The sequence below is a fragment of the Strongylocentrotus purpuratus genome, unplaced genomic scaffold (assembly GCF_000002235.5).
Source record: "Strongylocentrotus purpuratus isolate Spur 01 unplaced genomic scaffold, Spur_5.0 spur5_scaffold_14, whole genome shotgun sequence".
Taxonomy (NCBI): Eukaryota; Metazoa; Echinodermata; class Echinoidea; order Camarodonta; family Strongylocentrotidae; genus Strongylocentrotus; species Strongylocentrotus purpuratus.
In genome coordinates this window covers 17,783,013-17,927,191 of record NW_022145599.1, presented here as the reverse complement: position 1 = coordinate 17,927,191, position 144,179 = coordinate 17,783,013, and the positions used below count along the sequence as shown (strand labels likewise).

General features: G+C 37.2%; 2 protein-coding genes across 5 annotated transcripts; one reads left to right on the top strand and one right to left on the bottom strand.

The window, feature by feature from the left end:
• Positions 1–40,669: 40,669 nt before the first annotated feature.
• LOC578560 (monocyte to macrophage differentiation factor 2) lies at positions 40,670–52,195 on the top strand. Of its 2 annotated transcripts, none has more exons than XM_778721.5 (7): positions 40,670–40,817; positions 42,835–42,916; positions 44,134–44,291; positions 45,227–45,301; positions 46,481–46,582; positions 47,297–47,366; positions 48,396–52,195. In XM_778721.5, exons 1-7 carry the CDS (start codon positions 40,798–40,800, stop codon positions 48,633–48,635), a joined length of 747 nt encoding a protein of 248 aa, XP_783814.3. In that variant the 5' UTR covers positions 40,670–40,797; the 3' UTR covers positions 48,636–52,195. The 2 variants fall into 2 exon arrangements, with proteins under 2 accessions (XP_783814.3, XP_011669594.2); XM_011671292.2 differs by having other exon boundaries at positions 42,832–42,916.
• A 16,404-nt stretch (positions 52,196–68,599) lies between these two features.
• LOC100891417 (ras-associating and dilute domain-containing protein) lies at positions 68,600–140,417 on the bottom strand. Of its 3 annotated transcripts, none has more exons than XM_030984350.1 (12): positions 114,995–115,233; positions 108,749–110,700; positions 105,837–105,874; positions 102,219–102,531; positions 96,823–97,054; positions 83,783–83,952; positions 80,757–80,910; positions 76,078–76,236; positions 73,553–74,812; positions 72,872–73,089; positions 71,842–71,981; positions 68,600–69,007 (listed from the first exon to the last, which is right to left on the bottom strand). In XM_030984350.1, the coding sequence occupies exons 2-12, from the start codon at positions 110,600–110,602 to the stop codon at positions 68,908–68,910; spliced, it is 4,638 nt and encodes a 1,545-aa protein (XP_030840210.1). In that variant the 5' UTR covers positions 110,603–110,700; positions 114,995–115,233; the 3' UTR covers positions 68,600–68,907. The 3 variants fall into 3 exon arrangements, with proteins under 3 accessions (XP_030840210.1, XP_030840209.1, XP_030840208.1); XM_030984349.1 differs by lacking the exon at positions 114,995–115,233 and adding an exon at positions 140,112–140,417 and having other exon boundaries at positions 68,601–69,007; XM_030984348.1 differs by lacking the exon at positions 114,995–115,233 and adding an exon at positions 133,422–133,997 and having other exon boundaries at positions 68,601–69,007.
• Positions 140,418–144,179: the final 3,762 nt, after the last annotated feature.

Sequence of the window (144,179 nt, the reverse complement as noted above, 5' to 3'; positions counted from 1 at the left end):
GCAGTCACACCTATGGAAATATTTGACTAAAAAGCAAGGCTTATTTTGAGTTGGACTCGTGCCGCACAGCACGTAATTTTGTGGCAAATCTGGATGATTTGTTTCACACCTACTCTGCAATTTGTATTTGATCAACTCAGCGTAAACTAAACAATGTGTGCAGACTGCTTCCATGAACTTTGTTCCTAATGAGATCTAATGAGTTTATTTGCACACAACATTGGTACAGACTAGTACAGATGATTCACAGACATCAACAGACAGATGTTACCTCCTTGCTTGTAGTTGTATTGTTGACAGATTCATGTAATGTACGCATGTAATGTACGCATGCATGTATAAATTGGTCATGACAGTGAAGGTACTTTCCTTTATACCATCATTGTATTGTCGATACTAAGATACTTTTGTACAGACATGGACAACATCATATCATAAGCCAATATGACTTTTAAATATGGCAAATCATTTAATAAATGACCAAACTTTGAGAGGTCTTGATACAAATATTAGTAAATACCTATAGTGACCCACCATGTGTCTATGGTATGTAGCCTGTTCTACTCATATTCATAAGCATGTATCATCACTACTATGGGGCCTGCGTGCCAGCTGCCTATTGCAAAAAAAAGCCACATTCAAAAACAGGTGAGGAGTTGGCAAACACGAATGTGTGGTTTTGCAAATGACAAATAAAAGAGCTTTGGAAAGACACAGTAAGCTCATTGTCTCGTTTGATTTCCCTGTGTTTCATACACTTGTAAACATGTGTACATTCCAATCTGTGAGCTTTCATCTCTGGTTCTGTTCAAGTATAGACTCTAGACATACTGGTCGAATCCACAAGGGGGTTCGGAGTGTCAACACTTATTGATTCACCCCACCAACAACTTGAGCCTCAAATCTTTTAGCAGAGGTGGTGTCATTCTCCTCATCTCTGGAACATAATAACACTCCTCGAGGGCCATGTTCACATTCAAGGTCATGAATTTTCACGAACATTGAATTTCCTGGAAGATTAAGATTGCAGATAATCTCTGCACCTATCAATTCTTGAAAATGAGAAACCGGAAATATCCCCACAATGTGATGACAACTCAGTAGTCATTGTTACATCTTGGTAGGCCCACATGTCAGTTTTTTAACTAATCTGCCAAGAGCCAGAAGGCATTAATTCATGTCCTTTAAAGTCTGTCTGCACTAGTTTGGCCAGGGGGGATTACACCTCCCTGCAAGGTCACTGACAGGTAGTTATCTCATCAAATCAGCTCTCAATTAACATAAGAAAAAGGGGTCATGGGGGACCAACAGGCACCGATTATGCATTGTTTGCTATATCGTCGCCGTTTTCACGAACCGGCACAGCCCAACGCGCAACGAAATAAGTACATTCTGAGAAAAACGCGTTTTACGTTTAGCCCGTTTTGAATTCGCCAGAAACATGCCTTATGTCAAATTTTATATCACAAAATACATATCAATGAAAGGAAAATATTCTGTATTTTCTATACATTCCATTTGTTAAGCATAATGACAATTACTATTAATATTACGAAGCTTTGGACTCTCGTGCCGGTTCGTGAAAATATTATTTTGCTGTTTACGTAGCAAAAATATTTTCACGAACCGGCACAAGCCACTGTGTCGTTTTTCCTATGTAACTTTACGCGCAAGACAAAAGCGCTCGCGCTGTCTTAGCGCGTATTTTATTTTCACGAACCGGCACAACCGCCTGTGTCGCGTCGTCTAGGTCTTGTAAGCGCAAAGATATTTTCACGAACCGGCACAGCCCATTGACTTGTAACGGCGCGTGCCGGTTCGTGAAAATATGAATCGTGCTTTTTGGCTCGTGTGTCGTTTTTGTCATTTGTGTAACCATGGATATCTCAAAAACTAAAGCGTTTTGGATGCTGAAATTTGGTGAGATGAAAGATTGTTGATAACTTATGCTAAAAATGCAAAAAAAATAAAAACTACATTTTGAAAGGATTTCGGTGGCTTGTGCCGGTTCGTGAAAACGGCGACGATATAGAGGGCGAAGTAGCTATAAGTAGTGCAGTGGGGCTTTAATAGGGTTATAGCTGGCTTGCAACAGATGATGTTTTAAAATTTGCAAACATCACATAGGGTATATCGATTCCCTGGCAGGATGATCCCTAAAAGTGTCAGTAACACAAGGAAGAACGTCCTTTTAAAAAATAAGAATAAAATCTCTCACATTGTCTGTTTAGATCCAGATATATAATGCCATACAGAGTTAATGCCCTTCTGGCTCTGAAAAGATGTAGGTAGATTCTTCTTATTTTGAAGGGGGATGGTTCTACTTGTAACCTTCTTGCAGCATTTACACATAGACCTGTATCCTACAGCTTGGTTTTCAAGAAGATAGCACGAATGCGGACGCGGCTGTTGAAGCCAGCCATGTTCCTGGTCATGTTTGGCTGGCATGCCAGGGGTACAATGCACAACAAATATTGATGATGTCAACAATGAGACTGGGAAGAGGAGATGGCATGACTTCCTCCAGCCTCTCATGAACAATGGCAGACAGGGTGAATAACATGGGTAAATTTACCGATAGAAATAGAAAGAAGAGAGGAGAGGAGAGGTAGAGTGTGAGACATGGAGAGAGACACACAAACAGATGAGGAAGAGCGAACAAGAGAAATTAAGAAGAGAGAGAGAGAGAGAGAGAGAGGGAGGGGGGGAGGATGAAATATATTTTTTGTTTTAGGGGCCAGTACTTCTGGCTCCAAACAAACGCTACATGTATGCTGAACATGAAATGAACAAGATATGAACGTGGAAATATGGGATCAAATGTTGATGTTCTTGAACAAGTATGAAAGCCATTTCCCCATTACAAACTGAGGTAAAACTTATATATACATGAAACTGAGGAAGATTAAACAATAGAGATTGGTGAAAATAAAAGATTAGAATCAAATAGACAAACAAAAAAATTCCCAAACATCAGACAGAAATGCAGACAGTATTTGCTGTCAAGTTCATAGGAACATACACGTTGGCCTACATGTCCACATACATGTACAAGTAATTGTGCAATGCTAGCTACATTGTGTATAGCATGGAATACGAAGCTCATATTTGCAGAGTACGATGCCCACACGCATTCATCATAATATCAATATGGTATGACGACAGAGGGTTAAAGAATAAAAGACCAATGGACCAGGGATATAAGCCCACACGTAGCATATTCTCAAGTATTTGGACAGGACCGGTGTATCCCAGTGGAGGGGGCATAGCGTGTAAACAGAAGCCGCGTTTGTTATCGTATTGTCCCCCGAATTTCTCATCAAACACACTCAACCCACAAATTCAATGATTCTTTCCCGTTTGATCTGCCCAAGTGTGTTGTATTCCTGATTGATCACGTCAGCTATGGCATTGAGCTCAGCTCATCAAAGCAATTGTGTACTAAATGGCTGAAAGGAGAACCATAAGAGGGAGAAAGACAAAGAGAGAGAGAGAGAATAAAAGTCTCCGGAAAACAGCCCATTATGTCCAAAAAGTCACTGAACTGTCAAAGCAGATATATGACGAATCATGTTTTGGACCCCAAATGGTTGATGCCAATTTGTTGTTCCATTTTCGGCCATTCAATAACTAGAGCTGCTTTTGACAAACAAGGTGAAACCGACACAATGGGGTCAGCACTTTAATCTTCCTCCTAATGAGATATTATCCATTCAATCGCCCATTTCATGATACCACAAATATGCATTACTTAACGTCTTGCTTTCACAATTCATTCAATACCACAAGTGATTTCTTTCATTGCGACTCAAGATCTTTTTTGAAAAACATCACGCAGTTGAAATGCTCTAATTCCACATCAAATGTAAACAACAACTCAACAATAATTGTAAATCAGAAATCAACAGAAATTTTAAAGTAGGGCATACTGGAAGGAGAATGCTAGTTTTATTTTTCATTTAAAAGTGGCTACTTTGCTCGTATATTCATAATTTCGACCCCCTATTTAGAAAAAGAAGGTAGGACTTTGGGAATGGTTCAAACTTTGGATCAAACTTTAAATGCTTCTTCATTTCATGTCTATGGAAACATATGGTTTCTGCACACCTGCTACATCCGCACGATTCAGAGTGTGTCAAAGAAAATCGTCTGTTGGAAAGGCCTGGAAGGTATTGATTAATAAGCCTTTACTTTAACACAACATAATAAATATCGTCCTTGTTTTCACGAAGTGACGGTAGTGAGGAAAATCGTAACGCAAAGTGAATGCAATTTTTTTTCACTACCGTCACTTCGTGAAAACAGCGACGATATGAAGAAGAACCTGAAAAGAAAGAGAAGTTCTGGTGAAGTGAACACCCTGGTCAATGGAAGCAATATATCACACTCTATGCCCCATCTCACATCCTCTGTATATACCCAGACAGGTGACCCCTTCTCTGGCTGACCCTCTTGACCAGGACGAATTCCTATCGGTCAACAGACCCCGTAAGAGAGCTGAACTTGACTTTGGCTAGCCATGCAAAGACTGGCTCTTATTGTCCAGTGTTTGGCTATCAATCAAGAGGTCAGCAAAGGCTAATCAGTGAGATGACCGGTCTGACAGCATCCAGTCTGGCCATTGCAACAGCATTCAATCTTACCACTGTCCGTTCAGCCATAGTCAGAAATTAATAGTCTATTCATACTAAAAGAAATTTATACGAAATTGTATAAAGAAATGCATTTGAAGAATCATCTATAGCAAAAGGGGCATACGCAATTTGAAAAAAATCATATAAAGAAATGTTAAATAAAGAACTATATTTTTGTTAAAGCAGATCTGTTGACAAGACAGCTCACCAATATTCAGTGCACACTTATGACAATCCCTGCCCAGTTACATGTTTTTCTCACGATATAACATTCAGAATAAAACAGGACCCTGATTCTTTTCTTTTAATTTTTCTTCAAAAAGATGCTCAAACATGCATTTCGCTAGACAATATTTTGTTTCACAACGATCAGTCCAGAAAACAGAAATTACTTCATGTATAGCTATGTATTTTCCTTACAGCCATTACAATGACCTTTAGTAGTCTGGGCGAGGGAGGGGTCAGTCTGACCAATGCTCATCCAGTCATAACAGAAGAGCTAGTTCATCCTCATTTGACAACATCTGCTGTAATCGTCGGTGATGCAGTGATGGGAATTCACTTTACAATACCCAGCTGGACTATGGATTGTACTGGTGAGAGAGAGAGCGAGAGAGAGAGAGAGAGACAGACAGAGAGACAGAGAGAGAGAAAAAGACAGACAGAGAGAGAGAGCGAGAGAAGAGATGGGCATGTGATTCATTCCTGATGGTTACAAACACCATGCTAACACACTCTGAAGAAATGCAAATTGAAAAGAGGTTTCTCATTAAATTTGAATTAGCGCCGTAATTGCAGGGATACCGGAATGATGCGTCTTACCGAGTCCTTTCAATTATGAGAACTGGTGCAGTTGACGTATTACTCCCACTAGATTATTACACAAGTTACATGTACATACACTGTACAATTGTTCAGAAAACTGGAAAATTAAAAGGTACAGGATAAATTACAGAATCAATTGTATTTTCACCTCCTATTTACTTCTCATTTAATGTGTAAGATTTAATCATGTCCATCAATGCACAGCTACAAAATAACATAATCTAATTTCAAAACCATCAATAGATCTAACTATTTTAATGACATATGAACACACTTTTATTGAACAACTCAAAGAGTATTGAGTTTCTGAAAGCTATACCACGGACTGAGCTGCAGACTACCACACTACAGGAATAATCTAACATCTCCATACGAGTACGATATGGCGACACTTCCTGAGCTTACCCAAAAATCAACATTTTGAGGGATGTGATCAATTTTTAGAGCTGTCCCGATTTAAATCCCCTCACTATCGCACCATCGAAGGTCAAATTTCGCCCGATATGCAATCAACGATGGGCAGATACGTGCGAGCACTTCCCAATCATTTTAATCCGTACCCACTCCTACGACCATACAAATATTGAAAAAGCCTGGATTTTGTTTGTAATTGGGGTTGGAGAGATAGAGTCATGTGGAGTTGCAGATAACCACAGCTTAAGCTGAAGGGGTGATCTCTAAAAACATTACCATGAAAAGAGTTCTGAAATATAAACTCATCTCTCTGATAATCCCCCTAAAAAATTAAAAAATCACACCATAATCTGTCATAGGACCGTCATAAGGAAGTTTGACTTTATTCCATCAAAATTCAGGACACGCACAAGGCCATTTACCGCTGATTATTTGATTAAACCTCTCTAAATCGGTAAATCCTAAAAGAAAAAAGATTGCCACAATGTACCAATGCCCCTAATAAGGTCATCTCTTCAATTGTTCGCAGGATTAATGGGAAGTCGTTTTCTTGACCGTTTTATCATTTTATTCATAGAAGGAATCTTTCCATCAGTGCTGCATGGCAAGTTTAGTCCTTGGCTCACAGGGAATGTCGTAATTACATTAAAGGGATTTTATCTGATAACTTCTATCATTGTGTAGTGAGCTCAGTGACAATTGTACTTCTGTCATACAATTGTCACATGTTGGTAGTTGGTACATATGGTGTACTCTCGTGACTATCATTTTCCTGAACAAAATTTGCCAAGCACTTAAAAAAATACAGCTGAGAGGCTTAGCATCACACATTAACTTATCACATATCACCAACTGCTCGCAAAAGCTTTTCATATTTCAATCATTTCACAAAGCTCGTATTTAGTTTGACGATCCTATCAAAATCTCAACAGGGATTAATACTGAACATGAACTCATGTGGACGAACCATCACAAGACTTTTGCTGAAGCTTTATTTTCTTCAAATATTCCTTCACATTGCTCTTTCTCTCTTTATCCCCTCAAAGAACATAAGTAGGACTTACGAAGGGCTTAGTGCGGAACATGAACTCACTCTTGTAATCTTGCATCTTACATTAATCCCACAGAGCAGTCACGTACAGCACACATGACCCCATCAGCTTGACGTGACGCTTTCACATGGCCACAACAACCCTCAACCTGCTCTTGATTTGCTCAATGTGAACATATCTCACGCTACCTGTACATTTTTATTTTATTGATATGATGGTTGCCCATCATAGCAGTACTCCAGTGTGAGGAGATAGATAACAATGGGGCGTGTGTATTTTTCCCAAAATACATCATTTTGGAACATCTCTTTGTTTTCCCAGGACATATATCCTGATAAATTAAAGAAACTTTACCGGTAATAAGTATCTTCACACATCTCCATCTATTAATTATAAGGGATATGGATGTAAAGGGTTGTCCACCACTACAGCAATACCATTCATGGCAGCAGACAGTTTGTAGACGAGTATGAATGCCTCCAAGTTTTCCCAGGACAGATCCTGACACATCGAAGACACTTAGACAGGTATCTTCAAGATGTGAAAGGTAGATAGGCCACCATATCAGCTTTTTCAGAGGAAACTAGCAGGAAAGTTGAGCAGTGAGAACAACCGCTCCATGTTTTCCCTCGACAGACCCTGACACATCGAAGACACTCAGATAGGCATCTTCGTAAACCTGAAAAGTACATGTACATGTAGTCCACCAAATCAGCTTTTTCTGAGGAAACTAGCAGGAAAACTGAGCAGTGAGAACGAACGCTCTTCGTTTTCGCTGGACAGATCCTGATACATCGAAGACACTTAGACATGGTCTTCAAGATGTGAAATGTAGATAGTCCACCATGTTAGCTTTTTCAGAGGAAACTATCAGGAAAACTGAGCATTGAGAACAAAAGCTCTGTGTTTTCCCTAGACAGATCAATCCTGACACATCAAAGACAATCAGATAGGCATCTTTGTAAACCTAAAAGGTACATGTAGTCCGCCACATCAACTTTTTCAGAGCCAGCTTGCAGAAAATTGAGCAAGCTGGTGGGGAAAATTGAGCAGTGGGGAGTGGGAACAACGCCTGTTTTCCCTGGAGTCCTGGACAGATCCTGACACATCGAAGACACTCCAACCGACCCGGCGTCTTCAAGATGTGAAATCATGGCGATTTAACTCCAGACACACAGGTGTGCTCCAGTCACTTGTCACCATCCTCGTTACAGTAGTCTCATCAAGACAGACTTGAAGGCTAAGTAAGTGGTAATTAAAGGCACCAAACATATTGCCATGGCCGTCAAAGTAGTTGAATCATTCATAGATTTGGCTTAGCTTGCAAGAAAAACACCTGTAAAAGTTTAAAGAACGTTTGAGAAAAAAATGATCAACATAAAACATCTGAAAATCCAGTGTTAAATATTTCGATCAGAATAGAAAAGAGGAATTCTATCAAAAAAATAGTCTAAAATAACTGTAAAAAATTATTGTTCATGCCATATTTTTAAAGAAAAGGAGTAATTTCAAGGAATTGAATATTTGTCAATATTGCTTCCTGTCTTTCAACATGTATTTCCAAAAATGTATCTTTAATATTAGACTGAATCTGATAATTGTTTAATTTGTCCCTTCTTCTTTGTGATCTGTAATATTGGTCCACCAACACTTTACCTACAATGTACTGTACATGTATACACTGGCATGATTGCAAAACGGTGAAGCTTTGATATGGCAGATAAAAATGGATTGTGAGGGGGATGACCTGCGTTAGCCGGCGTACTTGGTGGTGTGTAAGTGATAGGGTAGTCGCATCACCGGCCTTACACCTAACTATCTGCGTGACTGCGTCTTTGAACACACCCCGATGAACTTTGCACCACTTTATGAAGATACTGTACATGTAGCTGAAGGGTTCGTTCACATATAATGCGGTAAGCCGTGATAGTTCCCCATAGCGGTCCTTTTTTTTTTCTTTCTTTCTTTAAATAAATGGCCCAGTGGGGAAGAGAGAAAGTAGCAGCATGCAACAAAGTTCCAGGGAGTACTCACAGACATGTGCATTTACCTGTGTATTTTAAGATACAAGTACATTAAGTACACTGTCATGCTTATTGGACCTACATGAGCGGAGTACAGCAGCCATATGTGAACGAGGCTATAGTTCCTTGACAGCATACATGTAATCAATTACATTATTTCAACAGTAACATTTACAAACAATTAATGTGCTCCACATGATCAAAAGAATTTGAGGGGAAAAATTGTTCCGCTTCTTTTCACAATCACATTATTCCATTTTCCACAATGTATCATCCTTGAATTTTCTTCCTTAAACCAACCATAAACTGTTAGAGAATAATACCGGACACAATGCTTTATTATTCTACCCCACATCCTCAGTTGCCTTTAAATGCAAAATCAGAAGGAAAAAAAATCAAGTATTTATGTCATGAAAATAAAAATAGAATGTTTACTCAGTTAATAGTGCCAAATGAAGGTCTCTGCTCAATACCAACTTAAAATTCCAATTACAAACCTCAAACCACTAAACAAATATTATTAGGTGGCATTGCCAGAATTTTGCAGCATTACTATTATTACAAGAATTATACTTTAAACTGTGTTCTACCCACATAACTAACCTTTCGGTTTGCACAGGAAATGTATACAATGTAAATAATATGTAGAACTAGTACAAAGTATCAATTTCAAGTTTTCATAAGTCACATGATCATTACTTGTGGGATCGATTGATTCTTTATTTTCTAATACTTCCGGGAAAAGAAGAAGAGGTATCCACCCACTTCTAATCTTTGAGCCCAAGGCAGTCCATTTGATATTACTCCTAGTTAAAGAGGAGCTTGAGCTCTGGGAAAAGGTGATCAATATTTTGTAAGCCCTTTTATTCTCCTTACGTTGGTGTTGAAGAGTATCATAGAAATATATGTCCACTGATAAAGAGGGCTCTTCAAATGCCCTAATATTTGAAATATGACAGGTAACAGACACTATGAATATGACTGACAAAGAAAGCGGACAAAATATACAAGTTCCTCAGGTAGACAAAGGAACATCCCTTCACTGCTTTTATGTAAAAAACAGGTGAATATGCATGTGGCACCTGTTCTACACATTTTTACATAATAGCAGTGAAGGGATGTTCTTTTGTCTACCTGAGAAACTGTATATTTTGTCCGCTTTCTTTGTCAGTCATGTTCGTAGTGAGATAAGGTTGTGAACCACAACTGTCATGCCACAACTTTATGTAGTCCCATACACCAATTTCTGTGTACGGTGCATGTGACTCTTTATAAGACTGAGCCAAGTTCTTATCATTTTGACGATTCCAAAACTTCTAAGAATACACCGATACTTCTGTGCTACATGATCAACCTTTTCAAGCACTTCCGGACAGTTTCTTTCACAATGCGATTGCATGACCGGAACCCAACTTCAACTTTTAGAAATTAAAACCCACGTTTCCAAAGACATTGTCACCACATGCTAGAGCTTTCTTGTTACAATCCTCCCACTTTGTGCCATCATTATCCTACTGTACATCTGCCTCGGGTCCCTACTTTTGCATTGTCGCGCAGACGCATTGATTCTCAGACACAACAAAACGCAGATCCTTGGAACTAGGCTATGGTTCCACCCACTGAAAGCAGGTCAGGGGTAATGACCTTTTCCCCTTGAGGCATTCACAGATGACATCATCATGTCAATCGCCGACCTTGGTGACCTCTTGTATTCACCCCAATCTCTTCCATACACACTCCATATCACAACAACTCCCATCATTTGCCATCTATGGGAAACCGGCTGTTGGTTGATTTCGGGATAGATCAAATAATAATATTTCATCCTTGAAAAGTTTGCATGAATTCATCTTCTCCACCATTAAAATAAAGGAATAAAACTAAAAGCCTGCAAATTACAATCGGAACAAATTTATCATTTTTTTCATCAATGTCCAGTATTCTGTCGTTAAGAAAATGAGTGACTGGCCCCACAGAAAGCTTGATGAAGATAAGCATGGAAATCAACCATGTAGGCCTGTTCAATGATAGCATAGTGTTCACAAATTTTAGTATTGATAAGTCACTACTTTAACATTTACTCTCAAAGATGTATGTGTTATTATCAAATATACATCAATCATCTCTGTATTAAAAAGGATTTCATGTTTACCTTCATATTTGAAAGTTGGACATCCTACGTGATCTATTTATTATTCTTTACTCACGAAAGTCACATGAATCGTTAAGTCACTACTATAACATGTACTCTCTTGTGTTATTTTCAAATACACTTCAGTCATCTCTGTAAAAGGATTTCATTTTTGTCTTCATATTTTGAAGTTGGACATCCTACGTGATCTATTTATTATTCTTTACTCACAAAAGTCACATGTTGGGCCTACATTTTGACTTTCTGGATCAATCCAAAAGGGAGGTTTCTCCTCGGGTCTGGAAGTTACGACACTTTCACTTTTCATTCATCATCCCTCAAATTGACTGGAATGCCTGCCACAAGCAATCCAACCTGCTAATGCTTGAATCTAAACTTTTCAATCGAAAAACAAAATCTAACCGAATTTCGCCCCCAATAGAACAAAGTTATGACTCATCAGACCTGTCTAGCTCCCCTAAACATGCGGTGTGCAGAAAAAGGAGGAGGAAAAAACATGCACAAGTCTCCAAGAACAGACAACATGCACTACATGTATGTTGAGTAAGACAGCAGCCTATGGTAAGTGAACATGTTGTATGTTCCGAAAGTACCCAATGCTAAATAATATGAGTTCATACATAATAATAATAATAATAATATTTAATTTTTATATAGCGCTTAATACAAATGTCTTTAAGTGCTTTAGAAATATACCATTACCCTGGTCATTGGATTCAGTGCTAGCCCGCACACATTGTGTGCACAATCTCCACTCCCTGGGGAGCATTCCAGCCGGGCGTTACTTGACGCTCACAAGCTGTTAGACCAACAATGACGGCCGCATCCTACCGGGTACCCATTTGACACCTGGATGGAGAGTAGCGAGTGCAGGTTAATATCTTGCCAAAGGATATTAGTGCCGTGTCGGGATTGGAACCCTCGACCTTCACATCTCCAGTCAAGCGCCTTAAACCACTCGACCACGACACTCCCATATTATGCCCATCTGGCTCTCAACAGACAATGCACACATTACAACTCCTGCTCTTGACTCAAGGGTGGTGTACATGTACATGTATGCTGTTGCACCTGCAGACTAATTTGCAGGTGTAGTGTGTGGTTTGTATATGTTGAAGCATTGTACTTTCTTCACTAATTTGCAGGTGCAATATGTGGTTTGTACATGTAAGCATTGTACTTTCTTCATATCCACAAAGCCTCTGCCTCCATCCCCCCATCCCTCCAAAGAGAAAACACCCACAAGGGGGAGTGGCTGAAGATCAATAAAAATAAAAAATTGAGTCACTCAGTATTTAAGTTCTATGTGAAAATATGATTGAGATGTTTAGTGGACCCCATCTTGTAAAAGAGCCTTGGTCCGGGCCTAATTCAATCCTGGTACGTTAATTGGTACCGTTTTAAAGGATAATTTGCAGCCCGCCCTAAATCTAATTTCCACCTGAGCGATTGAAAACGTTCTGCCTCTCGATGATACACGAGAGTATACCCAACATGTGTACAACCACCATGCACCAATGAAGGCCCACCATGTACAATGCATGTCAAGTGCAACTGTCGTGTTCTGAGAAAGACAGCTTGCTCTGTCATAACACAGGCCTTCAAAATATCTAAAAGAAAAAGAAAATATCTCATAGTGCACATCTGCTGTATTTCAAGAATTGATTGAAACAGCCATGGGCTAGAAAACAATGAAAGCTGCCATGACATAAGCAGTATTACATGTAATTAATGAAAGTGTTGGATCTGTCACGCAACCCTGTTAATGATGTCAAACCTACACACATGTACGTCTTACTGTTATAGGAATCGCAAACTCATCTATTTATTTTCATCCCTTATTCTCTACAGTAGTCTACATGTACATTATTGTATTGTATTGTATTTTTTTTAAATTTAGTACTGAATAATTTGAATATATCTCTACCATACTTCCTATTTTTCACATTTTCATGTCTCTCTTTTTTTTTTACCTTTGTGCCCTTTTCCTCTTTATTTTGGCCTTTTACAAATCTTTTTTACCTGTTATGCTCTGTTGCCCTCTCTTCATTTATTGTGCATATTCAAAGCATAACATTTCTAACCTTATTTCTTCTGAAATCATTATATCCTATGCAGGCAAAAGAGATGCCTCTTCTTAATTAACAAGATTACTCATGTTCATCACCAGACATAATTGTTTGAAGTATCATTCAATAAATGTTTTAAAAAGGAAAGATTTTTACATGAACACCACCCTTTACAAATGTTACAGAACTTAAATTGATATACCTCTTTTATTTCAAATCTACATTACATTATTACACTTTTATCATTCCTTCACCCATATCAATAAAGCAGATTGAGAAAATCATATTCACTTAATATCCACCTCGGAATTAGGCCAAATTCCAAAAGAAAGACTTTTCCTCGCTGATAACTTTCACATTTCTCCAGATACTCCAGCACCGAATCCCATTTAATCCATTAAAGGCTCGTTAAGGAATCCTTGATTGACAACATAATGCAGAACCGGAGACCAAAATAGAGAGGTCCTATAATAGGCAACTAGGCAGCAATTTATGGACATTAAATTCCAGCATAACTTCCTAACATTTAAATGTATAGATCAGAGAGTAATGAATGGTGTTTTAGAACCTACTTGTAAATGATTTCAATAATAAATAGCTAGAAACTTTTGATTTAATGTGAACAAATAACCCTTGTTTATGGTCTAGACCATACAAAAAGGAGGGACTTGTTGTAGACCTAAAGCAATTTTCCTTCTGGTATTAAATTAACTTGTTTGTTATCAAACTTATAATTTTCCAAATTTGATACAATCCACAGTCCTGTCATTCATCAAATATATATCTGACAAAATAAAATATACTGTAAAGTAATATTCTTTTTCTCCCAGAAAATGTTTAAAGTGTTTAAAATTGTATTTGGTATTTGTTATTGCAAATAGTGTCGATTCAGATTTCTATTCAAATATAGTATCAAGATTCATAACTTCTGATTTGAATACAGTTTGTATCAATTTAAAATTGATAACATTTTTTATATAGACATTGACAAATTAATCGAAAGGAAATTCAGACACAAAGGTAAACAAAAGCAATTGTCTCCTTCTCTGTCTCAAGCTCGCCCTTTAATTTTAACGTATCTTTCGGCAGCCCCAAAAGGGTGTTACTTCCGGTCTTGGTGCTCCTAAAAGACCAATGTAAATAACACCTCAGGCTCAGCTTGGACATTTGCCATTAAATCTCAAAATTACTGCTGAACTAAAATAGATTCCTAATTGGGCCTCATCCAACACTGAACTTGAGCTTAAGAATCGGTGAAGTAACCTATAACATGAATTTCACACGAGGTTAATTGAAAATGCTTTTACGACCAAATTGCAAGTACGATACAGTAGCTACTTTTGGGATCATTCTTTTTTTATTAGGGATAGTGTCTGTGCCAAAAAGTTGTGTATTTAAAGATTATGTATTTATAAATGAAAAGCGTACATGTAAACGTTTGTTTACATTTATAGGTTAACTGGGGCATGTACATTGCATTTCTGAGAAGTTTCCATTCAAAGGATCCTATAAGGAGGAACTAATATGATAACAATTACATGTAACACTATTTCTGTCAGTTTAATCAAGCCAAAACTATATCACTGTGTATTAGTCTCTTTATCCCCTACAATGCCGAAGACAAAAAATATCCAGATTCAATTATTCAACATAGTTCGAGAAAGCAAGACTTTGATTTCTAAAATTCACTCTATGTCGTCTGCAGAGTAGCATACTCACAACAACGCTAGTCTGTAAGCACAGACTCCAAGTCGACACTTCACCATAATAATTAAAACCTTGAGCAGAGCCTAGTTATGTCAGTCTCTGGCTGTGTCAGGAGCGGCTACATCTACAGAGCCAATGTAGTCTCATCAAGGCCTGTTTTCATCAGACCGAAGTTGCCAAATAACCTGCTATTTTAACTAGCCCTATCTCAAATTAGCCAGATAATTTGTGTCTTCATCAGCCTGCAGTTGCAAGTAGCAGGATATTTGGTCGAGAAAATATCCCAAGAAATCTTGGGTCTTGTTTCCAAAATATCCTGCTATTTAGGAAATAGTGGGCTAATATACGCCCGTTTTTTTTTTGCAACTTCGGTCTGATGATGACAGGCCTAGAGTGCAGAAACTGTTACACGCACACAACAACGGACGGACATGGGTTTGTGCTGGCAAATACGAGGCCGCTGTCAAGGCAGTGAACTCTAAGGTTTCTTCTCGGTTTCTTATTAGTCTCAGGAGAAGGTTGTTTGTTGCTTCACCTTGGCTTTTTTTTATTGCCATCCAAGATCTCAGGGAAACCCAATCAGTAAGGACATAGACCAGACCATTAAATGCACTGGTGAGGACAGCTTACCAATGCTTACGTCTTATGTAGTTCAAGACATCTACCAATCTGATGCCTGCTATAGAGATTTTGGTACACTGTTTGCTGTGTGGTATGAGCTTATAAGAACATGAACTGCACACAACTTGAATTTTTATTGCATTTGGGATGTTTAGGTCAAAATTATTGCTCAATATACATGTAGATGAAGTGTAAACAACATTTAATTCTCTGCTAAATATTACTTACTGACCTGAAAAATGAAAAAAGAAAACTCAAAATCCTTCATACGGTGCAAATCCACAAAAGAGTGTAATTACCGAACCAGTTACATGTTATAGGTAGAAGGGACGATACTATGGTGTGGCCGAGAGAACAGAATAAAAGAAAAAAAATTCAAGAGCTGCAGCGCACCAATGGCGGGCTGCTAAAATGTATTATATTTAATATGTATATTTCCATTTCTTCAAGGCATCAATCTACTTCGCACATTAGCTGTTGCTTTATAATCAGACAAACATTATGCAAGCCTTTGTGTTGTCTAGAGAAGACATTGTTCACAAAGTATGTATGGAATCAGTTAACTGGTCCACCGGGTCCCAAATAATATTGTTTGTTACTTTGTTTGTTTGTTTGTTTTTTTTTATGTCTGCTTGGGGGGGGGCGGTTTTGGACATTGCAGTCACTATGAAGTATCTCATCTCATCATCAATCATCATGTTTCATTCCACACTCAACTTTTAATTCTACCCTGTTGAAAATTTCGCAAGAACGGTCGTAACAGGAATCTCAGTTATTTTAAGAAGTACATTGCACCCATGTTAGTGACACCTTTATTTGTATGAACAAGGACATACACGGGGATCACATGTCAGAGTCGTATAACGGCGCAGGGGTTCAAACATTCCCTCAATTCTGCACGTACACAAAATGTGGCCCGTACAATGTGTACACGAAGGACATTAGAGAGTTACAAATGATTTAAATCTCCTAGCTTATGAGAAGAATGCATACAAATTGCACATGTACAAGGTTCAAGACCAAGATATAGCATATCAAGTCCATAAATATTTGTTTAGACTCTTTTTTTCTACACCGTCTGCTTAGAGTCAAAAGAGCGTAACTCCTATTCTTACACACAGACGGAACGCCCTTATGGTTCTCAACTAAATGATGCATTAGTCTTGATTTCTTATATCATTCTACCATCTACACTACACATCATCTGTTTGAGGCAAGGGCATTATCTCATATGCAGTCAGACCTGCTTTTAATAGTGACCACCTGTATAGACAGACCACCCATCTACAAAGACCATTTTTTATTCCCTTGAAAATGGTTTCATATTAAAACATGTACAGGTACTAAAAGAACCTGTACATAAAGACCACTTTTCTTGACTCCCTAAGATGGTCTTTAAAGACAGGTTTCACTGTACTTCAACACAGAGTTAACAACCTTCTGGCTCTAAACAGACTTATACTTATACTTATAGTTCACCTGCTGAGAGGATAAAAGATACAAGCTCAATTCACACCTATTAACATGTACGTACTACGCATTAGCACCTTTCTGCTTCTCACCAAAATACATGTTTTCCAGGGGAACAATCTCCCTTATCATTCTGAACACACATATTAACAATGATAGAAGGAGATATGCTCAGGGATTTTTATAGCGTAGTGATAAGATCTGTTAGAGCTGTATTCAAACTTGTGAAGAAAACAGATCCAAAACAAAAACTTGACCCTGGCCCATTGAAAGGTAATCTACATGGGTCACTCAATATTTACTGTCTATTTAAAGCTAGGTACACTGTACAAGGCTAGGTAGATATTTTTTCCAAATTACCCTGCAAAGTGAAAAAACACTACCTTAAAGCCTATGTCCCATTTGCAGGCCAAAACTATGAAAAAGTAAAATTCCAACTGCATTTGAAAGATAATACTTATTTAGAAATTCCCTAAAAAAGGTGGGGCTTCAAAATGTCTTCAAGTGGGAAAATAATGACTATTAGTTGTCAAATCGACTTTAGGGCTATAGAGCCCAAAAGTAATAGTCTTGATTTTCAGACAATTGTACCGAATGATCATACGTTTCATGCTGCGCAAAGATTCAATCAGTTTAATCTTGGCCATCATAAGAAGTGGGTTATTGATGTAGACAAATACCTTTACAACTCTTTTCATGTATGTTATTACTAAAGAAGAAAAAAAGCCAGTCAGTCACTCAATAGTGTCTGACAGTGAAGTCTAGCAAGTAAACGGGTTTCCTTGCATAATTTGAATATGAGGACACTGCTAACGTTTAAATTTCACAGATAGGACATACATGACATATTCATAATTCCTGCAAAGTTCTACAGAATTTGAGGTTGGCTGCAAAAGGGACATAGTACCTTTAAATGTTTCAAGCTGATAGATTTTTCCTATTTTTTTTTTTTTTTTTTAGGGGGGGGGCTGGTTATTGTTTTTAACTGATTTTTTTGGGCTAACTCATTATTCATCATTAAATTCAAATCATAACATCATTTTTTTCTTTCTCAGTAATGTAACACATGATATCATTTATTTTGGGGTACAAAAGTGGTTCATGGACTTTGGATTTGTCGTCATGACACTATCCGTTTGCTAAACATTTGCACTCTGATAAGCCATTAATGTTGCAATCGATCTCAAATATTAGCATGAGTTTGCCTTGTGATTCTGAAAAACACAAGCAAACCATATCAGCATGCAATTTGTGAATAAATTTGTACCCATTCCAACTATCAACTTCTTTGACCCCCATTGAAAGACGACCCTAACTGAGTTGCGTCTGTGCATTGAATTCACCGAGATAGTGAAATACTTTAAATGAAAGGACTGGTATAATGGACAATGGTCAACAGGAAATTTGGGGGATCAATTGCAAAGATTGATATGCAAAAAAATGCAAAATCACAGCAAGTCACTTCCATTGTGAAGTACTTGATATCAGCTCTGAAAGGAAAGTTGTTTTGTCATAAAGATTTTTAATTGTATTATGATCAAAGATTTGGAATTTTTCAGTATACATGTACATGTATGTAGCTGTACTGGTCCATATATTACACAAGTCTTTCAAATCCAACAGTCTGTGACTACAATTGGGGGGGGGGCGGCTGTGATCTTTTTAACGAGATTTTGAGTTCTCACCACTTACGACTCTAAAAATAATCATCACAGTGCTATCAACGCCAGGAGAAACCCTTCCGACCATAAATCTCCAGCAGACAAAACGCGTAACTACAGCAGCCGAGGAGTTAATCAAATTTAGGAAGCACGGCACAGTGATCATGGAATATATAGTAAACAAATGATTGGGACAAATGCAGTTTCTATTACCTCAATAGAAACCGATAACAGGAATAATGAATAATGATCGTCTTCATGCAGTTCAAAAGATATAATTCATCTGTTGAGGTTTTGTGGTTTTCATTCCAATTTTTTCTCGACAACCTCTCCCTTTTAATACTTCTGGCTGTTTTTTGTTGTTGGTCCCACTCCTTCATCTGCAAGTTGGCAGCTTCTATGTGCAAGGTGGCATGATGGATGGGGTCAATTGCTGAGTGTATGCATGTGTCACACTGGCTTATTAGCATTACAATGCAGATGAACCATAGGCGCTTAGTGTACACGTCTGCACCACCACCAACACCACCACCACCATCATCACCACGTAGGCAAAGAGACAGAGGAATACTTAGAATTATCTCCATGACAGTGAAATTACGTCTGGAATGCAAATGATCTTTGCATCCATTGAGATCTTTGTTCCCGATTTTAATCTGTCCGCCAAGAAGAGATAATGTTTTCTTATCTTGGCAATGGAGATAAATTTTGCCATAGATCATGGCGTAAAATTGAATGCCATGTTTGTCATCGTGCCTGACGTAGGCTTTTGTTATTGGCTGATTAATGGAGCTGATGAAGCTGATAAACATCACGATGGTCTACAAACGTACCTGCATGGATTTTAGGCTATGTTGTGTTAATGATTGGGAATTCAATTCAGTTAAACAGTAATGAGGGGGCAAAGACTTGAGCACAATATTGATAGATGCAGTCATAATCCTTTTGATGGTCTCATGTAAATGATGTTGCCTATTTGGAGCCAAAAGGGTGTTAAATTCATATATATTTTAAAGGTAAAGACCAGTTATGGTCATGCGATTGCATTGTGAAAGAAACGTTGTGGAATCGATCAGAAAAGGTTGATCATCTAGCATCTAGCATCTGCAAGGTTCTGGAATCATCAAAATGATAAGAAATTTGGCCCATTCTTCGTAAAGTTACAAGCACTATACACAGAAAGATGTATATGGGACTACCCTATATCTCTCACAGACCATGAGAGAAACAAATTCACCAAATATATGAATTAGTAGGCGGTTTCCCGGCAAATTTTGTATCATCATGTATTAGTCAAAACATATTCTTTCACATGATTGGTAATGAGAGCTTCCATTTCATTTTTTGAAATTGGGGCGTTACCAATACTGGTCTTTACCTTTAACACAGAGTTAATGCCCTTTGGCTCTGAACAGACAACATTTTTTCAACTGTAACTAATGTGAGATGAGTGTCTGATCTTGTACTCCTTGGAATCACACTCTGTGCACAAGAAGGGATAGCTCTGTATTACATGTAGTTGTGCCTAGATTCTAGAAGGAACTGCAAATATTATCATGCTCAACCTTGAACATGTTGTTAGGGATGGCCATTATCCATGAGCTCTCAGGGGTAGGGGTGTACAAAGTAGCCAATGATGATAGGGATTAAGGGGATTAGGAATCCTTTATGTCAATAAGGCCCATTGCTAATCACATAATCCTTCAGACAATGCAACATGGGTTCTTCATTCAAAAAAGTTGGACAGTGGGTTTACACTTAGGTAGTTTACATGTAAGGCCTACAGTATGTGTAAAGTGCATAATCAGAGAGTTATTATGTAGCATTTACATGTACATTGTGCACAATGGCAGAAGTTGTAGATTACCTTGGCCTACATGGTCAACCTGCCTCATTGCCTTGTGCAAGTTTAGAGAACAAAACATTGTACCTCAAGACTTATGACTGGACAGATCGAGTACCCTGAAAATGTCAAACTTGTAAACAGGGAAGACTGCACAAACTCCACTCTGTAGCGGACATTTATCTTCAAACCACTGGGGAAATACTTATACACCCTAGAGAAGACAAAGGGGCATGGCATATATATGATAGAGATGGTAGCATACAGGGGTCTGGCAGCTTATAAGATTTAGGTCTATATTTAATTGTGGACTAGCTTCCATAGGCCTGTACGTTTAGCTTCTCCAGGCTTGTACGTTTTTTAGCTTCTCCAGCCATTTGATTTGGGAAGGTGGTTTAGGTCTGACCACAAACCCAATGTTGTTTGTTCAATCATTAGACAATGAATGTATTCTTTGCCAAGTCCATGGCAACAAGATTATTATTAGTATGATTTTTTTAAATGACAATATGGAGCTGATGCTTGCAGTGTTTTACAGAGGGTATATGGACTAGCATTCAGGTGCCCCTAAGGTCAGTCAGCTGTCTATGCACGGGCCAGACCCATAGGATAATACCTGACGTCACTGCCCTCCTCCCGCAAGATAAGACGGCTAAACTCATCTCCAATATTGATTAACCTCTGGATCAATCTCTCTCTCTTTCTGTCTCCCTCTCTTTCTCTCTCTCCCACTCTCTCTCTGTCTCTTGTATATCAGTGACTCTTCATTTCAGTCATGAGTCATCTAGCCTAAATCCCAACGGCCGCAGTCAGATACACCAAGTCGAAGTTGAAGGTATGGTGGACATATCAGGTGACCAAGGGACACTGGTTTACAATAGGTATGTCTTCATCAGCTCGAGATTGCCAAATAACCCGCTATTTCAACTATCCTGGTCGCAAATTATCCAGTTAATTTGAGTCTTCAATAGCCCGCAGTTGCAATTAGCGGGATATTTGGTCGAGATAATCATCCCAAGATTTCTTGGGCTAGATTGCAAAATATCTCGCTATTTGTCCGGTGCGTCTTCAGTCTCTTCACCAGCCCGAAGACTCGCAATATGCGAGCAAAATATCTTGAGCTAATTTCGATGTCAAGTCTCGAGCTGATGAAGACGGGATATGTAACTTTGGGATTATTTCCCAAATCAGAAATAGCTGGCTATTTGGCAATCTTGAGCTGATGAAGACATACCTACTGTCCACTGGTCTTAGGCCTTCTTGGTAGAGAGAAGAGCAGTGGACATTTGATAGCATGAGAGATAGAGATGATCACTCGAGTGGTCTGCTCAAGCCAGACAGCTGCACTTCCTCTTCACTGGACTTCCATGCCTGACATGTCAACAGCTCAAGCTTACCATGTTCTTGAATAACCATGCCTATACATGTATGTACAATGTACATGGAGGCCTGAAATCTTATGCACAATTCAGTGAAACAATACACAGAAACAAACAAATTAACTCTCCTAAAAAATATTACATTTAATGTTTTGCAAGGAAATGTCATTTTACGATAGAACATCTCAGAGCTCCTGTGAAAAAAAAACTCTACTCATACAAGTAAGGTGAGGCCTTAAAACGTTTGGACAAGAAAAATATTTTCTAATTGCATCGTTGAAAAGAAATCATACATTACATATTCTGGAATTATGGAAGATTGTTTGACTTGATCTACCTTGTAGGGGCCTACATGTACAGTGTACAATTGTACATGCACATGAATTTGTTTATACATTCCCTCAAAATTATCTCCAGACAGTTAGCAAACTGCTCCTTAGCAGAGCCTGGGGCCTGTGTCACTTTGAACACTCTGAGCACATTGAACCTGACGGTCTGGCTGAGAGAGCGACATTCATACACTTAAATATGAAATCCGACTGTCTATTTTTCTAAATTCTAAATATACTGAATGTAGGTTTGAAATAGAACTTACAAGTAGGTCAATTACTTTTTCTTGAAAAGTAAAATTCTGAAGGTAAATAGAGCTCAACAAATATTGGTCTACAGATGTACATCCATTTCAGCTGTATACAATAAATTTGTGAGATGCATCTTTCAGCTCGATACCTCTCTGCTTTTTGTTTGGAATGTGCCATCTGTATGCATGCCGACAGATCGCATTGTAACGGGATGAATAGGATGGCCCATCCATTTCGGATGTTTGCATATTTTTGTCAGAAATTCATGCGGGTGCTCTTTCATGATCTGTCTGTCTCTGTGCTGCGATGAGCGATCATGTCTGCTGCCTGACATTTCAGAACATCCCTGACAAATTGATTGAATTATTGATAATGGATTCTGTTTTTGAGGACATATGCTCGACCATATTTACTGTAGTCCCATGCATATACATGTACGTACATGTATGTAGTCATGATGAGACATACAATGTAGATTAGAGACTGATATTCAGATAATACAGTCAACTGTAAACCAACCAGATATCCTCAAAATTTAGGGCAAATGGAGGAATGTCATTATCTATTTGGTTTATTTTTGGACAGGTGTAAATTGGGGTATTCTACGCATTTATTCCTCTTTAAATCAAATTTGTAAAGGAAATCTCCAGTTCAGAAAATTATGATGAGATAAAACAGAAAAATTCTAAACATAAATCTGTTCTCTTTACTTTATAGCAATAATTCCTCTACAGGTGTACATACATGTACATTCTTGATTTCATCAGAGAGTTATTACCGGTAGGCAGAAACATAATAGCTCCTTGATTACATGTAATGACACTTCTAAAAAATTTGATCTTTATTTCATTTTTAGAGCCATTCCAAAATTCCAAAGCATTACTAAAACCATTATTATTATTGCACAACTATCATGCCAAGATTGCCAAGCCTTAGCAAGAAAAAAATCCAAGTACATGAACATTAAATTAAATCCCTACATGTACATGATTGCATGTATTGTCATAAGGATCTTGTACAAAACTACAGTGTTTATGAATTTCATAGAAAGATAAATTGTCATGTCATATTTGTGGGTCGTTGGGCTTTAGAAAATTTAAAGAATTTGAATGCATTGTCCTGGTGGTTCCTAGCCGCCCTGAATCAAATACATCAATAGTCAGGGACAAATAGAGAGCGGATATGACGATACAAACCAATACTATAGAAGATAGAAGAGGGACTGGTCTCGCTCTGATAATCATTAATAATTTGGTTAAACCATTATTTATTTATTTTTTTCTTCGCTCTTTTTTAAAAACCCACAGTGTTACTGTAATAATACTCTTCAATGAATTGTATTACTACACTAAAGGCACAAGAATGTAGATTTATCTGAAGTGCAATACCTGTACGTGTTGTTTTTGCATGTTTTTGGTTTGAATGGCATAGGCAGGAGAATGGCAAACAACAACAAATCACTGTCCTTTTTTATGATGGGACTTGAGAAGTATGTAACTATGACATAAAATGCCTTTCAATTAACACCCCAAAACTTGTAATACTCAAACAGATGGCTCAAGAGTTTTCACCTAAAATTGAAAATGTTTGAAATTTGGGCGATTCTTTTCATGAGATGTTTCTACTATACATACATGTAGTCTGAAAAATGGGAATCAAATTAAACTATTTCAAAAAAGAATCAAATAATTGTTCATCTTCACCAAAATTCAACCTCTTTTATAGCCTCCATGGCCATCTGGCATAGATTAAACATGTACATGTGCATGTAGAGTAAATCTGGAAAAATTTATCTGCATGGTTGGCAATGACATTTCAAAAATCATTGAGATGTACAAATCAACGGTTGGTCTCCATGTACAATGTAGTGCACACAATTATCACAGAATGCTAGTACTGTACATACAATGTAGTTTTCACGATTGCCAGATCAACTGTCGTGCATGTATGATGTTAAGTTATTCTCTAATTCTCTATAGTACCGCAAGAAACCTCCAATGATCCTTTTTAAGGCAACATCATTACCAAAATCACAACAAAGATAGGAATCCTAATTATTTAGATTTTTGAACAGGAATTGTACTGCTGGAGAAACATGAGGGACTACATTTTGATTAAAAAATAGTAGGCCCCATTTCCTGCAATTTCCTCATTTTGAGCCTCATTGTTCACTGCTCTTCTTACCACAGAAATGGGACAAAATAATTTGAATAAACAAATAAACATCCAGTTCCATTCACCCATGACATTATACATTATAAATGACTGTACATTGTAGGCCTACATTGTAACATGTAATTTAAAGAGTACACAGGCCCATGGATAGGGTTGTTACAGCAGTCCATTGCTGTCAAAATGCAGTTATACAATGTACAATTGTATATAACTGTAATCTCAGCACTTCAGTACCTCCCACTATTGTGGCCAGTCTCTCTCACATCCCCTCTCTCTCCTTCGAAAGAAAAAGAAAAACCTTTGCACACAGGACTAAACAATGGCCGGACCCTTTACAAAGGCCCTGGTTCTGTTTACAACACTTCCAGGCCTAGGCTATATAGCTGGCCGCAATGCATGGTAGAGTACATAACAACCAAGCTAGTAACATTCCAGGCAAGCTTAGGCCCTGATTAGCCCAGCCCCTGATTTGCATAAATACACACAGGACTATTCTCCCTCTTTCTCACACCACCTATTCACACAGACTTACCAGAATAATTGTGGGGAAGGGGTAATTGCTTCAGAGGTTTCGGCCAAATATAGACTCCTTATCACAGTTTTGTACAGACATTCGCCAGTGTAGGCCTACACTTTATATTCATGTACACATGCATGTACAGTACTGTAGCTTGCATTTTATTTTGACTTGAGATCATGTATCAAAATATGTACACCAAATCACACCTACAGGCTACAGGTACAGTACATGTACATAAATAACCTGCAATTCAGGATCTATGTGACAGTCTATAAATTTATCAACTAGAAATGTTGCTTTTTACAAATGAAAAGAATATAACAAGTTTTTCAAACTAACAATAAAGCTTTGCATAGAATTCATGCCCTCATCTCAAGGTAATGGATCTCAATTCATAATACTATTACTAGAGTCTTGTTCATGTACATGTACATTGCCTGATAATAATGTGCATGTACATGTAAAATGTGTATGTGTACAATAACATGAATGCAAACACTGTACTTCTTTAATATTTAAAGACTAATTCTTTTTAGGACTCTGACTTGATTCTGGTCATTAAAACTTAATCCCTCTAATCCTCATCAAGGCAAAATGGTTGTCTTGGAATGTGATCTGCAACGTACTGTACATGTAGTCTTGTTAAAAATCAAATCAGACCCAGAGATATATTGTAACAGTTTGACACTAAATGTATTGTTATGTGTGAGACACTAACATTATGCAACAACCTGCCCACATTTCTTTTACTATCCTAAATTTACAAACAAATGTAAATGTAGGCTTCCATACAGTAGATGTGTAAGCCCTACATTTAGAAAGTATACAATGTATGTTATTGACCTTTATTATGAAAGCACCTCTACATACTGTACGGTATATTTTCGATGTTCATGACTTAATCACTAACACAAACCCATCAAATGCAATGCACGTGTATAAACAAGCCTTGATAATAGAAACCGCAGAATAGAAGAAGAAGAAAATCAATACCAGTACCTTCCCTACAAATGTACTTTAACGGCCTCGAAAACAAAAACAAGCATGTAACAATATTATTTTACAAGTGGAATCAGAGGAGACAGTTGTGGAATATGCAATAAAAAATATAAAAATATGCTGGCAGTCATGACTGCAAGTAACAAACTAAACTATTTTTGGAATGACATTCAAATCTGGCAGCTGAAGAAGAATTTTTTTTTTTACTGTGTCTTCTTTCTTGTGCAAATTGCATATTGTTTGTGTTATTGGTATCAAATCAATCAATAATACTTTAACGCTTCTATAATGATCGGACGATACACTTCCAGTTGTGTGAACATACATGAATAGATCTACATGTAGGGCTGTATACATTAGCTTTGTATAGGCTCTTAGTCCCGCATGTATAAACAGGGGGATTGACTGTCACATTTTCTGTTTTTCTTAAACACTATTTCCAATGTTCAATGCAACTTCCTGAAATGAAAGTGAAAGCCTGAACTGACATGCCACAGTTTGAAGTCAAAGAACCTAAGGCAAATACCATTGTCTTAGGACTTAAACCAAATCCCAAAGTCAAATAAATGACAAATGACAGGCTGAGCTAAGTTTACTCGATACAGTTTTAACCTTGCGAGAAGTGGAGCATTCCTGTACAGCCATCGCTGACATCTTACTCCATTTTATTACACTTTACATGTACAATGTAAGTAGTACTGTTACACATAACTGTTCAAAATTTGTTTCAATGTGTTGAGTACAAGGTGCAAAATTGAAGTACTAGTACATAATGGTTCCCTTTAAAACTACATGTACATAAACATGGTCTACAAATTATATTGCAAACTAGATTAAAGAAAATATATGTGAATGCCCATGCTATACATGTACATGAAGTCAACTAATTTTAGTGCACTGTAAATATTTTGATAAAATGTATTGTTTTGGACTGCAGACATTGCCAAACTAAAAAATTACAGTACTAAGGATGACCAGAGATAGAGCAAACAGGTTCCCTGTCCGGTAGTTATCACGGCTCTTTCAGGAAGTTATAACATGGCAGGCATTTCCTCTGCCCACCTAACGGTGATTGTTTGAAGTATCCCAGGATAATAATCCAAAATAAATCCATAATCTCTCTTTATGAGGTGAATGCAATCATCGGCACCGTCAAACAAAAAAGAGACATTTAATAAAGAATAATCAGATTAATGAGATCATCTGTCCTAAAACTCATTACAAGGATAACATTTTGTATTAAAAATGCATGCACCGGTATATCAAGTACATAAGGCATGACAAAATTACTGACAAATAATTCACTAAAAATATAATTTAAAAAATTACCCTGAATCTCCAAACGGTCTACAAATATGCCCTAAAGGTAAGCTACACCTGTTCTACGATGAGTAACCACAAATTTTGTTTACTACTTCTCAAACATCTACGGAGGAAATTTTCATTTTCTCCTCCAATATCCCTAATGGACATGTAGCACACCTCGGCGCCTTATTAACTTTATTATCGATGACACAGATGCGCCCTGAAAATTGGCAACGCAGGAAAGTGTTTGAATTAGGCTAGGTGTGATAACTAGGATTTTACAGGAGCCATGTTTCCTCGAGGGGGAAGGTATTAACTTCCTCCAGTAATGAGGAGTCAGAGAAGAAATAGCAGAGAAGAAATAGCAGTAAACAAGAGAGTCTCCAATTTTCAGGTACAGTCAAACCTGTCTATAGCGACCGCCCAAGAGAAACATAAAAAGTGGTCTTTGTAGACAGGTTCCTTTTTTTAGTACATGTTTCAATGAGAAACTGTTTTCAAGGGAAACAACAAATTTCTTTGTAGACAGGTGGTCACTAAAGCAGGTTTGACTGTACATGTACATGTCGGACAAGGGGTCATGGACTATACTACCTACATTACGTGTACGTGTACATGCACAGCCAGTAGTATCAACATTTCCGATTTCCACCCTCAGACACATAATTTCTTTCTTTCTAGTTTCTACGTTTATGTTTCTTGCAGCATTATTACAACACAATCGCAACTCAAGGGCAATTTCAATACCCGACATACCATAGAAATCATGGTTGGGATAATGATTTGTCATTGTAATATTTGCCCATTTCAATAGGTGATATACAAAGCTATTGAAATTGGCTTACCGGTAGGTTGATTTTTTTTAAAGGAAACATAGTTGTGGTTGTGTTCTATACAGCTCTGGGACAAAAACGTATGCATGTTGGAATCTTATATCAAGTCTTTGATTTGATTGGCATTTATTGAATAGTAATGTACAAGTACATCTACGTGTACACTATGGCATAATACAAGTACAATGTAGGCCTACAGTGTATGCTCATGTAAAATCAAGGTGCTCATTATAATATGTGGATCAATACGTCCAGCATGGGGGCTGGGTCGTACTGCATTGCTCATCTTTCTGTACACATGATATTGATTGATCTCTTGAGTCTCGAGGCATCCATCATTAAGCCAGACTGCTCACATAATATGTGTTGAATTACCCAAACCATGAGTACTTCAATATTCCAAGGATGCATATAATGTTCATAAACATTGTAGTACAACTACCGTACATGTACAGTAGGGTATACCGTAGCATGCACTGGAGTACGTCTTGTACACATGACGTTTGGTTTACTGTATAATATAGGGTGTAGTCCTTCGCAAAACATTTGGGGTGTTCGTGTTCGGAATTAACCCAAACAGGAACAAAATGAGGTTAATTTTAGTTCATTAAGGCAATACTTTTTGTACACCTTGCTAGTAAAAATGTATAAATTCATACATACAAATTTGGTTTAAGTGCCCTAAATTTTGAGGCTCTTGCTAAGGCTCAATTCCAACCCATCTTACATGCATCTGAGCTGGTGAACTTTAGTTGACACTGGCAGTGGCAGTCCAGCAAAAATAAAAATGTCAGATATGGACAATACATTTTTGAAAGACAAAGAAAACAGAAGAAAGTCTGTGAAGTGACTGCTCAGTGACCTATCTTTCTCCCTGTCTGCCAGTAATAATGCATTAATGTGGTAAATGATTTAAGATGTGCTTGGAATCTGTGACTGGCTGACTGCTTCGGAATACTCTCTGTCAGTACTTTGGAATGCTGTCTGTCCACGAAGCAGCACATTACTTGGAATCAAGTCTGGGAAAAGAACTCAAATGAGCACCACAGACTCTGTGGACGGGCTACAAAAAACTTCCTAAACAGTTGCAAAAGAGAACGATTGATGTTGATGATGGGACCTCCACTCTCCAGAGTTTCAGAGAAGAAGAAACATTAAAGATGATCTATAAACCAGAGACAGCTCTAGAGAGAACATCCCTGATATGCAGGATGTGGCATACATGTATTCAAGCTGAACATTCTTTCTTCCCTACCGCAAGGTGACCATGTCAACCATATCACTCTCAGCTTTCTTCATAACTGACTGGAGTTCAGTGTTGAAGCTTTCTCTTGTTATAATATCATCTCCCCCACACATTCACACTTCGCAGGCTTGCATGGGTAATGTTGCATGTAACAACGTCACTGTCCTGAGAAAATTTTGCAAAGCCATACAATTTGTATTGTGGGGGTGTATGCATGAACTATAATACAGTGTACACACACACATAAATAGTTTAAATGCGTACATGTACATGTCATGCAGACATTACTAGTACATGTTAACTGAACTTGGCAAGTTGGCATTGACACATTTCCCTTTTTCAGAAATATACTTGGAGAGAAATGTAAACATTAAAAACCCAAAATACAAAAGACTCTATAAGTGGAGGAAATTAGGCTAAAACTGCCAAATCACTAACTCTACCATATGAGAATTCCAATTAGAGACTGGTTCTTTTGTGGACTGTTTACCAAAAAGCTTCAGTGCAATGCACTATGGGGTAGAAAAGTCAAACACTATAGAACTGTTTGTTTTTGGAGGGCTGCTTCCATAATGGTTGCACACACAGTGACACACTAAACTTAGGTAAATCAATGGGTAAAAGAAGAAGGCATGCTGTGAATAAAATGCATAGGACCAGCCCACAATTACAAAACTAGATTGAACAGTCATTATAGCCATTGAGGCCAGCCCACATGAACTACATTGTAAACTACATGTACAGTACATTGTATTGTACATTTAAATAGTTCCGTGAGTTCACTGATCCACACAAATATTCTGTTTACATGTAGCAAATGTACATGTACATTGTACAGTACATTATGTACATGTACCTACATGTAGGTCTTATAAAGCATGGAGAACAGTATGCAATACAATTCATTGTGACCCATAATTGTAGTAGGAAAATGAGTTTGCTAGACTGGTGGCTTTTAAAGACAGGTTCTACAACACATTTCTTTCTCACGACAGACAAGATACATGGCCACTATAGACAGGTGGCCTTTACAGAGAGGTAGCCACTAGGTCAGGTTGGACCGTAAATGACCTCATTGACAGTTGTACCAGAAGGTTGAATCGAGAAGGAGTTTCTTAGGGCAAGTTAATCAATACTAATGACAATGATCAAAAGATTGAAGAAAAAAAATTCTGTGGACTGGATAGCGGAAAACATTACAGTATCACTAGAAACACTTGTGTCAATTAATATTGTCAGAAACTTCAGAAAGTGTTGCACTGTTTATTTATTCTGTATTGTGCTTATAATATTTTTCTTTTTTAGGCCTTCAGATTCAGGCCATGGTTCTTAATACAACTTCCAGTGGAAATTCCCTCACAGAATGTTTAGGAAAACAATCCAGGATAACAACCATGCCAAATTCTTAGCTAAAACAAGCAACTAATACATGAAGTATTGTTGTATTTAGCTGGTGATTAAATTATAAATTGTGAGGAAGAATAGAGTTACATGAAAACAACAACACTGTCACTGGTAAGCTGACTGTAAAGTGTAAACCGAAACAAATTTAATTTGGTACAAATTTTGCCAATATTCTCCAATTAATCATGGATCGAACTGTAACATTTGTTGCAAGCCATTTGGCTGAGGGCCATACAGGTTGTATGAACCCTACACACAAGCGAGCATGACTAGAAACTCTCTCAGCTGTCATCTCCCTTCATGATATGTATTCCAAGGTTGCGTGGGGTATTTTAAAATGATAGCAAGGAGGGTGGAATGCTGTTTTTATGTTTGTTCTTTAAAAATAAAGTCATGTAAATTATTGGTTATGTACAAGGGATATTGGTCAGAGATAATTTAATTATTTCTCAATAATACCCTCATCATTATTTGCTTATTAATGTGTCAAATTGTCAATGGCAAAGCATTGTTTAAATCAAATATTGAAACAAACTAATTGTTTCCTTATTATTTGTTTGTATCTTAACTAAGTGATGTTAAAAGTCAAATTAAATAAAAACCCGTTGTTTTGTACTACATTGTACGTCAGTTTGGTGATATTTTTTCCTTCACCAGAAATAACATTTATTGAATCAAATTCTGAAAATGACTAGGTCTAACAGTACCATCATTCATACTCATAGTCCATACCTAACATTATGCAATAAGGATTCAACACTTTAACATGTTTAAAGATGCCTTTCGACTGTGTTTTGACTGGTGGTTTAACAATAACATTAAAATAAATTTACTAATTTAGCATTCATTTCTAGATCTAAAACTAGTAGCTCTAGAGAGGACATGTTATCAATCCAGTAGAATAGAAACTTGTAAAACTAAGGGCTGGATAATTTGTTCCTGTGAGTGTGAGTGAGTGATCTGAGCTGTGATTGTGAAAGAGAGTGACTAAACTTACATTGCTGCCATCATCATCGCCAAGATCGTGTGCCTCCCTGGTTCGAAAACAGTTCTGGCACTTGGTCTTGTTGAACATGTTAGGCTGAAAGTTTTTACATCGCGACGTTTGCCGCATCAGGTTTTCCTCTCCTCGATCTGGAAAACCCATGGCGACAATCTGAGTAGATCGTCGAGTGGCTGTAGTGGTCATAGGCAAAGCCTGCACCGCCAGTTTGGCTATTCGGTCAGTGTACACCTGAAAGAGCTCAAACGGCCGCCGCCCCGGTAGGGTGACTCGTACACAACGTGTGCTAATGTACTACCACCACGGCTCTGGTAGTAATGTGTGAAAGATATGGGATGATCAACGCGAAGAAGCAACAGCTGAGGTCCACATTATCTCCTGGTTTAAACAAAATCCACAGGTTGAAAAACGAGTCATCTTCCGTGGACGAATGTGTGTATGTTCCTAGCAAGTATCCATGTAAAGTTATTCCACAACATCGCTCCTTCGAAACAGTTTCATCACAATTTCGTTTTGGTAGATTCGAGCTTGTCGATGTAAACTGTTCCACAGCACTTCTTCGTGAGCCATTCACGAATCGAAAATGACGATTATTGCGCGCGCGCGTACGTGCGTCCAAAAAAAACAGCGTGCACATCGCACGCACACAAATACACGTACGTTGTATCAAGGTCAAATCGGTTCGGAAGCTCGACAAGATTTTTATAGCCTTGTCAATAAAACATTAATGATTTCCATTTACATAGTGAATAGAGACAGGCTGTTATAAATGTACAATAATAATGGCTCTGTGCAAGTATTTTAGAGTTATATGTTATTAAAACAACATTGACTCAGGGGCGGCGCCACAGGGGGCAGGGGGGCGGCCACCCCTAAAGGGAAGAGGAAGGGTAGAAGAAAAAGGAAAAGGAGAAGGAAAAGGAAAGGAAAAGAAGGAGAAGAAAAGGAAAAGAAGGAGAATAAAAGAAAAGGAAGGGGACGAAAAGGAGAAAGGCCAGGAGAAAGAGAACTATAATGTGTAAAATATGACGTAAGGGGGGGGCGGGGGAGAGGGGGAAAAAAGATAGAGAAAACAAAGAAAAAGAAAGAGAAAAAGCAAGCCAAATCAGGCGATCAGATTTAAACGCGTCATTATTACATTCACATTACCGGAAGTTCAAACATTGGTTTACGATGAAAAACCTTTCGCCAACTGACAGAAATCAAATTAATCCCTTGTATCTCCTAAACCTTATGGCTGATTGTTCAATGGAAACAACACATTCATCTATTACAGCCCTTCTGAAAAAATGGTGACACTCCCCCCCCCCCCCCCCCCCTGCGTTCTTGTTCCTGTTAGTTGAACTTAAGATTGTTTTCTTTTTAATTTGGCAACAATTATGCACCACATCGAGCCACTTATGCATCAATTTCAAAAAAATCTTCAACTTCTGAGGGGGCACATCCGAGGGGAGACACCCCCTGCGTGGCGCGCCCATTCGCCCCCTAACAATGGCGCCGCCCCTGCGTTGAATGTATAAGACAATCGTTAAGAAGTGCAGATAAGAGTAATTATAAGTAAAAGGTTAGTGAGAATTCTGTGAAGAGGAAACAAAATATTCATTTACACTTTTCAGATTGAAATAAAAGTGTGTCTACCAAAAATGACAAAACAACAAATACATAGAATATCAAAATAAATCAAGTCATGTACCAGAATGCTTAGTTATAGAACATGAAACAGCATCGACTGCATGGAGAGCATTAATCTAGATCGGAAAAGATTTCAATTTTCTTCATTGGCAATGTGAGACTATAATTTTTTTATGTTAACTGGCGTCACAGGAGATTGGCCATGGGGCTTGTCATTTAATTCGTGTGTGATATCATCCCAAACCCAAGTCATGTATCAGAACCCATTGACCTCGTCTCTGCATCGCATTGGATATTAATTTGATGCATTTTGACCTTGCACTTCGTGAATCACAGAGAGTAAAGCAAAGGCGAGAGGAAACAGGTTGGATCAGACGGTGATCATCTTCCCTCATCCTCCTCCTCCTCCTCGATCCTCTAACAGTTCTAATTAGACGTCGTCCAACGATTCATCATCAGGATAGATTATCTTGAGCCCTCATCCGCTTTCGTCATTTTGATCTATCGCATGAACATTTTAATCTAGCCATTAATCTGCATTACATGAAAATATCACTTTATCTTAATCCTTAAACATTTTGGACATTACCAACTATTTTTTAATTGGGAGGATATATAATTCCCCACTGTTGGCATAAAATTGCCCATTTAAGGAATTTTGTTATAGCTGTTTATAAATTTGCATACGGCAATCTTCTTCCTTCGTTCTTTTTAAGTGTTTATGTGTCAATTATGGTGACGATAGTAATCTCATTCCTTTACAGTTCAATTTTTAAAATAAACATTACCCTTTTTTACAAGTTTGCGAAAAGACGGTGCTTGGTATACACCATCGGTGAAGTGTCCAATACGAGATGAAACCAGGTCAAATACACCATTGTGAGAATGTGATTTATTCTTAATAGATAAAGTTTTATATCTTATCAGAACTATTAATCAATCTATATGACTCTTTCGATTGCTCGATAGCATTCTGGGAAGATATAAACTTTAACTGTCAAGAATAAATCACCGTTCTCACAATCGCTTCATGTTAAGAGAGGTATCGGAATTCTATTTCAATTTTATGATAAACAAACAGTGTATATTAGGGACTTTTAGATTTGCACAACGACAACGTGGATTGCTACGATCGACGTCCTTTTAATGCACTGCCTTGAATGGACGTCATACGTATCAGTCCACGCAAATCTAAAAGTCCCTACTCATCACCTGGATGCACTAATGTAACACAGTTTGAACTGTGAACCATTCAACCATGGATAACTTTACCTTTCCTAATGTATCATTTGCCAGAGACAACATCCATCAATCACAAATGCAAACAGATATTGTCATCCTGTAAATGTAATAAAATCAAACTGGGACACCTTCGGTCTGTTAAACTGAACATCTCTGGTACATTCTTTGACTTCTTCAATTAACGCCACAGTGGGGCTCCCACACCTACGGCTTGTGCCCCAACTGAATCGGCCTGTAATGAAATTACTAGTGACATAGTGATTCATCTTCCGGAATGTACAACTATACTGAACTTGATGAATGAATGAATGAATGGATAAAATGATTGAACGAGTGAGTGGGTCAGTGGGTGGGTGAGAGAAAGTAAGGTTGATTATTAAATATTTTCAACGAATATATTGACTGACTGAGTGAATGCGGAATAAACAAATGACTGCATGTGTGGATGGATGAATGAATGAATGAATGAATGAATGATTTTTTTTCTTCAAAGATGTAACCGCAACGTAACATTCGTGTATCGACTCAGCACGCAATGTGAGGGCGCTCTTCAAAATAATCTCATTGTGATCTTTTGGTGTATGAAAAAGCAATACGGGATACGGCTTTCAACAGAAGAAATCGCATAATGAATCAATTGAAAGGATGTATAAGGATGAAATAGAATTTATGCAGATGGCGTGTAACGGAAAATGACCAGTGTGATATATGTAAAGAAACAGAAACTACTGTTCATGTCTTGTTAAAATGTAACAAGGTTAGAGTTTTTTTGAAAATTATTGAAAACTTATATTATAATTAGATTAATTACTTTCATGAACAAATAAATATTAATGAAAAAGCATTAGTTATAGGTTATTTTATTGGAAAAAGGGGAATTTTTTTGGATAAAATTCTTGTTAATTTTAGGACTATACCTAATATACATAATGTATATTAAACTTCGGTGTGATGGAAAAGAGTAAAATAGTAAAAGTCTGTTCATTAATTTCAAATTAGAACTAATTTAACTTTAATTTAAAATTAATGAATAGCAAATAAACAAAGTTTTTTATTGACGAAACACAAATTAATTTTTCAAGAAATGTTAAGGTTATAACTATTTATTTAAACACTTTTGTCTTTTTTTTATTATGTTAAAATGTAACTTGATGTAAATACATATGAAATGTAAAATATGTGAAATAAAACACCTCGGTAAGAGGACAAGAAGAAACAAAATAAGGATGAAATAACGAAAAAATACATTTTATTTTCTAAACTACGATAGAAGGTAGTCATATCGTAAAATCAGCTTTTATTTATATTAAGTCTATAAATCAGAGAAGCGGATTTGTGAAAGCTTTAAAAATGGACAGATGAAATGGAACAGTTAATTTAGTCAATATCTGAGTCTATGATTAAAACGAGTCTGATGTTAACAAAACCTTTGTATCATTTATTGTGTTTTAATATAATGAAGGCAACCTTTTATATTAAATGACGTATTAAATTTGGACTCGTCTCGTAAATATTAAATCCCTTCTTTGGTGGCTGTGCACAAATATCAAGTAAAGTCATTCGCCCTTTATAATTACTATCTGCGGTAAAAGCAAATGCAAAGATGCTAAAAGTGCCTCGATTTCGAAATTCATAGTCTAAAAAACAAAAGATATAGTGATTGTTTTCCTCTTAGCTTTGCTTTGCTATGCCAACAAGCATTATTTTTGCTTCAGTACCTGTACAGTTGCTTTTCATTTACTTTGCTTAATATTAAACATTATGGATTTAATCTGGGTTTCCGAGGAGGTTTGGGTTATGGTTGAAAATACTGAAAGCCCCCCCCCCCCCCCCTGCATATGGCCTGCCGTTGTAATTTCTCAAATCATTATCATTTTCTTTTATCCAAGATAATATAATGTATGTTATAAAAAAATTAACATCATATTTCGAAACATAATTATTAAGGATGGCCACTAACAAATCACACAAATCGTACAAATCGTAGAGTTTTCAACCTCTTTTTTTCATTCACGGCACATTTCCCAGAAAGTTTCGCGTAATCCCAATCCCAAAGTCATCACAGAATATAGTACTTGTACATCACTCTGACACACGTCAAGTGCAATGTACACACCTACCATGCCTATGTTCATATGTGTTTCTATTTTTGCGAGTGAGCGAAGCGAGCGAAGTGAGGAACCCCCCAAATATAATCTTAATAATGTTTCAAAATTATTTTGTAATCGACATACTAGATAAGATACAAAATAATATATGTGGGCACCCGCCGCCAAATATACATGCATTTAAGGAGATTCACCCCGTTTCTAACTTGTTGCGAGAGAGTGAAGCGATCAAGCGGTTAAAAAATGTAATTTTTATATGGAAAATTTAAACTATATTCTTGAACCTCACTGTAAAATAGAATGATAAATTCGGGCACCTCTTGATAAAAATATGGAGGTTTTCAGGCACTCCGCTGCCTGAAATTATCCCGCTTTTCTAAATAATGTAAGCGAGCGAGGTCAGCGAGGAAGAGATTCACTTTTCATCTGTAAAATGAGGCTCCTCATGAAATTACCAACTCTAGTGGTTTTTAATATTTGGTGTTTCAAATCGATAACGCTTTGATATTAACTTAATTTCTCTCGCGGCACCTTTATAGATGTCTTGCGTCACCTTAGTTGAAAAACGATGATTAAATACTTGACTGGAGATACGAGAGATCGTGAGCTCGAGTCGATCAATCCCTTAGCAAGACATTAATCTATATTTGCCATTTCCACCCAGCTGCTAAATGGGAGTTTCTTGATGGATGGGATCATAATCAGCTAAAGCCTGGGTAATAATTATTCGAGCGCCTAATTGAGTATCATGCGTGGTAGATAACCTTAAGTGTGCTTTGAAAATATCCAATACTATTCTTATAATACAGGAACTGCATACAAAAATGAGACAACTATATCAATATGCGTCCTATCTGACCCGGTAAGGTTACACATTTCGATATGATAAAGAAAATGTTTATACTGTGCGTTCAGAATATGTAATTTGATTACGGGCCCATATCTCGGGGTTCTTCAGTAAACCACAGAGCTATCTAGACCGCAGCGATGCAGGAACTTCCGTCTGTCTGTACGACAAACAAACCGCGTTCTGCAGGGTCATACAGAGTGTGCAATATTGTTTTGACTTATAGGAAAAGAAAAATATCCAGGGAAACCTAAGGAAGATATTGAACTAGACGGAGGCATTCATGATTATTCCTTTCAATGTTATCAGCAAGACAGCCGATTTTGTTTTTATTTTGTACTTTCAGTCAAGAATTCGAATGAGAAACATTATATTTGTATTAAAGGGATTCGGAGATACACTGAGCCTGCATGATTGGTTTTATGTAAATAATTCGACATGGTAAAACTCTTATCCCTTCGATCTCCGCCCCCCCCCCCCCGTATGTCGAAAGTGATTTCAATGTATCTCCCTACCCAATGGCGCGAATGTGTTTATACCTCCCCCCCCCCCCCCCCCGCGAGACTGAGTTTTTCGTTTAAAGCCCCTCTAAAGTGTTGGGAGCCCTGAAATTCGCCCAAAAGTTTGATGGCAAAATTTCACTTAAATTTAATCATAATACGAAAGAGCATGTCATTTAAGACACCCTTCTGCAAATATTTCCCCCACAAATGTATTTGAAGACAAAAAATTATAAAAGAATACATAATCTGTTGAACGCAGAAAACCTAAATGTTGTATTCTTTCATCAACATTCGACTTCAAACACATTTCTCTTGAAAACCCTTGCAGAAATTTGTCTTAAATGACATCCTCTTTCACATTAAAATAAGTGAACAAATTTTGGTAGGGGTAGCAGAAAATGATAATTTCATAATTTTTTTTCTAAGCATGATCCAATAATAAAAGTGTCCATTTTGTTAGAACTTTTGGAAATCTCTGCCACTCAAAACACGTAGTCAGTAAGCCTATTGCAAAAGTACATTGAGTTCAAGGAAAATTTATCTTATAATAATAATAATAATGATAATAATAAATTGTTTCTTTTAAAGCGTTATATCCAATTTAGAACTGATCAAAGCGCTTTACACAATAAATCAATGAATTTAAACTCAACAAAAATATGAGAGAAAACTTGATGCAGTTAACTAGTCTACAGTGTGTTTTGAGATGCTTCTGAAATAATTCGACTGACATACTACGGCGTAATTCACAAGGTAACCTATACTTCAAACTCTAAGAAAAAGGGAATAAAAAATCGAGCCACGCCCACTTGGTTCTTGGTTCTTGGTTGGTTGGTTGGTCCTCCAAAATATTCGTCTGGAGGTGCGGGTATATAGGGTGTATTAATTTGTAGAATAATGGAATGGTAATATTTTTCTTTCTCAGATCTTAATCAATTATTTTACAACGTAAAAGGGTAAACTTATAGTTTGATCAGGGAGAGTGTATCTCCCTGATTTGATCAAACAGCAACATTATTTTCAAGGGTGTCGATTTGTATCCGTGGTTGGGGGGATGATAGGTGCCAAAATATGTTCGGCAATGGATCAAAGCAACCAAGAGGTAGAAACGTGTGGCAGGTTGCACCCCATTCCCAAGCGCGTAGCCATGATTTCATTTGGGGGGGGGGGGGGAGGGGGGTAGTGAGCACGCAAAGCGCTCCCTAGGGGGTTGGGTGCAGGGAGAGAGGAGTTTCCCCATTCCCCCGCGAAGCGCAGAAACTTTGACGCTTCATTAAATTATTAGAGAAAGAAGACGATTCGTTGGAACGTTCTTGACTCTTAATCCTTGTTTGAATCAAATTCCCCTTCCTCCGCGCGTAGCGCGGAAGCTCTGACGTTTCATTAGCTTATAAAGGAAGAAGCCGATTCGATGTACCATTCTCGACTCTTAATCCTTGTCTGAATTTAGTTTCCCCACCCCTCCTGCGCGAAGCGCGGAAGCTTTGACGTTTCATTAAATTATTAGGGAAAGAAGACGATCCGTTGTACAGTTCTCGACTCTGAATTCTTGTCTGAATTCAGTTCCCTCCCCCCCCCCACTCCCGCTCGAAGAGGGTTAAGCTTTGACGTTTCAAATAATTATTACTCTTAATCCTTGTATGAATTCATTTTCGCCCATCTCGCGCGAAGCGCCGAAGCTTTCACGTTTCATTAAATTATTAGAGAAAGAAGACGATTCGTTGTATCGTGTCCTTGTCTGAATTCAGTTTCCCCACGCGGAAGCTTTGCATTTCAATAAATCATTACTCTTAAAGGCTTGTCTGAATTCATTTTCGCCCATCTCGCGCGAAGCGCGGAAGCTTTCGCGTTTCATTAAATTTTTAGAGAAAGAAGACGATTCGTTGTATCGTGTCCTTGTCTGAGTGCACCCCGCCCTCCCGCGCAAAGCGCGGAAGCTTTGACGGTTCAATAAATTAATTCTCCTAATCCTTGTCTATATTCATTTTCGCCCATCTCGCGCGAAGCGCTGAAGCTTTACCGTTTTATTAAATTATTAGAGAAGGAAGACGATTCGTTGTATCGTGTCTTTGTCTGAATTCAGCCCCCCCCCCATATACGGTTGTCTCATTTATTTCGTATATCTGTATGTATTATGAATATGAGATAGCAAAATGTGTATATTGATAGTCATCTTGCGAATAATAATCATGAACTACTTTCATCGGGCTCTCATTATTATTATTATTATTATTTTATTTTTTTTGATGGTGAATTATTGGGGGGGGGGATGATTGTACAGGCCACCCCCCTCCCCATCCCCCCCCCCCCCCCCCGATCGACACCCATGACTATTTTCATTTTGAGAGAATTTGATGAATGATTAATGTTGCCACGCCCATTTAAATCCTCACGAGTCGATATTCAGCTGTAAGTGTAACGGATATCGATAATAATACACGGAAACGCCAAGGGTGTCGGTAAAAACCCGGAATCGAGGCTGCGCCTAGAGGGGGTATTCATGTCATTTTCTTCTTCAGTAGTCATCTAATATAATATCTGATCAACCATGTGTGGCGGAGATATCAAGTACGTATCTAAGACTCTTTGATTTTACAGTTTAACTCGATGGTTTCGACCGAGATGTTAATATTCAGTCCCATACATTACTTTTTGTGTAACGTCTCCCAGACCCGGCCGTATATTCCATTCGAGTTTTGTGTGGATGGACCTTGTTGCAGATGTTAAAACATAAATTTGCGATGTGTAGCTGCATGCTAGCTGCAATATAAATCTAGTGATTCAAAATGTGTCTAACTAAGCTCTAAGGGTCCCTAGGCTTGCTTAATTGCCCTTTTTGGATTATTTTGACGGCGCTAGATCTACTGCATATCCATTTTTTTTTAGCAGTTTCATAGATCTATCCATTCTTAGCAAAGGAATTTTAGCCCAATTTTTTACTAATTTTAATCATAATCATATATTGCATTTTCCACCTGAATTTGGATCACATCCAACATCAGGAAGCCTCCGTTTAGGGCTTCGATGTCGACGTTGTCGCTCAGTACCGTGTCCGCGCTACAGCTTTGCAACTCAAACTGAAGCTATCAGTCTAAAATTATGCAAGCTTCTCGTATAGTTTATGGTATCGTGCATGTGCGTAATACCATAAAGCATACGCAAAGTTTGTATAATTTTAGAATAGACTGATAGCTTCAGTTTGAGGTGCAGAGCTATAGTGCGGACACGGTACTGAGCGACGACGTCAACATCGAAGCCCTAAATGGAGGCTTCCCGATGTCGGATGTGATCCAAATTCAGGTGGAAAATACAATATATGATTATGATTAAAATTAGTTAAAAATTGGGCTAAAATTCCTTTGCTAAGAATCGATATTAAACTGCTAAAAAAAACTGCTAAAAAAATGGATACGGAACTGCAGTAGCGCCATTTTGACTTGGTCTGGTCCGAGAATATTAGGATTAGGATTGTACGCATAAACGAGGATATCTTTGTAAACGAGGACAAATCGCGTCCTAAAAAAAAAAGGATCATCACTTTTTCTTTGGAGCTCTGCTTCCCAGTGTTGGCGATGCAAAAAACGGATTCCTCGTCATAAAATACCCCCACAATGCACAAGGGCCCATGTTCACCGTAGGGTCTAGACTATACTTTTATGAGTTGTCAATCTTCCTGAGGATTTATCGTTGATAACGTGAAAGTCTCTGTGCTGCATAAGTGCAACATGCATCATGGAGTATCATTGCAGAATCCGTTTTACGCATCACCAACGCGCAGATCGATAATAAGGATTGTCCGCGAAAATGCGGACAATCCTTATTTTTTACGATGCGATTTGTCCACATTTACGAAGATATCCTTGTTTAAACGGAAGATCCTTATTCTCGGACCAGCAACCCTACTGCTCTTACTCTTATAAGTTAGATTATCTCTGTCTATGACTATGATGAGTATGATATTATTTACAATAGACTAAGTCTATGACTGAGTATGATTAGCCTTAAGGGCTAGTTGGTTATTAGACAGAAATAACCATCTGGTATGGGTCATTCTTTAGTGAAACCGACATTTGTCAACCTTTCAGTTTAGGTGATACTGTACAATATAATATTGATATCACCTAGCCTAAGTTGGCATCCATACCCTCTGCATGAAGATGTACGAGGCAGTGTGTACCCTATACTGCCTCGGTCAAACCTTTGCATATTTGGCTGGCGTATTACTGTGTATTTATGGCCAGCCGTTTTAACATTTATTCCTATTTCTCGATATCAAAAATTACCATTGCTAACAACAGAAAATCATTTCTTGATATCGAGAAAAATAAACAAATGTTAAAACGGCTTGCCATAAATACGCAGCAATACGCCAGCAAAATACGCAAAGGTGTGACTGAGGCATTAGTGTAAGTCAAAAGCACTGTAGCCTACAATTTTCATATCAAGTTATCAACTATTTCCCTCTATAGACAAAACAATATCCGAGTCGACCCCTCTCAACCCCCCCCCCCCCTCCCCCCCCCCAAAAAAAGATTCATCTGATGCCTAATGGATGTAAAGAAATCTCAATTTTTTTCTTGAGCAGGTGGAAGAACAACCCAGCCAAACCAGGTGTACCCTACGTCCCAACCAACCTGGAACACTTGGCTAACACCATTACACATGGGGTAAGTCAAGTACATTATTTAAGTGTTGTGGTTTAGTGGATAAGGCGTTGGACTGTGGGTCACAGGGTCCCCGGTTCAAGTCCCGCCATGGCACTAGTGTCCTTTGGCAAGAAAATTAATCTACATTTTCCACTCTCCAACCAGGTGTTAAATGGTTACCGGTAGGAAGGAATTCTTTGAATGCTGTGAGCGCCAAAATTGGCTGCCTAGCAGAGCCGGGGTAATAGTTGGAGCGCCTTGAACAGCATGCATGGTGGATATAAATATCCAATATTATTTTTATTATACCAATGACCCACCTTTCGTTTTGTATCTTAGTAGTTCCGTGTCATAATACTTTATTCAAAATATGAGCTTAAACTATCACTTCTGTAAAGACATTTTGTAAGTTTAAATACACACTCAATGAACACGCAGTGCACAAAACGCAGGATTAATTTTACCCAAAATAAAAACCCAGATGGGGAAACAAAGTTTTTTATTTGATGGTGCGGCTTTCTGGAATACTTTACCTAATTTTTTTAAAAATGCGCCATCAAATTCTTCATTTACTCTTTTGTTTTGGCGCTATAATAATTTAAATCATTGAACTGGTCCATTGTGTTGTGTTTGTTTCTTTTCTTTTGTTCGAAAATGTTGTAACTTAATTCATTTTGTTTCGATTTGGATTATTTGTTTTCAATATGTTTGTTAATTTTGTATTTATGTTGTAGGGCCTCCATGGAAAACAGTATTGAACTACTGATGGAGCCACCCTACTAAAAAAAGACTAATAAATAAATAAATAAATAAATGAACATTAAATTGACTTGTGAGTAGACTACGATGCAGTGCATCTTTCGGATGGTGACGTTAAAGGTCGGTCCCCAGACGTAAATAATCATATCTGATTGGTACACGTCTGTAAAAAAAAAAAACCAATTACACACAATTACATTAACCAGGCTTGAGTCTAAAAAATGTGAAAATGTTAAAGTCAAAATCCAGCTGTATAAACTATTCTTAATATATTGGATACAATTTTATTTTGATTCATCTCTGATGCTGTGAACTCTTTGTCTCTCACTCTCTCTCTCTCTCTCCCTCTCTCTCTTTCTCTTCCTTTCTCTCATTCTCTTCCTCTCTCTCTCTCTTCCTCTCTCTTTTCTCTTCCTCATGGTCCTCCCTGCCTTCTCTCTCTCTCCCTCACTCCCTCTCTCTCTGTTACTGATTTGTAGTTCTGCATCATACCGTCCCTCTATGCCAGCCGTGATCTAGTCAAAGAAGCTATTACTTCTTCCCAAAAGACCAGTGCAACGGTCTTTGGTCTGGCGCTCCTCCTTCTCTTCAGTGTCTCCACCCTCTTCCACCTTGTCTCCTGGTCGGGTCTTGCAAAGTAAGTATTCACAGAATAGATAAGATCAAGGGTCACTCAAGACAGTATTCAGAAATACCATATTATAATAGGGGGGTGTTTCACAAAGATCCTCAGTCGAACTTAACTCTAAGTTGGACTTAAACATTATGGAGAGCCATTTGTAGCCTTATAATAGAATATATTCAAAAGCAAAAATTGAAGTATTTTAGACTTTTTATAAATTCCACATCAAGAACATGAAATCTCCTTGATGATCGAAAATATGAATTATTTGAATCCACGTTTTATGCCTTTTAAAAGAACTTTTACAAATATTTTCAGAGATGCTAACGGTTTTCCATAATTGTTGAGTCCAACTTAGAGATAAGTTCAACTTAGGATCTTTGTGAGACACCCCCCTGGAACAGATAAGGCCAAGAGACTCAAGACAGTATTCAGAGGTACCATATCATAGCAGGAGGGTGTTTCACAAAGATACTAAGTCGAACTTAACTCTAAGTTGGACTTATGGAGTTATGGAGAGCCATTTGTAGTCTTAAAATAAAATATATTCAAAAGCGAAAATTCAAGTATTTTAGACTTGTTATAAATTCCACATCAAGAACATGAAATATCCTTGATAATAGAAATGTGAATGATTTGAATCAACATTTTATGCCTTTTAAAAGAACATCGACAAAAGATTTCATAGATGCTTACGGCTTTCCATAATTGCTAAGTCCAACTTAACAACATCGATCCTTTGAAGAAAAAATGCAGACCACCGCATTCGTCCTCATGTGACAAATTCATATCTCATATCTTTTTTATTACATCACATTGGGTTGATGAGCCCTTTCAACAGAAGTTGATTTTCAAAGGGGTTCACATGACAATTTCATGATGTCACTTTTTTCCAGGCTTAGATAAGTAGCGTATTGTAACCACTTTGTCTTTTTATTCTTATTTTATAGAACCTTGAGGTTTTATCTTCACATAAGTGACAGAGCAATCATCTACTTATATATAGCAGCTTCATATACACCTTGGTGAGTAAGAATCAACAGGGTTTTTATTTGTTTTTTTTTGCAGAATCTATTTTTGTACATGGGATATTTGGTTTGTTTTATGTTTTGATTTTTCTTTGACAATACTTATGGAGCAAAATCATATAGTAATCTGTGCTTTTTCCTATCAATGTCGAAAGAGGATGTTGATATTTTTCTGAGAGTAAAACTACCTCTCATGACAAACACTATGAAGGAAAAGTGGAAAAGAACCCATCTTGAGGCAATTATAAGTTGATGAATTGGCAATTTTTTTTTAGAGTGTATTCTTAAAGGTATATTAACATAGTGTTCCGATATGTGGGAAATAGTTTCCAGTGCTGAAATTTCACACAAGATACAAATGGTATGAAACTGACTAACCAGGGGAGTGTTTCACATAGACTAAGATCGACTTTAAGTTGAACTTAACTATGGCAGGCCTTTCATGCCACTAGTTCCTCTAACCATTCCTGGCATCGGTTTCTCAAGGGACTTACAAATCATGGTTACAAATCTACAGAATTTACCTTTTTTGATAGTTCATTACTGAAGGAAAAAATATGATCTAAAGATCATAATTGAGAGACCAATGGTGAGAGCAACCAATGGCATGAACAGCCTGCCGTATTTAAGTCCAACTTAAAGTTGATCTTAGTCTTTGTGAAACACCCTCCAGGAAAAGGAGAGGATGAGTGATAAAAAGAAGGTCGAGAAAAGTAAAGAAGAACAAGAGATGGATAATTGTGAGGTTGGAGGAAGGAAAAGCTGATGAAGGAGGTAAGGTAAGATAAACATACCGGTTGTCTACAATTATACCGGTTGTCTACAATTTATTTTAGCGGCACCATCTTTTATGATTGATATAGACTTATTTATGTTTTACCATTTATTTATTATCTTATTCTCCTTTCTTTTATCTCTCCTTGTCAATGGTTGATGCTAACTGATGTTGGTTTCTATGGCAGCCATCTTATTTATGATTGATATAGACTTATTCATGTTTTACCATTTATTCATTATCTTATTCTCCTTTCTTCTACTACTCCTGGCCAAAGGTTGATGTTAACTGATGTTGGTTACTATGGCAGCCATCTTTATTTATGATAGATATAGACTTATTCATGTTTTACCATTCATTTATTATCTTATTCTCCTTTCTTTTATCTCTCCTTGTCAAAGGTTGATGTTAACTGATGTTGGTTACTATGGCGGCCATTTACGATGGATCATGTGGTTTCTAGCCGTCTTGGGAATCTTTTATTCATATTGCTTCTATGAGAAGTGAGTCGTTATCCTCTTTTTTAAAGCCCCACTGCACTACTTATAGCTACTTGCGCCCTCTATATAGCAAACACAGCCTAATTGGTGACCATTGGTCCCCAATGGTACCCTTTTTCTTATGTTAATTGAGAGCTGATTTGATGAGATAACCACCTGTCAGTGACCATGCAGGGAGGTATAATCCCTCCTGGCCAAACTAGTGTAGTGGGGCTTTAAATCATTTTCAGCATCTGTTTTACAATCTTTACCCTTTGTCTATGTGTCATTACAATTTTCTGCATTGAGCTATATATGGTTCTCTATATTTAAGTAATTGAGCAAATGTAAGAGGGCAGGTCCAAGCTATTTGGATTGTGACGTACGGGACATTTAGAGACTTTAAACAAGAAATAGCAACAGATGAAATTATTTATATGGCTATCTTTTGGTATGAGTCTGTGGCTATTATGGGCTAGTTCATTTGTGGAAAGTTTTAGTTCTGACCAATTTTGTAATTAATGTTAAATGTAATTAATGTGCTGCGTGACGTACGCGACGCTGTGGTTCCGTACGTCACTTTCTCTCTTACTAATGGGGTGTTGCAAGAAAGTTGGGTTGCAATCAATTGCAAGACTTGCGCTTGATTTGGGGGATTTGCAATTGATTGCAACTTTCTTGCAACGCCCCATATGCCTCCTTTGTGATAAACTAACATCAGTTCTCTTATTTCTCTAGATACAAGAGACTGGAAACCGTTTTCTATGTTATCCTTGGTACAGTTCCTGCATTGGTTGTTTTAGAATCAGTGAGTCTACATTCCATTACCACTCTTAACTCCAATATTTTTCTTGGCATACATTTATTAACATCATTTCCATTAGCTATGGGGTTTTAATTTTTCGAAAATGGCAACCTGGTGTTACTTTGATCCAATCATGGATTTATGAATCTGAAGGTAGTTATATCCCATATTGTTGCTTCACATATGTTGTTGTGGACGAGTGGATAAGTCACCGGACTGTGGATCACAAGGTTCGTGGTTCAAGTCCCGCCGCAGCACTAATGTCCTTTGGCAAGACATTGATCTACATTTGCCACTCTCCACCCAGGTGTTAAATGGGTACCCGGTAGGATGCGAAAGCTAATGTGGTTAGATTAGCAAGTGTGCGCATGTAAAAATGACGCCTGGCTGGAATACTCCCCAGGGAGTTGAGAATGTGCATACATTGTGTGCTGGTAAGCCTGAATCCAATGACCGGGGTAATAATATACTTATCTGTAAAGCGCTTTGTGAGGGCCTCCGGTCCTGAAAAGCGCTATATAAGAACGAGCTATTATTATTATTAATTCTTACTTTTCTTCTAATGAAAACAAAAATGATTAAAATGGTTTTTATTAATATATCACTGCAACAAAATTGTAAAACGTGTAACCGTGTTCAAAGGACAAAGAATAAACAAGTGCAAGATCTTTCAAAGTGTAATCGTTCTTTGCTAACATACCTTTATTAACACATATGGAAATTGAGATTGATATCCTTGTTTCCACTTGCATTCCATTGTTTTGTTTTGTTTCATATTCTTGTAAAGAAAAAAATATAAATCTCTACAAAAAGAATTATTTATTTGCCATATGCCCTCACAATGGGCAAAATGGTAGGAATACTCCCCTGAGAGTGGAAACGGTGCATGCCGTTTGTGTGAATACATCTGATGACCAGGGTAATAGTGATATCTCTAATGCACTTGCGGACGTTATTCCATATTAAACACGGCTATATAAATCCAGGTTTATAATTATTTTTTTGATTTCGTTTTAAACTCTAAATTTACAGCCCCCTAAGAATGGTATGTACGAGCTCGCTTTGGGAGGCATCCTCTACATCTCGGGCGTGGTGTTCTTCAAGAGCGATGGCATCATCCCCTGCGCCCACGCCATCTGGCATCTCTTTGTTGTGATGGGGGCCTACACGCACCTCAGCGCCATCCAGAGGTACCTGATCGGCTGCAGGGTGCCCGGTGTGGACCCTGAGCCCAGCCACCTACCCGACTGCATCACTGGAGGATCATTATGATGTCAAGTGTCAGCAGTGGGATAGTGGCAGGAGTGGGATAGTGGCAGGAGTGGGATAGTGGCAGGAGTGGGATGGTGGCAGGAGTGGGATAGTGGCAAGAGTGGGATAGTGGCAGGAGTGGGATAGTGGCAGGAGTGGGATAGTGGCAGGAGTGGGATAGTGGCAGGAGTGGGATAGTGGCAGGAGTGGGATAGTGGCAGGAGTGGGATAGTGGCAGGAGTGGGATAGTGGCAGGAGTGGGATAGTGGCAAGAGTGGGATAGTGGCAAGAGTGGGATAGTGGCAAGAGTGGGATAGTGGCAGGAGTGGGATAGTGGCAAGAGTGGGATAGTGGCAGGAGTGGGATAGGATACAATTCAGCATAGTCTCTAGCTGTTCTACATCCTTTAAAGCACAAGTCCACTCCACTGAAAAGTTGAGCTGATTAGATAGATAACAATTTTAAAAGCCCACATATAACTTGGTTTTGGAAAATGGTGCTCTTATTTTTAATAATTTTGTTTAATGAGTAAAAAACAAGTAAATGATTGAGCCGGTTCTCCCCACAATGTATTTTTTGTGACATAGGGTCCTCACAGCACAGATTCATAATGTAACCAAATTTAATGCATACATCTTTGTGCAGTGCTTCGGTACAAACTATTTCATTCACCTGATAAGAATAAGAGTATTTCCACAGTCAGAATGCAAACTGCATATATTTAGTGTTGCTAGGTAGGGCAAGACATATTTTTGTCCTACCTGGCAACGACTAATGTTGCGTTTCGGTTCTATTGTCTATTGAAATACTATTATTGTTATGAGGTGAATGAAATAGTTTGTATCGAGGCACTTCACAAAGACGTATGCATTAAATTTGGTTACATTACAAAAATAGCCTATTGTCAGAATGTATACTGCTGGCACTTTCGTTGTGAGGAGCATACGTCACATCCGTGCAGCAATTTAAATGTTTTGCTTGAAATAACCAAAACAAAAATTGCTTTTAAAAATCACCTGATTGAAGTTCGCCCATGGTAGTTGGCAGTTGTAATCTTTGATTTATTTACAACATGCTATAATTTTTGAAAATTGGAGTGTACTTGGGCTTTAATATTTGAGATCCTCAGACCAGCCATGTACATGTACATAAATTCATCACTGGATCATAGTGATGCAGGGTATGCTCTGTCGTCTATTTCAGTAATGACTCAAGTTTATCTGTGTCTATATGTTGTCTGAATCTAAACCATATCAACATCTTAACCCCCCCCCCCCCAACCACAAATCGCTGTTTTGATAGAATTATTATTTGGCATGAAACTTCCATGGAGTTTGACCAGCTCCAAAATATGCCTAGTTTCTGTTAAAGTTTGCAGTAATGTATCTGTGGAAGCGCAATATACATTTGTAGATATCTCATAATGTTTAATGTATTGGTCATAGGATCTTAGAGATCACAGGGTCCTGTATATTTGTACAACATTTTTATATTGCAAATGATTGCATAATATTAGACTGTATACGTTCAAAGTTTAATGTATATAAATAAGGCTCATTTGTTATGTTGACACTTGACAGGCACAGACTGAGCACTTTATATTTTTAGACTTTGTATTATTTCACCATATCTTGCTAACATTGTCCGTACTTAATTTGAATCACTGCTGTCTTAGAATTACAGTCAACTCTGCATAACTCAAGTCTGTTGGGAACGCAAAAAATAGTTTGACATTTGCAAAATCCTCTTAGGAACTGAAAATAACGCATGTTTTGGTCAAAAAAATTGATTTGGCCTTCAGAAAATTTAACTTGTGCGACTTTGAATAATGCAGAGTTAATTGTATATGCAGGGATTGTAGAAAATAAAAAGTTTCGTTTATTTACTTGACAGTTTTATATAACATGATAATTAAGCTTGACTTGAACAATTTGACTATATGTACACTATGTAACTCATTCTTTTCTTGCCTATGTATTTGATAGATCTGTAATACTACTACTAATAATAATATGTCTTGTTTACCCAGGGTAGCCTCATCAGTATTCATACTGTTCTCTCTAAGGGCCCTGCAATCATATCATTACCCCGGCTTTAACCGAGCTACCATGAAAAGGTGCTCAGGCATTCAAGGAATTTCCTCCTGCCGAGTACCCATTTACCTCACCTGGGTGGGGTATGGCAAATGTAGATTAATGTCTTGCCAAAGGACATATGTAGTCATAAGCGCACGTGATATTCAGTTTTACTTAAATGTTACTAATTGAAAATTCCAAATGTTGGCAGCTATGTGTAGATAAGATCGATAAGTTTTTTTAGATATAAAACATTTATACGCCTAGCCTTGCAATATTTCATTGTGCAATTTAACAGCAAACGAAGGAAGGTATGTTTAAATAATACTTTGAAATATATATTTTACAATTTACTGAAAAATGCTGAAAATTGGTGCTTGATAAGGTAAAGTTTTTTCAGGTGCAAAGAGACACGTTTGCAAAGGTTGTAATAATAAAAATGAATACGTCAAATATATTTTCAAATTATGGAGTTGATACTCTTATGTGTAAAAAGTTCATATGGGAAGTAATTCAATGATCATTCTTCTCGTTGAGGAGGGTAGTAGATGCATTATATTTTAAGAAAAAGAATCTGCACCAAAGATTTCATTTGATGATTTATTCAAGTCACCTTTAATACACACTGCTAGGGCGACATTTGTACCCATTGTAGTATTTTGCTTCAACTTGAATATATTTGTGAACTGATTTGTTACAAATATGTAAACCTTGGTTTTTTATAAAAGATATATATAAAGATATTAAAAGTTAGAGTATGTGAATTCCAGTTTTCTTTACCTTGTGAATTAGAAGTTTGTGAACTTCATCATCATTTGAACATTTACACCTCTGAATTCAAAATCTGTATTGAAGTTGTGATATGTATGTATGTACACACTAGATTTAAAGATTAAAATCCTTTATATATTTGTGATATCCTGTGAAATCATATTCAAAATGTTATAAAGATAGTTATTTATTTTCATGATGCTGTTCATTATCATGTCCATTGAAGCAACAGATATTCTCCATAAATAACATTGTCACTAATTGTAATAACTGTGTTTTCCGAAGGCTGCTTGTATATACATTCTCTATGTATAGAAGATCAACGGTTGTAAAATAATTTTCTTTTTGTAATGTACACCTTACTTCATATTCTACCAATTCTAATTATTATTTTTTCTTTGTATCAAACAAAAATGTGCTCTCATAATTACAATTCTGAATCAGCAAATTTCCAAACGACTCCCTACCTCAAAGAGAAGGTCTGGGGCCTGTTTCACAGAACTTGTCATCAGTGACAAATGACAGTTTTCGTTATAAGCTAGTGAAATCCTTGCTTCTGATTGGTTATCAGCAGATTTGTGACTGATTTGTGTAATTTGTCATCGTAAAAAGGCTCTGTGAAACGGGTCCCTGATGTTATTAGTTGCTAACAAATGCTTATTTCATAAACCTAACGATCATAGTGTGTGTGATGTAGAATTTGAATAAAATTGTGAACACCGAATCTTGAAGGAATCAGTGTGTGGAATTTTGTATTGATGTTGCTTCAGGATGTTTTGTTCTTTCCATTTTTTCTTTCAAAAATCTCAGTAGGTCATGCAATGTGATGAAACATCAACTTTAATTTGAATAAACTACAACAAAAGTGTACCAATAACCAGAAAAAAATAATGGTCAATCATACAGTTGTTTGCAAACATATGACAGGAAATAAGACAAATAATGATGTCGCCCTTCTCGATCTCAACGGATGATATAAAGGAACAGCTACAGACTGCAACGTTTATAAATGAAATAAAAGTGAAAATGAAATAAAATAATTCCAATATAACTGTTGTAGGTCAATCATACAGCTGTTTGCAAACATATGACAGGAAATACACAAATTACGATGGATGTGGCTCTTTTTAAGGTTAATGGGCCTTTTTTGTTGGGAGGGGGTGGGGGGGGGGGGGACAGACCAAGTTCAACCTGGGGATGTTTTACAAAGACTAAGATTGACTTTAACTTGGACTTAATATTGGCAGGCTGTCCATACCACTGTTTGCTCTCACCATTTACTGTTATTGGTCTCTAAATTGACGTACAAATCATGGAAACAATTTATGCGCAAATCTAGTGAATTTATATTTTTTGATAATTCATTATTGAAGGAAAAAATATTATCTAAAGATCATAAGTGGGAGAGCAACTAGTGGCATGAGTAGCCTGCCATCGTTAAGTCCAACCTAAGTTGATCTTGGTCTTTGTGAAACACCCCCCTGGCCTAGCTCTTTTTTAAATGTGTACTTTTTTACATTCTGGTCTATAAATTCCAAATAATTTTCTCCAAATCACGAGAGAATGCTCATCATAATCATAATAATATGATATCTTTACAGACACACAGAAGTGTTTTTTGTGTGGATGGTATCAAATCAGTGTATTTGCAAGTTGTATAATGTGTTTAAGAAATCCGAAATAAACTTGATGGGATATTCTTCTCCTTTCTGTCTTATACTTCTTTAATTTCTTCAAATCCCTCACTCCCTCTCCCTTCCATCTCTTGCACATTGTGAATGTGACCTCGAACGAAGACGATTGTTTTTACTTCCAGAACACTCTGAGCAAATCAAAACTGAAACAGCCCGAGTGCAATTAATATCAAATGTCTCTATCTTTAATCTACAACATGACATTTCTTTTTCTTCTAAATGACTCTTTTCAATAACAACATATTTAGAAATATAAAATGGAAAGTACCCAGCCTCTCTCTAAGATTAAGTAATTAAGATTTAGGGTATTTGCACTGAGAGTAAGGCAGGAAATGAATTCTCCAATGCACAGATTTTTACAACTTTTACAACAAACAAGACAGCATTTGTGCAAGGAAAGACTGGCCACTGAGTTCGGTCCAAAATCCAGGAAAGATATATATCTGTTTTATTCTAGATGAAAACCATATGTAAGTTGAGATATGCAATTTTTTATGCTACTTATTTGCAGAAAGTATAACAAAATTGAAACTGCGACTCTATATGTTTTTTTTTACACAGAATATTTTGGCACATCATTCTAAACTATAAACAAAGGCACTGACTTGGAACTTATCTGTGTTTGTATTAATCATATATTAATCATAAAGAAAATAACTACGTCAAATCAGGCGAGTTAAGTGTATGTTTTGTTGCGGAAGCTACTACAGAGATATGTTTGATATTTTTCTTCCTTTCAACTTTCACTCTGGCCCTCCCCTCCTTCCTTTTGCTTTGCCAATTTCTGGCTGCCTCTCACTTTCTTTACTTCTTCATATATCCCCCCCCCCTCTCTCTCTCTCTCTCTCTCTGTCTATCTCTCTGTCTCTCTCAACCTCCCTCCCTCACTCCCTTCTTCCTTATATTTATTTCACACTCTCTATCCTTTTATCTCACCCCATTCCCTCTCCACCACCCTCCCCAGGCCCTTACATTTATTTTATTCTTCTCTATCATGTTATCTCTCCCCTCTCTCCCTCTGTCTGTGTCTCTTCTCTCTCTCTCTCTCTCTCTCTCTCTCTCTCTCTCTCTCTCTCTCTCTCTCTCTCTCTCTCTCTCAACCTCCCTCTCTCCCTTTAACCCTTATATTTATTTCTCAACCTCTATCCTTTTATCTCTCCCCTCTAATTCCTCCCTTCCCTGGCTCTTACCTTTTTCTCACTCTCTATTACCTTCCCCCCCCCCCTCTCTCTCTCAAACTCTGCATTTCACTTCCACTCTCTTTCATAATATACATGTATATATTATTTCCCTTTTTCTCTTTCTTTCACTTTCCCCTCCCCTCCATTATTTTGTCTCTCTGTCTCTGTCTGCCTCTCTCTCTCCCTCTCTCTCCCTGTGACATGTGACGTTGTGAAGGCTGATCTCTAACTAAATTGCGTGTCAGTTGTTGTAAAGTGTCTTGCTGCTTTTTCTTTCCCTTTCCATATCGCTCAGCACTTACGATACTCGATAGTTATATACAGTACAGCAATCTCTCTCCCAGTCTACATATCATGGTAAGTAACCTGTGTATATATTTTTATTAAGAAATTTTCAGTAAAACTAGCTTGGAATCGACACAATGGGTTATTAAAAGAGAAGCTGTATGCAATGCTACTGCATGATTTTGCACATATTCATACTCGATTAGTACAATGCTCATGTGCTGTCATATCTTGTGAATATGTCACTTTTGTCCCTCTTTCTCAAAATCATCATTCATGTGTTAACTTACAATTGGGATCAAGAGTTGGTGAGAGAATATTTTGGCACCAACCAGTAATTGGTCAATCAGCATATGCCAGTTGCAGTAAAGAATATACATGTCTTTGCCAAGAATTATAACTTATAGATTACTTGTCTGCTAAAAGATGTGTACTTTTGATATGATCATGTGTGATATCGTGCTTTTCATAAAAGATATTAAAAAAAACAGTCAAAATGTTTATATATATATATAATATATGTGCATATACTTATATATAAGGTATGTTATCCTGTGTCGGAGAAACAATTGTTGTTTGTTTTAATTTCATGTCTTTTCCTATTTCCATTAATAGTTTATTACAGAAGAGAATTAAATGTTTGAGCACGAGACACTTTCTTTCAACTGTCTTATACTCAAACATATGTTGAATAGTTGCTGAATATCATCAGACGCTCATTTTGTAATAGTCTCCACTACTCTGCCTTTACTTTAATTTAGGGATGAAAAGCTTGAGAGGGCGAGGTTTAGTGAAATGACAGCTGGACAAATTCGACAAATTAATGAATGAGTTGTATCTCACATTTAATAAACCATTTTCCAAATCAGTAAACAGTCCTTGTGTCATATGGCTATGTAAGAGGCAAATTAGTTTAGTATTCATTGACAATCTTATTCTCAATCTAAATACATTTGATTACATTAATGATGTTAAAAATGGATATCCATGAAATTAAAGTCAAAGGCAGGCATAGACAGCTACTAAATAGCAAACCTGACGCTCTGTGTAGGATTTTTCCCCGTCCAAAATGAAGTTTAACAAAGGAAATTACATTATTTTAGACCCAGGGTTGGGTTTAATCTACGTCCGGAAAAAAGGGGGTTTAGGGTCACCCGAATAATTTCTAAATTTATCTGATTACTGTAGATAAAGAATCACCCAATCCACTATTCTGAAAATTGGCAATGTTTTTTATTTTACTTTTAAAGTGGATTAATGAGCGAATAAGACGTGAAAATGATTCACAACATGTGTCTACCCAATTAGCTTTTGCTTCCTCTATTGTTAATCCTGTCAAATTGTATACTGTTTAATGTATTTTCAAGTATGAGACATGTTGCAGTTGTTCATATTGTCATTACTTTTGTCATTGATGTATATACTGTGGCCTTTAATAATTCCTCTGGCAAAGTATGAGGTTGCAACAAGTATAAACACTAGAAAAACTGTTATTCCAACAGTAGATTACGTGGCGCATGTAGCGTTTGCAGTGCAACACACGTCCTGAAGTTCAGGCTTTATGTTTCCTTGTGGTTAAAATGACTATGCATCAGAGACGAAGTTGTGCTCTATAAGCTTTGAAAATGACTAATTGACAGCATGCCTTAATCATCCTTTTCAACTTTGAATGACAGGTACCGGCTCTTCAGAAATGGATCTGCAGTCTGCCGAGGATTATCAATTTAGAATGAAGGAGTATTTCCATTTTATTGACTGAAACAGGCTCTTGTGCCTTTGTGAACCATGAAGGAGACCTTTGTGGAGAGTCAGCATGGCTCTTCCTAAAATATATTTGGATGTACCTCGACCAACAGAAAGTTCCACAATGATTGGGATAGTTGACCCTACTACAGTATCGAACTTCACTTCACATTTTGAACGGCAGCCAACTGCTTGGTGGGACATCATCTTAGTAACCCTCTGGATTATCATCGTGGTGATAGGTGTCGTCGGCAACAGCCTGGTTTTCCTGGCCATTGCAGTGTCCAGGAGTTTACAAACGAGGAGCAACATCCTTGTGGTCAATGTTCTTGTTGCGGACATTGTGGTGTGTTGCCTCTTGCCTCTTCAGTCAGCAACGCTCCTGCTTGCAGATGCCCCGGACGGTGAAGGTGCACTGCCCACCAAGGTTTGTGCAGGAGTTGCCACACTTGCCACTATGTGCCTCTGGAGCAGGATGGCAACTTTTGGAGTTCTGTCTCACCAGCAATGGAAGCAGCAAACAAAGTCTAGATCTTTGTGGGCCAGCATCCACAAACGAAAAAGACCACTAATAGTCGCTTCACTGACGTGGTTGTGTCCTCTTGTGGCAATTCTTGTTCCACGTTTTGCAACAGAATGCATCCATCTAGGATACTCGAACGAAACAAAGCTTTGTGTTTTTGACGGTTGCGATGACGGTTGCGATGAGAGCCAGTTAATCTTCAGGATTGTCACTCCTCTGCTCTGGCTACTGACAGTACTATTTACATTGAGGAATTACTCTAAAATCCACATTCATGAGATAAATCGTCGAAAGCATAAATACGTGCCCAGGAAAAAGAGGCGGCCTACCCCACGAAGGGACCCGGATGCATACTTGACCCCAAGCTCACCTTTTGAAGAGGTCCAGTTAGCCCGTCCAGTCACAAGTTTCAAAAAGGGCAAAGGAAAACAGAGAAAGCAGCCTGATCTAGTAACCCCAAAACAGGAAAAAGTTTCCAAATCACCCAAATTTGTTGTTTTTTCAAGAGGAAAAGGAAATAAGAGCAAACCAGTGAAAGAGAAAGTACCTACAAGAGATCGTTTGCCGAGCAATCCCGTGGAAGTAAGTACAATCACCAAAGAACTGAGGATGATGTTCTCTAAGAAGCAAGAGCCCATCAACTCAGAACCTGACACTTTCAGACCTTCCACTATACGGAAATTAAGTGAAAATGGAGAGAGTCAGGACGAGGGTGAAGTTGACCAGAAAAATGATAGAAATCAAAACAGAAATAGCATGAAATTGAGAATCAAATTAGACAGCTTTGTGCAGAGCATACACTGGAAGAAATCGAGCACGGAAACGATGGTTAGTGACGTCAGTCAGGAAGAAATCAGTGACGTTGATAACATGGATGATTGTGATGATGATGATGATGATGATGGAGTGATCAATGAAATAGCTTTGGGTGGAGCAGAGGAAACAGCCTCGATGAAAATGTATTCATCCCCAAACGTCAATATGAACAAGACGCATATGCACGGTGGGAAACACTCTGCACAGTCGTATGAGCTACAGCTGATAGGGTCTTCCAGGATATCCTCAAGAGGCACTTCTCGGAGACAATCCTCACCATCTGATTACCCACTATCAGTTTCTCAACTCTTATCCCTCCTCACCATCATCTACCTTGTGTTGGTCCCTCCCAAACTCGTCTGTATGCTTCTACCTTCCTGCCCATCCATCCTCTACAAACTTGCGGAGACGATTTATGTTTCATTAAGCGCCCTCATCCCATTTGTCCTTGCATCCAAGCATCAGACGTTTAGTGTGGTTATAACCGGCCTGGTGTACAGGAGATGGAAGTCCATTCCGCAACCATCCATGTGGATTGTAAGACTATGTAAGATTGAGAAAGATGTGGAGGATTATGGCGACGGTGATTGTCAGCTCTGACGGTTCTTGATTGGACAAGAATATAGTGTTCACACTGATGGGAATATACTTTGTTCGCAATTTCATACAGTCCTCAGAATTATTCTACTCTTCCAAAATTTACTCTGTTATGACACTGTGATGCACACACTATGTGATATTCTCTCATTTACCAGATGTTTATACAGTTTGAATACCTAGTGAAATAATGTGTTCACATAATTAGCAGCATTATGCAAAAATGTTCCACATATTTATGTAATGACACTGTGGTGTGAAAACTGTGATTCTCTCTTTAGCCACAGTGTGTCACAATGTACTTCAATGTGAAAATAGTGTGTTCACATTAAACAATTAATCATAATGCATGGTGATATGAATCGTGATAACATTGTAATGACACTGTAGTGTGAAAACTGTGATTCTCTCTTTAGCCACAGTGTGTCAAAATGTACTTCAATGTGAAAATGGTGTGTTCACATTAAACAATTAATCCAAATGCATAGTGATATGAATCGTGATAACATTGTAATGACACTGTAGTGTGAAAACTGTGATTCTCTCTTTAGCCACAGTGTGTCACAATGTACTTCATTGTGAAAATAGTGTGTTCACATTAAACAATTAATCCAAATGCATGGTGATATGAATCGTAATAACACTGTGGTACTACTTGTTGTGATTATCTCATTACCCTCAGTGTGTCACAACTGTGTCACACACTGTGTTCATCACTATATAGGGATACTGGATTACACAGCATGTGATTCTTTCATGGGCCACAGTGTGTAACACTATTACACTCAGTGTGAACACACTGTGAAACAAAGCGTGTTCACATCATAATCGGCTCTACGCAAAACATCATCCACATTAAATAGGTTAAAACAATGTGTGTGTGTGTGTGTGTGTGTGTGTGTGTTAACTGCTTTCAATGGCCTCAGTATGGCACACCATGGGGGTATTTCACAAAGACTAGGACTAAGATTGACTTTAAGTCGGACTTAACTATGGCGGGCCGTTCCTGTCATTTGCTCTCATCATTCCTGGCATTGGTCTCTCAAGGGACGTACAAATCGTGGTCACAAATCCACATTTTTTTCTTTAACAATGAACTATCAAGAAATGTAATTTCTGTAGATTTGTGACGTCCCTACAGAGACCAATGGTGATAGCAATCAGTGGCATGAATGGCCTGCCATAGTTAAGTCCAATTTAAATACGATCTAAGTCTTTGTAAAACACCCCCATGTCACACAATGTGTTCACATCGTTATTGGCACTACACCAAAATATTTCCATATTCACTATGTGGTGTGGTGACACTGATGTATACATGCACTCTTTGATTCTTCTACTGGCTAATGTGTTACAAAATGTTACACGGTGAGAATGGTGTGAAAACAGTTTAAAGCAGATTGTCATTATAAAAGGGTTCCAAAATCTCCATGGTAACACTGTGTGAGGCACTTATTATTTTGGCAGGGATGTCACGTATAAAAATATTATTATCCATGAATTGTACAGCTGTGGTAATGATTTTGCTGGACTTATAAGTCAATCTCTCACCACCAATAACAAGTTTGCTTATCTACATGATAATATGAATGTGTTGAAGTCTTCAACAAGATTCTTATATTGCAAATAGGCCTATTTATTAAAGTATAATATTCCAACACACAGGGAAGAGAGAGAAAAAGTTAAAGAAAATTTAACATTGCGCATTAAAATTGTTGATTATTTTGATCGATGATTTGGCATATGATTGTCAATGCTTAGTATGAATGATAGCAATGTTCATTTTCAATGGGATAATTGAAGTTTCATTAGATAAGTACCAAGGTATCAATAACCCTAAATTCACGAAAATATTCATATCTAGAGGAGTAATTAATTAACTGAAATCTAGACCAATGTTACCACTAATATTATATTGCCTCCGACATGGTTTGGACTCATTTTTTTGGAGGCACTTCATGATCATTTTGAAGCGCAATTTTGTTAGGGCTTCTATTCATTTCGTTTATTTCCATTTCCAACAAAATAAATAAAGTACATGGGATTGCATTGTACATAGTAAAACAATGAAACTTAACAATATATTTGTAATTGGTCCACAGTGTACAATAGGCATATAAAACAGGTTGGTCATGGAGGGGACTGCTGAAAATCTGGGCTTGTAGATTGCAGCCCCCTATAACTTATAGTTGCAAAAATAGTATATCAATAATAAAGGAACGCACAAATACATAAACCAATTAAACATAACATATAAGGAGTGAAAGGGACATAATTATTACACCATATCACAGAATAGTGTCTGAGACACTTATAAAACGTAGGGCCATGCATCTCAGATTTGTCAAACTGGAAAGATTGTTAAACAGTGCCTTTAATAGAAAAATGGTATCTTTAAGGAAGTGAACTTTTCCCCTTTAATCCAACTGTCATGAAATAACGGAAATAACGTGCTAATTGATGAGTCACTTTCTAAATACGTCTTGTTTATGTTCAGGTTAAATTCGTGCTTGTTATGTCACGTGTATGCCCGGTGACCACGTACTAGCTTGATGAAAAGAAACTAGATGACATTAATGTTTTGTATAATGGTGATGGATTGATGAAACTAACCCACGAATAAAAATAGCATGTTCACTATGGATTATGGTAACTTCAAACAGTGAAAAGATGGCTTAATTCCAGCAGTCACTCAAATTATTTTTATTTACTGAAGTACAATAACTTTTTGTTAGAAACTAGGAAACTGTCTCATTAATCATGAACTTAATTGCTATGCAAGACTAAATTTGAAGGCAGATGAGAGCAAATGGCTAGATTTACTTTTGAGAGTTACAGAATACTGTTTGGTAATGATTATGGTCTGCCTAATGAATTACATTAGAAAACGAAATTAATAATTCAGAAAAATTTCAAGCCGAGAAATATTGAATAAAAGTATGGACTGGCTTACTTAGTCAAATATCATGTTGAAAAGAGAGTGATTTATAAATTAATGATTTGAACACTTCCATATTGTTCAATACTAGAATCCTGACTTGATGTTATATAAGATGACACATCAATCATTAAGACACCTTTTAGTTGGCTTTTTAAGAAAAGATGTATAGTGAATGCAAGTTTGCACTCGTTTACTTTATGTGCAAGTAAAGCAGAATTACTGGCCTATATTTCGGGGTCAAATAATTTGATTTTTATAGTCAGCACTGACCTGCTTTATAAAGCATCAGTGACATGATTTATAATGAGTCATGATGGGTTATCTTGGGCTAAAAAGAAAAAGGATAGAAACGGGAAAATTGGAAATTAACCTTTACTACACCACCTGGTCAACATTTACTTTCGTAACTAAATGAGGAAGTTAAGAAGAAGAAGATTAGGACAGAAAATTACACTCCTGCCCATAAGGGGATTAAGGTTTTATTACCTCTTTTTCATGAAGTGATTGTGAGAATACGATTTCATCTTGATAGATTAAAGTTCATATATTCTCAGAATTTTGTTGACAAATCTAAAGATTAATAATAAAAGAGACCGATCAATTAAGTTTTGAGAAGCTACAAACTTTGTCGATCAAGCATAAACCACTTTGTCACAATCATATCGTGAAATGAAGGTAAGAAAAAATTATTCCAACTTCATGGGCAACAACATAAAATAAAAACAACCAGTAATATCATTGTGTGAAAGAAAATAATAGTTTGTGCTTGTTTTCCGTTTCCTTTAGATTTCATGTATTGTCCTTAGGAAGAGGGTCCGAGTACATTTTTATTTCCTATAACAATAACTGAATACTTTGCTCCAGTGCCAATTTTAATTTCATTTAATTTCAAAACGTAGACACTTACTTCACCCAATGGCTATTCTTTTTCAGGTTCTGTGTACTTTCAGTACATCAGTCAAAAGAGAATATTTCAAAGAAATGTATGAATAAAACAAGTTTTGATTGTCTTAAATCTACCCTTGGTTAATAGAATTTAATAGAATTTAACCTCTACTACTACACCACTTGGTCAAAATTTATTTTCGTAACTTAATGAGGAAGTTAAGAAGAAGAAGATTAGGACAGAAAATTAAACTGCTGCCCATAAGGGGGGAATAAGATTTTGTTAACTCTTTATCATGAAGTGATTTGGAGAATACGATTTCTACTTGATAGATAAAGTTAGAATATTGTCAGAATTTTGTTGATCAATCTAAAGATTCATAGAGACCGATCAATAAAGTTCCGAGAAGTTATAAACGATATCGATCAAGAATAAACCACTTTGTCACAATCATATCATGAAATGAAGGTAAGAAAAAATTATTCCAACTTCATGGGCAACAGCATAAAATAAAAACAACCAGTAATATCATTGTGTGGAAGAAAATAATAGTTTGTGCTTGTTTTCCGTTTCCTTTAGATTTCATGTATTGTCCTTAGGAAGAGGGTCCGAGTACATTTTTATTTCCTATAACAATAACTGAATACTTTGCTCCAGTGCCAACTTTTCATTTCATTTCATTTCAAAACGTAGACACTTACTTCACCCAATGGCTATTCTTTTTCAAGTTCTATGTACTTTCAGTACATCAGTCAAAGGTGAATATTTCAAAGAAATGTATGAATAAAACAAGTTTCGATTGTCTTTATTAAACCTAACCTTGGTTAATATTCCTTCTCCCATTGTTAAAATAGAAAAACAAACTTGTATTTCCATATGTCTGTTCTTTGCAAAATGTGCCATGGAGATTTTGTACATGTATATTTATGTATGTTTGTAAATAAATTATCGTTTGTTTAGTGCCAGAAGGGCATTATCTCATATACTTTAAAGGTATAGACCAGTTATGGTCATGCGATTGCATTGTGAAAGAAATGTTGTGGAATCGATCAGAAAAGGTTGATCATCTAGCATCTAGCATCTGCAAGGTTCTGGAATCATCAAAATGATAAGAAATTTGGCCCATTCTTCGTAAAGTTACAAGCACTATACACAGAAAGATGTATATGGGACTACCCTATATCTCTCACAGACCATGAGAGAAACAAATTTACCAAATATATGAATTAGTAGGCGGTTTCCCGGCAAGTTTTTTATCATCATGTATTAGTCAAAACATATTCTTTCACATGATTGGTAATGAGAGCTTCCATTTCATTTTTTGAAATTGGGGCGTTTCCAATACTGGTCTTTACCTTTAACGCAGAGTGAATGTCCTTCCAGCTTTAAACAGACGTTATGTTTCCTAACTGTCAATGTTACATTTAACTGAAGGTATCTTTCAGTAATCAATTAAATATTCGATCTTACATAAGTGGTACGAGGTTTTGACTATTCCTATTCCAACAGAATCAGTTGCACAATATTATTATATATCGAGAATATAGAGAAATCAAATAATACACACATGAGAAGGTTTGTCATTTCAAATGTTATATATGTATTTATTGTATGACATAATCATTTTAATCTTATATAAGTGATCTTTTATACAGCACATGACATATCATTTGTTTTAGTTAACGTAGGTTCAATTTTCTCATTTTAATTTTGAATCACATAAGATATGTGTATCATACAACAGCACCAAATATCTACAGACTGTGCACTGTGCATCAGATAGAATCATTCTTTGAATATATTATAATCAATAATGCTTTATAAATATTTACAATAAATTTGTAATAATATTGTTATCTGAAAGACTGTACATATTGATTTTCGACATGCAACAGAGAGAAATATAGATTTTTGTATTCCTTATAGTCACAATTGAATGTTTCAGATTTTCCTTTTGTATTTGTATAACAGGAAGATTGTAATGCATAAAAAAAGATAAAAACAGGAATCTTTTCAAATGTGGCCACCATCCACATGTTTAAAACTTCGCACGGTTCCTTGTAAAGTGAATACCGGTATTGCTATATATTGGTGTCTTGCTCTTCTTACATGATGTGTGGGTGATTACCAATTAACAAAAGTTTGTTACCATTTATTACACACAACTGTCATCATTTGTGCAAAGGTTTTCAATCAGGCAATTTATCAAAAATGATAAGTATCTGACTGTCTGGCTTGTTTCATTTATCTGCAAGGCATGGTTGTAAAAGTATTCATACAAAGAAATTGGACTGACTTACCGGTACCTGAATACCAACGTTTTGGGAATTGCTCCATGACCCCAAATTAAGTTAAAGGAAAACAGTTCAATGCAAGGTTTCTTCAGTGTTTAAGAACATAAGCAATTAGTCATTCAAGCTAGTGCCTTGGGAAATATATGACTAACCAGCCCATGCAGTGTAGCATCTAGATCGCTATCTATGCAGGTTACACCTCAGCAAAAGAACACAGGCTCTCAAAAATAGATGTAAAATAAAAGTTTTTCTTTCAAATTTAAGCAATAGCCCTTGCCAGCCAAGGCAATCACCCAATTATTGTTTAGGAGCTATAAAGGATTATATCAACAAGGCATGAAGCTTGTGAAAGATAGTTTATAATCAACAGTAACAAGTCCTACTTCTGCTACACAATGTCTCTTCACATAAACATTCAATGAATGCAGGGCATATTGCCAGTCCATGTTGAATGTGGGGATGTTGAGTCACTGAATTTGCTGGCAATTTTCTAGAAAATGTGCCAACAAGAAAAAAAATTCATTAAAAAAATGAATGAACGCAGATTTAAAAATTGATGGTAGAAAATTTGAGTGACTGTATGCTAGATGTACCAGTACACATTCCGGGTACCTTAGCAGTTTATTTTCACAGCCATTAGCAAGGTTTCTTATGTATGTACATGTGTTGCACGGTAGACAGTGTTAAGGATCTTGTTAGCGGTGTGATTACCCTAAGCAGCCCCAAAATAATGACTCACTAGAAGGGATGGAGGCTTCTGGAGGTCACCATGTAATTGTTTCCCTAGGTTAAAAATAAAACTCTTTTACATCACATTCACTGTATTATCTTGTTTGACCTTTAAAACGATTTATCACAGTAAACTTCCACATTCTCTTTCAGTGACTTTGCACATAATATGAGCATTTGATATGTCCATAGATGCTTGTAAAAGGATACTTCTGTAAGTAAAACTAAGTATGGAAAGTGATATTCAGTTTGTACACTGACTGGGGGCAGGAAGTCTGTATGCTATTTGCAAGTCTTTCAAATCAAGCACTGTGAATCCGGATATGCATGCATATGACACACAATGCATACCAAATACTGCATTTCAAAAATACATTATGTTCAATATATCAAATGGGATGTCATAGCGACACTTATTTAAAGCTTGTATCAAGCTAGAACTTAAATCTGTCTTGAAATTATTATTGATCTTGCTGTGTAGGACATGACACAATCTGATTAATGCTAGGGTATATGAAAAATAGACTTGATATTAATGTTGTAGTCACACACCGAAGATACACAATCCACCGTTATTATGAAATTACACCATTAATCTCTGTGTCATTATTACACAAAAGAAGAAAGATAGTCACAAATTTCCCTTTAAATATGACAAACCCCACACATGTATAGATTCTAGCGAGGAACTTTAGAATCGAGGCAAAGAAAAGTATTAGAAAAACTACACAAAAAATGAGACATTGGCACTCTTGCGATTGTCTAAAACCATGCAATCAGTTATACTTGTCAAGTGTATGTTGGGCATTTGCATGCATATAATTTAATAAAACACATCAATGATTGTGATAATTATAATATGACTATGAACAGGTTCATTTACAAAATATACAATGAAGAAAGATATACATGGTAAAATTCTACATAATCATTTGAATATATATTCTACATGGCAAGCTAACACAAATATCAATACTCTTCTCGGTAACATTTTTATGACAGAGCTGGGTTACACATTCAATAAACAATCATATTCATTCATTAAAATGGAAACCACTGTACATTGTCAAACACATCAAATAGCATTATTATGAATGTGATGGGATCATATTACGCATGATACATTTCAAGAAATAAAACCTTAGAAATTTAGGCAAATATGTCTATTATTCTAGAGGAAATACAAACATTATTAACACTTCCAATCAATCACATTCAACTTTTAAAATATTAATGGCCTCAAGATTCATAAGATACTTTCCAAGATGAAAAAGCAATTGCACAAACAGTAAATACATCACAGGCTTAAAAGCCTCATTTTCAAATATGAACTTGCACTTTCACATATTACAATGTCATTGTTAACAACTCTAAACATTGTTGTATATACTTCCTAGTTTGAAAACAACCTAGATCCTTCTTTCATGTTTTGGCAAAGTGAGAGACAAATACAAAATATCAACCACTGAAACTAACATATAATGATTATAATAAGAAATAAATAGGTAATATAACACCGTACCTTCTCATGCAGTTTCACTTCCAAGAGATGGACATTGTCATAAAATGTCTATCTAGATTAAAGGTGCTTCATGCATTCAGCATGCTTAATTCTCAAAAAATTCTTCCATTTGAATTGTAAATCTCTTCTAAAATGTTGAAAAACATATACATGTTGTAAAATTTGCAGTATTTTACATTTTTGTTAAGTTTGTAAATAAGTCATTATTTACAATAAGAACAATGCTAATAACTGCTTATTCTGCCAGCACAGCACTTGAATCGTGTGTTTGAGTGGACGTAAAAAGTTTGTTCAAACTCACTAAAAAATCTTGGCAAGATAAATTGTATTTACTTCTACATATTGATATGATTTCCCACTTAGTGTGTGGTAACATAACTTGCCATTCTTTTGTTTTACGTGTATACAAATATACACCTTCTTAATGTATTGACCAATGCGTATACAAACCCATGTGTAGGCTTAAAACTTTCAGTAATTCTTGCATTCATTTTGGGGTGTACCAGTTTATATTTTGATTGCTTGTTGTCTTGTTCAATTGCTTTAAGAAAAGTACTTGAAACATTTTATTTATGGAATTGTATTTGATGATTAATACCTTTAAGCCTAACTTAGCCACATGCACGAACATGTCAGATGGACTTCACAATACCCGGTAATAAATCAATTATGCTTGTGCAGCAGGATATGAAACTAACGCCCTATTTATGCATAATGTAATTATACATTTGTACTTATGACATATCCAAGAAATGCTCCGCACGTATCAAAACTATCACCTTTTTTAAGTCTTGTAAACATTGATATGCAACCACAATAATATAAGTGTAACTGTAATTAAACAAACCAATAGAAACCAATAGAGGAAATAAAGAACTAATGAGTTGTCAAGAAAGATCTCCTAATGTTATAACGCCCTTTTAAAGAAAAAAAAATGGTAGGGGGGAAATTATTTTTCTGTTAGTAAGTTGTTTCTTGTTAACATGTATGCCGATCAAAATGAATAGTCTTATTGCGGAATGAACAGGGAAATACCACAATACTGTGGTATCATTGCAGTATTGCCCCCCCCCCCCCCCGCAAATATGAACGGTGCACAGAGAAAATCACTTACAGATGCATTTCGTCAATATTGCAGTATTTGTAAATTTTTGAACATGACAACATGGTTATTTTGTTCTGCTTCTGGTGTTTCATTTGTCTGTGCTTTTTGCAACTCTTCCTCAATCTGAAAACACTGAGTAAATCAATTTATAAAAAATGATTTCAACCAAAAAGATTTCAGTGAGAACATAAAACCAACATTTTCATTGATTAAGTCACTTTTAGGCTCGCAATTCGCTTCTGACCCAACACTTTCAGATTGGGGACAAAGATAAAATATCTCTTTTTAATTTGCATTCCTTGGATAACGTACCACCTTTTAGTTCCTAAATTAGCAAGAAACTTTAGAATATATTGCAGTTACATGTTTCTCTTCTTTTCATGACATTCTATGAAACATGACATAAAGGTACTGGGAACACATCACAAACCATACATTTTCTCTATCAAAGTATGAAAAGTCTAAACACTGGAGTTAGGTACTGGTTGATAATCAAGGAATAAAGCCTAACTTTGTCTTAAATTCTACACAAGTTAAGACTGGTATCTTTATTCATACTGTATCTGATTCTTTACAAACTGTTAATACGTGGGTACTCCTGGCTCTTGTAGCGATATATACATATCGGCCAACTCAGTACAGCATGACTCAAAACTCGACCTTGCTTCCAATGGTAAATGGAAGACTGCCCTCTACCCCCTTAGTCACCCTCATGCAGTCCTTCCTGGTCATTGGTGTGATCTTTGAGGCCTGTTTTCATCAGACCAAAGTTGCAAAGTTACCAGCTACTCTCATACTCGGGATATTTCCAGAAGCGCGAAATTGTGTCTTCACAAGACCAATACGCTCATCACAAACTAGGCGGACAGGCGCAAATCAGCCCAAATATTTCCCAAATAGTGGGCTATTTTGGAAACAAGACCAAAATTTCTTGGGATATTTTCTCGACCAAATAGCCCGCTAATTGCAACTTCGGCTGATGAAGAATGAAGATGCATATTAGCTGGCTAATCTGAGATCGGGCTAGTTAAAATAGCAGGTTACTTCGGCCTGATGAAAACAGGCCTTTTGAGGGTTAGTTGTCAGCAAGCATTGGTTGATCCCTCAGTCAATCAGGGTCTGGCCATCGCTCTAGCAGCTGGAGGCTGTGATCTTCATGGCAATGTTGTTATCTGACTTCCCGACCAAAATGCGTAGCTTGTCGCCGGCATTCTTGATAAGATTCATAGCACTGTTGATGAGAAAACAGAAAGAAAAAAAAAGTGATTAAATTTAAGTTTTTTCTTCAAAATACAACTTACTTTGCCTTGATTTGAAAAGTTTTTGGGTCATTAGAACACCATTATTAAAAATAACAAAAGTAATATACTTTAGGTCACATATGAATTATAACCCAGTTGTGGTGCAATTTCCTGGGGGCTCTGGAAAGTTAGAGGCTTATTTATCACCAGATTTACTTGCATTAAAAAATAGTTCATGTTTTCACTATTTCAGCATGAGCTTTGACATGATGAAAGAGACATCGATGGATGGTGGAACTGCTTACTGACCCCCCAAGGAGGGTGTTATACATAAGTAAACTCTCACTGCTAAATATAACTTATAATCCGCCCATGAGAGTAGAGAGGGATAGATTTGCAATATACTTCATATGGACAATGATCACAATAGGCCTGTTTTCATCAGCTCGAGATTGCCAAATATCCTGCTATTTGAACTATCCCGATCGCAAATTAACTGGATAATTTGCGTTTTCATCAGCCCGAAGTTGCAATTAGCGGGACATTTGGTTAAGATAATCATCCCAAGATATATTGAGCTCGTCTGCAAAATATCCCGCTATTTGTCCAGTGCGTTTTCACCAGCCCGAAGACTGGCACTAGCGCGAACGCTGACCAAAATATCTCAAGCTAATATCTCGAGCTTGAGTTTCAAGTTTTGAGGCCAAGTCTCGAGCTGATGACGACGCGATTTGTAACTTCAGGAATATTTCCCAAATCACAAATAGCAGGCCATTTGGCAATCTCGAGCTGATGAAAACAGCCCAAATGAAACAGACAGCACAGGGAAGTGTTACAGAGACATTTTCCTGGAGAGAGGAAGAGAGAGTGACAGCATATGGTGCCAACCAGGCGTCATAGAGGCGTCATATCATCTTTGAGATTAGTAATTAGTATGGACTTGAACCTATGACCTTCTTAAGGGCTCATGATGTCCACTAGACCATGTAGAGGCATCATATCATCTATGAGATTAGTAATTAGTACGGACTTGAACCTACGACCTTCTCAAGGAATCATGATGTCCACTAGACTATGAAGGGTGTCATATCATCTATGAGATTAGTAATTAGTATGTACTTGAACCTACGACCTTCTTAAGGATTAGTGTTGTCCACTAAACCATGGAGAGGCATCATATCATCTATGAGATTAGTAATTAGTATGTACTTGAACCTACAACCTTCTTAAGGATTAGTGTTGTCCACTAAACCATGGAGAGGCATCATATCATCTATGAGATTAGTAATTAGTATGTACTTGAACCTACAACCTTCTTAAGGATTAGTGTTGTCCACTAAACCATGGAGAGGCATCATATCATCTATGAGATTAGTAATTAGTATGGACTTGAACCTACGACCTTCTTAAGGATTAGTGTTGTCCACTAAACCATGGAGAGGCATCATATCATCTATGAGATTAGTAATTAGTACGGACTTGAACCTACGACCTTCTTAAGGATTAGTGTTGTCCACTAAACCATGGAGAGGCATCATATCATCTATGAGATTAGTAATTAGTATGGACTTGAACCTATGACCTTCTTAAGGATTAGTGTTGTCCACTAAACCATGGAGAGGCATCATATCATCTATGAGATTAGTAATTAGTATGGACTTGAACCTATGACCTTCTTAAGGATTAGTGTTGTCCACGAAACCATGGAGAGGCATCATATCATCTATGAGATTAGTAATTAGTATGGACTTGAACCTATGACCTTCTCAAGGCATCGTGATGTCCACTTGACTATGAAGACGCGTCATTATCATCTATGTACTTGGCAAAAATTAATTCTTTGAAATGCTAGAGCGCCGCAATGGCAGCACAGCTAAAGCCGGGGTAATATTCTCTAAGTTTGGAAGCCATTGGTGATTCTAATACCGTAGGCGCTATATAAACACTGAGTATTATTATTATTATTATTATGAGATGAGTAATTAGTATGGACTTGAACCTATGAACTTCTCAATGGGTTATGATGTCCACTAGACCATGAAGAGTGACTACCCCGGGGCAATAGACACCTGTGTTAATCAGTATATCGTTCAAAGACAGAAAGGCGTTAGCTCTGCATAAATTGATAGGAGTTAACGCCCTTCTGGCTCCAAAGGGATGATGTACAAGTCTATGATATAATAGAGAGGAACAAGCCAGAGTGTCGTCTGTGAACCCTAACTAGGACATCAAGCCTCAGGGCTAGCTCCAGCTGTTCTTGATTTGTCTACAAGGTGCCAGGGGTGGTCAGACGGGCTACTTATCGTCATGGTGATGTACACGACCTCAGTAGTACTGACCAAAGCCCCTTGTTTTGATTTGTTTTGTCCATTCTGTGAAGCGGCACCCCTAGTTTGAGAGGGGACAATGTGGATTACGAAACAAGGAAGTGATACTTGTCACACATAGACAGGACACACAAAGTTTTTTCCTCTTGAAATCCAATTTTACAAAGTTCGTTTAAGATCATATGAGAAGGGGTTGTTGACTCGAAAGGAGTTGACAGCAAGGGTCATATAGGTAGATCCTAATTATAATTTCTCTATAACTAGGTAATGGAATCATTACGCAGTCTGCACACAAACTATGTAGTAATTACATGTACACCCCAGCTAAGTAATACACCCCCTCTACCCTGCGGGATATTATTACAGGAGTGAACTCTCTCTAAGCTCACATTTCATAGTGTCCCCCTGTCTCCAACTACTGATCCACTACTAACTACAGATACCCACCCCCACCACCACCACCACCACCATCACCCCTACCCCTTGCTACCACTCACCTATCATAGTCAGCCCCCACGAGACTGGTTCCATTGACTGCTAGGATCCTGTCTCCAACTCTAAGTTTCTTACACTGATTAGCTGATCCACCAGGCAGTACCTTACAGATGTAGATTCCAGGGGACTTCAAGACCGTGTGCTGCAAATAGTAAAAAGTGGAAAAGGGTTTCAAGGTATTGCCATTACTTCTCTAATTCATGCTATAATGCTCCCCAGGTAAGCCTAAATCCGATGACCGGGGTACTAATATATCTGTAAAGCGCTTAGACACATCGTTGTATCAATGTATTGGGCGCTATATAAAAGGGCAATATTATTATAATTATTATAATAATCTGAAGTGATCCGTCTTCTTGCGTTTCCATAGCCTATCAGGAGATCAATATAACAATTTTATTAAAAGCAATTTTTCATTTTATTCTTTTCACTCCAATACGATACCTCAATATCACAAAGACAAGAGCATTACATATTACTTGATTTATCTAACATTTGATTTTTTCTGTTAACAGACTCTTAAAAAAACCCATGACACATCAGATTATAAATGACATTTTGAAGAGAAAAATAATATTTGAGGTTTGGTTTATGGGAAAGCAGGATTGACAATATAAAAGGAAAAGAAAAAGAAAGAGTTTGATGACAGCATTATCGGTTTCTTCCTCCATAATTGTAGACCAGGGGGGGGGGGGGGGTTTTACAAAGATCCTAAGTTGAACTTATCTCTAAGTAGGACTGAACATTTATGGAAAGCCATTAGCACCATTGAAAATATTTTGTAAAAACTATTTTAAAAGGCATAAATGTTGATTCAAATCATTCATATTTTGTATTATCAACAAGATTTCATGTTCTTGATGTGGAATTTTTAAAAAGTCTAGAACACTTGATTTTTCACTTTTGAATATATTTTATTTTAAGACTACAAATGGCTCTCCATAATTTTTAAGTCCAACTTAGAGTTGAGTTTGACTTAGGATCGTTGTGAAACACCCCCCCCCCCCCCAGGGAAAGTTTACAAATGCTTACCTGTCCATCCACTAGTCCAAGCCCAAGACCAGCCTCTCCCTTCTCAAGATCCACCACAAAGACGTCATCGATAGAGTCCTTCCGTTCTCTGAACGATGAGCATGATGATGACCACTCGCTGTTGGGAGACTCGGTGGTCCAACTCTCGGGGGTCGCGAGGCTGCCGGTCGATTCAGACCCCTGACGATCATCTTGCCAAAAGCTGAGGTCGCTGTTGTCTGTGATGTAGAAAGAAATCAAGATGACTCGAGTTAAGTAAGTTCTTTGGGAGAAATTGTGAGAGGCATATGTCTTTTATCTTCTTTTTATCTCCTAGGTTCATTCAGTTGAAAGAATAATACAGTCAAACCTGTCTATAGCGACTGCCGAAGGGAAACACAAACAGTGGTCTTTGAAGACACATGGTATTTGTAGACAGGAAACTTTAGTACATGATTCAATGAGAAACCATTTTCAAGGGAAACAAAAAATGTGGTCGTTTTAAACAGATAGTCACTAAAGCAGGTTTGACTGTAACAGTCTCTCATCTCTCACCACTTTACAATGTGTATAAGAATACAACATACATTACAGGTGTCATGAGGAATTTTTTAATGGGAATACCAGAAACCTCTGGATCCTGGATGCTCCTAAAATCAAGTATAGTAAAATATAAGGATTAGAATAATCATGAACATTTACCTTGGCAGTCTATTCCTTTAAGGAGCTCCTCTAAGCCCTCTCCGTCCAGATCTACATTGTTGTTGCTCATATTGCTGCTCAGAGGTTCCCCCTTTTCCGCTCCTAACACCCCCTCCACTTTCATCTTCTGCTCTTTCACACTCCCGTTCTCGACTCTTCCTCTGTCTCCATTTTGCATGGTCCTCCCGGCATCTTTACCCTCCAGCCTCAAGACCTCCTGCTTGATCCTGTCTGCCTGTTGCCTCCTCTCGTCCTCCCTCCTCCGCCTCTCTTCCGGAGACGAGTCGAATCCCAGAGGAGGAGCAATGACGTTGAGTTTGAGGTCTCCGTTGAGATCTCCATTGGTGGTAGGGGGAGATGGAGTGCGAGGGAGTTGAAAACCATTCAACGATGGTCTTGTCTTTGGCTTAGGAGGAGGTGGAGGTGGTGTCGAAGGCTTCTTCGAATCCATGGGTGACATCGGTGGTGATGGGAGAGGTGACGGAGCTCGTGTTGGCATAGCAATGGGGGATCGTGGGGTTCTTGGTGATGGAGGAATGAACGTGGGTTTGGGTGATACCGGAGGAGGTGGTGGTAGGCAAGTCTCACCATCCTCCTCTAAAATGACATCCTGGGTGATGTGGGAGATCCCGTTCTCAATGTCCATCCGATGGGGTTTGGGTTTCTTATTCTTCAGGATCGGCTTAACAACATGGTTCACAGGTGAAGTCTTGATCCCATTGCGGTCAACATGCACCACTTTACCACCATGTCCATTCTCACTGGCTCCATTGCATGAAAGAGTTCTGGAACCACTGGCATCAGTTTCTACCTTACCATTGAGTACCCTTAACGCTGCATTTGCTGTTGATGGGCAGCTGTAGCTCTTGGTAAGAGTGGGATGTGGCTTCTTTGGCTTGGGGTCTGGCAACGCTGAAAGAGATGTCTGCCTCCGGACATTCGACCTTGCCCTGACATTCCTTACGTTGTTGTTGACTTCTCCGTTCAGTTCCAGTTCCTGCATCAGTTTCTGGCATCTCGGATCGATCACTTCTGCCTCCTTTTCATTCGCGACCCTTACTCTCTTCTCTACCTCCACGTTGTCATCCAGAATGGCCCCTGCATCTTTCTCATTGGGAGGCCAGGAGGAGCATCGAGATCTGGCCTTGGGTGTGACTGCTTTCTTCCGTTTGTCCCTGAACGGGAGGTCTTCCTCGGGACCTGTTGTCTCCTCGATGGACGACTCCTCATCAAACACTGGCAAGTTGATATCTCCATGATCTGAGGAAAGAGCACATTAGATTAAAAACTATTGAGCTTTTTACCAGTACAAAAGAAGTGAAAAAAGAGGGAAAATTGACAAATGAATGCATTAAACAAACACAGGAATGTACATGTAAATGGATCTCATTTTGTTTCATTAAATGAAACTTAAAGGCAATACAAAGTTTTGGTATGGGGTCATGAATTTGGTTCAAATGAACATATTGGAAGCATATGCGATCCTACAATATTCAGTTGTCATGGTTGAAATCGAGTCTTAATTATGAAATTGTAAATAATACACTCTTCATGTTGTATAGCTCCCTCTGAAGGTCAATATATTAATTAAGCTATAAAACAATGTTTCACGACTAAAATCAACCGATTAGCTATTTCCATTTGAAAATTATATATCACAACTACATATTCTGAGATTTTCATGGTCGCAGCTACCATCATACGGCCGTAGGCGCTATTTGAAATTTATCAAAATTTACCGGGAGCACCGGTAAATTTTTATATTTAATATTTCTCGAAAGCCAAAGTGTTTTAGGGGCTGAATTTTCTTGTGATTATAATACTTCCACAGGGGCATCCAAATATATCAAAATTGTAAAGAATCACTTCCAGCCAATTTTCAAAATTTCCCAAAACTTTGTATCACCTTTAGCATGTTGACCTACCGGTATCTAAATGATAAAGTTATCATCTCTTCAAGTCAATTAAATTTACAGTGGAAACTGGTATTTCTCATTAGTGCCCTTGTCATCCTACTTATGGTTTCTACAATCAATTACTTTAAGTAACATTTACAGATTCGATTCTAATTTTAGGAAAGCTCCATTGCTTAAAACATTTACTCATCCCATAGATCTGTTTCCTATCTAATTAAACTAAGTGACAACTATGGAGAAGTGATACATGTATTTACCAGTCTTGTTCCTGATCTTAAAGAAAGTCTTTCAAACCCCTATCCAAAATATGGTCCAATCTTCAACCTGTCTTTGGTGTTTATATTTAATCATCTTTATCAACATACAAGACCCGATATTTATCAGATTTTGTACCCTCATCCAAAATATGCACCTACCTATATATGAACCTATCTCTGAATTTAATCATCCATTAACCTAATCAACATACGGTTAGGAGACATGATATTTAACAGTCTTGATTATGATCTTTGAAAAGTTCTTTCTAAGATATCTACCAGTCTTCATACTAACTATGTTATTTATATTCACTTTATCTAATTAACAACCGTAAGAAGACATGATATTTACCAGTCTTGATTCTGATCTTCGGGAAATCTTTATGAAGAGCCTGTAGTATGTCTTTGAAACCTGGTAACAGCTCGCAGACGTCGCACCTCAGGTCGAGCTGGAAGGCATCCGTCGGGAGAACCAGCGGTGGATGGTCATCAAAACTCACCAGGATCTCTTCTGAAAAAATTACAATGATTGTACAATATTAATGAATTATCTAGTGTTTCAATTCAAAATAATCAATATAAAGACGCAAATATGATAGCCAATGGGGGAATAATTCTATTGTCTGTTGAGAGGACGCACAGTATTAACTCTGTTTAAAATAATGACTCTGGCTCTTTGTAGATGATATAATGAAACTAGAGAAACTCTTGGACCCAAAAAGGATAAGCTCATTCCCCAAATCTATTCAATTATTAACATTTTCTTTCATTTGGAAGGAAAAAAAGAAGAAAATGTATTGGAGAGTAACAAATAGTTTCAGAAGTGCCAGAATAATCAGCTGACCGACTGTGGTCATGAATTAGGAGAAGAAAAATTGATGAACTTTGCTCTTTCGCTTTACACAGAATAAAAACAATTGTTGTACCGGTATGTTCTTCATACCACTGAATGAATCTTTCACTTTAATTCCCTAAAATCAGATTTCTTCTTCTGTCTCATTGCCAATTTGAGAACCTTGTAAATGTCATGAGATCAAGTTGGAGATAAGCCATCAAAAACTTTAAATGATAATGCAATGAACTTTTCATTGTTGGTCAATTAATGGAAGACTATCACATGTCACTTTTTCTTTTGGTTTCCTCCACCACATAATGCAACTTTTTGTATCACTGACTAATTATTTTCAGAACTTTCATTTCAAAGAGTACCACAAATGACGCAAAAGTTATTATGTCTCGGAAACAAGAACAGCAGGAATAGATTAATATCACAGACCACTACAGGCTCACTTTGAACCAAAGAGATCAAAGAGATAAAGAGGATGAAAAGAATTACAAACCACAAAACAAATTGAAGACAAAGAAGACTTCAAACAAAGAACAGGAATATTTTGTGAAATTATATGAATAAAATAGTAAGAACTATAATTTTTTAAAATATTTTTAACAAAAGACAAAGACAAAACAAAAATTAAGACTTCGGATTTCTAAAATATGAAAAGAGAATGAAGGAACAGACAACAAACAAACCCACAACACAAAACAGAAATGAAAGGAACCAACACCAAGGTATGTATAGAGTACAAAACACTGGACAAAATCAATTTGCAACGCACAACTTTAGGTCATGGTTTGTTATCTTATGAAGAATACAGGAAATAATCCAACTGATCATGAATTTCAATTTTAGGATCTACATGAAGCTCTCTGCTTTTAATACCCCTACAATCAGTTGATGCACAGAAGATGGACGGCATCTAACTTTGATCGATTAGTTATGACATGATAGGAAGATGGGATTACCAAGATTAAATTGAATTAAAAACAGAAGGAAAGAGTACTGATATGAGAATATAGTTCAGGTAGGGGTGGGAGCTTCTGATCATGAAGCAGTTGGTTTGGATGTGAACATACATACAGAGGGGTAAAGGAAAGTCATGAAGAAAAATGATGAGAGAAGGAGAGAGAGAGAGAGGGAGGAAAGGGAAGGAGATAGAGAAATAAAGAGAGAGAGAGAGAGAGGGAGATAGAGAGAGAGAGAGAGAGAGAGAGAGAGAGAGAGAGAGAGAGAGAGAGAGAGAGAGAGAGAAAAGGGAGATGGTGAAGGAAAGAAAGAGCGGAAAGTTTAAAGCTTATCTGCCATAGTTTACAAGAGGGATTACACCGGCCTGCAAGGTCACTGGACAGGTGGTTATCTCATCAACTCAGCTCTCAGTTAACATAAGAAAAAGAGGATCATGGGGGACCAATGGTCACCGATTAGGCATTGTTTGTTATATAGAGGGCGCAAGTAGCTACAAGTAGTGCAGTGGGCCTTTAAGAAAGTATGGAAGAAAAAAAAAATGAAATATGGAGAATAAACATGGGAAGAGTGAAATGGGGAATAACTGAGGGAGAAGGAGAAAGGATTTTTTAAGATGGAAGAAGTAAGCATAATAGTGAGCAAGATGGAGAATAGTGTAGCAAAAATATACACACAGGTATTTTGAAGACCAAAAAGAGGAGAAGAGTGAATAGAAAGTTGAAAAGATGGATAACGAAGTAAATCAGGCAATTAAACAGATCAACATTGAGTGACAGAGAGTAAATGGAGATGCAAAGAAGATACATTTATATACAGGTACCTTGTAATGTATATAAAATGAAAACAATTATGTCATGGGAAAGGAAGGAAATCTACAAAATACAGAACCTAAAATATGGCTTGATGGATGATTTAAACTACAGCAAATGCATAATGCATAAATGTAGCGAAAGGCACTGCACAGGACACAATGAGAGATGCAAAAGTGCAGATGACAGTGGGAGGAGAGGAAAATACTGAAATAAGAACAAGTACATGAATCTGTCCCTGGAGGGAAGCTATAAATATGTCAATAGGATGGATGGATCAAAGACACATGGGAATCCTGACAGGACATATCCAAAACTTGCAAAGAATTAATGAATAGACAGAATGTTCTATTTTGCCAAAGCAAATTATCAGAAATTAGATGGAAGTACTGAGAGGGGGAATGCCTTCATTTTGTTGGGGTTTTTTTTCTCGCCATGTGCCATTGTATTGTCCCTCTGCTCACTGACAGCATTCAGACTTTATCAGTCCGGTCATCTCATGCCCACTAGAGGGCGATACAACATAACCAGCAGATAATCATCTCAGACAGAGGAATTATAAGAAAAGAGATGCCTCGTACACTTGATATTATAAGGACAACTATATGTCAAAATTCAAATTAGATTATCGTTCCACCATCGGTTTGTTGGCTTTCCGTGTTACATCTAGTATCATAGCTTTCGAATGAGACAATGCAACCCAACATGACAGCGTGACCTTCTTTATTCGGAGAAGGAAGATATTTTGAAATCAAGACTTGATCCTCTCCTATAAACTTTTACCGGTATTCACAGTACCAGTATGAAATAAGGAATTGTTTGTGGCATCTTTTGAACTACATGTACTTGGTAAAAAAATGTCGAAAGAGAAGTAGAATAAATGACTTCGAATACAAAAGTTAATCCGTTTTTGCACATTAATCTGCAGTTGAGCCTTTTCTCATCTCAATACTCAGGATAATTAATGAAGTCTTACAATACTCTCATACTTAGAGTTATATCTGAAGTATCGTTTTTATCCCATATCAAGCATCATTGGCTGAATATATGAAGTCATCTATCATCATACATATTGGTGGCTGAATAATTGAATAACTTGTGTCATTTGGCTCTCTTCAAAGACATCATTATGACCCCTACTCTCCTAACACCTCTCACAATGAGATTCAGTTTCAATTATCACCATCATCATCCAATTTTCCCTTTTAGTCATAACTTGATCTGGTCATTGCTGATTATTAATTTGGGATCTTTTAGCATTGCAGACCCTACCTTTCCAATCCAATCACCTCTTTTAGGTCCCACTGCACATGATACAGAGTATGAGAAGTGGGGGTGGGGGGAGGGGGAGGGGAGAGAAAAAGAGAGAGAGAGAGAGAGAGGGAGGGAGGGAGGGAGGGAGGGAAGGGTGGTCAACCAAATCATGACCTACCCTAAAAAATGACCATCACTCTTCTGACATATGGTAGCAGGGTATGGAGAAAGGGGGGAGGGGGTGGTTCTTTACAAAGTTTTGAAGACTGGAGAGGGGTGGAAGTGATGGTCTTATTCCAGCTAGAGTTTGAGGGGCATCTCACCAATAGAGCTAAACAGAGGTCAAACATTTAGTGTCATATTCAGTAGACTAGTATTGCCAAGCTTTCCTTCCACATTGCAGTCTCCATGAATGGATATACTTATATCTGCTTTTCATATTCAGGATTGTGGTATATAGAGACTGGGAAAATGTGGTAGAATGGAATAGTAACCATTTCCTATTTCCATTCGTGCATGTCTTATAGTTATCTCTACCCTTTACCAGTCAGCTATAACCGCATGTACATGAACAAGGCCATGACTTTCAATGATTAGGGATGGATGGGTAGAATGGTGGTGGGGTGAGGTAACACCCCCTCCTTATTTTGTCTTCCAAGATGATCCCGTCTTTGCCAACTATTTGACCCAAAGTGATGATGAGCAAAGGATTAAGGATTGGAAGAATTTTCACAGAACTTGGAACAAGTCCTCCCCTTTCATCTGCCAACTATGACCTTGGGTGGTGATGAGCAGGGCATTAAGAATGGGAAATATTTGGGAACACTTTGAAAAAATGGAGACCCCCCCCCCCCCTTCGACAACCGTCCTATCTTTGCCAACTATTTGAACTAAAGTGATGATTAGCATGAGATTAAGAAATGGAAGTATCGGGAAAAGGGTTAAAAAGCTTGCAAGATTAGGGGGATACCCCGTTTCTTCCTCCCTTTGCCAACTTTTTGACCCAAAGTGATGATGGGCATTGAATTAACAAAAGAAGCATTGGGGGGGGGGGCAGGGGGGTGACATTGCCCCTGCACCAGAACCTGTCTTCCCCAACTATTTGACCCAAAGTGATGATGAGCGGGAGATTAAGGATGGGAAGTGTGGGGGTTTCCTGCGCACCTGTTTTCAATGCAGCCTCCACTTCCTTGGGTGGGGGGAACCAAGCCCTGGGCCTGGTTGCCTGGGAGCCTCCGATGTCATACTCGCTCAGCATCTGATGGATCTGGGCTGCGTTCAGCACCGGAAAGTCCCGCCGGACGGAGCTCCATTCTGCCTAAATGGGAAATAAAAGAATGTGAAAGAGCATCATTATCAGTGACTGACTTTGTTTCCTTTACTTATTTTATCCTAGACTAATGCACACTCATGACTACCATACACAACAGCCAATGAGGGATGTGGGACATGTTGTAAACTTTACATAAACACTGCCCTAATGCATATTCATGACTAGCAAACTCCATAGCCAATGGGAGATGCAGGTCAAGTTGGAAACTCATATTAATACTAGACTAATACATATTCATTACTAACAAACTCCACAGCCAATGAGAGATGTGCATGGGTCAAGTTGGAAACTCATGTTAATATTAGACTAATGCATATTCATGAGTAGGATACTCATAAAATAATCACTCATGATAATAAGTTGCAGGCCACGCCGAAAAATTACATTGCACACTAAACTAATGCATATGCATGAATAGGGCACTCATAAGCCAATAAGAAATATTGGGTCAAGCTGAAAATCACATTGATACATGTACTACAATAATGCATATTCATGACTAATAGATTTTCTGAGCCAATGGCAGATCTAAGTGGAAAATACTGGACAGTAATCCAATTCTTATTCAAATGCCAGAAATGGAAGTGGGGATTTCCCATTTCAAATCAAGTATAGAAACTGAAAGAATATCAAATAGGTCATGTTATATCAAATAACAGTCTTTATACATTTCCTTTTGTACATGGGAACTGGACAAAGAACACATAATCTCAATGGGAAGATAGATAAAGAGAGGTTGTGATATGTTAAATCTTTTTCAAGGATACCTTTATATCTATATCTTGTCTGCTAGCCTAACATGGGATTATGTAAAGGGAACAGGAAAGTATCACACAAAAGATGTGCAATATATATCTAGACAAAGATGGCATAATAGACAGGAACAGAGACAGAAGAATATATAGATCCAAATTTGAATAAAAGAAAAGAATGGGGGCAATAGAAAGGTTAATGCAAAGCTACCCTGTTTTTGGCTTTACAATACATAAACTATTTCATCTTATATGGATACAATTCATAAATAGAAACCTAAAGATATAAATAGAGATAACTTTAGTATAAAGTACATTGGCCACTTCATTCCATTTCGATTCCAAAAGTGGATGATGCAACTCTGAAGTTCATAGTCTCATATTATTTGATGATTCAAAATTCAAAATTCAATTCAAAACCGTTCACTGTGAATTTCTTTTAGTGTTTCTGTTAATATGTCCCACTTGCAAACATTTCAAGAATCTAGTCTACGATTGCAAAATCATTGTTTTACTTTCACTAATATATGGCCATCACACAAAGTCATTTAACATCATGACGCATAAAACGTGATCTGTCACAATCTACAACAATAAAACATTTGTTGGAGGTATAACTGTCCCCTCTCTCTCTCTCTTGCTCTCTCAACTCTCTCTCTCTCACACACTATCACACACCCTCTCTCACACTCTCTCTCTCAATCAGTCACTTCCTCAGTGGGGTAGTTGCATAGGGGGATACGTGCCCCCGATCAAGTTGTGAAAAAAGGGGGAAAACTCCTATATGCCCCCTTAAATTAATGACCTTTTTAGTTTTCATTTTATCTATTAAGCTATGCCAAGTACTGCTCTCTCTATCATTCTCTTTCTCTCTCTTTCTCTTTCTCTCTTCCTCTCCCTCAGCGTTTCAGGCTATCTCTCTGTTTCCTGTACGAAACTGAAAGTTGATGCATGACATGCATGCATGACTCTCAAAGTCAGAGACAACGAGGGCTCAAGCCACTAAAGGAAATCATAAAACATCCCTCTCCAAGGAAAACGAGTGAAATGGAATCAATTTGCTTGTACATATCGACATCTTCACGTTGTATCTTCTTCTTAAGTTCCTAAAGAGCAATGTCATTTTTCTGGCAATCTACCATCAAGATATTTGATAACTCCTTGCTAGCATCAATGCGGGCAATGTCCTGCTATTGCACACTTTAAGCATGGACCTACTACCAGGCATCATCACCTTACCTGGGATTCCATGAAAGCAAACTCCACAAAGGTAATTAAGATTACTGCCCTTGTACTCTGACTCAGTTTTCAACTAGGGACCTCCTAGGAGCAAGAATGATATCCCAACTACTGACAAAATACACCTCCATCTTTGTAAACAGTACTAAGTGTAGGTGTGCCTCAGTTTAATTAGAAGTGGTATGGTCTTACATTCTATCACTTCCTACTGTAGGTGTCACAGACTGAAGGAAAATTTATGATAAAACTAACAGAGGAACAGGCATTTGATTCAGTTTTAGTTGATATGCTAGATCATCAACATCCACAAATCCTAATATTTCAACAAACAATATTGCTCATTATGAGATAATCTATATAAAAGATAAACTTGAGTTCTGGTAATGCGATTGCATTGTGAAAGAAAAGGTGTGGAATGGATCAGAAAAGTTGATCATATAGCATGTAAGTAATGGTGTGTAATGCAAGGTTCTGGGGTCATCAAAATCATCATAAATTTGGCAGAGTCTTGGTAAAGTAACAATTACTTACACAGAAAGATGTATATGGGACAGCACACATGGTGTCGGGGCTAGTACTACCCTGATTTCCTTATCTTTCTATGCTCATTACTCAGCCAGTATACATTTTCTTCCAAAATTGTTTGGCACATGACATTTATTTGTAATATTGAACATTCAGTATAAGTTTCGTTAGATTCTGTGAGAATTCATTTTCTTTTTTTACCAGAACTCAAGTTTATCTTTAAGCAACAATGAGGTGGGAGCTTGTGTCCTGTGCATCTAGAAGTGCAATGATCCGTTGACATATATCACTCTTGGCTATTCCCTAGCCTTGCATTGTACAGGGTGAATGACTAATCTCACCTGAGCGAGCTGGAGTTTGGGCGTGGCCAGGAGATCCGTCGCCATGGAGACCTTCTGGAGGAAGCTGGCCTGGAGCTTCAGGTCCTTCTCATAGATCCACATCTCCAGGAGATCCAGGTTCCCTCGGATCTGGGCTCCCTTGGACCACTTGAAGAACTTACCTCCAACTCCTGTGATCAGAAGAAAAATAGAAACAACAAAAATGGATATTGAGCAAAAAGGATTGCACCAAGCACAGATTTGGGAGGGAAAAAAAAGTCAAATTAATCTTTTAAATGCACACCTTAACAATAATTGCTTGCATTATTTTTGATGTGGGGCAGCTAAGGAAAACACACAGGGCTTGTGGCGAGTGAGCCATAAAAGAATCTGTGTGAACAAAAATAATATACAGGTTCAAAGGTGAAACAACATCATTGACAAAACATCCTGAAGTTACAAAATGTAATCACTGAAATAGAAAATAGGAGAGTATGATAGACAGCCAAAATGAACAACAGCTAAGGAGGAGAATAAGTCCATTGGTATAAAGATGATGAAACTCATTATGAAAAACCAATCATGTCTTTTTGTTTTAAACTTAATGACCAAAGGAACAAACTGAAAAAAACTGGCTCTCTGCAAGTAACTGAGCATGACTATAGTCTTGAAACAAATATGTAGCACTATATGACAAAGATGTTTGTTGAAAATCTTGGGGTAAAACAAAGCCTTAATTGGAGCTTTAATTATCTAATATTGCTATATTATTCTTTCTGTTACTGCAGATAGACCTGAGATACATCTTTTGGTCACAGTATGTTTACTTCTACATCGCCTTCCTCTGAAGGTAGCAAAAGGACGTTGCAACAAACGCACTTTCATCAACAAAACAATGTTCTCGGTCAAGCTGTCCACAGCTAATCAATTATGACTCGTAAAACTTCATATAACTGCAGGAACAAACAATTGTAAATCCCTGACTAGACCTCCATTTCCCCAATCAATGACCATAAAAGTCAGATTAGATAAACAACGACACACTTCAAAATCCATCTACAAACACGATGGAAGTTCAGGCAGCAGTCCAATGTAACAGTGACCTTTGATATAAAGTGTAATAGATGTATACATCATATAAAACAAAATATGAAGGAAGGCTCACACTCACTTGTATATATATTTCAATGCTCTTATCCTTTCTTAAGCTGACCAGATGTAAAGAGACAGGTCACTGTTACACTTTTGTTATCATGAAGCCATCCAGTTATTTAATCATTTAATCGCTTGCATCATTGTTTTGCAATACTTTGTAAATTGAAGCTGCTCTGGCTTAAACATAAATAATTCTAACAATGTTTCCCTTTATTTCATAATGCATATCAAAATATGATTTAATATCTCTTTACCCCCAGAGCCATAATTAGTAAACACAGTGCATTTCAAGGAATAAATATCCTGTCCGGTTCCCTGTAATACGTGGGTTGAGAGATACAATGAGAAATATGAGATGTAATGCCTTGCCTCAGGACATACACGCCATGCAGGGACTGAACCCTCAATCTCTTAATTGAGAGTCAAGTGAAAGAACCACTACACCATGGTGCTTAATTGTTTTAGCAGGTGGCTCACAGTTGTGTATGTGTTTTGAAGAGGGGCGAGGTGGATCATCACAATCTGAAAATTAAGGACCATGTCACTAATAAAAAAAGATAAAAAAGAAGAGAGTGAGGAAAAAGGTTTCAGAAAGCTCCCTGGCTATATAATTTCCCTTGTCTCTTTCCTCTGTCTACAGTTCAAAGAGTCCCTTGAACTAAACTAAACCACTTGAACTAAACATTCTCTTGTAAAGGATCTGTCAAAAACAATAACACAAAGATAGGCAGCATAGCACTCAAGTGTGTAAAAGGAAATCAGGGGAAATCCACAGATTATTTGTTGGGGAATTAAAGTCAGAAGGGTTCTTAGAAATGGTTACACAGGAGTTCAATATTTATTTTCTCAATATGATCAGATAACAACTTTTCCAGGCCTCATCGGTACCGAGAGGTTGCAAGTGAAGACAATGCTAGCATTAGTAGGCTTCAATGCGATTGGCTAAAAGTAGGAAAGCTTAACTCTGCTACACATGTAACTGATAACATATGCATTGTTGTGCAGCAGTATTCCAAACAAGCAATTCACAACCATAGATAAATTCATAAATTCATGGGAAAACAGTTTCTGACACATATATATCGAAACAAAGGCCTTTCCTTGTAAATGTTTCATTTTTTATTGGCTTTGATAAAATTGTGAAACCATATCATAAACCTCAAATTTCTCAATATGATGAAGCTTCTAGAGGGCAAGTTTTTACGAATTAGTAAATTAGTTTTTTGTAATATCTCCTAAACGTAGAATTTTAGAAAAAGAGGGCAAATCTTAATTTCTTATTACTTCAGTTTTTTTGTAATATTTCCCAAACTTAGAATTTTAGAAAAAGAAAATTCTGGGATGGTCATATTTTCTCTTGTGTGAATTACCATTTTACACTCTTTTTTCCCCCTTCATATTCAAAGAATTTAACAATAAAATGCAAGATAAAAAATATTTATTCTAACAATACTGATGACATCATATGTATGGAGATATGTATGGAGATATGCATGGAGACAAGATGGATAAGATATGATGTTGAAACTTTATTTCTCTTGAAATCTGGGTCACCCAGTATGCTAAAATTAAAGGTGGGGTATTTTCCTTGAAAAAAAGAAATTGATCAAATTTCCTAACACACCTCAAAAATTTGTGCCAGACTCTGAGAAGAACAAATATTTATTCCATAAAAAGAGCATCTCATGGGTCAGAGAGAAAGATAATTGTGAATACCTGAAACAGCAAAAATCCTGTATTCAATTTCCCCTTACTTCAGCACCTGCGCATAGTTACCCATAAACAATTGTTTCAATTCACCTGAAGTTTAAATAACATATAGAGAATGGACATTCCCAGATAGCTATCAACTTAAAACCTGCCTTGCTTTATTTAGAAATATGACTAATGGACCCACATCATTGAAAGTTTGGAGGAGTGTGCAGTTTGTCCGTTAATACAAAATAATCAATCTTGGGGTGAGGAACCAAAACTTGAATTTCAAGTGATCCCATTGGTAGGTAACTCAGACAATTTGTTTACTCATAAAGCTGTTAATACTTTTACTGTATCAACAAGAAACAACCCAGCCATTATAAACTTTGATTAAAAGTAGAATGATTGGGAAATATTAAGGAAAATTAGTTAACAATGCATTGGGATGTATAATTGTAGATATTTTCTCTTTGAAAAACAACACAGTTATTGAATCAGATTTTTATCAAAAATATAAGCAGTTTGTTGTTACTTGTCATACAGTTTCTTGTTTTTTTTATTAAAAAAACATGAAAATGATAATTTTTAGCCAGTCATTCTACTTTAATTTACTTTTCCTTGAAAATTAAATTGAATAAGATGAATCAGATGATCAAGAGGAGTATTCACTAGAGCCTACACCATCTAGAACAGGAGAACTTCTCCATCCCAATATGCCATCAACACTTGCGAGAAAACTGTGCTAATATGCCAAATGTTAGATAACCTCTTTTCCCTTCAAAATCTAATAATCCTGTTTATATAATTTGGTATCTATTGCTAGCATCATCATGAACTGGCAAGTCATGAAGGCCCAGAAAAGCAACTTGTCTTTTCCTCATGTCAATACTAGTGTCCTTCTTATACAGATGAACTGACCTACCCAAGCCAGCCAGGCAATGCTCTTCTCGCTAATAGGGGAAGAGAGAAGTGACACTTTGGGCTTAAGCATTCACCCAATTTCCCACTCCTTTTCCGCTGTCCGTTAGAAAGACTTCCAAAGAATCTCAGTTGTCCATCCTAAATAAATACTCACTCATAAATCTTGTCCAGTTTCTTTTATAGATAGAGGAATTTGGAATTGTCGCCTTCTAATAAGGATACCTTTTTAGAAAAGGGCAAGGTTTGAGTGAACCTTTCAGCACCTTTTAGGATTTTTCTAAATTAACTACAGTTACAGTAAAGTCAGGTAACGATTTTGTTCTTCTTCAAATCTGCAGTGTCACAAATGAATCTCACAATAACTTTTGGGTCCAGTTCCTTTTTTTTCCACACAGCAATATTTTCATCGAGTGCGGACTTGTGCAAACAATTTTTCCATATATGAAAATGCGATTTAGTCATGTATTACAGATAATTGTTTTGAACATACATTCAAATGAATACATACATTTGTATTGCAGACACTTTATAGAGAGCAGACACTTTATAGAGAGCCAGATGGATGCCTGTGCTAAATTATGACTTGATATTCATTTGCTCCTGACAGACGATACTCCTGATCACAGAACAAAGGGCATTTTACCAAAGTTAGTGTTGGCTTTTGCTGAATTAAACTCTGTATCATTTAAAACTTATGTAGTTTTTCTTTCTTTTGACATAGAATAATATGTGTGATTATCATTTTATTTATTTCTTTATCAATACAAACAGTATTCTCCCCAATCAATTCTCTCTATTGCCAACCCTTCTAAGTAGATCCTCACATCCCGTTAAAGATCTGCCAAGTGAGGGAGCCCGTCACCACACCATCCAAGTCAGAACCCCATGCATCAGACATTGGGGCCAGGTAACCAAGGCCGCGGAGGCGCTGTCACTATGAATTTCCTCCGAACGAGGATCCCCGCCAAAGCTCTCACCTCAGTCGCGACTTTTGACAGGAAGATGATCTGGATCGGTGTTGTGAAAGGAATAATGGGGCATCACCTTGGGGATGGGACGACACACCTTTTGAGGTTTGAAAACCTCTGTCTTGAATTACTGATCAAGATGATGACCCATATTTTGACCTCAATGCCGCCATACATGCAGGGATTTTTAAATGTGTGTTTTATCAGGCTGTCTGGACTAGTTTGATTTCATATAGCATTTCAAAGATGGAGGCATATCTAGTAATGCTTATCATGTAGTTCTCATTATCAAAAGTAATGCAAACCACACAAAAAGGAGAAATATCTTTTGCTTTATAAGTATTACATTGCCAGCATACTGTATTTCTTTTTAAAATACCACAAAGTATAACTTGCTATCTATAACATTGCTGTGTTAAAATCTTACAATTGCTAATTCTGTTCATCTTCTACAAAGACAAAACCTTGACAGAGATTTCAGGTGTGAAAACTTGACAAGAAGAAGATATGGCTTTTAAGAAAATTTGATGTGAACTGATTCATTTTCACCCTTTTTAAAGTAGACCCCTATGAAAAACAACATTCACGCTGATCATGTGCTCCATCCCACAAATCGAAAATAACTAAATAATGAAAATGCAGCATCAACAAAACTTTTTCGAAAAATTGTATGTCTGAGGCCCTGAGTATTAAGAAGATAGTCAGTCTGAAGATAAATATCTCTGAATAATATTATTAAAAGTTAGCCACATCTAATATTCCTATATCATTTCAAATTCAAGGCCTCCCTTACATGACCTTATCTTGCTTGAGAAATGATATCATTTGATGAAGATACAACTTCCTACAACTAGTCAAAGAAATAACTTAACCGGTACCGCTTATTTCTTGCGGAAAACGGGTGTCTAGCCTTCAACATGGAGATAAGATACTCTTCAATTATCGATTAGAGCAACAGCCATATGGTTATCAAGTAAAATAGAACAGAAAGCAGTCTTCAAGAAGAAGTTTCTTGGAAACGTTCATAATTGATGTGTATGATGGTGACTTAACAAGAGTCTACTTCTTCGTTGTTGATGTTGGACAGCTCCTAACATTGTTTTCAATATCATGTGAAATGTTTAACACCAAAAAAGGGTACATGTTAAGCAATTAAGGTCATCCATCTATAATAACACTGATAATTATGACATGAATCCAAAGGTTCAACTAGACGCTGAATTTTTCAAAAGTTGGTCAAAATTAATTTTGAGACTTTTTTCTCTTCATTTTGACCACACCTATACTTCATTGAACTGAGAAAAAAATTGAGAGGGTTTAAAAATGCATGGTCATATATAGCCATTGATGAGTCAAGTTTATTTCTTAGCAGAAAAGCCCCATATATATAATTTAGAGAGTTACAATTTCATTTCACACCCAAAATGATTCACTGATGGTCACATACATGGGGAGTTACATTAATCAGTTTTATCTTGCAGAACATCAATTAGATCAGAGATGGCCTTTGCACGACTGATCTGAAACGTTCTGATGACTAGCTAGCTTTGAGACGGTAGGAAAATCCCACCCACACTTTCTAACATCATACATGATTCATTATCTTGAACGGGTCCTCAGAAAAGTTATGTACAGTATAATATCATTTCAAATACTTGAGACGGAGATGGAGTTTGAAATACTTCCGCCGAACCCGAAAGTTCAGTTGATAAAAATGGGGCTATCCCCACCGTTTCTCTTTATGTAGCATGATTCATATTCTGTAATGAGCCCATAGACTGTCTCATGGAATATCATTTCAAATTTTGAGGATTATATCTGGAGTTTGAAATGATGTCACCATACCCAAATGACCAGGGAAAATCCCCATCACTGGCCTTTGTATCACAGAGTGATTACAAAATCTAGATGACTCTTACTGTAGAAATTCCCTTTCAAAATCTTCAGCAAAGAGTTTGAGCATGAGTTAGAACATAACCAAACGCTCGAAATAAATAGAAGTGAATAATTACGTACAAAAGTGTTTTCACCTTCCAAACAGTTAGTATGATCATTGATAAAAGATTTTTTTTTTAATTAGGTGAAATGCTAGAAAAGCTAGTTTTTCATTAAGTAAAACAACTGAAATCCATACGGGTCTCTCCATTACTACTGGGATTCAGTTTTTTTCCTTCTTTTATCCTTCAATCATCACCCTCCCCTTCTATATATCTTTCTCACAAGCCAACCTCCAAGTCATCTATCTCTCAATGACTCGCGTATCATGCATGCACTCATGATAACCCTTCTTCTTCTTCTTCTCGTCCTCCTCCTCCTCCTCTAATGTCCTTCTACCATTACCCTCCCCTTCTATCTATCTTTCTCACAAGCCAACCTCCAAGCCATCTATCTCTCAATGACTCGCGTATCATGCATGCACTCATGATCATCTCACTTCTTCTTGTTCTTCTTCTTCTCTTCCTCCTCCTTCTCTTTTCATCCTTCTATCATCACCCTCCCCTTCTGTCTATCTTTCTCACAAGCCAACCTCCAAGTCATCCATCAAGTCGCGTATCATGCATGCACTCATGATCATCTAACTTCTTCTTGTTCTTCTTCTTCTCTTCCTTCTTACTTCTTCTTCTTTTCTCCTCCTCCTTCTCCTCTTATATCCCTCTATCATCACCCTCCCCTCCTATCTATCTTTCTCACAAGCCAACCTCCAAGTCATCTATCTCTCAATGACTCGCGTATCATGCATGCACTCATGATCATCTTTCTTCTTCTTCTTCTTCTTTTCTCCTCCTCTGTTATCCTTCATCATCACCCTCCCCTCCTATCTATCTTTCTCACAAGCCAACCTCCACGTCATCTATCTCTCAATGACTCGCGTATCATGCATGCACTCATGATCATCTTCTTTCAGTTCAGCTCCCTTCAGTTCAAGGTTAGTCCACTTAAAGTGTCTCTTCCAGGACACCATGGTCCTGTCAGTCTAAATTTCCTTCCACCCGGGTTTCTGCTCGTTTGCCTTGGCTGGGAAGGCAAGTCCTGATCACACCTCTCAATGCCTTGCTGAAAATGACACCATTAGTATTAGAGCATGATGACATGACTGAGTTTAGAATGATGAGTTGACTCTTTTTGGCAAAGATAAACTGTCTGTATGCCGCCTTACCTTTCAGAGTTTACCCCCCCCCCCCTCCACTTGAAGTCCATAAGTCTGCTGAAGCTAACCCTTACCCTAAAACTGACACTAACACTAACCCTGGGGTTCCACACTCACTTTTTGAAGGGGGTTCGGATTGAACTTGTATCCATGAGCCCTATGTAATTATTTTTTTTTAATTTTGGGGGTCCAGACTTAGATTTTGGGTGCCCATGTGTCCCTGGAGCATGTTAGTGTTTTGCCCTGCCTAATCTTATCTCCAAGGTGATATCAGTACCAAGATGGGCAAGTCCCAGGATTTTAGTCCCATACATCACCTACTTGATAACATCCATGCCTTCTAGAGGATGCCATTGGCATCGCTATTAACCAAGACCTATCCTTAAATATATTAACTTTAAGCACGCTTAAGAAGTTTACTGCATACTAATATAGTCTTTATATATTCAAAAATAATGTGATATCTTTTTTAAAAGCACAGGAAAAAGAGGAAATTGGAAGAATGGAACAGAAGAAGACAGAGATGGCAATATCTTAAGGATGAAAATAATTAAGTCGGCATCAATACACAGTGAGAAGAATCAAATCCAAAATAGACGATGATGAAAGAAAAGGACAAACAGAACGAAAAGGAAATACTTTGGATGACAGATCACAGCACGGTGGGGCTCAGAGTGTCACATCTTTCAAGAAAGTACTTTTGAAACATGAGATTCACAGCAGCAGCTTCTTCCAGCGTGGCACCGGGGTTCTGTCAGACTGAATTTCCTCCTCACCAGGCTCCATGCAAACACCTCCGATAGGAAGACAAGGTTATATCACCTATCAATAGGAGGGTTGTTTCCACTATTCTTCATTCAGTATGGTGTTCACACCAAAATTGATCTGATGCAAACATGTCGAAGAGGAAGCAAAGGTTATACCACTGTTCATTGTAGGGTTGTTTCCACTACCAAATTTAGGATGGCTTTCATATCAGTTATGATGTGACAAACTCATCTAATGTAAACATATTTGAGAGAAAGACATTAAAATATCTTTTCTCTTTTTTTATCTGGCCAACACAGGATTCCTACAAAAACCTATATTTGAAAGCAACAGTAGTAATGATATGAAAGTAGCCATAAATCAAATCAAATCTTGCCTCAAAGACATTTTGTGATTAAACTCTTATCAGAGTTGAGAACGTTACTTTTAGCAATCTTTTTGACTTCCCAGACTTATTCAGGATGACATTTCATTATCAATAATGATCCGTCTAAAGACAGGTTGGGAAACCCTATACGAATTATCTTTGGATAATGAAAACAACCCGCTGAGACCTAGCCTGTCTCATCAGCACCACGTCATGCAAGGGTGTCTGAGGCTTGATGAAAATGCTAACATTATCATTCCATGCACGATATATGATTGTGAAATTGATAACGGAAGCACACTGATTACTTCATTAGCGCACGACACAGTGGCATACAAACTGCACATGGGGTGCCAACATTCGGCAGTGACAAAGGATGATGTGTAGGATTTATGTTCAACCTGTTGATTGTGGTGATGGTAATGGCAGAATGAATTTTAGATATTGGGTCATTTGCATGAGAAAATAATTGACAAAGAGACTCATCCAGAATTAAAGAAATACATAGATTTGACAATGTTCGCTGGTCTAGTATATTTGGTGTCAGCGCTTTGCATAGACTTAAAATTGACTAAATTCAATTATATTTATTCCTTATCTTAAAACATTCTTCTATTGGAAGGCTGAAGCTTTTTAGAAAACTGAATGAATATTCTCCCCTCCCCATTTTCTATTCGAACATATAAAACATTCTGTAGGTCATTTCATAATTGTGGGGTGCTTCAATCATTCCTGTTTGTAATTCAATGCATTTATGCTTGAATTGAGCCTCCTTTGTTGGTAATCTGTAGCATAACAATTGTTCAACTTCTGAATTATAGTGAAATATAATCTCAGGGGAGTTAGATTTTCAATAATATTGAAATAATCATCCTTCAATAATGCCACACCACATTTCAATATCATATATGCAATACTATAATACAATGGCTGCAACGATGTAGTAACCATGCCATGATCGAATACTGTGTCCTAGGAAATCTTACTAACTTTGGACAAGCATACCAAGAAATAGGTTGCATGATTTAAAGGGCTACGTCCAATGTCTTTTAATAACCAAGAGGTGAATAATCCTGAAGGAAAGAGTACTACCAGAGTTCAAGGAAAGTACCTGGATCACAGTCTCTCAGAGTCAGAGTCTCTGTAAAAGCAGGTCAGTGCTTTGTTGCTGTTGTCTTTGTGCCATATTTATGGTAATTTCCTGTGAAGATGAGTGATACTTTTGACGTTGGTCTACAGGTCTATTTCAACAGTACCACTCAGCCTGCATGAGAACAATGACAGGACACTACTCACTGTACCTCCTTTTAGCACCTACATAGGTCCACAAGAATAGTTATACAGGTATATAAGCAGCAAGGGAATGAAGGGACTCCCTTTCACTTTTAGTTTTTTTTTTCTCTCTCTCTCTCTCTATTTATCTATCTATCTCTCACTCTCTCTCTTTCTCTCTCTCTCTCTCTCTTTCTCCCTTTCTCTCACACACTCTATCTCTCTCCCTCTCTCACACACACTCTCTCTCCCTCTCTCTCTCTCACACACTACATCTCTCTCTCTCTCTCCCTCACACACACATGCTCCCCCTCTCTCTCTCTCTCTCTCTCTCTCTCTTGGCAATATGTCCTTACACAAAACTATTCCTGACACAATTTCATCTCTTGATCAGTGTTAGCCTTTTGACAAGGCCTCGTTGACTCTGGCTAAGCGGCTGAGATGAGTCTAGATACCCGGAGTGAATGCGCGACCGAATGACGAATGTCATGAGGCCTTTTGGAAAGTGGGTTTCACTGCTCCGCATGAATTATTCATAGAATGTAGGCCAATACGCCTACTTTGGATTCATTGACCAATCAGAACGGCGATCTCCTAGTTGGCTTCGTTCGTGATTCGTTCCATGTAGAGGTCAGTGGTCAGTGGTCTTAGCACGTACGTATAGTAGGCATGTAGGTCCATGTTCGCACTACGTAGAGTTTACTGTGTGTGTGTGTGTGTGATGGATACTATATGTTGACGTCGTGCTAGGATACGTTTTCTACGTTTTCTGAAGCGAGTTCCAGTCGGAAACAAGGGTTAACATAAGAAATCCAAACCGGATTGATAAAGGCCACAGGTCTGGACAATTCGCACTGGCGTTCATTCAGGTTTTCGCGATTAGTCTCTTTTTAGTCGCTCGGCGTCTATCAGGCATGTGGCCTTGTTTAAAGGCTAGATCAGTGTGAGAACAACACTTGATTATCAAAAGGCAGAGGGGTTATTCTAACTATCCTTTATTTGGCATCTGTATGTATCTCAATCAGGCAAGACCACCGACTGTTTCAAATTTTGACCAACGATGCTAGACTCTCCTGAAAAATGAATTGTTCTGTGCCTCTTCTGCAAATGATTCAGACAATAGCATTTGTTTCCACAGTTGTAACTTCATTACGATGATGATGATGCATAGATCAGTCAAACAGGTGGATGCAATTTAAAGGCCCACTGCACTACTTGTAGCTACTTGCGCCCTCTATATAACAAACAATGCTTAATCGGTGACCATTGGTCCCCCATGATCCTCCTTTTCTTATGTTAACTGAGAGCTGAGTTGATGAGATAACCACCTGTCCAGTGACCTTGTAGGGCGGTCTAATCCCTCCTGTAAACTATGGCAGATAAGCTTTAAAGGGAAAATGTGGGCTAGCGAGTCAAAATTCAACTTTGACTATCAGATTCAAAAAGATATGATAATATGTCTAAAATATTGAAATATATATATACAACAAATCAAATATCCCAATTTTAGTTGATCATTTCAATACAAGTGTATGTTTTTACAATATTACCTATCTCAAATTCTGATAGATTATTCTTTCAAAAAGATAGTCTGCCATATCTAATTTGCAAAATTTCCCCCTTCATTTTGATTTTCTTACGAGAGAGCTAGCTAATGGCCTATAGATCTGCAAGTTTACAAGTGCATTAAGTATAGCTTAGGATATGGTAGAGCTCTGTATATCTAAAAGGTACACCTTGGGACAAACCATGAGCACTATACATCTACTGCTTGAAGACCTGTGCAAGACATAAGAAGTGACAGCAGTAACTTCTGCCCAAAACGAGGTTGAAGACAGAATACAACAATTAGCACGATGAGAAATAAGTGTACCACGGTGAAGGCCATCGTGCTAAATATTGAAGAATCAAGACCCCCACCAGTTGTCATCGTCAGTGACCTGCAGCGATTATTTTTGACAAATCATCAGGGTTTGTCATCGCTGATGAAGTGTGTAATTTGATTTGAGCTTTCGATCAGAATAGGTCAGTTCACAGGGCTTATCAAATCTCTATAAAGGATTAGGCCTGGGCCCAATGAGGTAGCCTACTTGTCTTGTGTAAATCGGTAATCAGACTATTCCAACTATCAATAGATTTGTGCCTGTTGGTCTCCATCAAGAATTTTTGGGGATATTTCTGACCGTTATACAAATTGAATTAAATCAATATATTTAAATGCCTCAAGACTTGGTTTAAAAAAATGATGATGGATCAATTTAGTTCCAGTAATGTACAAACGTAAAAATGCATCCCTAAGATCAAGCGATTAGTCCAAGACTGTTCTGAGGGACGATTGACATGCTTTTACAAAAACATGTCATGTAGAACTCTATTGGACATGAATTTGGCAGTACGCAGCTGTCTCTCTTGATCTAGGTGGAGTGTATCAGTATTAAATGAAGGCAATTGACTGAGACTGAAAAAGGAACACAGGTTGAATACTAATATACTCAAACACAATCTAAGTCAAGTTTAACAAAGCAACTTAATCAGTGGCATGTGGGAGCCAAATGGGACCTGCGTAAAGTTCCTGGAAATACAAGAATTCAGTTCAAAGTTGATGGGTTCAATTGAAAGTCACTGCAGTCGTGACTTTGGTAAACTCGACCTAGCCTGAGCTCTTCCCTCAGGAGTCAGCATCAAGTTGTAGTACAAAGCAGACCAAAGGGTCTATGGCTGTAAAAAAGGTAATGAATGGTACAAACAGAAGGGACTTTGAACAAACCTCTTTCCATGAGCATGTTGAAGAGAGATGCATTGGTGAAGAAGAGCAGGTAGGCAAAGAGTTGTGAGGTGATCTGGGAATGAACTCCGACCTCGTGCAGGAGGTCATAGGTCGACTGAAAGACGTAGATGACCTTCTCCATGCCGCTGTTGCTCGGCGAGCTGCGTCCATCGCTGGGTTCATCAAGGAAGGGGTTTGAATCTAGAACTGCAGGCAGGACTACGTAGAGGGTCTGAAATTGCAAATAACATAACCAAAAAGAATTGAAAATATTACCAGGTAATTACTATTAGTCAGCAAATATAGGCTATGGAAATATGCAGATGAATGTAATATTAACTCTCAGCTTTGAGGGCCTAAAACAACAAAAAGAGAAGCATATTTATTTGGACTCAAGTATTACTGGAAATTTGCTAATGGTCAGTGTATAGTATATTGAAAGATCCAGTAGCCTATGAGGTATTGAAATTAATCAAATTTTAGCTCCTCTTGTAACTTTCATATTTACTCATTGTAGGGTTACTATTTCTTCTGCAAAATCTTGTCAATAATATCATCATAATAACTTGATTTTATGTGATTTTTTTCAGTACATTCTTTATTTCATATTGCATTGCAGCTTTAGTTATTGTGAAGTTTACCTGTTGCAAGAAACTGAAACTGAAACTTAGCAGTAACATGTTCATGAATATCACATTATTATAGGAATTGGGTAACTTTGTCTCAAATTCTGGATTTCATAACACTACAGTCTATTGGGGAAAAAGAGTATGGTAAAACCGATCACTCAAAGATTTTTAATTTTTTGAGGCCCTTCATGACCATTTTGAAGCACAATCTTTTTAGGGCTTCAATATTACACCATATTACAGACACTGATAATATGTAGGGCCATGCATCTCACGGTTAAACGATGCCTTTAATGCATGCTAGCCCTTCTGCCTAATCTAAGATCTTGGAGAACATCAAGAGAAGTTCCTGTATTTGACTTTGAGGAAGGGCAGACACTCCCCACTATGAATGAAAACGACTCCTAGGATATTGGGTTTACATTCTCAGACTATGTAGCAGACTTCCGAATGAAAACCATTCTAAGCCCCCCTGCTCTCCCCCAAATTTCCCCCTCTTCCTCTCGAACATGATTATATGCTTTCCCCCTAAGTCTGCAATGTCAGAATCTTATCTATGAGATCTTGCATATATACACACTTTGGATATAAAGACCATTCGCATTCAGCCAAATCACATGCTATTATAAAGGTGTATATTAAGGAATGCTTAACTGTTTTTCTTTTACTTTCAAAAGAGATTTTTAAAATTATGACAAAATCCATTAATTTTAGGAGGAAATTAAGGAAATTTCGCTGATTCTCACTCACTAAAAAAAAAAAGTGCATTTACCTCTAGAAGTCCCAGATCCTTATGAGTTATGTAAAAGGAAAGACAATGTTACCCTTCGATAAATTATGAAAATATTCAATTCAATTTCTTAGTTCTGGCAAGCAAATATTCCTAGACCTCAGCAAATATTCCCAGGCCTCAGCAAAGACCCCTGGAATCTGGTAAATAATCTAAAAACAGGAATGGGCTGTCTCCAAAATATGTTTCTATGTTAATATGCAGGAAGGGCTTTTCATGTTATACAAGAGGATCGGACTTCCATACAACTAATTGGAGATAAACATGATCTTTCAATGAAAATCAATATCTTTTTGCTGGAAGGTATGTTTTCCCAATATGCAGGAAGGGCCTTTAATTATCCATATTAAAGACGGCCCCACTTCTGGAAAATTAATCAGAGATTAAGACGACTTTTCAATTTAAAGCATTGTTTTCACAAATTTTACTTTTAATCTGACTGAACTGAGAGAGAGAGAGAGAGAGAGAGAGAGAGAGAGAGAGAGTGGATAGGTCATTATATTCATTAAAGAACTAAGAGAAAAAGAGAGAAGAATAATTGATGGGGGTACTAGGAATGAAAGAAGGTTCCATAGAAGAAAGGGAAAGTCAGAATACCAAATTTACATTGTACAGTTTTTATGTAGAGAGAGGGAGAGGAAAAAACACAAATTCTAGAAGGGGAAAGTTCATGAAGTTAAAAACAGCAGCGTTATTAGGCTTCTTTGTCTAGTTTTCTCTTTCACTGGCCCTCTCCGTTCTTTTAATTCTCTCTATTTCTTTCTTCTACTCTCACTCTCTCTCACCCCTCCCACCCTCTTCCCTTCCTCCTTCCCTCCCTTCTGTCTCCCTCTCTCCCTACATCCCTCCCCCTCCCATGATGTTTCTATTTATCCCCTTCCAGCTTAGATCAATTACATCTCCAAATCCACCATGGAATAAAGTAGAATTAGAGAAAATTTACTACACCAAGAACCACCTTCCGAAGATTCCAAACACGCAACTAAAACTTAATCTCCAGTTCGTGACTTGCAAGTTGTTTTAGAGGGAGGAGAGGAACATGCAATCTTTATTTTGTTAAGACGGCTTTCCTTGGATTAAACCGCAGCATTAATGTAAAGCCTGGTATATCCTTGTCACGTCTTGGAACCACTCATCACCTGACTCATCATGTGACGATTAAGCATTGTTCACACAACAAAATAAATGCAGAGAAACTGTTGCAGAAGCAAGTTTTGTTTGACCGGTAAACCATGTCGTGTGCACAAGGCTTAAAGGTAAAGGCCAGTTTTGGAAACGCCCTCCTCTCAAATAATGAAATGGAAGCTCTTATTGCCATTCATGTAAAAGAATATGTTTTGACTACGGTACGTGATGATACAAATTTTGTCGAAAAAACATTTACTAATTGATACATTTGGTCAATTATTATCTATTTGGACCCGATAGATATCGCGCACGTGTCGCATAGTCCCATATACATCTTCCTGTGTACAGTGATTGTAACTTTACCAAGACTGGGCCAAATTTCTTATCATTTTGATGATTCCAGAACCTTGCAGGACACACCAATACTTCTATGCTAGATGATCAACCTTTCTGATTGATTCCATGTTTCTTTCACAATGCAATCGCATGACCATAACTGGTCATTATCTTTAAGCGTCAAGAGATGAGTCAGGTAATGAGTGGTTCCAAGACGTGACAAGGATATACCAGGCTTCACATTAATGCTGCAGTTTTATCCAAGCAAAGCCATCTTAACAGAATAAAGATCGCATGTTCCTCTCTTCACTCCAAAAGCTAGAAGGTTGGGGTAAAACATTAGAGCTTTTTTCCCTAATATGTCATTTTTTTCATTAAAGTTTTGACAAATTCATTTTCCTGTCCTCAAAGTTGTATTACCACTAAAATTTTTCACCCATCCAGTAATTTGATTTGTGCACTTATGAAGGTAAGTTACATACACCTAACGCTTTAAACCTCAAACACGTTCCTCTGCTTCTCAAAAATGCTAACATTCAAAATATTGTTTTAAAAAACCCTCAAATTAATTCAAACTTCTATTATCTAGTTATCATCATGCTTTAAAAGCTTTGCAATTTGATAGAATGAAATTAATCCCAGATTTCATCAGCTGCTTCTATGTCAGACAAGCTCGGTAAAGATTAGAACAATTTCAAACATTTAAAAATGGTTAATGAACTCTGAATTCATTTCATCTTTCATTTGTACACGTAAGTTTCTCCGGTTCATGTTTCAAAAGTGTTGCCAATTTGATAGTCCCTAATGCAGAGGCATCATCCAAGGATGATAAGATCATTGTACTTTTGACAACGATGACATGACAACACTCATTATGACATTCGACCCTGGGAATGACTCATGAGCTACTTGGTTCACCTACTTTTATTCCAGAGGTGATGCTCTACCAGCTAATTGGAAATTAAATTTCACAAAAATAGAGGCTCGCTTTGTAAAATCATTCCAACAATGATCCAGATTTAAGCCCCAAGTGAGTGGGTAAAGTTATACCTCATTTACACCACCAAAATGACTCTAAACAGACCCTAAACTGATCAATTATTGGCCATTTGGGGTAAACATAATGTTTTGTTTGGTCAGTTGCCAGTATGGTGTCAGTCTTGCTGGTGTGACTAATGTACACTGATATATGAAGCACCTTAAAGCCTATCTGCACTAGTTTGGCCAGGAGTTATTAGACCTCCATGAGTGGTCACTGACAGGTGGTTACCTCATCAAATCAGTTCTCAATTAACATAAGAAAAAGGGGATCATGGGGGACTAACGGGTACCGCTTCAGCATTGTTTAATATATAGAGGGCGCAAGTAGCTACAAGAAGTGCAGTCCTGCTGTAAGTCAACCTCTCCTTTCTGTAACTAAAGGAACAAATTTTTTAAAAATTATGTCATTATGAAATTGATCCCTCATACTCATTTCATGAGTAATTACATTATAATTCAATTACTCATGTCGTTATAGAATTGCAGCACTTTGTATGGAGTAGACACTGACAGATGGTGCTCCATGATCCAATGCACCTTTGGTTTAACTTGATATGTTTTAAATAGGAATGTAGATTAAAGAGTTTTAAAACGAGGCTCGACACTGACACCTCTCATTGCAAAGAATCACCCCTTTGGATTGTTGTATCAACAAACAAATCACACCTGAAGATAATTTCCTGAACTTGAAGAGAATGTCATGTGATGTTAGTAGGTTTGGTATCGATGGCTCATTGATGAGTCAGGCAAAGGGAATTCAGATATCACATTTCTTTCTCATGAAACAAGACAGAATAGGAGCAATCTATTCAGGAAAGACTTTATCTCTTAGATTGTTATTAAAACAAATGGTGTTGAAGAAAGTCATGATCAATAGATCATCATTAGTCACTGAAGGATTCCTTTATGACATGTAGGTCAGCATTTAGAGAGTGAATGGGATTGGGATTATAGTACCGGTAACTCTTACGCATTGCTAATATTGTTCATGAACTGAGGTCGTTGTACTACAGGGACTGTATGTCATCTCCTGCATCCTACAGGTTTCAACATAAATATATGTGCCACTCCCTTCAACTCCCTACCCATCTTCTCCATTCCTCTTCACTTCCGACCCATCCCCTCCGCTCCCTATACTCTCCCTAACCCTATCCTTCCCTCCACTCCCTACCCTTTCCTCCCACACCCGCTATTCCTCCTCTCCTCTCCACACCCGTACCCCTACCCTTCGCCTCCAATCTCTACCCCCTTCCTCCCTCCATTCCCTCCACTCCATTCCCAAGCCCTCCCAACATATCCCCAACCCGCCCTACATTTTCCCACCCCTTGTTTCTCCGACACCCTCTACACCTCCCTTACCCCTTCCTTACATGCCCCAACCTCCATCATCCTCAATCTCCCCTATGTCCACCTTTCCTACCCTCCTACCCCACCCGTCCTCCACCCCTCCACATACCACTATCCATTCTTACCTTAGTGAGATAGTAGACACACTGCTGGAAGGTATACATCATCACCTCCTCCAAGATGGACAAGACCTCTTGCTCACCCTCCTCCACCTCCCTGGGAGACTTCACCTGCTCCGACGATGACGACGAAGATGACGACGATGACGATGTCGAAGGGGTGGAGCTGATTCCCTCCTTGTGGTGGGTCTGGGAGGCCAGGTAGTTGTGGAGGTGGTTCTGGTAGAAGTTGAGGAGCTCCAGGGCGTTGGCCATGCAGATGAGCAGGAGACGGAGATCGGGGAGGAGCGTTGCCATGGTAGCATGAACATCCTCAGGCCTGTCAAGGAAGGAACATTCCAGATCGAAACTATTTGGATTTTAACTTTTTAGATGATTAAGTTCAAAGAAGCTTAGAACTCCTTTAATTACACAGAAGACAATGTCAAAAGTGAACTAGGGAAGGGCAGTCCCTGTATTCTAATTCAGCAGGAAGACTATGATTACAGTGATAATGACCAATTATTGCTACATCTGGAAATGGACTATTAGAATGGGAAGTTATTAAACATTAAAGACACATTTCAGACATGATCTAGACACAACAAATGCCACTAACTTTGCTATAAAACATACATGATCATTTAGAGTTGGACAACTGACTCATAGATGCTCAAAAAAGCTTGAGACCATTACACTACATTCAAAGGACAAACTCCTCTACACAACCTTTTTGTAAGGATAATATCAATAAAGAAACATGTTTAACTACATGTATATTTCTGGAGCCAGAAGGGCATTAACTCATATGCTTTTAAAACACAGAGTTAACATCCTACTGGCTCTGAGCAGCCAAATTCAAAGTTGTATAGTCAAGTTGTGATTGTCTATTATTCAATATTTTAATCCTTTGAAATAAATTTTATATAACAATCAATCAATATTTGACTTGATTTATGCCTGATCAGCAATTTAGTGGAAAAATGTATTGGCCTAGCTGAAACCTAGTTCAAATTCATCACAACCCTTATATTACTTTCATTCCGAACAACAAAAATGTGACTCCTAACTCATCGTTTTCACCCCATTTCGTCATCTTTCATTTCCGATATCATTCCCTTAAGGTAAAACAAAGAAGATGCTCCCAACACAAAGACATCTGTGACATTTGATCCAGACGAAAAACATCCTCGATTGTTGGGAGGGAGGGATGGAGGATGGGTACTAATGCCCTCTCTAGGGGGTATTGGCAATGGTCCCATCTCTCCCCCTGTCTAGCTCGGTCCCCCCATGGGGGTATTTGACGGGATGAGGAAATGTTAAATCCTAAGGAAGGATGAGCAGGAATCAATAAATAAGATCTTTCTGCCGGGGTGCAGAGTTACATCTCTGTCTGGAGGAAGGGGTGATAAAACATCAGTTTGGGTAGTGATGTTGTCAGCCGTTGATGACAATAGGGTTGTTGTTTATTGTTGACAAATACGAATTGTTAACCAATCGACAACTAAATATTGTTATTACAATAGGTTTAGTAGGCAATGGGTTAAGGGATGATCGAGAGCTTATAAGCTATCTCAGAAGTTTATGTGTTAAACCAGCTGTACTACATGTGCTCCTCAATATCGTACACTAAACAAGTTCTTAACTTAAACAACTTTGACCCTAACCATAACCCTAACTAACCCCAACCATATACTAATAATAATAATAATATGTCTTGTTTACCCAGGGTAGCCTCATCAGTATTAATACTGTACTCCCTGAGGGCCCTGCAATCATATTATTACCCCGGTCATCGGATTCAGGCTCACCTGCACACAATGTATGCACATTCTCCACTCCCTGGGGAGCATTCCAGCCAGGCGTCATTTGCGCACACTTGCTAATCTAAGCACATTAGCTTTCGCATCCTACCGGGTACCCATTTAGCACTTAAACTTAACCTAAAACCCAATTACAACTCTGACCCTGACTTTATAACTAAGCCCTATTACAAAATAAAGCCTGGAAAGCAACTGTGTTGCCAGATTTTGCAAATTTTAGGTTGCCTTTTAAGAAATATGAACTGTTAAATGGGGATGATGGTTAATTATCTTTTCAGTCCATATTATTTGTTCATATAGTATACATAAACCATACCAGAACTAACTGCAGTGCAGGAATGTTTAAAATTAAAAGATCTGCCATGAGTTTTGTACATATTTGTATTCATCTTACCGATTCATATAAGATCTATTTTGCCACCCCCTCTAAACTAATGGAAAAGAGAGCTTAAAAAGAGATTTTTTGAGGAAGTTGGTATGTCCTGCAAAGATAATTAATTGCTCCTCTCTTTTCCTGAAAAGTATGGAGTCATACATCAAACACTCATAGTTCCCTCAGCTGATTTTTTTTCTCCTTTTTACCAGGATCTGACAGTAGCTTGGAGGAAGGGAAGTCTGGTATTTAGGTTCTGGGAGGGGGATTTGAAGCAAGAACAACTTTACAATCCAGCCTAAAGCAGGGGATAGGGTGGTACGTGTTGTACTTGCTATTAAAGGCCTGCACAAAATGATATTTAGAGTACCGGTACTTTTATATTACAGCAAACTTTAATTTGAAATTAATTTATTGAAAGGAAAAATCAGCATGTCCAAATATCAAGTTCATTTTCCATGAATAATTGAACTATTATGATCATCTAGTGTTATCATAAAGATATAACAATGATGAATTATAACACATAAGCTCCAAGACCTCACTCCCTTTCCCCTGTTAAAAAGAAAAATACCGGTAGTAGATAAATACACAACACTTCCCATGAATTGTGTATCTTTAACCTTTTTTGTTACACATTTCTGCCCCACCCCTTTTTTATACTCCTCGATCCTCCCCTGAAATTAGAAATATTTGTTAATTCCACAATGTTCCCTACTTGAATCAAATGTTAACAAGAAAGAAGCGAACATGAATTTTGCTTTTTTACTTTCCTTCAATCAAAAGCCTGCAAAATGGCAAGAGCACTAAGTTACACCATGACCCTAAAATTGACACAGTTTTGAGAGAACCCTTTCATCATCTATGAATCCCTGATCTTGCTTTCTCATGGCTCAAAATGACCATATTTTCCAAGGTAAGACAGAGGAAGAAGCTCTGAAAGATACTTGAAGTTCTGAAGAAAAAAAAAATGCCATGTCACTTATACAAAATAGTTTAAAAATCCTTGAAAATTTCACAATTTGGTGCCCTAAATCTTACTTATTGAATTTTCAGTGCAAAGAGTAAATCAGATTTCAGTAAATACCAATGATTTCAGTGCATAACTGACTTTGGGATCATTTTTTACGATGAACATGAGTGGACAGTTTATATTTTATCGCAGTTTTCACCAGAGTAATATTCCACCTACAAACCGGTTCCTGTTCTATTAGCATCGATCATTTTCACATTTCGTAGGACATGAATTGACAGTTCTGCAAATAAAATGACATCAACAAGCGCAGGGCCAAACTTAGGGCAGGCGAATCTGTCACTTAAGCTAGCACTTTGAACAACCTTTGCTTGAATTGGGTTAGTAATAGCTTGGCTCCCAGGCGAAATCGCCTAAACTATGGTTATACCTCAACGTAACATTAAGAACACATGAATCCATAGGTCGATACTTACTTTTCGGTTGGGCGATTGGCAAGACTTTTAGTTGTATCCTGTAGGGAATAAAAATGAAGAAAATGATGATAAGTGTCTTTAAAAATGAATATAAACTACCGGTAACTGGAAATGTCATTTAGGCCCATATATAGCCAATGAAAGTGAAGCCATAAGTATGATACCATTATCATTATCATATTTGTTTCTTTTCATAAGTTCAAGTGAGATTGAGATGCTGATCATATATTATTCATATCATTATAAGTCTTATTATAATATTCATTCCTTAATTATGGCATTGCAATCAATTTCCTCAACTATTTCAATATAACCAATAAAAATATAAGTCATCTTTGGTTAGAAAGCTAAAGTTTGAGTTTGATTGTTTGTTTGTTTGTTTATTTCCATAACAATAATTTTAAAAAGTTACAATATACATGGTAAATCATAAATATAAATATGGCAGATAGCCTTTTCAGTGGCATTTACATAATGCCACTGTTCTTCCATGGGGTCCTGTGAAAGTCTTCTTTAAAATGTTGGAAAGTGGGAAACTTAACTATTATTCCCCATCATAGAGAATATGTTTGTGAGAAAAACATCCATGAATAGGACGAAGCATGATTATCTTCACTAAAAAAGGTTACAGGTGATTAACCGAAGGCTTTATGCTTTAACAGATCTACATGGCCAAAAATTGATTTGTCTTTAGGGCTTAAGACCACAGGGGAGAAGAAAAAAGGTGCACAAACAGGTCAAGAACCAGTGACCCAAATAACCTGTCTTTTCTTAAAATCGGATTGAAACGGGATTAAAACAGCAACGAGAAAGAAAATCAATATCACATTACAAGTATCTTGAAGAGGAATGCTAACGACAGACATGACAAAATCATTCAATTGGATTAATAAATTGCATTACACATCATGTTGAGCATTGTAATAGATAATTACAGACTCTAAATACTAGCTATAACATAATATAGATCTCAGACTATGAATTTTATGGGGCACTAAAAGTCCTAGCCAATACATTCGAGGCATATGAAGATTGAGATTTACAAAAGTTTTCTGGAAAAAAACAACTTTCAATCAATAATGTTCCTGTGTATATAAACTTTTCAATGGTACAAGCTGATAATTGGAGCACACTGGCTTTATTGACCTTGTATTACTATCTGTTTAATGACTTCAGCCCTGTATAAATTCAATCAATCCTAATGACATAAATTTACATTTTACTTCATCATAATTGTATCTTGTCATGTGTAATGGACAAATCGATTAGGTGTTTTTTTCATTGCACTGCACTCCTTATGATCAGACTTTAAGTATTATTTTTTTTGAAAAAAAAATACCCTAGGATGAAATATAAATTTGATTGAGGTCCAATTTGAAGAATTAAATTAAAAAATATCAAAAGGACAAGGTATTCTAAGCCTTCCAACCACCTGCTGTGTAAGTTGGTAGCCAGATGTGCAACTACACAAGATAACTTTAACTCAGAGCCTATTAGACCTAGCGGGTGTTTCACAAAGATCCTAGGTCGAACTTAACTCTTAGTTGGATTTAAACATTATGAAGAGCCATTTATAGCCTTAAAATAGAATACCGGTATATTAAAAACCAAAAATTTAAGTTTTTAGACTTTTCATAAATTCCACATCAAGAACATGAAATCTCCTAGATAAAAGAAAATATGAATGATTTGAATCAACATTTTATGCCTTTGAAAATAACTTTTCCAAAATATTCCCAAAGATGCTAACGGCTTTCCATAATTGTTTAGTCCAACTTAGAGATAAGTTCAACTTAGGATCTTTACAAAACACCCCCTTGGGCTGCTATCGATAAAACCTTATTAAGCTAGCTGTGTAGTACATACGGGTAGTTGAAAACTAGGCTTAGTAAGGTGTTTTTTTTTATATGATCCCTGTTCTCTAACCTTAAAACATACTTATAATCTGAAAGTGAATTGTTCAGTGGCCTTAAGAACTACACATATAACATCATATGTTGAAAGCCATAAAGGCATTATCTCCTATTTAATACATGGAGGTAACACCCTACTAGCTCTCAGCAATTGACATAATAGTAGATGTGATAGGGAATTCACACCCTTAGGTTGTGACAGTTCTTAGAATTAAGTCTCATGTACTAGAGCGATTTATTGATTTACACCACCTAGTTTTATTGTTCGACTTTAAATGAGAGCAATAGCTTTTCAGGAAGGTATGTGAGGTAACATTCTTTTCCTTTGACTTAAATTCTTCTCCTTTGACTTAACATGTGTTTTTATCTGTCTTTTAATTCAAAACAAGCTTTTAAAAGAATTATTTCAGAACGAAGGAATGCAAGTTGGAGTAGCGTGAATAAAGAACCGTACTATTGTATTACAAGTATAACCTTGCATTACCTTTGTTTGTTATGCTTTGCTATCGTATTGATTTTTCCAATCATTAATTTGTGCTTCACGTACTACTTCACACCTGCATATATGCAGTCTGTGAAAAATTCATTGGTTCTCTTTAAACAAAATAGAATTCAAATTTTCCATCGTCCCCCCCCCCCCCCCCCCCCTGAGTCTGATGTATTTTCTTCACGCCTTGTACATGTGTACACATTTAACATAACCTGTCAAAAGTTTGAAGTGGAATAATTGTGTGATTTTTATCAAGAAAAGCACATCTTAACCGATAAACAATCTGCCAATCATGACACATACAAAACTTATACTTGCTAATTGGATAGGTCATTTTGATAATATAACTTTCTTATTCTAGTGTGCATCCACAAATAATTGATGTAAATTTCAAAATGTAAGAACTAAACCATAATTTGGGGGTTTAAAAAATGTTCTTTGAAAATGGGTTTAATGAAAAGGGACTAAGATAGTGAGTGATATGATCAAATTATCAAAATTATTCTTACCCATGCGATGCCTTGGATGAGAGTTGATGTTTTGATGATGAGTGATTTTGCGTTGGTCTGGTGGAAGTGGTAGGCGGAGTATTCCACCATTGAAGCTAGAAGGTAGGAGATCCCAAGAGGACATTTGGTGTCCGCCTTCTCCAGGTGTTGTCCGATCCATCCGATGATCTGGTCCTCATCGTGAGGTCTGTACAAGACCTTAATCCTCTGCTTGTCGTTGGCGTAGTCCTTGGCTTTCTGGGCAAGATACTGGTTGGGGGCGACCCAGCGCCTCTGGGTCATGGTGGCCGGGATGCTCCAGGGGAACATGGCCGGAGACGTGCAGGCCGCAGGGTCCTTGTACATGAATGCGTAGTGGTGGCCGAAGCACACAAAGTCTCCCGGGTTGAGAGTGGCGCTTCCCGTAACAGGAACGCCATTGATGATGACATGCGCATCGGGAAGGGTCTCTAGCCTTACAACGAATTCACTCTCCTCCTCTCTCGAGTCTTCCTGGCCCTCCAGATGTCTCTGTTGGCGGAAGACCCAACAGTGCTGTGGCAAGATATCGGGGGCCTCCAAAGAGATGTCAACGCCTTCTGTATACAGTTCGTCGCTATCGTCCTCCTCAGGTTCAATGTGTCTATTGCCAACAAGCATCACCTCCTTGGTGAGCATGTGCATCAACAGATCCTGGTTGTCATACCCATGGAGGGTCAAGAAATATGGCAGTTCCGAAGGCATTCTGATGTTGCAAGCGAGTGGCTCATCGCTGCTCTCCGTTTCCTCACGTTCCATGCTCAGGTTCTGGTCCTGAGAGCGGATGATGCTTGATCTTGGGCTGGAATGGGATGCAAGGTCTCCATTGAAGAACCCGTTCTCCATATCCACACCGTTTTCGCCATTGTCCAATCTGTCCAGGCAGGTCTCATTGGGAACCGCATGTGACCGGGACATCTGAAGCCTCCTGGCATTCTTGTTGATACCCGACGTGATGCTGTCTATCTCCTCTGGTGGGAGATCCAGTCGCCTCCTGATCTCAAATCGCCTCACCAGACCATCATCAGGCTTCCAGAAAGACTGCAGCAGCAGTGGTTTCTCATTGTCTGCAAGTGGTCTTACACATTCCTCAATCCATGTGTCTTGAGAATCCTCCTTTTCTGTCTTCTTTAGTCCATTTTGCTTCCTACTTATAAACTTTCCAATGACATCACATAGAACATACTCCCTATGTGCACTTCGGGGTAGAGAATACCTGGTCAAAATTTCCTTCACCAACTCAACAGCCGATGAACTGGCAGAAGCAAGTATACTCTTATAATTTGATCCAGGACAAATGGAGTCTCCGAACACCTTGAGGACTCCAGGAGCTGATTCCTCTGTTGAGAGTTCCTTACCATTCTGACTCCTACCACTTCCATTTTGCCTCCGTTTCAAGCTCAGACTCCTTTCAAGCATCAAGGTCAGTGACTTTGGCCTGTGTCTCTTTTTCTGCGTCCTGTTAGGTGGGCGTATATTCCTGTGCTCATGTCCAGGGCCCGGTGCCTTCCGCTTGAAGCGAGGAGTCTGCGGTTTAAGTAATAATCCTGTCACCCCATTTGAACCAAGTACAGGTTTTTGTCCTCTGGTTTTTCGCTGGGTATTTGAAAAGCTGCTACTGCTGCTGTTACTGCTGCTGAGACTGATGGCATCGCTGTTGGAATGGGTGTCCGAGCGTGGGGAGTCGAAACCGTTGGACAGGTGATCGTGTGTAGAGGGTAAAGACTGGGAGAAAGGTAGAGTCAATTCGCTGGTGTTAACTCCAAAGAATTTGCTGAGCATCTTGTGCCGGGCGGAGTCTGTAAGGCCTGGTAGGGCCCCATTTTGATTCGCCATGTCCTGATCCTGGGGAACTTTAAGAACAAACCGGACTTTGCGTTTGCTTTCTACAGCTATGTCCAGCGGACATTCCTCCTCGGACAGAAGAATTTCATCTGAAAGAACAAGACGAAATGAATAATGATTACTTCCAAAGAAACACAAACAATTACATTGTTCCTCACATCTCTTCATGACTATTGATGAATTTGTACAATGTTGAAAATATCATCGTGCACAAAATATCTAAGTTCGGAACCATTGCTTGCAATGAGATCTTTTGGGCAGGAGTTAGATGAATAATAATAATATTCCGCTTTTATATAGCGCCAAATACATAGATACAGACTATGGAACTGATGTGTTCAAATACAGCAGACCTCACACAGGCATCCAAAAACATATAGCAGTACGGTAATTAAATAGAGTCCCAGGCAAGCATTGAACTATATCCATGAGTGTCTAGGAAATAAATCTCCAAATAGCTAACATGAATTCTCATTTGGCACACACTATCATCAAATTTACTTTTTCTATTCCCACTCCCATTTACATGAATGATATCATGTTCATCTCCTCCTGCCTTCTTAAGATTGTCTCCCAAATCATCTTCATCTTCATCTGGAGTACTCGCCATTCTGCCTCCTTTTAAACATACAGGTTTCACAAACAATTAAGCAATCAGCACCCATCAAAACATAAAGTAGTGTACTGTCCACTCGAAACCAGAGTCATCATCGAAAGAACACAAAACATATCAATTTACTCTCACAACCGAAGAACAACCCTTCCCCCTTTGTTTTTTAATGACACCTCATGGTACTTTGGCACTCTAAAGAGGACGAACCAAACTCCAAGTGGCATGCAAACATTTGTTGATAATTAGTCAGTGGGTGAAACGAGGTCACGTGACCACAACAACGCCTGAAGACTGTGTTCGCACAACAAAACAAAACAGGTGTATATGTTGTGAGCCAAGTAGAGGGATGTGAGCACTGGAATTGAATACACTAAATTATTGGGATTTTGTCAAGTATTGCTTTCTGCAGGACATAATTATGATGAGTAATTAAAGACAAGGGAAGAATACTCGCAGAATATCATCTGTTTGGAGCCAGGAGACCATCAACTCATATCATTTCCTAGAGGTATCCCATTGAGTATGGGAACTGGTTGGTCCCTGTATTGAGCATACAGGAATAAGAGAGCTCGGTAGCCAACTGGTTAATGCCCTTCTGGCTCCAAACAGACGATATCATTTACTGAGAGCCAAGAGAGGGTTAGTAGTAATACTAATTGATGGCCTTCTGGCTCTGACAGAGGGTATGACAGGTGCGCACAGACCCTTGTCAAGAGACACCTGGAGAGTGTTTCACAAAACTTGTCATCAGTGACAAATGACAGTTTCTGATACAAGCTAGTGAAATCATTGCTTCTGATTGGTTGTCAGCAGAGTTGTCACTGGTTTTTGTCATTTGTCATTGAAAAAAGGCTTTGTGAAACACCCCCCAGATGAGAGCTCAATTTCAAATTGATGAGTCTCTAGTTTGACAAGTTGACAATGAAGTACAATATTGAGGGCTTTAGAAGAACTGTGTCGCCCTGGTTCATATGGTTCTCTTGGCGATTGAAGTGTTCCAGTTTCCTTCTTTTTTGGGTGTTATTTGGGGGAGTTAATCATCGATTTTAAGCGGTTCCCTTCTGACTAAAGATTTAGCAATACCCCAGATTGACAAAGTGGTTGTACTTTGGATGCACTGATTACCCTTACTATTACTCTTAAGGAAACATATTGGGGAGACCTAATATACAAACAAACTGTCAGTTTATAATCATTATAAGTTTTATACTAGTGTGATGATATTGACATACTGATAAATGTGTGTCATATATAGTTTTTTATTGATGCTGATATAGACATAGATCTTCCTAAGCAAAGAAATAAAAATGCAGTTAATATGAGTATTTTTTTAGATATTAATAAAAAAAGTTTTCTTTTGTTGTGACAATTATATGATTAAACGTATCCAATACTTTGCTTGGCCTTATCAGGGAGAGTCTCTCCAACCTCACAGGCCATATGGTGCACACTAAGTTTTTAGTGATTGGGAGTGTTTACTTATACTAAGCTATATTGAAAAGTTTCCAAAATGTATTTTCTTGGCTCTGGGTTACATTGCACACAAAGTTTACTTTAGACCCCCCCCCCCTCTTTTCCTTTGTCATTATTACTCATTTCCTCATTCTGATTAGACCTAAATATGTCAAATGATTAAATATTTCAATGAAAGTTATTTTCAAAATTTTAAAATGAACCAAAAAGCCATTGATTTGAAATGAAGCTTAAGTTTGTAAGATTTAAAGAACATTTTCTCTTTTTCTTTTCTCCTGAAGAAAAAAGCTAAGGGGGTCAATTTGGGGTCAGTGTTGCAAAACATCATAGCAAACATATTGCATTTACAATTCTGATAATAGACTTTACATGTACCTTAATCAATTCTGCATTAGACTGTCTGTATATACCATCATCATAAACAAAGTCTTTGATATCAAAATGTATTGATTGAGCTTGTCATCATACATCATGCTGTTCTGATTAAAAGTGTATCATGATATTTATTTAAGAGATATTGATTACAAAGATAACATCAACAAAATATTTTAAATATTTTCACTCCAATTTGGATCAATAAAATATAGATTTTAGGTATATATGGCGACAACAAACTCTTTGGTCAATTTTTGAAAAGATTAAGCGTATCAAGATATTTATGTAAGAGATATTAATTACAAAGATAACATCAACAAAATATTTAATATATTTTAAGTCTCATTAGGATCAATAAAATATAGATTTTAAATTATTCAGTAAATTATTGAATAGATAAGTGTATCAAGATTTCATCATGTTTTAGCAAACATCTGTAAGCTCATATAGTCACAGTGAAGAAATTAATGATTTTATTTCCTTGTAACAATTGGAAATTCTGGTTCAAACATTGCTTTTAAAAGTAATTCGCACAAACAATCATTGTTTTTCCTACTTCCACAAATATCAATGATTCTTTGAGTTATAATAAGTTTTCCTACTGAGTTCATAAATATAGAACACTTATTGTGATTGAGATTCCTTCAAACATAATCAGCCTCTTTCCTCTATGACAATGCCATGGATTATTCTTTATGTTTTTGAATAAAACTTTTGTACACCACATGAATAACCGAAACTCACAAACATGATTAACAAAATAGAGTAGTCATATCTGATATTTTTCAACCATCCTTCCATGTTATCTTTTCAAACAATGATATCAATGACGCATTACGAATCAGTCAGCGAAACTGCATGAATGACTACCTCGCTTTCAGCTTAACACGTTTCAAGTACAAATGATAGAGATATGGAATATAAAAGGGACTTTTGTGCCACGGTTGATACACAAAGCACTATTCATAATTCTACTGTATCACATAAGCTACTGCTAAATATCAGTTCATTTGCAATACCCCCTACAGTGACATCATCCTCACTAAAGCACATCTCTTACAATCCTATTTATTTGTAAAAAGTTTGTATATGATATTTTTCTTAATAAATATACCGGTTACTACTAAATGAGTTCTACCTCCTACAAGATAAGGCAAATAGCAAAATAACAACTGTATAAGTCTTATGAAATAATGTTGTGAGACACGGCACCATCAGATATACACAAACATATACCGGTATATATTTATGCAAGGATGCAAGAGAGATCTATATAAGGTTAACAACTAAATTGTTCATACCCTTTGTAAATTTGATGTTTGTTTTTTTTAACTCAAGAATGAAAAGTGGACTGGTTCATTTAGAGCCTTTGTTGAATAATTTTAGATGTATGCTTTAATATATCACATACTCAAGAAACATACATTGTGACAAATGAAATTTTCACATACTTAAATAAATAAATAAACTTGGAAAGGTAATGAATAATTCAGTTGTTAACTTATATACATGTAATGTAGTACATATAAAAGGCAAATAGGAAAGCTCATAATGACTAAGAATATATTTTTAAAGTCATCAGCACCTTGTATTTGAATGGACCTTGAATTAGTCTTGTATGTTTCAATAAAACAGAAGCGTAACAACTAAAATACACAATTTTTGCATCATTCAAGTTTGTGCAGACAACCTTGAACTATCAGACACACCTGTGCATTTTCTCAAGACGTGTTTGCAGTCTCGTTAACAACTGTTGAAGAAATAGACGCGTCGAAAATCAATGGGCCCCTTCTTAAGTGTTGGCTTCATCAATGGCAACCACAAGGTGAGCGCAATTAGCGGACAACGTCAAATGCTAATGATGAACGACTAAGGTAAATTAAGGTAAATACGTTTGAGTTTGTGAAGTGATAAAGTCTTACCCTCTGCGTTATCCGAATTGGAAAGTGAATCACTGATATATTCCAAAGGGGAGAGAGTATGTCCATGGGGTAAGTTCCAAAGCAAATTGGTAATAACAAAAAAACACCTTCCTTCTTGAATCTCATGCACAAACAAGTACTTCCAATCAATATTATGAATTGCTACACGGATCACGATCGCCTTCTCCGTGTGCGCCGCAAGAAAAACAAGAGCGATGTGTGGCGGATTGTGCACTTCGGTGTGCGGTCATCCGCCAGCGAGCGAGACGAGGTGCCCCGAAATGAGAATGCGCTCAGGTGTATAGCGCACCTCATCGGCGCGATGCTCATATAAAATGGGGTGCGTGTAAGTAGGGGGGCTAAGCTCACGGCATGATAATGGGATTACGGTGAAAAAGGGAGGGGGTGAGCTTGAGGGGGACAAAGCGGGGCCTCCAGGAGAGATGGATGGATGCACAATTGATTGGTAGTTGGTAGGATTATGGAAGAGTCCCTGACTTAGAGATAGACACATGCAGGGTCAAAGAAAAGCAAGAGGTGATAATGAGGTAGAGAAGATCGTATTGTGAACGGCTTCCTAGCTCTACTCTCTTAAAGTTTTTAGTAAGAACTTGTTAGGTTGCTTCACCATGTGATCACAGACAGTTAGAATCTTGGGAGTGTTTGCTCAATCTCTTATCCTTGACAGTTAGATTAAAATTTGATTGGACAAACTCAAAGGTATTTTCACTTGATACATAGAAGATGCTTTTAAAGTCTTTATAAAACCTGCTGGATCCAAGTGTAGATTTCAGCCTGAGCTACCTCTCAAATTTGGAGTACACAAATAGGCTAATATCAACTTTTATTCCATTATTCTTTATCATAGAAATTCAACAGAATGTCCCTTCTTGAAGAAGAAATGAACACAATAAAGATAAAACTAATATAACGGAAGAATAAAAAATAATCTACACTTTTCCAACAAGATAAAGAGACAAAACACTACACACAATACATCCCAGCTTATTTAAAGAGAGAATAGAGGTTGAAGATAATTGTTTTTTTTTTTTTGTCATAGGAAATGTGGAAACAAAAAAGTGAAATGTGTACTTTGGAGTGAAAAGTATTTTTTTTTTAAAACCCATTCTCTATACACTCAGGGATCATAGGTTTGATGTGATAATGAACTGTGCATATCTGACAAATGCCAGCAGTTTTGAACTGTAATCACTCTCTAATACCGGTATTCACTATAGGTAAATGTAAATGCAAAGTAATTCTCATTCCCTTGGAAGTAAATCTCCCTTATAAACTCTCTAGAGATTTCATGTTGTACAATTTCTTCTCCCTGATTAATCAGCTGATTAAATCAGTTTGGCAATCACCCTTAACGAGTGTTCTAGAAGGTCCTTTCAAAATGAAATAAAAGGATAAAGCTGATCTTTCTGATGAAGTAATAGTGCCTCAAGCATGAAACTTGGAATGATCAAACAAGTACTGGAACCACCCAAGGTTAAAATGAAAGTCACGTTTCCTATCGATTTGATGAGGATTAAAGGGATCGTTTAGCAATGTTAAATCTGAGATACACAGCCCTACATGTTATCAGTGTCTGTGATATGGTGTTATATTGAAGCCCTAAAAAAATTGCGCTTCAAAATGATCAAGAAGTGCCTCAAAAAAGTAAAAATCTTTGAGTGACCGGTTTTACCATACTCGTTTTCCCCAATAGACTGTAGTGTCATGAAAACCGTCAGGCGAACGGTTTTCAAAATTTGTAATTCCAATCATAAATATCTTGATAATCAGACAGGCGATCGGCTTGTAAAAGTCATGGGGTTCCTGACTGACCTAAAGGTTTATAATTATCATTGCATCATGAGCTAAATCCAGAATTTTGTTTCAGAATCTGAGACAAAGTTACCAGATCCCTTTAAGGATGGAAGCAACTTAAACATTATTGAGAAAAGGAAAGAAAGAATTTCACCAACATTGAAGCAAAGAGATTATAAGATTAAAAAATTTATATTTCAAAGAAGAACCATATGTATCAGCAATTACTGTTAATAAATAATTTCCCTATTGACTACTTACTTTTTTTCCCAAGACTTCTTAACTCTCACTGATTTTGAAAATGCTTTATTAAAGTCTCAAATATGAAAATGAAAATATCATCTCTTTTCTGGATGAGAAAAACATTTATAAATAGTGTAAAAGCATATGTTACAGAAATTGATCTGCCACTGTCATTGCATGATATTTCCAAGTTTCAATCTAAATTTGTATTTGTCCTCATGTGAATCATAAAACTTACAACTTGAGGGAGTTCTAGGCCTCGAAAGCTACCCAAATTAGGGAGGAAATTAACGAGGTTAAAAATATTACCTTAATTGGGCTGGTACGTGAACAATCGTGCCTTCAACATTTTTGTGCATGTTTCTGAAACTTAGCCTAGGGCCATGCAGGGAAGAAATCTAAAGATTACCTAGATTCAATATCTAATCTGATTTCTTTATAGAATTCTGAAGTCCTTTGGGAAGATGTAACACACTTCAACTTATTGGATTTAATTCATTCATTTGACGTCAGTTGGCATGGAGTTTGGAGCCAGAAGGGCGTTAAATCATACACTTTTATATAGAATTAATGCCCTTTTGGTCTTGAACGGACTATATTATTCAACAGAATGTGAAAATGAATTTGAGGAATGTCCGGATTAGTTGATAAATTTAGAAAGAAGAAAGGTCTGATGAAACAGATAAAATACATATATTTAGAAGGGATTGTAGAGCTTATCAGTGAGAAAGAGAGGATCGAGGGGAGTGAGAGGAAACATAGAAAGGATAAATATAAACGTTATATTAAAGGGATCAAAAGAAAGATCCCCAAAGAGGGATAGAATTAAGAGATGATAATACCAGACAAAAGTAAACTAAAATAACAAGAGAACAAAAGAACGAAGAAAGTGAAAATGGGAAAAGAGAAATAAAAGGGAAAGTGGAAAAACAGTAATAATTTTTACTGAAAATGTATGTCTGCACAAAAAACTAAAATCTACTGAACATTTAGACATGCCTCCTAGATAAAATTGAATTACATGCACTTCTCAATTATGGTATCAATGATATAGCCTAGGCACTGGTAAATTGCATTAATTACTTACACCCTTCGAGGTTAATCTTCAAGATTTACTTGTGGTTTGTCTACAGACTGTCTGTGTCTGGAAATTAATTGATTATCTGCTTGAAGGTTGGTTTTAATTGTGCACAAGAAAGCTGGCAAACTTGTGAACTAAATAAGAGGCACTTATCCAAATGAATTTAAATTTCACGGATTATACATTACAGATGGCTTTTACTCAAATTGGCATACAGATATCAAGCTATCGAGCTGTCGGTCCTGTGAGCCGTCTCTTTCTAGCACAAAATGACACAATGCATGCAATCAAGAGAAATGTAATCATATATATACTTCTTTGTATTGTCTTATCTTGCATTATACTAGAGGTTTATACTCAGTGTATCTGCACATGGTATATCATTAAGTTTTGACCCACGCCCATACATGTGAACATAGGTGTTGCTAACCATATCATTTTCTAGCCTATGTATAGCCAGGGGTGATAGTGAGCACTAAAAAAAAAATAGGTTTTTTGTTTTCCCCTCAACCACGCCCCCCTTGAGTAAAACAAAAAAAAGAGGATTCGAGGGGGGGAAAATGGCATCTAACAACATTAGGACAAAGTTGGGGAAAAAATAGGGCAAAATAGGGAAAAATAGAGAAAATAAGAGAGAAATAGAGAAAATAAGAGGGAAATCGGGAAAATCAGGACAAAATAGGGAAGAAGAAAAAAAAATTGGTAAAAAAAAAAAAAAAAAAAAAAAAAAAAAAAATCTGGATTTTTTTTTTTTTTTTTTTTTTTAAATCGGGAAGAAAAAAAAATCGGGAAAAAATCGGGAAAAATAAAAAAAATCGGGAAACCGATTTAAATCGGGTTTTTATCAGGCCTGGTATAGCTCCCACAAAACCCCACCCATTCTTTCCCATTTTCAGACATAATGACATCCTCTCACATGCTACGTGACGATGACCTCATGCAATCGCTTGTCTGCCCAGACACTCCCTCCTGAAACAAACAAAACTCACACACCATAACATGACCTGAAAACCAAAAAGTTGATTTGATAAAGGTGCAATGAGTCAACATTGAAGCCTACTGAGTTCCTGGCACAAAGGAGAGTGCTGAGACAATAGGCGTGTCTTCATCAGCTCAAGATTGCCAAACAGCCCGCTATTTCTGATTTGGGAAATAATCCCGAAGTTACAAATCGCGTCTTCATCAGCTCAAGACTTGACCTCGAAACTTGAAACTCGAGCTCGAGAAATTAGCTCGAGATATTTTGCTCAGCGTTCGCGCATAGTGCAAGTCTTCGGGCTGGTAAAGACGCATATAGACAGAAAGCGGGATATTTTGCAAACTAATCCAAGATATCTTGGGATGATTGTCTCGACCAAATATCCCGCTACCGTAAATAACGTTGTATAAACCGCCCTCGTGTATTAAACGCACCCCTCTTTTTCACCCTTTTTTTTTTTGCCGACTTAAAAAACAGTAGAGGACCTAGGATAGAACCTTGTGGTATGCCATGTAATAGAAGAAAAATTGGAGGAATTATTTTTATCAACTACATATTGAAATCTATCAGAAAGATTACTTTCAAACCAAGATGACAGACAACTTTGAGTGTTGTTCTAGTTTCCGAGTGGTGAGTCAACACACCGATTACTGAGCTGGGAGACATTGCCAGGCATAGCGCCAGGTGAAGGGGCATAAATTGAAACTTTAAAAAAAAAAAAAAAAAAAAAAAAATTGGTGTACCGTGTATTAACCAAATCCCCAACTTTGAATTTTTTTTGGCGGCAAAAAGGTGCGGTTAATACACCGTTAATTACGGTAATTGCATCTTCGGGCTGATGAAAACACGAAATAACTAGATAATTTGGGATCGAACTGGTTCAAATAGCTGCAAACTTGGCAATCTCGAGCTGATGAAAACAAGCCTAATGCTATTGTCATTTTGCCAGACACTGTATATTAAAACGATTATTGTTGCGGTTGTAACCAGCGCAAGCAATCTGGAAAACCGCGGGTTGAAGCAACTTGATTTGGTTTTTCATTTTTTGCTTCGGAGAATGTTTGCTATATCTCTCCTGCCAAACTTGTGCCAGAGATGATTCTCCAGACACTTGTTTGACGCAGATTTAATGCCGTTGAGAGAAATAATGCTGGCATTAGATCCGGAAGAAAAGAAAAAAAAGAAAAGATGACAGGAAGATGACATCTTTTGTTTATTATATTGTTTTGGTGAGAAGATAGAGGGAGCAAAAAGGGGTAAATAATAGCAACTGACAATGATTTTGAAAGAGATATTGAAAAAGTTGGAGAGTGGTTGGAGGATAAGAAAATGTAACCTACACCTGTCTGCTTCAAACTCCAGGTGTTTTGATTTATCAAAGATTGGTTGCCAATAATCTTATCTTGTCCAATGACATGTATAGGTTGAATTGAAAGACCCTTTTCTCACTCGTAAATAAGAAAGATCTTAGCCACTTCGCACTTAGAAGGATCAAACCTATGTGAGGATTATCATTATTGTTCAATTCAAGTGAACATAAATACAACTAAAGAACTTGATTTACAACGAAGAAGGCGCGAAACCCGATAATCATTTAGCTTGTAATGGGTACGCCCGAATAGACAAATACATAATATACAGTATAAATAGAAGAAAGGAAGAAAGGAAGAAAAGGATAGGCAAGGAGGAGAGGAGCATAGAGAGCTTGGAGAAAGAGAAAAGAAGAAGACTGCAACATAGTAGCAATGGTTATTAATGTGATTATTATAATTATTATCATCATTCCTCCTCCTCCTCCTTCTCCTCTTCTACTCCTAGTCTCCTACTTCTCCCACCACCATCACCACCACCTTCACCACCAATACTACACCACAATATACCTCCATTTTGAAGGAAACATCTGACTATAGATGCTTTAAATGAGAGCTATCTTATTTTGGATCAAGAAAGAGGTCTCATTATAGAACACTTTTACAAAGCGATAGGCTACCCTTCACAAGGTAAAATAAAAGGGAAGACTTAAATTTCAGTTTAGCATCTTAAACTCTCTGCTTGGCAGACAGGTAAACACGTCATCTTGATGTACAATGGAAAGGTGCCCTTGGAGAAATTCGCACTCCTAATCAATTCCAATTATTTATTTACTCCCAGAACCTGTAAAGCTTTATTCACAAACCCACAACACGCATTAACAATTGATGCTGCCCTCCCCGCACCAACCAGCACATTTAGCAGGCCGACGCAAACTCCTTTATACTTCCTTTTATATCATCTGAGGATCAATAGCTGATTCATGGGAAGGTATTATATCAAAGGAGACACAATGGACGTATGTGACACAATGATTTATATAGGCACTTCAAAAGGCTCATTGTGTGAACGTTTTGTGCTCGAATGGTGTCCTCCAAACTGGAAGAGAAAGATCTTAATCCTTTTACGAATTATCAGATGGAAGAGGGGTTACAGAAATAAACAAAATCGTTATTTGTTACAAACAAGAGATGGTCATTGAAAAATATAATTTGTTGGTATGGTTTGCATGTGTAATTTGTAGGTTGATCAATTATTTCCTGATGCCAAAAGCGTTTTCTTCATGAGAAGGCTTTATGAAGATGACCAAGAGTACATATGAAAAGTTGATAAGAAGAGAGTTTTGCAATATTTCCAAAGTGCCAATCATAGTGTATACATGGTAAACTAATTACAGTTTTAGAACTGAGATATTGGACACATTACATTTGCAATCTTAACAATTAAAATGGGGCAATCTTTCATATTTCTATACATTTCAAGTTCTGCAACCTGCAAACTATCTCTAATCATAATCAATAATCCACCCCCTTATTAAACCTATCAAAGAAAGATATACACAACAGAAAAAATTGGATACAAATGCAAGCCTTTTTTGGGTGATTTTTTGTCATCACTCCTGTCCTTTCTTAACGAAAGATGACACAGAACGATAGAGAACAAAAAACACTCCCAGTCGTTCAACTTTCTAACTATAAAGGAGCCTGTGTCGCATGACATGAAAAAGCTTTTAGCAGGTGCTACTTGCTTGTTTGTGTTTATTCTTTCCATTATGCGCAGGTACCTCCCTAGTCAATATCAATACTTGTCGATACCTTTTCAATAGCTGGGAGGAGGGTGTTGGGAGTATTGGTAGAGGGTGTGAAAGGGGGCGGCTGCGCTACCCCGCCTCCGTGATGAATAATGAATTACAGGCGATAAAAGGACAGAGAATGAATTTATAACGAAGCATCCAAAACAAAACTCATCGGTCAATAAAAAGACCGGTTGGATAAAAGAGTTCTGCGTTCAATAACCAGAACGATGATTTCATAACGACTTTTTGTCCTTTCTTGCAAAGTACAGATTGCTAAGGGTCTATGATTTTTATAATTCTTTTTGAGAAATGCATAATGAACACAAGCCACTGCAAGGGCAAGGTTTATTCATGAAGTTTCCATACTGATGCATCAGTTAATTTTTAATGTTATGTATTAACTTGTTTGTTTGGTTCCATTATAATACACTCGCTAAATTGCAAGACTATAAACCGAGCGAAGCAAGGTAATATAAAAATGTATATCGTAAAAACACACCATGAAGATTGACGATGGGACATAAATAGTTACTTTAATCAATTATGAACATCTCTTCCCCAAAGAATATATTTTCATTAAGAAAAGGAACTTGATCACAAAAAGATTCTGATTAAGGCACAAACAACAGAATCAACATACCGGTAATTATACATACAAGAGAAAGTTTGAAAAAGCAAAGTTGATATATTCAGGCTTGACACTAGCTAAATTCATGCCTTCCTTATTGCATAACCTTTTATGTCACTTTGAATCAAGTTTATTTGCCCAATGGTTAGATTTGATCACTCAGGAGTGATTTTTGGTTTCCCCTAGACTTAGGGTGCGTTCAAGCGACACTTTTTCTCCCTAGAAACATGTTTTTCAAAGACGTTTAGTTTAAAACATGGTTGTGTTCAAGCGATTTCAAGCAATTTTTCGTCGGTCATAAAAATAAATGTGTTTCAAAACTGAAACATGAAACAATGAAAAAGATTTTGATTTGTGATTCATGTTTGTAAATCTAGCTTCAAAAAAATCGCTTGAACGCACCCTTAGGGCATGAGCTAATGTCAAGCTCTACTGAGATGAAGTTTCCATTGAAAAAACATCATTCTTTAGCAAAGGTTTCTTGTCCTATGCAGTGGAATCAGTCACAGCACAAGAAATTATTAGGCACAAATATGATTTCAGAACAGATATAACAGGTACAGTATATATCTTTGTGTCTGGTGAACATAATAAGGAAATCAAAGAATGTCTAGACAATGAGAGGGGTGTAATAATTTTATTATAACCTGACAAAGAAAATATCCCTGGATTTATTCAAACAATTGGAGACATTGCGTGAGAGGTAGACCATTTATTCATCTGTTTAGAGCTAAGAGGGTGTTAACCTATGTGCAATGACAGGATTAATGCACTTCTGGCTCTGAGCAAATGTATTGTTGACAGCCATATGCACTTGCTGTTTGAATTTCATCCAACTATATCGTGGATTGTCCTCACTACGGTCACTTCATGAAAACAGGAACGATATGTGCAACTCTCATATGAACAACAAAAAGCTTATGCTCCCAAGTTGCCATGACGATTTGGGTACACTTCAACTTCCTCTTCTTCAAACCTTGATCTAAATAAATTGGATGCTGGCATATTACATTATTATAGTTACAAAATAAATTTCTTGGTTCCAGACTTGTCTTGTTTTCTCTTCTTTGTGATATATTTTGTACAAAATTACAAGAAGTACAGCTGACTTGTGGTTTTAACTGTCTCTAAAAAATTATATCTATTCCAATTAAAGCAGATGAGTGACATTCTTTTCCATCATTTTAATTGGAAATGGCCAACAGAGAAATGAGTCCCCTAATTACTACACAAAATCAGAGAGGAGTTTTGCTCTTGACCACTCTAAGTTCCAGAAAGAAAATATCAGAATATGAGAGTTGCTTCTATAATAAATCTAGCTTCTGCTTACAAAATGCAATTAGAGTTTAATATTTCTGTGTTGAGAAAGGTAGCTTTCATTGCACTTAGAAAAGATTTGACACAAAAATCAATTTCTCTTTAAGGATGTAAATTTTGATTTATAATTCCTTCTAATAAAAAATTACAATGTAAATTGAATTGAACAGCAAGTAAAAGGCGTCAAAGAGCATCACAAGGTAGGACATTTCACCAATGAGTTCATTCAAATAGTTAAAATCATCACTAGCAGAAGGAAACATACCCCTTTACAGGTAAGGTATCTTACTTGTGAAAAGGAATTAAGAAAATCCAAAGATAGGCAACAAAAAGCTATGTCTGACGTTAAATGGGAGAAGAAGTCTGATCAAATCTTGATTAAAATCCAGAAAAAGACAGGCAGTTGGCTTCTCCTTAATTAGTTGCACAATCCTCATTACATAGTAGACATGTAATAACCTGATTTAAGTGGCCTCTAATTAGTTGGATGGAAACTTAATTGCAAGGTTTTCCAACCACGGTAGAAAGTGCATCTCTTGCATCATTTCCAATGAGGAAACTTGATAATAAAAGAGGACAACCAGCTTAAAAAGTTAATGCAATTTGTCATGTTGCATAAGAAACTGTGACTTCTTTGTTCACCCAAAGTTTCAAAACCCTTAAACTTGATGGAGACATCATTTAAAGTGTTTTTTGCAAGGCAAATAACATTGTGCAAGCATAAAACTGGCTCTACATGTATACTTTTGCATATGTAGGCTGTTGCTTGGCACATTTTGCTTCAGAGAAGTCAGGTTGTCCACAGAAAATATAATTTAACCCTACACATAGAATAATCTCCTACCTTTCTACCACTTTAAAACACAGATTTTATATCAATTCTTACATGACAAGAAGACAACTCAGATACCATCTTTATTAACTGAATCAAATATATAGATGTCAGTCTACAGCTAAATTTTCCCTTTCGGGTTAATTATTGTGCCTCAATTATGGTTATGTACATGCACTGCAAAAGGAGATCAAGTACTATAAGACAAGTCATGCGTGACATGATCTATTTCTCTTCGTTGCAATGACGTTATATGGTGAGTTTCATCGCCATCTGTTCACTGTGCACGCTATGATAGCTAGAAAGTTGGCAAAAGACTTTGTAACAACAGCATCAATGATCTGATATAGACTAACAAGCAGAAGAGCTTCAAAAGAATTTTATGTAGCCTTTTCCAGAAGTGCAACTGTTTTCCTCTGTCCTATATATGACTTTTCACCTGTTCACAAGTTAGACAAATTATCAAAAGATACAGGTTGTCACAGGATGCATAATTAAGGTAATGTGGAGAAAAAAAGAGCGACCTATAAACAGAAAGTTTGTTGACAACCAAAAGGGCATGAACGTTGTGTCAGATGATACGAGTTAATGTCATTCTGGCCCTCAGTAGAAAGTTCACTGTTCTTCTACATAAATCAATTATACAAACTTTTTGAACCTCTAAAACACCAAGAATATTTCCAAGTCTAATCATGCAACAAACCCTCTGCCCTCACTTATGTCCTTACACAGAACACTCCATGATCAATGTGCCATGACAAGAACAACCCTTCAAGTTTACGCCTGATGTATCGTATCTTACATTCAAAGGTGCTATATGTCGTGGATGTGCCAACAGGGCATGAACTTTATGTCAGCTAGATGATACGAGTTAACGGCATTCTGGCCCTCAGTAGAAAGTTCACTGCTCTTCTAACCATATCAATTATACAAACTATTTGAACCTCTAAAACACCAAGGATATTTCCAAGTCTAATAAACGATCCCCCTGCCCCCACTTCTGTCCTTGTACAGAACACTCCAATATCAATGTGCCATGACAAGAGAAACCCTCAAGTTTACGCCTGGTGTATCATATTGTACATGTACATTCAAAGGTGCTGATGTCGTGGAGGTGCCAAAAGGGCATGAACTTTGTGTTAGATGATACAAGTTAATGTCCTTCTGTTGCTCAGTAGAAAGTTCACTGTTCTTCTACATAAATTAATTATACAATCTTTTTTAACCTCTAAAACACCATGAATATTTCCAAGTCTAATCATGCAACAAACCCTCCGCCCTCACTTATGTCCTTACACAGAACACTCCATGATCAATGTGCCATGACAAGAACAACACTTCAAGTTTACGCCTGATGTATCGTATCTTACATTCAAAGGTGCTAATGTCGTGGATGCGCCAAAAGGGCATGAACTTTGTGTTAGATGATACAAGTTAATATCATTCTGGCCCTCAGCAGAAAGTTCATTGGTCTTCTAACCATATCAATTATACAAACTTTTTGAACCTCTAAAACACCAAGAATATTTCCAAGTCTAATCATGCAACAATTAAACCCTCGATCTGCCCTCACTTATGTCCTTACACAGAACACTCCATGATCAATGTGCCATGACAAGAGAAATCCTCAAGTTTATGCCTGATTTATCGTATCGTAGATTCAAAGGTGCCAATGTCGTGAACAAAATGTCACCGACTTAATGTGCTGCATAGATGAATATATATCTATATTCAGACCTAGAAAGATATATTGAGTAAGTTAACATCCTCCTGGCTTTCTGCAGATCTTGTCAGTTGTTTTGGGCAAGAAGGGCATAAACCCTGTGTTAAGTAAATAAGTTAATGCCTTTCTGGCTCTTAACAGACCATGTTTGTAACAAGTCACTTGCTCTATCGGATAAACCAAATGTCATTTATGTGCTGGAATCGCACTTCAAGCGCGATATTGATTCAAGACAGGTGAGAAATACCTTATTTGCACTGTTGATTTTAATTCTTCTTTTCTCTCTTTAAATCCATGGAAAGGTCGTAAGCATGAAGCATAAACCCACAGAGTGGAGATATAAAGAAATGATAAATAAAGACAGCAGTGGGAATCAATGATGATCTCAATAGAGTTTCCTGTTCGTGGAAGTAATGGAGGATGTTGATAAAGAGCTCCATTCATACTTGAATTTTAAACTGGTCTCAGAGGTTCAGGTGCCAATCCACATGGTGTGGTTTGAGATTGAGTTTTAAATTATATACTTTATTACACATTTAAACCTTAATAGATCAATAATCAAAATGTTATCAATCATTGAATATCAATCACATTAAAAAAATTATTATTAAAATCTATATAAATTGCGATTTGAAGTGCTGATGTATGAAAATATGGTACAATTATGAAAATGACATAAAATTTCAAGAACATATGGTTCATAAGATAATTCACATAAATATAAAGGCTTTTTTTCATGCAACTTTCACAGTTGACACATTTCACTCAAAATATTGGTTTATGGAATAAAAGCTGTATATTCACATGTTTTCACACTACCTCAAAAGAACCAACTTCAATTATGTCCATTGAATTCTGAAATATTACAAGATCACCATGGTTACTGACAAACATAAGATATGTTTCTATCAGAAGACAGCTTGCACACACGCACACTGTTATATTTAGCGACCACCAATGATATCCAACATTACGAAAGCACACACAAATACTTTGCAATCTCACTGCGAGTTGAGTGAAAAGAATACAAAAATTAAAAAATGAAATAAAAGTGTGAACAACTAAGACTTGTACACACATATTTATAAAGCTGCTGCTGTAATATTGAAAGCTTTAGAAATGCTTACTCAAGTCCAAGTATGTTGCTCTTGTCATTTCGTCAATGCAGTGCAGGTGTTTTGATACATGATTTTTTGAGAGTATAAGATGTGATATTAAAAAACATTATGAGAAAAAATATTTTTTAAACATTTGACAGCTGCTTATTGGCTTTTATTTCTCAAATAGTGAAATGATCAAAAATAGAAACTGCAAAACAGGAATATATAAAATATAAGTAAACAACACGATCCCTTTTCTTGTATATATATCACAAGGATTGTTTTAGATAAGACAAACCATTTTGTTTTTCTGCTGTCGTTACAAGTAATTTGTAATACAGTCATATTATATATTCGCACTAAAGGCTTAATTACAGCTTGGACGTCACCTACTATCATAGCCCCCATACCAGTTTAATTTGACAATAAGTGTCTAACCGTTTAGCTAAATTTCGCTGATTCTATTCAAACCAAATAATAAAACTTCCTCCGTCTCTCTCTTTATCACTGTCTCTGTCTGTCCACCTGTCTCTCTCTCTCTCTATCTCTCTCTGTCTCTCTCTCTCTCTGTCTGTCTGTCTCCCTTTCATTATTTACTCTGTCTCTCCCTTTCTCTTTTTCTTAATCTCACTGGAACTCTCTCTCTATTAATCTAGCTCATGTCTTCCACCTTTCTCTTTTCTCTCCCTCTGTTCGTCCTACTGTCTCTCTCTCTCTCTCTTTCTCTGTTCATATTTACATTAATGCAACAATGGTGGTTGGATTCATATTCTTATACCCAAAGAGGGGAAAATAGGTATACCTCAAAATCGAATCAAATTTCCTCCATAACCCTGATAACTACACATTAAATGACTTGATAGAGCTCTAAATCTGTCTGGGGGACCCTCTTTAATGGATTATGGTCTCTTAAGAAGGGAGCTCAACAACGTAACAGTTAGTCTGATGAAGCCATACAAAGAAAAGCAGTTTGTAACCTGGACACAATGGACACTAAGTTTACAGGTCTCATGTGAGCTTAATAACCGATTTGATACCACGTTCTGCTCTAATGCTGTCTACCAAGCAGATTTCAGTTTAATAGTGATTCGTATACATGCTGACAATCTAGACAACTTCCAGAGACTACTCTTGATCAGGATCTAATGCCCTTTGTTGAATAAATTGCATTCATTTTTCTCACAGTCCTTGTAATATTTAGTTCATTATCATGATAGGCTACATAGCAGTTATGCTTTCTAACATCCATTAAATTCATGATCTCCAACTGATGATAGTGCTATGAAATCTTCAATGGAAATGTATTGTACTTAACAATGACATGTAAATAATTATATAATTTGCAAATCCATTCTGCACTTCCAAATATTGGCAATGCACAATGTTCACAAATAATAGTATTACAACAGGATTAAGTTTTATCAGGTCCCCATGCATAAGGATGCACTGCTAATAAAGAAACTAGAGAAAATAAGAATGGGTGACAGAAGTAATGAGAAGAAGCACAGAAGTGAAGCAAAAATTAACATAAATGAAACTTCTATGCAGAGGTAAAGAAAGAAGAAAGAAAGAAAGGAGAGAGTCACACAAAAAGTAAGATATAGGATTGATTTAGAAAAACTGTGAGAATGCTAAGGAAATAAGGTGATAATGCAAAATTATAAGCAGAAAAAAATAGCAACACAGAAATCAAGAAGGAAATATGGAAAGAGAGAAATAGAGTGGGGGGGGGGGTGTAAGGAAAGAGAAGGGAAGGACAGTGTAAAGAGAGTGCTACACTTAAAAGTCAGAAACAGAACAGAACTTGAAAATGAAGTCTCAGAAATAGCCAGGACTTCACAAGCCAATTACTTTGGTAAAAAGTTATTGGATAACATCCAAGCATATATTAATAAGAGAAGAAACCACAACCCATGGTGAATGGGAGAGGAAGACGATTATTCCTCCACTTGGATACCCCATAGCAACACAAGATGATCTTGAGTAGATGACGACACTATAACGTGAGAGTGAAAGACAAAGAGAGGGAAAGATATGAAAAAAGAGGGACAGAAACGAACAAAGGGAGAGAGAGAGAGAGAGAGAGAGAGAGAGAGGGAGTGAGAGAGAGAGAGAGAGAGAGGGAGAGAGAGAGAGAGAGAGAGAGAAAGAGAGAGAGATAGATAGAGAGACAGAGAGAGAGAGAGAAGGAAAAAAATCCACACAGACAGAAGACAGGAGGATATGAGAGAAGACTGATATAAGGATAAACTAAGATGAAAATGGTTAAAGGTATAAAGAGGACATGAAGGAAAAAAGACCCTGAAGCAAACCATAATCTCATGAAGTTCTCAGGGCTTCAAAAGCAAATTAACAAGGCAATATATGGTAAATGCGATATCCAAGACAACTGATCGGGGATCAAACCACAATCCACAAAACCATGATGAGGTGAATAGGAGAGGCAGATAATTGCCCCCAACACTTGGAGACCCTATGGCAACCAATGATGATCTAAAGTAGATGACGACATTGTAAGGAGCGTGAGCTAATCCTATTGATGATGGATCATCAAGAACCAACTTCAAATGAACATGCCCCCAGGATGCAGATTAGGATTAAGATAATGGGTACTCTAATCCATCTGGCATTTGGGGAAACACTGGTGGAAAGTTTCCAAACAGTAGCAAAGCTATCATGCAGTGAAGAATGTGGGATTATTCAGTAATATGATTGTATAAAGAAGGAAGAAAGGTGCATACATGCTAAATGCTGCACAACCAATGTTTGTATTTGGCAAAGCACTATCTATTAAGAACCAACAGGGAATTAACTCTGTGCGAATGGATATGATATAATGCTCTTTTGTCTCTTAGCGTATGAGTCATGTAGTAGCTACTAAATTACATGTCAAAAATAAAGAATAACATACCACTTTTACTGCCTCAAAATCTAAATCTAAATTGTTATAACAATAGTAAGAACTCTCCCTGCATTTCCAATGAAATAACTCTAAAAAATCACTGATACCATAGAAACTAGAGGAGCAATATTAAAGGGACTTCACACTAAATTCACCATCAATACAAGCTTGCTTCCACAAACCATTTCAGTACGCATCAGATCTAAACAAATTTGAACAGTATGTTTACAGCTGTTGATGTCAAAATAAACAACAGTACATTGACCTGTCTTTAATACCAAGAGTCCTTTCTATTTGGCAAAACAAAGAAAGAAATTTCCACCATCTTACCCTAATATTTACAATACATGGAAACCGTAATCTGTGCACTCACTGGGTACAGAAATATATTGGTTCAGTGAGTTCTGCAAGAATGTGCTCAACCTTGTATTGACCACCATTAATTCACTTAAGAGCTTCACTGATTTCGATTGAGTGGCTGTCTGAGAAACTTATTCTATTAGTGAAGATTACCCAAGATTGTGGTTGGTATAATAAGGGATGAAGAGATAATTTCCTAAAATCCTCTTTTAATGATGCTAAGTTGCTAACACTGTGACCATCAGCATCACGCTGTATAAAAGAAATGTGTGCTGTTTGTTCATATATCTCTTGAAAATTCAAAGTACTAATCGGGATGCCTAAAGATTACTCTTATTTCCTTGAAATAGTTTGAAGGATGTAAGTGAAATAGAAAATCCTAGACATAAAATGACAACAACAATTTTTAAAAAAACTATTACGCCTTCAAATGATGCATGATGTCATGATATTTTGCTACATTGCAAGTTTTGTCATTTTCTTTTCCTCTTACATCTAAGAAATATTGTTGCTAAAATCAACAGGATCAAACTTGACATTTGAGCAAAACTTTTGCTGAACATAGGTCTGTGCAAAACTGCATGCCTTGTAGAAAAATAAATTGAGAGATTGAATAATAAAACCCAATGTACCGGTACTAAGATTTGTTGAGGAAGCCACAGAGTAAAACAAATTTTTTATAGGAACATTCTTTCAATTATTCGGAAAACTTGTAAATGCTGGGTATGAGTAAGTTGTGAAAACTGTGGGGGTTGAGCAACAAATGTTCTCACATGCAGGTTACTCATATACCCACAGATTGACAGCTTGGCTTTGACACCAAGATCTTGGGTATCAGGCACAAGCGTTGATCCACCACGATTTAAAGGGAAGTAACTCATGCACGACGTGGTGGTATGGTACACCATAGATGATTGAGGAGAAAACTGTTGTCAATCATAGTACATATGTTAAGAGGCTGCCGCTATAAGGGGAACAGTCTGAATTGAATGTTTCCTTTCTGAACCTCTCCTGCTCCATACAATCTAGCTAACAAACCATATGTTTGGAGGGAGAAGAATATTACATGTAGCTTGTATACTTCAACACAGAGTTAATGTCCTTCTGGCTCCAAATGTACAAAATCATCTGCAGAGAGCCAGAAGGGCATTATAAATCTATTAGAAGTATGACATGCCCTATTGGCTCTCAGAAGGTGGGTATTTTACATTAGATGATGCAAGGATGAGTGGATAGAGCAGTGGTCATAGAACTAGGAGATCCTAGATTCGAAATCAGGTTGGTATGTTTACGCTATCATCATTCAGCAAGCTAGGTATTCATAATCAATACCAAATCCTACGTCACTAGGTGTCGGTACCTTGGCTGTTTCCCTTAAGGCGTACAATGTGCTAATTGAGAGCCAGAAGCTGGCCTAGTCACAAAAGTTTACAGAGTTAAGGCCTAACCGACTCTTATCATATAAGACATATTTTCATAGTAAATGGGTAAACAAACAAAAAATACACTTTTCATTAATTTCAAGATAAATGGATATATTTCTACTGACTGACATAAATACTCTCTCTGGAAATGACAATTATAAGAGCTACCACATAGAATGACATATGTCCAAGAGATGAGCTGAATGTGACAGGAAGAGATAAATGAAGAGAAAGAAGGGGATTAAAGAGATCATAATAGGAAGTACATGTACATGTGTCAGACAAGCTGAACTTTATGGACACAACTAATTAAACCACAGGCTTGGTATAACTTTGGTCAAGCTTAAAGGAGACCAGTTTTGGAAATGCACCCCTCTCAAAAAAGAAAATTGGAAGCTCTTATTACCAATCATGTGAAAGAATATGTTTTCACTAATATATGTGATGATACACATTTTCCTGGGAAATCACGTACTAATTGACATATTTGGTAAATTATTATATCTATCCAGTCTGGATAGATATAATAACTTATCGCGTAGTCCCATATACATCTTTCTGTGTACAGTGCTTGTAACTTTACCCAGAGTGGGCCGAATTTCTTATCATTTTGATGATTCTAGAACCTTGCAGTACACACCAATACTTATATGCTAGATGATCAACCTTTTCTGATCCGATTCTACAACGTTTCTTTCACAATGCAATCGCATGACCAGAACTGGTCTTTACCTTTAACAGATGAGGCCTACCATAGATTTCCACCGAAGTCACTTTGATAAAATTTGTTTAACGCCAAACTAAAGCAGGGTGCTCGTTGTTATCTTTAAACAATATATGCTACTGGCATTTTCCCTATAAAAAGAAATGACAAACAATTATTCTTTGCTGGTACAAATATACAATTATATACTTACACATATTTGTCTCACAAGTCCCAGAAAGCTACAGATACATCCAAAAGCCAGCATAACATGCATTCCACCCACATCCTCTGAAAGCACTACTTCAAATGTGGTCAGAAACTTTCGTGATATCCTAATCCATGACTTGGCACAAACTCAGTCGGCATACACACTAACCATCAATCTCCTCCCCCACAGATAAAGCAATAATTGGATATTCCAATTTTAGAACATGGCACAGCTAGAGTTTTCAAAATCAGAAACTGTTTGTTGGGCTTCAAATCATAATCAGACAAGCAAAGCAGTTCTTAGTAAATCCACTTGAATCTGTCACTAATCTGATGTTGTCACTATCACTATAACCTCCAAGTTCAAAATAAAAGTTCATCACACAGGTTTCATACTGCAAACACGTTACGTTGCATTTTATAAAATTGTAATTGTAGGATTCAAAAACACAATTTATAAAAACTGAACAAAGTGCCTCACATGAACCTTTTAGCTACCTCAAACACCTGTCATCCAAAAACGTTCTGCGGTTTCAGAGAATGTTGATGTTCGGTAGGAACATAGTTAACCATGCTGCTTCATGCATGTGTTCTCCCTTGCAACACAAAAGCAGCAAAACTTCACGGTATTAAACATCACAGAAAAAATGATACCACCTAAATGTGTATTTCTGAATACATTTGCTGATAACCCTATACAGTGATCTGCTAAACTACAACTTCAGAAGACTACTCTACTATCACATTAACTACCACCAGGATTCTCAGGTTCTGTGAATTTTACATTGCAATGCTTTAATCCTGTACCAGGATCGACAACCTGACTTCTTACAGATTGTCTTGAAGCTTCTACATTTTACAGTCTTCATTACCTTCAAAAACAAATAAATGGTTTCCTGAAATTACTCCCGTCCTTGGTAACAGAGCTAGAGACTAGAGAAACGTCATAATGTGACCATAAACTTGTGATTCATTTGTTTGATTGATCGTCAGAACACTGTGTTGCCAAGTTGCATTGAAGAGGAGTGTATATTGCTCTTCAGGATGATTCAATATAAAGAACTGTGACATCACATATTTTGGGGTGGATGGGGAAAGGTTTTTGAAAGATAAATCTGAGGTTTCAGCACTATATAGTCACTAAAAAAGGAGCTTATAAAATTCAAGAAGAGGGGAATCGTTTTTTCTACCATTTTGAATAGTGTTTCAAATTTTTTGCAAATTGTCTTAAGTAACTAATTGATAGCCTTTCATAACTGGATAACCAACAACAACAAAAATGCATGTAAATCTTTAAATGCTATTCTCATGCCTGTTTCTTAGAATTCTACTGCAACGTCAAAGCTTACTTTCATTTCTCGTTGCTAAGGCCTACAAAAGGTGAGCCTATATACCTTGAGCTACACCGCAACCCCGTCATTTCTTGACGCAGTCTGGAACATCAAATATGTTTTATTGACGTTTTTTTCACGGCAAAAAAAACACGTACTTGTAGCCAAGGATCTAAAGCGATCATATCAATCGACCAAGTTCCTTCCCTCCTAGCCATCTCACCTTGAACCCGGCCGCAAATTGTGGCAGTTCTTCAAAAGATTTCGTTATTGTGATAAGATTTTCACATTCAGGGGGGCAGGTGTTTTTCCTGGAGATAACAAAAAATGTTGGTCAAGTCGTCGTCACGTCTTTGCGCGACGGAATCAGAAGAAAGCCTGCGTCTGTATAAGAGATAAATTCTCTGCCAAGAATTGAATTGTGGGGTCTAAAAATATCTCGCTCGCAACCTTGGTAGGTTGCTAGCTATAATGACTGGGTCATTACCTTTGGGGATCAGTCCAAGTATATTGGTTGCTTTTGAATCAGGTAATGCAATTCTTCAAAGCAAACTTGAGAATTGGCATTGATAAACATCCTCTGGTCTATCCAAAGCCAATTCTTATTTTTTCCCTGAAATTGAAAAGTTGTATTATGTATATATATATATATATATATATATATATATATATATATATATATATATATATATACAGTCATGAACATACATATTATTCTTCCTACAACAGAAGCTTGTATAACTGACAAACTTATTCCTTATACAAAAGGCATACAAAGAGCTAATCCGACACTGAAAATGTCATGTTTTGTCATATATCACCAAACATGGGTTTACCGGTACATTCTCTAAAATTTAAATTCAAATCTTGAAAAAAATTCATAGATTTATTATAAAATTACAATCATTATTGAAATCACAGTTTAATTGAAATTAATATTATGATCCAAATTACAATTTGAAATTAGAATTATCCTTCTAAATGTTGATAATACAAAATTCAATGAAGCTTGCTTGCAGTTTTATTCTAGTTATCCTGAAATAATCAAAATTTTAATATTATTTTGTAAAGGCTTTTCTATCATATACAAGTATTATTTCAATGCCATTTCAGGTAACAGTTTTATGGCAATTTAGTGGGAAGTAGTAGATACCTATCACACATATCAACATGTAAATATTTGCCCTGTCCTTCGTCAGGAGAGTTCAAGCCTCTTTGTGAAGGAGACATTCTATAAATATTTTGGCCATAATTCACAGCTCTTAAGCCGCCATCCCGAGGGGACGACAGCCTCCTAATTAATCCCACGACCGACAGGATATGGGCGATTTGTGGGCTGACCAGAAAGCAGCAGAGCTAAAGCACGCAGCTAAGCGACGATGATGATGACCGCAACGGGCAAAAGTTATGAGTTATGATCTACTGATTCCACTCGAGGGAGAAACGGCAATTATCATTCCAATTTTCACTGTTTCAATTGACTATCGACTCATTTTCACAGCTAGGTCCGCTGATTGAAAATAGAAGAAATAATGTTGATTGATCGCCCAGTTAACAGCTTTTCTTCAGCTCTATTATCATGACTATTGAGCTTGATTTCTTTGAAATAGGTACAAAAGGAGTCGCTTGTGGATACTCGGCTTAGCTTACATACACAAACACAACCTTCCCTTTCATGAAATTAATTTCCAATGCATAGCTAATGCCAATTGGCTTGCTTTTTGTGATTTATTATGACACATAAATGACAGGGGTGAGTGGTGGTGACAATGCTATACTTTCATACTTTCACTATGGAAGCATAGAGAGTTGTTTCATGATGTGTATGCACTATAAAACAATGGAATATCTAATAATCAGTTTTCTACTTGAATGTATAAATACATCAAAACCTGATCACAAAGACTTCAAAGAAATAAGCTCACAGGCAATTTCAATACTCAATTGCACTGCCTATAGAAATCATGTTCAGATTATGTAACATGTCATCGTAATGTTCGCACATTTCAATACATGACACACTAGATTACTGAAATTGGCTTGGGTTTATTTTTGAAAGTCTTTGTGACCGTGTTCAAAGTGTGTTTTTAGTTTGCTTGGATGCTTGTTTTGATTCGTGTGGGACATGCCTCAGGCCCCCAATTAAAGCAAGGGTAATAATTTCCAAAGCTCTTTGGAAGCGCATAGAGATGTTATTTCATAACGTATTATGCGCTATACAAGAACTGAACTATTACTATTATTAATTATTCTTACACAGGAATATGAACATTAATAATAATACAACAATTGGAAATCATGTAAATAAGGAGTTGATCGAAAGTAGAATTTGCCCTAGAGCTAACCTCAGATGCAACCATTAAGTTGAAAATACAGTACTGATGGATTCACGACTCCCAACACAGTCATTCTTCAACAGGTGTCTGTCTAATTTGCGCTTTGCCCCCCTTAAATAATTGGCCTCTCTGTGCAGGTGGGTGATATCTAGAGTTGTAAATAGCTATTAGCCAAGGTGTGTATCACAAGACCTGGTTAACATGACAAGGAAATGGGGGAAATTTACGACATGCTCAGACGGGGACCGTCTTAGTTTTAAAATAGAGTTCTTTCGCAAACATGATGGAAGCAAAGACGACGGGAAATTACAGCGATATAGCTCTTCTGTCGTGTTTAGGGAACGAACGCTATCGTAGCCGCGTACGGTCGTGAAAATCAATAAGACAGAGAAAATTCTGGTTCGCGCATGCGCAGATTCTTTTTTCGCTCGCGTTTCCGTTGTCTTTGCGAAAGCGCCCTAATGAAAGTTTGCAAAACCTCAAAGTTATACACCATAATCCACTAGCAACTACAATGGGTCACAATTGACTGAAACAATGATCATTTAAAGTTTAAACTGCAGTCTTGCAAGCATTTTAACAAGCTGGCATATAACCTCAAATTAATTGCTTCCACACATATGCCTTGGAGTGAGGACGTCGACCCCATGAAGATGGAATCCGAAGAACAAATGAACCAGGTGCAAAAGTATGTTGCTAGGTCAAATTATTCATCGGAAAGTATAATGTCTGCTTAATTAACACCAAGTTAAGTTGTCATCACTAATGATACGTAACCAATTAAAGAAATTAATCCTCACTTCTGAGAACATTTAAGTCCATAGGATGATTTGCACAATGTCTGCTTAATTAATTAACTCCAGGTAAATTTGTCATCACTAATGATACGTAACCAATTAAAGAAATTAATCTTCATGCTGTGTCTGCACTTCTGAGAAGCATTTAAGTCCAAAATATAATTTATGCTGTTTCTCATACGAGAGAAACACCATAAGTTAACATATTGTAAGGTAAGTATAAACATAATCAAAAGATCAAATACTCGGTAAAGTCACCATAAGTAAACTTGTCTTTAAGAAATGTGGTTTTTTTAAACCTTTTTTTCTTAGCGCTATTATACAAGTTAGAAAATACGTAGTATACCAGAGAAAGAGATTCGTTACAATATTTCATTTATTTGACTCACATATGAATGAAATGCTCAGAAATATTTTACAGCAAGATACAAAATAATAACGTTTTGTTTGTATATATCAAAAAATATACAGGTACGTTACATTGATTTTTTTATTTTTAATTAGGTGACGACTTGTTTTGTTTCCTTCAATGGTATTTATCAACCTGTTTCTATACAGTCACAATGCCATAATCACTTGGCCTAAGAAAAGAAGCTCAAAGCCATTGAGATAGGAAGGGCACTGAACCTGTCAAGGGGTTAAAACTAAAGATATGAATTTCATTAATTCTTCTCTCATAGCCTTGGCCTTATCAAAGCTTTTCACTTTCAGTCAAGGGCATGGACCAATTTTGCCGAATTTATCTAAGGAGGATTAGATGAGAAATATGTTTTCCCTAAAATACTTCTACAAACACCTACAATGTACCAAAATATTCACTGGCTTAAATCATATTAGGGATTAGAATGTGTGTATCATCACACAGAAAATGTTTGATTTTCTTCACAAGTCTTTGATGCTTGATCATTGAAATCTCTGCATTCTATAAATAAATTCTTGAAATAAACAGACAAATAGCCGTTATGAGAGATTGGATAATTCCAGATACAATTGTTAATATATTGTTATACTTTTGGAATCACTTCTTACGTTCTTTGGTTACAAGAACTGCCATGCATTTGCAATATGTTGTTAGGAGTTAAGACTCTCCTTTAATGACTAATCCATATTACATTACCCCCTTAACAAAATGATTAATCAAATAATGGTTTTAATTAAAGTCCCTCACCACAAAAATTTTCATGTGATTTTCACGTTTCACGCATAAAGTATGAAATTCATATCCTAATAAAGGAAAAAACAAAGGAAACTTATTACCTCAGACCATTCAGGGTTTCATATGAAAACCGTGGTCACATGAGGTTTAGACGATAGGGCGCTTTATTTTACCGCGTGGTGATAAAGCACATTTACACTGGCAGGATAAGATTTGCCAACAATTGGTCATGATGGATGACCATCGCCGGCCGCAACCTCGCAAACCACAGGGGGGCTATGAGCCAGACGATTTTCTAACCCAGCCCTAATTCAATCCATCCTTGTTCCCCCGTACAGGGGCAACTTTCTTGTGAAATTCTTACGAGATCTGGGCGTTGATCGGTCGGGAAGGGTGTAAATACGGCAGTGGGTTCTCAGAAAGTTTAAACACCCAACTAGCACAAGGCAGTGTGTTAATGGGTGTATTGTATCTCAAATATTGAAATGGTATGAACATGACAAAACAAAAATACTTTTCTAATCATTATATCACTGAATGGTGTTCAATTTAGCCTGCTGGTCACACAATTCAATCTCTGATTGGTATTTTAGTTTTTAGTGATGCATTCTAATACCTACTTCATGAAATCAAGCCGGTTGTATGTTTCATTTATGTCCTCTGAAAAGTTGTGGTTTTAAGTTTCTGAATTAAAAATTAAATCAGTCCGAACATGACAATTCCGAAAGGCATTAATAATCATCTTTGTGTAATTTGATTCCCTCCTCAATGACATCAAACCATCAATCAAATATTTAATCTAAAAATTAAAACCAGTCAAATGTTACTATAACATTCTTTATCATCCCTAATAAACCATACAAACACTACCTTTGTGGTTCAATTCAAATTACACAACCTGGAATTTTCATGTGCAACATCAAAACTATAATCAACAAAAAGTAAACAAATGCTTTCTCAATTCTCATCAATCAATTTACTCACAGATTAAGCTTCAGAATCTCTGTAAAAGTAAAAATCACTAATAAACAGACTTGTTCAAGAGAAAATTTATATTGCTCAATGTATACTTACAGACAAATCGGTACAATGTCTACAGACAGATCTGACAAGGCAGGTCAGGAAATTGGCAACACCAAGTTTACCTCAAGCACTCTGACTGATATTCCTTTCAAAAAGTACCAAAGCAACCAAACCTCGGAGTGCACTCTACGTACTGGGAGACAAGGTATGAGATCTTTCGCTCCTCTACAAATTGTTTGATGAAACTCAATTCTCTCCCGAGCAGCCAAAAGCAGCTGGGCCTCCTTGAGTAGCAGTGGTGACAGGCAGAAAACGAAGAAGCGTCCAGCGCAACCCTCCAAAGAATTCGTCAGGAATCGAGGAAATTTGTTCTTAGCGCAATCAATTAAGGAAGGGGGACTTTCGGATGAAGATTTGGCCAATCAACGGCTTAATGAAATTATAAGCCCTGGCCGATTTGTCTGAGTCACTCTCCAGCCGTGTGATTGGACAAAGAGGCAGTGTCGGTGGGTCAAGGGATATAAATGATAATCAAAGTAAGTGATTTTAGGAGGCCAGTTGTTTATGTATGCATGCAGGCAAAGAAGTTAAGTTCAAATAATTTGCATATAATCAATAACTATCTATGACAAAACTTTATTTTTGCAAATTAACATGCAGCAGTGATAAATGAGGAGTGAAAGAACACTAATACATGTCACATCATTAACTTGAGAAACAATATCCATGTGCAGTATGAGAGAAAGTTTTATTACTTTAAATAAATGTTAAGCTAATTCTAAAGTAGGGACAATGATACTACAATAAGATGTATCTAAAGGAGACAAAAGTTTTCTTTATAGGCACATGGCCTCTATTCGAAATTTCTTATAGCACAATGATCAATTAGAAACACTGGTCAAGGGAAACAAAAAGAGTGGTCTTTATAGACGGGTATCCCATCGTAAAGTCTGTCACAAAAGCAGGTGTGACTGTACAAGGATCCTTGAAATATATGTAAATGCAATAACTTTGGACAGTATTCTTTCCGAGCTCTTTTCAATGTCTTGCTCTCAAATATACAGTAGGCATGAACAGGGGAAACTCTTATGTGTCAAGAGGTGGCAATAATCTCCTACTTATATATGCCTACATTATAACAGGCCTACAGTCATGCTAAAGACACCCTAAAACCAAATCTCAAAAGCGCTTCAATCACATAAAAATAACGACCACAAAGCTTGCTTCATATTAATTTGCAGATGTTTTCCTATTGCCTTTGCAAAGGGTCTACCATAATGAAAAAGAAAAAAATTGCCCTTGGCTAGTCAATGATACAATTTATAAAAAAAAAATACATTAAAAACAAGTAGGAAGGGCAAATCATTAAAGAAAATCTAGAGAGGATCCCTCGCCCCCCCTACATATTCATATTTGAATTACTATTATATTCATTTCCAATAACAAATAGGCCTAGTGTAGGATCCATCATTGTGAAAATGCCCTTTAAAAGAATACATACAATATAGCTTAAAAGTTGGTAGAAAGCACTGCCTAACTTGTTATCTTGATTAGATTGAGAAATAGAATTTCAAGAATAAATTATTCATCCATTACAAAATGGTAAAAATTGTTGCTTGCTTACTGTGATGTGTATTGATTGTGATAAAGTAGCAATGACTAAAAATTTGTAAATGATAATGTATTTGATCCAATACTAATTCTACATCTAGGTTAGATTGTAAAGTGCATTTCTACCTTACAGTTGTTCATTTAATACAATTAAAATTTTGTAAGGAAAAAACATGTATTGCTACAGACACGCAGATTACCTGATACATAAAGAGTTCCAGTCATTAATCTATCCTATGGTAAACAAATAAGACAAATTAGTAGAACAGCTATTTAACATAATGGGGGTCATCAATGATTATAACTAGACCAAATAAAATACACATTTTAAAAAGATTTAATCCCCTGGCAATTTGAACTCATTTAGTAATGCCAGATGTATCCCTTAAGCAATACGTTCATCCCTTGAACAGTACCAATTGACATTCATCTCCCTGTGTAATTAGACCAGCGGAAACACCACTGGCTTAACCTCCATTTCCTCTACAAATAGGGCACAATTCAAAGTGAGACACATCAATTAACTAATCACTATATCACAGTGTGCTTGAAATCAACCTGTGCTACTTCCCACACTGAATTCTTTAGTTTAAAGGAGAACTGTATAAATGCTGTGGGCCGTTGTAACAATCAGCTGTACGACACTAGCTCCTGTGACAACTGCTCCGCGCCAGTTTACTTCTCTCACTCAATTCTTAACTTCAACTCTAGACCAAATACTATACCTAACCCTAACCCTTAACGGTAACCTAAAAAAAAAAAAAAAATCTAAAACCCATTGCGATCCTAACCCTAACCCTACAGTATTGACAAAGTAAAACCTGGAGCAATCGCCACCACAGCAAATGTCTGAGCCACAAACGTGTTTGCTCATTAGACACAGGTTTCATGTTCTTTTGGAACAGATATCCTCTGTTCTGAACCAAGAGGGCATTAACCTTGTGTTAAAGAAAATAGAAAAGGGCAAAGACAAATCCATTTAAATCCATTGCGTAACAATTAAAGCACCTGCATTTCTCCCATAGTGCAATGGTTCTCAGGGATACCTTACTCACTTCTGACTCTATGTTGCACAATACCTACTTCCTTTGACAGCCAAAGGAAAAACAAAATGTTGGATAAGCCAGTTAACGGATGTGTAAATGTCAAAGTAGTTGTTTTCAGAACCAAAGGACTCGCTTTCATCTTGATTAACTTTGAAAACAATCTCAAAATTGTATGCAGTAACTTCAACCGTTCACATATTCCGTTTATTATTCATATACACATTATTCAGTACTGTATCTTTTAAACATGTTGCCCGAGTGACATTACCTCTAATAAAAGTGTATTTTTATTCTTCCAAGAAAAAGCTCTGCTATACTTAAAGGGGAAGTCTAACCTGATATTACGTTGGTGTTAATTAATAGAAGCAGAAACATGAGAGGAACAGGTCAGTGAAAGTTTGATCAAAATCAGATCAAAAATAAGAAAGTTATTACATTTTGAAGTTGCGATCAATCAAACACAAATTGGCAACTCCTTGACATACATCTTGTGAGGTCCCCTTCTATTTGTTCTGTACTAAACAAATTCAGAAGTTCATTTGTTGCCTTAAAGAAGATTGCCAATCATACATGCATCCTAAATAAAAGTATTGCAGAAAGGTTTTATACAATCCCTGTATGAAACAAATCAGTTTCATCATCAATAACTAAGAAAATGAAAGTTTATGACATTTTCTGTAAAGAGAGCAAATGGGAGAGGACCACTTTCATGATTGTAATGTAAGAAAGAGAACTTTCACACCACTATTCTAAACTCAACATTCATACTCTACTCACTGCTCAATACCAATGGTTGTTTGACATTGGGGGGGGGGGGGGGGGGAATGATATATTACCCACCGTCTGGCACCTAATCATTTGCAGCGACAAACTTAATCAATTACATATACCAACTATGTACACGTCTGCGGTAGATGCACAGCAGTTGCTTATTAGAGAGACAATTAATGGAAAGGTCTCATGACTCTTGAACATCCTGAAAAACAAGTGATATTATGTTGCACACAGCAGCATTTAAAAAAAACAAAATCGAAAACATTCATGCAATAGCAACATCATAAATATCACTATTATTGTTATTACTCATCTGCAGTAGATTCAGACTGAGAGGTTATACTCATCCAAAAGAAATTAATGTGATATGTCTCGTGACTTTGGAACAACTTGCAAAACATGTGATGAGTTTTATACTTTGTACTCAGTGGCATATTCAATAAAAGGCACATTAAAATATTCATACTATGTGCTTCATTATGTCAATATTGTCAGTTATATCATTGTTATTACAATTTCACTCATGTTTATGAATAGAGTAAAACACTGCATTCCAATGAAGTTTGATTACTCCTGTGATTAAAATGATTTTTTTTTAATGTAATGCTCTCTTGACTGGCTATTTAATGACCCTTTCAATACTTATAACAAAGCTTGCAGCCACTGCTATAGTTTTTCAATCAGATAT

Excerpts from the sequence above, each read along its gene's own strand:
- LOC578560 (XM_011671292.2), top strand. The coding sequence starts at position 40,798 with ATGTGTGGCGGAGATATCAA. Across the intron at positions 46,583-47,296 it reads TCATATTGCTTCTATGAGAA|ATACAAGAGACTGGAAACCG; the intron begins GTGAGTCGTTAT and ends TTATTTCTCTAG. Across the intron at positions 47,367-48,395 it reads CATTGGTTGTTTTAGAATCA|CCCCCTAAGAATGGTATGTA; the intron begins GTGAGTCTACAT and ends CTAAATTTACAG.
- LOC100891417 (XM_030984348.1), bottom strand. Across the intron at positions 102,532-105,836 it reads GCCAATCGCCCAACCGAAAA|GCCTGAGGATGTTCATGCTA; the intron begins GTAAGTATCGAC and ends CTTCCTTGACAG. Across the intron at positions 80,911-83,782 it reads CCAAACTCCAGCTCGCTCAG|GCAGAATGGAGCTCCGTCCG; the intron begins GTGAGATTAGTC and ends TTTCCCATTTAG.